Source organism: Phalangium opilio, unplaced genomic scaffold, assembly GCF_054372755.1.
Source record: "Phalangium opilio isolate 3A_F unplaced genomic scaffold, DU_Popi_V2 ptg000217l_1, whole genome shotgun sequence".
In the NCBI taxonomy this organism is placed as follows: Eukaryota; Metazoa; Arthropoda; class Arachnida; order Opiliones; family Phalangiidae; genus Phalangium; species Phalangium opilio.
Window position 1 is genome coordinate 14096926 of NW_028324218.1, and position 142137 is coordinate 14239062.

The 142137-nt window shown below is 35.8% G+C and overlaps 3 protein-coding genes, 2 long non-coding RNA genes, 44 other non-coding genes and 1 pseudogene across 61 annotated transcripts; 45 read left to right on the top strand and 5 right to left on the bottom strand.

Moving 5' to 3' along the window:
- Positions 1–3616: 3616 nt before the first annotated feature.
- LOC149616735 (uncharacterized) lies at positions 3617–5000 on the top strand. The gene is made up of 2 exons (XM_089856200.1): positions 3617–4442; positions 4515–5000. The coding sequence occupies exons 1-2, from the start codon at positions 3617–3619 to the stop codon at positions 4892–4894; spliced, it is 1206 nt and encodes a 401-aa protein (XP_089712326.1). The 3' UTR covers positions 4895–5000.
- Positions 5001–47360: 42360 nt separating this feature from the next.
- Positions 47361–48303, bottom strand: LOC149616736 (uncharacterized). Its single transcript, XR_016375817.1, has 3 exons — positions 48053–48303; positions 47866–47994; positions 47361–47702 (listed from the first exon to the last, which is right to left on the bottom strand). It is a non-coding gene; the product is annotated as an uncharacterized LOC149616736 (long non-coding RNA).
- Positions 48304–59249: 10946 nt separating this feature from the next.
- On the top strand, positions 59250–59322 carry TRNAT-UGU (transfer RNA threonine (anticodon UGU)). The gene has a single exon. It is a non-coding gene; the product is annotated as a tRNA-Thr (tRNA).
- Positions 59323–60345: 1023 nt separating this feature from the next.
- On the top strand, positions 60346–60418 carry TRNAT-UGU (transfer RNA threonine (anticodon UGU)). Its single transcript has one exon. It is a non-coding gene; the product is annotated as a tRNA-Thr (tRNA).
- Positions 60419–61027: 609 nt separating this feature from the next.
- On the top strand, positions 61028–61100 carry TRNAT-AGU (transfer RNA threonine (anticodon AGU)). The gene has a single exon. It is a non-coding gene; the product is annotated as a tRNA-Thr (tRNA).
- A 578-nt stretch (positions 61101–61678) lies between these two features.
- Positions 61679–61751, top strand: TRNAT-AGU (transfer RNA threonine (anticodon AGU)). The gene has a single exon. It is a non-coding gene; the product is annotated as a tRNA-Thr (tRNA).
- Positions 61752–62329: 578 nt separating this feature from the next.
- On the top strand, positions 62330–62402 carry TRNAT-AGU (transfer RNA threonine (anticodon AGU)). Its single transcript has one exon. It is a non-coding gene; the product is annotated as a tRNA-Thr (tRNA).
- A 132-nt stretch (positions 62403–62534) lies between these two features.
- Positions 62535–62607, top strand: TRNAT-AGU (transfer RNA threonine (anticodon AGU)). The gene has a single exon. It is a non-coding gene; the product is annotated as a tRNA-Thr (tRNA).
- Positions 62608–63802: 1195 nt separating this feature from the next.
- Positions 63803–63875, top strand: TRNAT-AGU (transfer RNA threonine (anticodon AGU)). The gene has a single exon. It is a non-coding gene; the product is annotated as a tRNA-Thr (tRNA).
- Positions 63876–64211: 336 nt separating this feature from the next.
- TRNAT-AGU (transfer RNA threonine (anticodon AGU)) lies at positions 64212–64284 on the top strand. The gene has a single exon. It is a non-coding gene; the product is annotated as a tRNA-Thr (tRNA).
- A 545-nt stretch (positions 64285–64829) lies between these two features.
- On the top strand, positions 64830–64902 carry TRNAT-UGU (transfer RNA threonine (anticodon UGU)). The gene has a single exon. It is a non-coding gene; the product is annotated as a tRNA-Thr (tRNA).
- Positions 64903–65068: 166 nt separating this feature from the next.
- On the top strand, positions 65069–65141 carry TRNAT-AGU (transfer RNA threonine (anticodon AGU)). The gene has a single exon. It is a non-coding gene; the product is annotated as a tRNA-Thr (tRNA).
- Positions 65142–65718: 577 nt separating this feature from the next.
- On the top strand, positions 65719–65791 carry TRNAT-AGU (transfer RNA threonine (anticodon AGU)). Its single transcript has one exon. It is a non-coding gene; the product is annotated as a tRNA-Thr (tRNA).
- Positions 65792–65924: 133 nt separating this feature from the next.
- TRNAT-UGU (transfer RNA threonine (anticodon UGU)) lies at positions 65925–65997 on the top strand. Its single transcript has one exon. It is a non-coding gene; the product is annotated as a tRNA-Thr (tRNA).
- Positions 65998–66163: 166 nt separating this feature from the next.
- On the top strand, positions 66164–66236 carry TRNAT-UGU (transfer RNA threonine (anticodon UGU)). Its single transcript has one exon. It is a non-coding gene; the product is annotated as a tRNA-Thr (tRNA).
- A 131-nt stretch (positions 66237–66367) lies between these two features.
- TRNAT-AGU (transfer RNA threonine (anticodon AGU)) lies at positions 66368–66440 on the top strand. The gene has a single exon. It is a non-coding gene; the product is annotated as a tRNA-Thr (tRNA).
- Positions 66441–66573: 133 nt separating this feature from the next.
- On the top strand, positions 66574–66646 carry TRNAT-AGU (transfer RNA threonine (anticodon AGU)). The gene has a single exon. It is a non-coding gene; the product is annotated as a tRNA-Thr (tRNA).
- A 340-nt stretch (positions 66647–66986) lies between these two features.
- On the top strand, positions 66987–67059 carry TRNAT-UGU (transfer RNA threonine (anticodon UGU)). Its single transcript has one exon. It is a non-coding gene; the product is annotated as a tRNA-Thr (tRNA).
- Positions 67060–67225: 166 nt separating this feature from the next.
- Positions 67226–67298, top strand: TRNAT-UGU (transfer RNA threonine (anticodon UGU)). The gene has a single exon. It is a non-coding gene; the product is annotated as a tRNA-Thr (tRNA).
- Positions 67299–67463: 165 nt separating this feature from the next.
- Positions 67464–67536, top strand: TRNAT-UGU (transfer RNA threonine (anticodon UGU)). Its single transcript has one exon. It is a non-coding gene; the product is annotated as a tRNA-Thr (tRNA).
- A 338-nt stretch (positions 67537–67874) lies between these two features.
- Positions 67875–67947, top strand: TRNAT-UGU (transfer RNA threonine (anticodon UGU)). The gene has a single exon. It is a non-coding gene; the product is annotated as a tRNA-Thr (tRNA).
- Positions 67948–68080: 133 nt separating this feature from the next.
- Positions 68081–68153, top strand: TRNAT-UGU (transfer RNA threonine (anticodon UGU)). The gene has a single exon. It is a non-coding gene; the product is annotated as a tRNA-Thr (tRNA).
- A 132-nt stretch (positions 68154–68285) lies between these two features.
- Positions 68286–68358, top strand: TRNAT-AGU (transfer RNA threonine (anticodon AGU)). The gene has a single exon. It is a non-coding gene; the product is annotated as a tRNA-Thr (tRNA).
- Positions 68359–68902: 544 nt separating this feature from the next.
- TRNAT-AGU (transfer RNA threonine (anticodon AGU)) lies at positions 68903–68975 on the top strand. Its single transcript has one exon. It is a non-coding gene; the product is annotated as a tRNA-Thr (tRNA).
- Positions 68976–69108: 133 nt separating this feature from the next.
- Positions 69109–69181, top strand: TRNAT-UGU (transfer RNA threonine (anticodon UGU)). The gene has a single exon. It is a non-coding gene; the product is annotated as a tRNA-Thr (tRNA).
- A 339-nt stretch (positions 69182–69520) lies between these two features.
- TRNAT-AGU (transfer RNA threonine (anticodon AGU)) lies at positions 69521–69593 on the top strand. Its single transcript has one exon. It is a non-coding gene; the product is annotated as a tRNA-Thr (tRNA).
- Positions 69594–69726: 133 nt separating this feature from the next.
- On the top strand, positions 69727–69812 carry TRNAT-AGU (transfer RNA threonine (anticodon AGU)). Its single transcript is given in 2 exon segments — positions 69727–69763; positions 69777–69812. It is a non-coding gene; the product is annotated as a tRNA-Thr (tRNA).
- Positions 69813–69945: 133 nt separating this feature from the next.
- Positions 69946–70018, top strand: TRNAT-UGU (transfer RNA threonine (anticodon UGU)). The gene has a single exon. It is a non-coding gene; the product is annotated as a tRNA-Thr (tRNA).
- Positions 70019–70358: 340 nt separating this feature from the next.
- On the top strand, positions 70359–70431 carry TRNAT-UGU (transfer RNA threonine (anticodon UGU)). The gene has a single exon. It is a non-coding gene; the product is annotated as a tRNA-Thr (tRNA).
- A 132-nt stretch (positions 70432–70563) lies between these two features.
- On the top strand, positions 70564–70636 carry TRNAT-AGU (transfer RNA threonine (anticodon AGU)). Its single transcript has one exon. It is a non-coding gene; the product is annotated as a tRNA-Thr (tRNA).
- Positions 70637–71180: 544 nt separating this feature from the next.
- On the top strand, positions 71181–71253 carry TRNAT-AGU (transfer RNA threonine (anticodon AGU)). Its single transcript has one exon. It is a non-coding gene; the product is annotated as a tRNA-Thr (tRNA).
- Positions 71254–71592: 339 nt separating this feature from the next.
- On the top strand, positions 71593–71678 carry TRNAT-AGU (transfer RNA threonine (anticodon AGU)). Its single transcript is given in 2 exon segments — positions 71593–71629; positions 71643–71678. It is a non-coding gene; the product is annotated as a tRNA-Thr (tRNA).
- Positions 71679–71811: 133 nt separating this feature from the next.
- TRNAT-UGU (transfer RNA threonine (anticodon UGU)) lies at positions 71812–71884 on the top strand. The gene has a single exon. It is a non-coding gene; the product is annotated as a tRNA-Thr (tRNA).
- Positions 71885–72224: 340 nt separating this feature from the next.
- TRNAT-UGU (transfer RNA threonine (anticodon UGU)) lies at positions 72225–72297 on the top strand. Its single transcript has one exon. It is a non-coding gene; the product is annotated as a tRNA-Thr (tRNA).
- A 132-nt stretch (positions 72298–72429) lies between these two features.
- On the top strand, positions 72430–72502 carry TRNAT-AGU (transfer RNA threonine (anticodon AGU)). The gene has a single exon. It is a non-coding gene; the product is annotated as a tRNA-Thr (tRNA).
- Positions 72503–73046: 544 nt separating this feature from the next.
- TRNAT-AGU (transfer RNA threonine (anticodon AGU)) lies at positions 73047–73119 on the top strand. The gene has a single exon. It is a non-coding gene; the product is annotated as a tRNA-Thr (tRNA).
- A 133-nt stretch (positions 73120–73252) lies between these two features.
- TRNAT-UGU (transfer RNA threonine (anticodon UGU)) lies at positions 73253–73325 on the top strand. Its single transcript has one exon. It is a non-coding gene; the product is annotated as a tRNA-Thr (tRNA).
- A 339-nt stretch (positions 73326–73664) lies between these two features.
- TRNAT-AGU (transfer RNA threonine (anticodon AGU)) lies at positions 73665–73737 on the top strand. Its single transcript has one exon. It is a non-coding gene; the product is annotated as a tRNA-Thr (tRNA).
- Positions 73738–73870: 133 nt separating this feature from the next.
- TRNAT-AGU (transfer RNA threonine (anticodon AGU)) lies at positions 73871–73943 on the top strand. Its single transcript has one exon. It is a non-coding gene; the product is annotated as a tRNA-Thr (tRNA).
- A 133-nt stretch (positions 73944–74076) lies between these two features.
- TRNAT-UGU (transfer RNA threonine (anticodon UGU)) lies at positions 74077–74149 on the top strand. The gene has a single exon. It is a non-coding gene; the product is annotated as a tRNA-Thr (tRNA).
- A 132-nt stretch (positions 74150–74281) lies between these two features.
- TRNAT-AGU (transfer RNA threonine (anticodon AGU)) lies at positions 74282–74354 on the top strand. Its single transcript has one exon. It is a non-coding gene; the product is annotated as a tRNA-Thr (tRNA).
- A 544-nt stretch (positions 74355–74898) lies between these two features.
- Positions 74899–74971, top strand: TRNAT-AGU (transfer RNA threonine (anticodon AGU)). The gene has a single exon. It is a non-coding gene; the product is annotated as a tRNA-Thr (tRNA).
- Positions 74972–75962: 991 nt separating this feature from the next.
- TRNAT-UGU (transfer RNA threonine (anticodon UGU)) lies at positions 75963–76035 on the top strand. The gene has a single exon. It is a non-coding gene; the product is annotated as a tRNA-Thr (tRNA).
- A 166-nt stretch (positions 76036–76201) lies between these two features.
- Positions 76202–76274, top strand: TRNAT-UGU (transfer RNA threonine (anticodon UGU)). The gene has a single exon. It is a non-coding gene; the product is annotated as a tRNA-Thr (tRNA).
- Positions 76275–76613: 339 nt separating this feature from the next.
- On the top strand, positions 76614–76686 carry TRNAT-AGU (transfer RNA threonine (anticodon AGU)). The gene has a single exon. It is a non-coding gene; the product is annotated as a tRNA-Thr (tRNA).
- Positions 76687–89795: 13109 nt separating this feature from the next.
- LOC149616780 (uncharacterized) lies at positions 89796–92773 on the bottom strand. Of its 2 annotated transcripts, XR_016375883.1 has the most exons (3): positions 92676–92773; positions 92384–92633; positions 89796–92290 (listed from the first exon to the last, which is right to left on the bottom strand). It is a non-coding gene; the product is annotated as an uncharacterized LOC149616780 (long non-coding RNA). The 2 variants fall into 2 exon arrangements; XR_016375882.1 differs by having other exon boundaries at positions 89796–92633.
- A 2269-nt stretch (positions 92774–95042) lies between these two features.
- Positions 95043–99595, bottom strand: LOC149616781 (uncharacterized). Of its 12 annotated transcripts, XM_089856613.1 has the most exons (11): positions 98516–99595; positions 98381–98422; positions 98114–98287; positions 97886–98028; positions 97734–97807; positions 97622–97671; positions 97417–97549; positions 97120–97294; positions 96945–97025; positions 96695–96881; positions 95043–95370 (listed from the first exon to the last, which is right to left on the bottom strand). In XM_089856613.1, the coding sequence occupies exon 1, from the start codon at positions 99593–99595 to the stop codon at positions 99263–99265; it is 333 nt and encodes a 110-aa protein (XP_089712739.1). In that variant the 3' UTR covers positions 95043–95370; positions 96695–96881; positions 96945–97025; positions 97120–97294; positions 97417–97549; positions 97622–97671; positions 97734–97807; positions 97886–98028; positions 98114–98287; positions 98381–98422; positions 98516–99262. The 12 variants fall into 12 exon arrangements, with proteins under 12 accessions (XP_089712739.1, XP_089712741.1, XP_089712743.1 ...); XM_089856615.1 differs by having other exon boundaries at positions 97120–97549; positions 98381–98478; positions 98961–99595; XM_089856617.1 differs by having other exon boundaries at positions 97120–97549; positions 98114–98303; positions 98381–98478; positions 98961–99595.
- Positions 99596–100353: 758 nt separating this feature from the next.
- Positions 100354–105741, bottom strand: LOC149616782 (uncharacterized). Its single transcript, XM_089856607.1, has 3 exons — positions 105691–105741; positions 105547–105623; positions 100354–101704 (listed from the first exon to the last, which is right to left on the bottom strand). Exon 3 carries the CDS (start codon positions 101181–101183, stop codon positions 100449–100451), a length of 735 nt encoding a protein of 244 aa, XP_089712733.1. The 5' UTR covers positions 101184–101704; positions 105547–105623; positions 105691–105741; the 3' UTR covers positions 100354–100448.
- A 17963-nt stretch (positions 105742–123704) lies between these two features.
- On the top strand, positions 123705–124879 carry LOC149616783 (uncharacterized; annotated as a pseudogene).
- A 7157-nt stretch (positions 124880–132036) lies between these two features.
- TRNAD-GUC (transfer RNA aspartic acid (anticodon GUC)) lies at positions 132037–132108 on the bottom strand. Its single transcript has one exon. It is a non-coding gene; the product is annotated as a tRNA-Asp (tRNA).
- Positions 132109–142137: the final 10029 nt, after the last annotated feature.

Consider the following 142137-nt stretch of genomic DNA (forward strand, 5'->3'; position numbering starts at 1 on the left):
TTATTTAAAATATTTCCATTTAATATTCTCAAAACGGAAATGTTATCGTTTTGTAAGAGATCTTATCATCCTACTCGCTTTATATTAACTTTGATATGCGTGTAGTGTTTCGATTCAGATGCAATCTTCATTACTCGTTCTATATTAACTCTCACTTGTGTCAGTACATAGAAATAAGTTTATCTTAAATAATTAATTAAATATAAATGATATTAATTATTTTAATCGCCAGTAAATAATTTTAAAAATAGTTAAATCGTTTAAAATAAAGTTGTTCCTATTTTCTTTCGAAACTTTGCTAATATTGACGTGAAAGTGAAGGGTACCCCTTGTAGAAACTCTTTTTTCTTGAAAATAGTTTCTGTAAAAATAAGAACTTGTTTTTGTTGAAATTCTCCGGGTTTTGAACGCACCTGAGCAAATAGTCATCTCGAACAAATGATTTTTGCACAGCGGACCTCGGGTGGGAAACCCCTTCTATTGAGAAAACATCGTGGTCGAAAATATCTACTCTCTTTTTTTTGGTATTCACTGTCTTTTTGGCTCTCGGGCGAGCACTACCGTTTTACATAGCTCTCGGGCGAGCAATTCTTTTTCTCAAGCGCGAGAAACTTTATTCGGTCCACGTTGCGGAAAATTTCAATTCAGTCTAATATGTGTAACTTTACTATTTTTGCTCATTAAATGTTTTTAGTTTAAGAGTCGAGTATTTAGTCATTCTAATAAAACCAGCGACACTATCCCAAAGAAAAATCCCCACACCCCTCTTGTCCGCTTTCTTCAAATTTTGGGGTATATATACGATTCGTTTCCATTATAATAATAGATAAAAACGCAATCGCTGGAACCGATGGTGGAAGCCCTGCCATTGGGAGGCAAGACGTTTCTCGTAACCCTAGCCGCTCGCCGCGTACATCTTAAGCCCAACGACGATGATGGAGTAGAAGCCAATGTTACAGATTGGTGTCTATGTGGTATAGACGAAAGACCAGAAGATGGTGGTGTTTGAAGCCAATGTTGCAGATTGGTGTCTATGTGGTATAGACGAAAATCCAGTAGATGGTGGTGTTAGAAGCCAATGTTGCAGATTGGTGTCTATTTGGTAAAGACGAAGAACAGAAGATGGTGGTGCTTGGAAGCCAGCAAGTACAAACTAGTATCCATGTGGAGTGGACGAAAACCAAAACTGGTGGTGTGGGAACTCAAGTAGAATAGCCAGCGGAGACAATGACAATTTTCCAAATTTCCGTGAACTGTCAATGCAGTCCGGAAATTGGGAACACGTTTGCTCCGATACGCAAACTGCGAACGCGGTCACGTGGAGTGTGACAGACAGACACACCCACACGTCCAGTGTAATACCTCTCCGTGACGTCATCGTCACTCGGAGAGGTAATGAGCAACTTGACACATTTTATACAACATTATAAAATCACTTGACAAATTTAGTAATACATTATAACATATTTAGTGAAACATTATAGTGAAAATGAAAAAACCAAAAAAAAAAAAACTTAATATGATTTGGTACAACATTATAAAACCACTTTTTTTTTTTAAATGTGCAAATTGGCTCATTTAGTACAACAATAAAAAATCACTTATTTCTTTGTAAATATGCAACTTGGCACATTTAGTATTAAGAAATTATATAAAAGCACTTGGTTAAGATTAGCAATACAATTTAAAAATTATTTTCATCATCTTTAAACAGTTAAAGGAAGGCACAAAGCGTTTCAATGTGAACTTTGACTTTGGATGTATTTTATCATGGCCCTGTAAGCATAGATTGTTCCATGGCGTGCCAAATCAGTAGGCAAGATCAATTTAGTAGCTGTTTCAATTTCTCTCTCTGATATGGTACTTTTAGAGGCTTTAACAGCCAGTTTACGAGCTTCATCAGCGATTTTTTCAAACAGATCTTGAATAAAATTGTTCAATACATCCATAGCTTTACGGGAAATGCTCATATTAGGGTAAATTGTTTTGGAAAACTTGTAAATGTATCTTGAAAATGATGTACTCTTGAAACGAGACCATCGTCTTTGTGACTTTTTCACAGATATCTTGCCATTGTCACGTTTCATCTTGTGTTTAGGAACCATTCTGACATTAGCGCGTGTCTGGTTTTCCTTTGCTTGTTTATTTCCATTGAAGAATTTTCAATTTCAACTGGACTTAATTCTTCACAAACATTTGCATTATCGTTTAAGATGATTAATTCCTTAGTATCATTGATATTTTCCATGTTTTAGGAAGGTTTTAGCGACCCGCGTTCTAGTTACACTTTAGGAGTTAACAAAGCGTTATAATTTTATGTGTAGCAGACGATAATCTACCAGATTGGTCGGCTCGGTTTAGAATAGGGCCGTGTAGAGTGTTCGTTACTATTTGGTCAAAATTTTAGTTTATTATTTGCACCTCCGCACCGACGAATCGAAAAATTCAAAATTCTAGAATACCAAATAATTAGTTTTGAAAAACCGACTATTCTATAGCGGATGAAGCAATTAGAAAGTGAATGTTTTTATCAGTCTATTGACAAAATTATTTGGTTTTCGCAAGAAGTTTTTGACCTTTTCTGTTTATTTTGTAAACTCGAAGGCGCTGTGATAGCGCCCGCTTGGCCATGGCCTCCTAAATATTACTTACGTTCACCGAGTCGCGTGATCTAGGAGGCTGTAGTTGGAATCAGCAAAAAAGAAGTTCATAGACAAGGATCATCCATTATAGGTTTTAAAGGGGTAAAGCGTATTGTCAACTTGTCGCTGCGAAGCTATCTATAGTGAACTTTCTTATAACATGTCACCTATCAAAAGTATGGCATCGTCATGGAAGAGCTCATACACTGCAAAACGAGTAGGGATATATTGACACTGACCTAATTTTGATTAAAATAAAGCATTAATTGGTTCGAAAATAAGTACCTTTCTGTGTCCTATCATTTATAAATTTGAAATTTGGTAGAATACTTTTATAGAAATTGAGATTTGGTCAATTTTTTAAACTATACACTATTTGGTCATTTTACTATTCCGAGTCGAGATATGGCTCCCAAAAACACTGCTATTTGGTATTCGACGAATACCTTTAAAAGTACTATTCGCACAGCCCTAGTTTAGGATCGTTGCATCGCCGTAATGTTGGCGAAAAACATGTACAACATATTTCAGACCTATTGTAATAATAGATTAAAACAAATCTATTGCACAATTAAAATCTTTAAAGGTTTCTTTGTATAATCATGCGAAGAATTTCTTAATAGTTTTTCTTTGCTATAATTGGAAAGCGTGCAGTTAGGGATATTATATCTATTATGTCAAACCAAAAGTAGATAGATCCATAAAAACAAAAAGTTTATATCGGCAATGCTAGCTAGCCTTTGGCTGTACAATCCCTGTAATATCAGATGTGATAGATCCTCCTCTCACCCCCCTACACGTACTAACCAATAAGCATTGAGCTTTCTCACGTCATAGGTTTATCGATTTCTTCTAAAGTAGTACATGTCGCTGGTGGCGATCCAAACGGCAGTCCTTAGCACTATCAATTTTATCGTCTGCGCGTCTTTCAAAAAACACGTGGGTATTTGTTTACGCCTAGGCTTAGTGTCAAAATGGAACCAAACGTTGATGTAGATTTAATTTTAAAAGATTTTCAATCTAACGAATTTTTTCAAACTGACGAGTCTGGAAAAAGGTTAAAACAAATTGAACTTATGAGGGATTCGGGCAGTTTAAAAGAAGTTATTGAGGGCATGCTAACCCAATACGAGTTTTTGTACTCGAAACATGATAAATCAAGAGGAGGATATTCTTCCTTTTTATATGCATGGTGCAATTGGGTGAACCAACTAGTATTTTCAAAAGATGGAGTGGATCCTATTATAAAATATAATACGGAATACGAATGTGAACTAATGAATGTTATTCAGTGGATTGGTTGGCGCGTTATTGAACTTCAAGGTAGAAATAAACGGATCGATGATTTAGAAAATCATGTTTCAAACAAAGTTGATGCACTCTTTTCACAAAAGAGGCCTTACGAAGAAGAGATTAGCGTCAATCAGGCTAAAAAAAGTAAATTGCGACACCTAAAAACAGATAGACTATACAGTATGAACAGGCTTGTAGGCGGGGTTATGGGTGAAATTTGGAAAGTAAATAAAGAAGGCATGCAAGTACTTAAAAAAATTAAAAAGGGCAAGAAACCACTTAGTCAAAAACAAAGAGACAATGCGCATCTGCTATATAAAATTGCATTATCAATTAGAAATTCAGAACAATCTGTTGGTGATATTCCTGATGTCATAAAAATGATAAACAAAGGTGGTTTGTTTATTGCGAACCTCACATTAATACCATTTGTTTCACGACTCATTAAAAATGTTGTTGACCAATACAGGTATTGGACAAGTAGTCCTTACCCTGGTAAAGTAATTAGTAAGTAGAACTAAATGTACACGTTGTTACGTAAATAATTAGCCCATAACCAAATGATTATGTTATTTTTAGAGGAAACCACAAAAGCTGTCAAAGAGGATAATACGCTAAAGACCGAGTTTCACGCCATTGTGTCAAAAATTCCAGAAGTTGTAGAGAACAAATTTACAGAAAGCCAGTTAGAAACATTTAGAGTAGTATTTCAGAGGAAATTGACACACGCAAAAATAGCAGATTTAATAAGAGGGGATATACGCCGCAGAAATGAGAAGAAAGGAATGAGAGGGGTTGGGGGCCAAAATTTGCGTTGTATGTTATACGGTATGAAAAAACAATCTGCTAAAAAGACAGTCACTGTGACAAAGAAAGCACCAATAATCAAAACAAGCAAAGGGCAGAAAAAGAAAGGAAAGGGCAAAAATGCAACTACAAATGACCCCAATAAAATGTAACATATTTGTGATAATAACATCAAACAATCATTTAATACTCTAGAAAGCAATTACAAACGGTAAATGCTAGGCCTAATTTAAACCGCATAATTTGATATTTTTGATATTTTTTATTAGTTTTAGTGCTAATTGTACCTCTCTTATATCCTACGAGGATAAGGTTACGTGTGACTGGCCTGCCGTTGTCACAAATAGCGTAAAAATATGTTTTTTCCTTATTTTTCACATATGTCTAATCCAACTTTGCGGTAAGACGCCTCTGCATTTTGTGAAGTTTTTGTGCATCCCTTAATCAATAAGGCCCTTCGTGCGCTGCTATAGTTTATACTCGTTAGTTTCCCAGCTGTCACATACTTCATTTGGCTGAAAAGAGTTTCCACTGCCGAACCGTTAATCCGTACAGGATAAATATATTTAGAAGGATGCCGAGCTGTGAAATCTTTTATATAGTCAATGAACCCATAAATTGATATTCTCAATAGCTCAAACGTTTGCCACGCGAGAAACTTGGAATTTTTGGTCATCTTTTCATTATCTCCCATCCTTTCACTAGCCCATTCTTCGAAATATTTTAGTCCCTTTAGCATGGACTGTATAGGAGGTGAGTCTACATTAGAAACAGGCTGCTTAGAGAGCAAACCTTCTTCGAATATTTCATTACACTCCTTCAAATATGCGTAACAAGCCATTACATTTGACTTGTCAACTGGAACGTCTTCAAACATTGGGTTTGCATAATTGTACAATTCCCCCAAAACTTCCATTTGCTGCATGATCCTTGCGGGAGTTACATTTAGCTTCGTCCAGGAATCTCGTTCTATGTGGGATTGCTGAAGCCTCTTAACTTGCACCAATTCGTTACTGTCCCTTCTGTCATCTTCTCTTTTTTTCATTTGGTTGATTTGCTCCCAACCAAATCTAACACCATTTTTGGTAAAATCTCTAGTTCCTTCAGACTGGGAATGATGCAGGGCGTTAACCATATTCTTGAGTTGGTGGCTCGGACATACCATCCAATAAATCCACCTGTCCTTGGTACACCAATTTCGTACCTTTGTGCTAAACTGAAAGTCGTACGATCCATCGTCATTTACAGAAGGTTCAAGCGCCTTAGTGAACCCTAAGCTTTGCCTTAACGAAGCCATATTGCTGCTTCCTCCATCGCAAACTAATAGCCCTATTGCCAAACCCACAGAATGGAATGCAAAAATTGTCTTCAGAAGTGTGCTTGTAATGGCTGCGTGGGTTACTGGCTTAGAAAACATGAAATATGGGCCTATGATGTCGTATGATGTAGTGGTGCATCGCCACAGGTACTGTAAAGCGTATTGTGCTTCCAAAACCTCAGAAACCTTGTTGACTTTATACAAATCTTCCAAAGATGTATATTCACTTCACACACCAATCTCGCGTATATTTTTAATTAGGGTGTTACATTGTGTTTGCTGGTTTTTAAAATTTGAATTACTTTTCTTTCGGGGCATTTTAATCCTTTTATCAAGTGGTAAACACGACTAATAACTAACAAGAAATCGTCGTTAGCAACCTAGCTGGCTCCGAGCTCTGGCAAGCGGCAACCCGATACAACACGAGTCGCGTAATGTTACCAAGAAGTTCGTCTTTTCGAACTATATTTTAAGCCGATTTACGCATGTTCCCTTGTGTAAGTCCGCGAAACCAGCTCTATCTATAGGGGGGGGGTTGAAACGGTTCTGAGTTAAAAGGGGGTTCTACAAAATACATGTCAGAGTCAAAGGTTGCCGATATAAACTTTTTGTTTTTATGGATCTATCTACTTTTGGTCAAAGCATGGCTAACTTGGATTACCTTCTATTTTTGATTGGTTGTAACTTTTTTCACTGTTTTGAAAAAATTCCACAGAACTACAATTACGGGCCCTTAATGTGTGTTTAAAATTTCAAAGAAAGCCATCTAATAGTTTATTTTATAAAACATAAACTTGCTAAGGGAGGTTTTCATTTCCATAAAATTAATCACAGATTTTGGCGAAAAACTATAAAATGTCCATAGAAATAACATGGCAAATTTTCCAAACTTGCCCACTTTGTAACTACCCATTTAAAATTAACAATGCGTTTGTTAGATTTGAAAACGGTCTTAAATGAAAGCCCCAAACTTATAATTGGCGCCTATATTTTTGCATTAAGAAAAATTAAGCTTAAGTATTGTTTTTCATAGTTTTAATTACATGCTCTAATATACGTGGTTCACCTTTAAACTGTGTAACTATAGCCCACTCGATCCGCGCTCACGGACGCAAGCTATAGCGCGAGCAGCTTGCGTCGTTTCAGCATGGGTTATTAACTTGGTTAAGTAATATAGTGTAGAAAGCCACTCTAGCACTTTCGTCGTTTTACCCTGGATATAATGACTTAAGCTAAAGAAATTGGTAGGGCAATTAGCTTGCTTAAACGTCATTTTAACTTTTTAACATTCAACTAATTTAGTTACGAAGTACATATTAAAGCTAATTAAACTTTATTACCAATTAAAGACAATTAAACTACATTACCTTTTAAAGATAATTAAACTAGATTATAAATTAAAGAAAATTTAATTAGATTACCAATTAAAGATAAATAAACTAGATTTAGTGCTTGGCATTTTCTATCCATTATCCATAAATTGGAATCTTAGATTTGACAGCCCCACCAATCTTGGACTTCACTCTCCTCGAAAACCGAACTTCCAATAAGATTCAGTGGTTGCTAAATTCCAGTTAAAAACAAGACGGCCCAAGGGCTCGTAATAGTAGCCATATCGTACGAGTGAATAGCCCCTCAATACCCTACCCTAATGAGTGGATAACCCCTCTATACCTTACCCTAATGAGTGAATAGCGCAATCTTTTTCTATGCTTAATTGATTTACCGTGCATAAAATCAGAGTTAATTACTCTAAACAGTGATTAAATCATAACCGTATAAATTTACTTATGATGTAATTCTAATATTCCGGCGAATCGAAGAACAGAGAGTTTTTAGTGATAATCCCTCGATGAGTTTACAACATAGACTTATGCCGATAAACACTTATCGCATATTATAGATTTCTAACAAGGACTTATGCCCAGAAACTTTTGAAAGAGAAAGTTTAGTTATAGTGATTACGCATTTTAGTGATTATCCCCTCGAATTACCTTTAGCAATGCTAAAATGATCAAACGCATAACGCTCATTTAACACTATGTTAGCTCTATCTAAACCCACATTTTAATTAACAGCCAAAACGTTCCAGTCAAACATAACATAGTTGACGATAGCTACCGAACGAGAACGAAACACATGAGGAGCGCGGTAGGAAACGGGGAAAATCGTTATCTATTTAATTAGCACATACATAAAAAGAAAATAAATATAAAAACCCCAAACATACAAATTCATAAGTATCCGACCCCACAGATAAAAATTCAAAAGTTTCCGACCCCACAGATTAAGAGGTACCCCACCCCACATCAACCCGACATTTTAGAGATATGAATAAATAATAAAAAACATGAGGTATCTATCAACTCTCTATGGTTCAGTTGGTAGAATGTCTGCCCATTTCGCCAGCGACCCGGGTTCGATTCCCGGGTCTGAACTGAAAAAGTTTTAATTATAATTAAATCTCTAACCGAGCCCAGTAACCCCTATGGGTGGGTTGTGGTAATGTAAAGTTCCTTTTAAGCTAAAATCTGACGATAACGAAGCGACAACCCCGGCCACTACTACTACTACTACTACGACGGCTCGGGTCAAACTAAGAGCCTATCGTATACTACGATATGGCTAAAAAACTCGCAGTTTCTATCAAGTCTCTATGGTTTAGTGGTAGAATGTTTGTCTACTACGCCAGCGACCCGGGTTCGATTCCCGGGTCTGACCTGAAAAAATTTTAATTAAAATTAAACCTCTAACCGAGCCCAGTAACCCCTATGGGTGGTTTGTGGTAATATAAAGTTCCTTTTAAGCTAAAATCTGACGATAACGAAGCGACAACCCCGGCCACTACTACTACGGACGGCTCGGGTCAAACTAAGAGCCTATCGTATACTACGATATGGCTAAAAACCATGCAGTTTTTTTTCTAAGATAAAAATATTGTTTAACAAGTTGGGAAAACCAAAATATTACCTCTCCGAGGAGGACTACTTACAAACTTACTTACCCAGATATGGAAATGTTTATTTTTTTAAGAACAAATACTGAAGTTAAAATTTATGAAATATTAAAGCAGTATACAAAGCATAGCAAATATACTGTAAATCAGACGACATTTTACATCCAATAAGGATATACTTGTACACATTAAAATCATCCGATGGGGGGAAAAACGGGAAATGAAGAGCTAAAACTTTGGAGGGATATTACCTTTACGTTTTTGTAAAGGCCCAATTTTCTACTCCTCAACTGTATATCCTCTACCTCTATGTTCAAAGCCATATTCACAACAGGGTTGCCATGTAAACACTATCCTCTCGTTTCACCTCAACGATTTTCTTAGTTTGTCAACATGACTGTTAACGTTACATAACATCAAAGCTTATTTGTGACTACACACACTGAAAGTAAATGCGCACCATAAAAAGCATGAAAACACGAAGCTATAATCCGATTACGATCAGACCTTTCACTGGTCTGGGCTGCGTCCAGCAGAGCTCCCCAAAATGACAGCGGATTTTGGAAAACGTTTACCGGTGAGATCTGTCGTCATAGCGTTTCTCCGGTCATCGGTGTTTTAAAAATGACGCTAGCGCAATAAAGCGTGCAAGATACCAAGGCTTAACAAAAATTGTATGATAACATATTTAAAAAGATAGATAACAACAACTTTTATAATTAAAATTAGAAAGTAACATGTCTCTTAAAATTCTCGCGTGATCAACTGGTTTCATGCCAATTAAATAGCTATAATCCGATAAGAATCAGGAAGAGCTATTTGTATTAATTCCTCCACGTTCTTTCGTCAAGCTGAGAACTACGCGTTTTACGTCACGTTTTCCAAAAACCCGACGATTTTCTTTGAAGACCGCGCTGGCTCAGCGCTAAGCACCGTCCGTGACGTCAAATTCACAAACAAAATCCCGTCCTGTAGGACACTGCTAACAGCGCTGAGCTCTGCTGAACGCGGCCCAGATTTCCACCATGATTATAAAATCTAAGCCTAATTATTTACCAGTGTATTAACTTTCGGCTCACTCTGAACCGTTAATGTCTCTGCATTACAGAAACGAAAACCAAACCCAAGCGTTTACTTTTTGGTTCACTAAGCCTATTGACAAATAAAAGTTTAATAGACCTTTATCGTTGCGTTCTTCTTGAAATTACTATAGAAAGGATTATGCTATACAGATGTAGTATAGCTTAAGTAATATATAAACATCCATTTCAAATAACAATATTAAAAATCACCCTTGGAATATCAAAATGAAACAGAGCTTTAAAGCTACAAAAGTACTAAATGTATCGTAATTACGAAAAAGATTTCCACATATTCACTTTATATTATGGAAACAGTGAATATTAAGGTTATGTAGGATTTCTTAACACATCAAAACAAAGCGAACTGCTAACTCGGCGCACTAGTGTGACAACGGACAGACACACACAGACAAAAAAATAGACTGCTTTTTAACTCTTTCCGTTTTAATTTTGAGTTGAGAAACAAGATTATCTTAAATATTAAAATAAATATAACTAATATTAAATATTTTCTTCGTTAGTTGTTCGCCTTATTGAGCGTTATATCGTCTTGATAAAGAACAATTAAACATTCTTGAGAGACTTGACTAATATTGGCGTTTACAATGAAGCATACGCCGATTGCCTCACCATACTCAAATAGGTAGTATATAAGGGTGTCGAACTACAGCTAAAAGCATGAACAACCGCAATTGCGAATTAGGGAGGCTAGACGTTTCTCGTAACCCTAGCTGATCGCCGCGAATGTCTTAAACCCAACGATTACGATGGAGTAGAAGCCAGGTGTGCAGACTGGTGTCCATGTGGGATGGACAAAAACAAAGACCAGAAGATGGTGGTATAGAAGCCAGGTGTACAGACTGGTGTCCATGTGGGATGGCCAAAAACAAAGACCAGAAGATGGTGGTATAGAAGCCAGGTGTACAGACTGGTGTCCATGTGGGATGGACAAAAACAAAGACCAGAAGATGGTGATGTGGAAGCCAGGTGTACAGACTGGTGTCCATGTGGGATGGACAAAAAACAAAGACCAGAAGATGGTGGTGTAGAAGCCAGGTGTACAGACTGGTGTCCATGTGGGATGGACAAAAACAAAGTCCAGAAGATGGTGGTGTAGAAGCCAGGTGTACAGACTGGTGTCCATGTGGGATGGACAAAAGCAAAGACCAGAAGATGGTGGTGTTAGAAGCCAATGTATACAGATTGGTGTTCATGTGGAATGGATAATTGACTAGTCAGATGAAGTAATAGTGGCCAGGCGAATTGTGGATAGCCTCAAGTTTTGAATTTTCCGGGAACTGTGAATGCGGTCCGGAAATGGCGAACACATTTGCTTCGATTCGGAAACTGCGAACGCGGTCCCCTGGGGTGAAAGTGCCTGACACACACACACACGCACACCGACAGACACACCCATACATGTCCTACATTGCTTATGAGGACCGAGTTTAAAAAGTCACTTACGGGGACATTTAGAAAACGCAATATCTCCTCCGCTTTTATCGTAAAATCGAAAATATATTTCACTTTTATGACTTGTTTCAAATTGCATCTTAAAATGAATTCCAAATATTTTTAAAGGAAACTTTTACATAATTTTCTTTACATTCTTTATGGGGACCAAAATCTATGACGTATTTCCGGTTAACTTTGTCCCCGTAAGAATAGCAATGCACTTATATTCTCTAAGCTTGAGTTATGGGTAACAAAATGTCTCAATTCAAAAGGAAACGGAATTTAATACGTTAATACGATAAGAATAAGCCGTAATCAAGCAGCTGATATTGTCAAGATTCATTTTGAAAACTTAAAAATAATACTTGTATAAATTTAGAAAAATCATAAATAGTAATACAAAACCTCAAGAAACAAACTATTAAAAACTTAAAACTTGGAACAATGATCCACCTACCAAATGTCAAACAAAATTCAATTAAAATGGTATATATCAAAATTTTCATCAAGAACAAAAATCATTAAAGAACGTTGGAACAATGGCCTCATAGAGAGTGGTAAAATTCAATTTTAGAAACAATTAAAAAATATATAGGCCCTATTAAAAATAAAAATTATTTTTAGTGCTTTGTACGATATCTTACGAACTTTACTAATTCAAATTTACTAATCCAAAATTAGACGCAAATTGGGTAAATTATAAATTTGAAGTAAAAGATTTTTTTGAATAATACTATACACGACAACCTTCGAAGTTAACTTTTATTCATCCATATGAAAGATAATAAAAAAATGTTGGGAATGGGGTCCCCATAGCGGATGTATTATTTCAAACTTAAACACAAAATGTGATTTACTACAGATTTCAATTTAACAGAAGGAAATCAAAAACACGAAGATATTTCTACTTCGTTCTACGATATCTAGATAAATCGCATTATTTTCACTAGAAGCAAAAAACATGAAAAACCGTTGGCTCAAAGGTCCCCGTAAAGGGTTTAAAAATCCAAAATTAGACACAAAATGGTGTAAATTTTAAATTTCAAGTAAAAGTTTTTTTTGAATAATACTAAACACGACAACCTTCGAAGTTAACTTTTGTTCATCCATATGAAAGATTATAAAATAATGTTGGGAATGAGGTCCCCATAGCGGATGTATTAATTCAAACTTAAACACAAAATGTGATTTACTACAAATTTCAATTTAACAGAAGGAAATCAAAAACACGAAGATATTTCTACTTCGTTCTACGATATCTAGATAAATCGCATTATTTTCACTAGAAGCAAAAAACATGAAAAACCGTTGGCTCAAAGGTCCCCGTAAAGGGTTTAAAAATCCAAAATTAGACACAAAATGGTGTAAATGTTAAATTTCAAGTAAAGGATTTTTTTGAATAATACTAAACACGACAACCTTCGAAGTTAACTTTTATTCATCCATATGAAAGATAATAAAAAAATGTTGGCAATGGGGTTCCCATAGCGGATGTAGTAATTCAAATTTAAACACAAAATGTGATTTACTACAGATTTCAATTTAACAGAAGGAAATCAAAAACACGAAGATATTTCTACTTCGTTCTACAATATCTAGATAAATCGCATTATTTTCACTAGAAGCAAAAAACATGAAAAACCGTTGGCTCAAAGGTCCCCGTAAAGGGTTTAAAAATCCAAAATTAGACACAAAATGGTGTAAATTTTAAATTTCAAGTAAAGGTTTTTTTGAATAATACTAATCACGACAACCTTCGAAGTTAACTTTTATTCATCCATATGAAAGATAATAAAAAAATGTTGGCAATGGGGGTCCCCATAGCGGATGTAGTAATTCAAACTTAAACACAAAATGTGACTTACTACTGATTTCAATTTAACCGAAGGAAATCAAAAACACGAAGATATTTCTACTTCGTTAGACGATATCTAGATAAATCGCATTATTTTCACTAGAAGCAAAAAACATGAAAAACCGTTGGCTCAAAGGTCCCCGTAAAGGGTTTAAAAATCCAAAATTAGACACAAAATGGTGTAAATTTTAAATTTCAAGTAAAAGGTTTTTTATGAATAATACTATACACGACAACCTTCGAAGTTAACTTTTATTCATCCATATGAAAGATAATAAAAAAATGTTGGGAATGGGGTCCCCATAGCGGATGTATTAATTCAAACTTAAACACAAAATGTGATTTACTACAAATTTCAATTTAACAGAAAGACATCAAAAACACGAAGATATTTCTACTTCGTTATACGATATTTAGATAAATCGCATTATTTTCAGTAGAAAGAAAAAACATGAAAAACCGTTGGCTCAAAGGTCCCCGTAAAGGGTTTAAAAATCCAAAATTAGACACAAAATGGTGTAAATGTTAAATTTCAAGTAAAAGGTTTTTTTTGAACACGACAACCTTCGAAGTTAACTTTTGTTCATCCATATGAAAGATTATAAAATAATGTTGGGAATGAGGTCCCCATAGCGGATGTATTAATTCAAACTTAAACACAAAATGTGATTTACTACAAATTTCAATTTAACAGAAGGAAATCAAAAACACGAAGATATTTCTACTTCGTTCTACGATATCTAGATAAATCGCATTATTTTCACTAGAAGCAAAAAACATGAAAAACCGTTGGCTCAAAGGTCCCCGTAAAGGGTTTAAAAATCCAAAATTAGACACAAAATGGTGTAAATGTTAAATTTCAAGTAAAGGATTTTTTTGAATAATACTAAACACGACAACCTTCGAAGTTAACTTTTATTCATCCATATGAAAGATAATAAAAAAATGTTGGCAATGGGGTTCCCATAGCGGATGTAGTAATTCAAATTTAAACACAAAATGTGATTTACTACAGATTTCAATTTAACAGAAGGAAATCAAAAACACGAAGATATTTCTACTTCGTTCTACAATATCTAGATAAATCGCATTATTTTCACTAGAAGCAAAAAACATGAAAAACCGTTGGCTCAAAGGTCCCCGTAAAGGGTTTAAAAATCCAAAATTAGACACAAAATGGTGTAAATTTTAAATTTCAAGTAAAGGTTTTTTTGAATAATACTAATCACGACAACCTTCGAAGTTAACTTTTATTCATCCATATGAAAGATAATAAAAAAATGTTGGCAATGGGGGTCCCCATAGCGGATGTAGTAATTCAAACTTAAACACAAAATGTGATTTTCTACATATTTCAATTTAACAGAAGGAAATCAAAAACACGAAGATATTTCTACTTCGTTCAACGATATCTAGATAAATCGCATTATTTTCACTAGAAGCAAAAAACATGAAAAACCGTTGGCTCAAAGGTCCCCGTAAAGGGTTTAAAAATCCTAAATTAGACACAAAATGGTGTAAATTTTAAATTTCAAGTAAAAGGTTTTTTATGAATAATACTAAACACGACAACCTTCGAAGTTAACTTTTATTCATCCATATGAAAGATAATAAAAAAATGTTGGGAATGGGGTCCCCATAGCGGATGTATTAATTCAAACTTAAACACAAAATGTGATTTACTACAAATTTCAATTTAACAGAAAGACATCAAAAACACGAAGATATTTCTACTTCGTTATACGATATGTAGATAAATCGCAATATTTTCAGTAGAAAGAAAAAACATGAAAAACCGTTGGCTCAAAGGTCCCCGTAAAGGGTTTAAAAATCCTAAATTAGACACAAAATGGTGTAAATTTTAAATTTCAAGTAAAAGGTTTTTTATGAATAATACTAAACACGACAACCTTCGAAGTTAACTTTTGTTCATCCATATGAAAGATTATAAAATAATGTTGGGAATGGGGTCCCCATAGCGGATGTATTAATTCAAACTTAAACACAAAATGTGATTTACTACAAATTTCAATTTAACAGAAGGAAATCAAAAACACGAAGATATTTCTACTTCGTTCTACGATATCTAGATAAATCGCATTATTTTCACTAGAAGCAAAAAACATGAAAAACCGTTGGCTCAAAGGTCCCCGTAAAGGGTTTAAAAATCCAAAATTAGACACAATATGGTGTAAATTTTAAATTTCAAGTAAAAGGTTTTTTTTGAACACGACAACCTTCGAAGTTAACTTTTATTCATCCATATGAAAGATAATAAAAAAAATGTTCGGAATGGGGTCCCCATAGCGGATGTATTAATTAAAACTTAAACACAAATTGTGATTTGCTACAAATTTCAATTTAACTGAAAGACATCAAAACACGAAGATATTTCTACTTCGTTATACGATATCTAGATAAATCGCATTATTTTCAGTAGAAAGAAAAAACATGAAAAACCGTTGGCTCAAAGGTCCCCGTAAAGGGTTTAAAAATCCAAAAGTAGACACAAAATGGTGTAAATTTTAAATTTCAAGTAAAGGTTTTTTTGAATAATACTAATCACGACAACCTTCGAAGTTAACTTTTATTCATCCATATGAAAGATAATAAAAGAATGTTGGCAATGGGGGTCCCCATAGCGGATGTAGTAATTCAAACTTAAACACAAAATGTGATTTACTACAAATTTCAATTTAACAGAAAGACATCAAAAACACGAAGATATTTCTACTTCGTTATACGATATTTAGATAAATCGCATTATTTTCAGTAGAAAGAAAAAACATGAAAAACCGTTGGCTCAAAGGTCCCCGTAAAGGGTTTAAAAATCCAAAATTAGACACAAAATGGTGTAAATGTTAAATTTCAAGTAAAGGATTTTTTTGAATAATACTAAACACGACAACCTTCGAAGTTAACTTTTGTTCATCCATATGAAAGATTATAAAATAATGTTGGGAATGGGGTCCCCATAGCGGATGTATTAATTCAAACTTAAACACAAAATGTGATTTACTACAAATTTCAATTTAACAGAAGGAAATCAAAAACACGAAGATATTTCTACTTCGTTCTACAATATCTAGATAAATCGCATTATTTTCACTAGAAGCAAAAAACATGAAAAACCGTTGGCTCAAAGGTCCCCGTAAAGGGTTTAAAAATCCAAAATTAGACACAAAATGGTGTAAATGTTAAATTTCAAGTAAAGGATTTTTTTGAATAATACTAAACACGACAACCTTCGAAGTTAAGTTTTGTTCATCCATATGAAAGATTATAAAATAATGTTGGGAATGGGGTCCCCATAGCGGATGTAGTAATTCAAACTTAAACACAAAATGTGATTTTCTACATATTTCAATTTAAAAGAAGGAAATCAAAAACACGAAGATATTTCTACTTCGTTCTACGATATCTAGATAAATCGCATTATTTTCACTAGAAGCAAAAAACATGAAAAACCGTTGGCTCAAAGGTCCCCGTAAAGGGTTTAAAAATCCTAAATTAGACACAAAATGGTGTAAATTTTAAATTTCAAGTAAAAGGTTTTTTATGAATAATACTAAACACGACAACCTTCGAAGTTAACTTTTATTCATCCATATGAAAGATAATAAAAAAATGTTGGGAATGGGGTCCCCATAGCGGATGTATTAATTCAAACTTAAACACAAAATGTGATTTACTACAAATTTCAATTTAACAGAAAGACATCAAAAACACGAAGATATTTCTACTTCGTTATACGATATTTAGATAAATCGCATTATTTTCAGTAGAAAGAAAAAACATGAAAAACCGTTGGCTCAAATGTCCCCGTAAAGGGTTTAAAAATCCAAAATTAGACACAAAATGGTGTAAATGTTAAATTTCAAGTAAAGGATTTTTTTGAATAATACTAAACACGACAACCTTCGAAGTTAACTTTTGTTCATCCATATGAAAGATTATAAAATAATGTTGGGAATGGGGTCCCCATAGCGGATGTATTAATTCAAACTTAAACACAAAATGTGATTTACTACAAATTTCAATTTAACAGAAGGAAATCAAAAACACGAAGATATTTCTACTTCGTTCTACAATATCTAGATAAATCGCATTATTTTCACTAGAAGCAAAAAACATGAAAAACCGTTGGCTCAAAGGTCCCCGTAAAGGGTTTAAAAATCCAAAATTAGACACAAAATGGTGTAAATGTTAAATTTCAAGTAAAGGATTTTTTTGAATAATACTAAACACGACAACCTTCGAAGTTAACTTTTGTTCATCCATATGAAAGATTATAAAATAATGTTGGGAATGGGGTCCCCATAGCGGATGTAGTAATTCAAACTTAAACACAAAATGTGATTTTCTACATATTTCAATTTAACAGAAGGAAATCAAAAACACGAAGATATTTCTACTTCGTTCTACGATATCTAGATAAATCGCATTATTTTCACTAGAAGCAAAAAACATGAAAAACCGTTGGCTCAAAGGTCCCCGTAAAGGGTTTAAAAATCCAAAATTAGACACAAAATGGTGTAAATTTTAAATTTCAAGTAAAAGGTTTTTTTTGAACACGACAACCTTCGAAGTTAACTTTTATTCATCCATATGAAAGATAATAAAAAAAATGTTCGGAATGGGGTCCCCATAGCGGATGTATTAATTAAAACTTAAACACAAATTGTGATTTGCTACAAATTTCAATTTAACTGAAAGACATCAAAACACGAAGATATTTCTACTTCGTTATACGATATCTAGATAAATCGCATTATTTTCAGTAGAAAGAAAAAACATGAAAAACCGTTGGCTCAAAGGTCCCCGTAAAGGGTTTAAAAATCCAAAATTAGACACAAAATGGTGTAAATGTTAAATTTCAAGTAAAGGATTTTTTTGAATAATACTAAACACGACAACCTTCGAAGTTAACTTTTGTTCATCCATATGAAAGATTATAAAATAATGTTGGGAATGGGGTCCCCATAGCGGATGTATTAATTCAAACTTAAACACAAAATGTGATTTACTACAAATTTCAATTTAACAGAAGGAAATCAAAAACACGAAGATATTTCTACTTCGTTCTACAATATCTAGATAAATCGCATTATTTTCACTAGAAGCAAAAAACATGAAAAACCGTTGGCTCAAAGGTCCCCGTAAAGGGTTTAAAAATCCAAAATTAGACACAAAATGGTGTAAATGTTAAATTTCAAGTAAAGGATTTTTTTGAATAATACTAAACACGACAACCTTCGAAGTTAACTTTTGTTCATCCATATGAAAGATTATAAAATAATGTTGGGAATGGGGTCCCCATAGCGGATGTAGTAATTCAAACTTAAACACAAAATGTGATTTTCTACATATTTCAATTTAACAGAAGGAAATCAAAAACACGAAGATATTTCTACTTCGTTCTACGATATCTAGATAAATCGCATTATTTTCACTAGAAGCAAAAAACATGAAAAACCGTTGGCTCAAAGGTCCCCGTAAAGGGTTTAAAAATCCTAAATTAGACACAAAATGGTGTAAATTTTAAATTTCAAGTAAAAGGTTTTTTATGAATAATACTAAACACGACAACCTTCGAAGTTAACTTTTATTCATCCATATGAAAGATAATAAAAAAATGTTGGGAATGGGGTCCCCATAGCGGATGTATTAATTCAAACTTAAACACAAAATGTGATTTACTACAAATTTCAATTTAACAGAAAGACATCAAAAACACGAAGATATTTCTACTTCGTTATACGATATTTAGATAAATCGCATTATTTTCAGTAGAAAGAAAAAACATGAAAAACCGTTGGCTCAAAGGTCCCCGTAAAGGGTTTAAAAATCCAAAATTAGACACAAAATGGTGTAAATGTTAAATTTCAAGTAAAGGATTTTTTTGAATAATACTAAACACGACAACCTTCGAAGTTAACTTTTGTTCATCCATATGAAAGATTATAAAATAATGTTGGGAATGGGGTCCCCATAGCGGATGTATTAATTCAAACTTAAACACAAAATGTGATTTACTACAAATTTCAATTTAACAGAAGGAAATCAAAAACACGAAGATATTTCTACTTCGTTCTACAATATCTAGATAAATCGCATTATTTTCACTAGAAGCAAAAAACATGAAAAACCGTTGGCTCAAAGGTCCCCGTAAAGGGTTTAAAAATCCTAAATTAGACACAAAATGGTGTAAATTTTAAATTTCAAGTAAAAGGTTTTTTATGAATAATACTAAACACGACAACCTTCGAAGTTAACTTTTATTCATCCATATGAAAGATAATAAAAAAATGTTGGGAATGGGGTCCCCATAGCGGATGTATTAATTCAAACTTAAACACAAAATGTGATTTACTACAAATTTCAATTTAACAGAAAGACATCAAAAACACGAAGATATTTCTACTTCATTATACGATATTTAGATAAAACGCATTATTTTCAGTAGAAAGAAAAAACATGAAAAACCGTTGGCTCAAAGGTCCCCGTAAAGGGTTTAAAAATCCTAAATTAGACACAAAATGGTGTAAATTTTAAATTTCAAGTAAAAGGTTTTTTATGAATAATACTAAACACGACAACCTTCGAAGTTAACTTTTGTTCATCCATATGAAAGATTATAAAATAATGCTGGGAATGGGGTCCCCATAGCGGATGTATTAATTCAAACTTAAACACAAAATGTGATTTTCTACAAATTTCAATTTAACAGAAAGACATCAAAAACACGAAGATATTTCTACTTCGTTAGACGATATCTAGATAAATCGCATTATTTTCACTAGAAGCAAAAAACATGAAAAACCGTTGGCTCAAAGGTCCCCGTAAAGGGTTTAAAAATCCAAAATTAGACACAAAATGGTGTAAATTTTAAATTTCAAGTAAAAGGTTTTTTTTGAACACGACAACCTTCGAAGTTAACTTTTATTCATCCATATGAAAGATAATAAAAAAAATGTTCGGAATGGGGTCCCCATAGCGGATGTATTAATTAAAACTTAAACACAAATTGTGATTTGCTACAAATTTCAATTTAACTGAAAGACATCAAAAACACGAAGATATTTCTACTTCGTTATACGATATCTAGATAAATCGCATTATTTTCAGTAGAAAGAAAAAACATAAAAAACCGTTGGCTCAAAGGTCCCCGTAAAGGGTTTAAAAATCCAAAAGTAGACACAAAATGGTGTAAATTTTAAATTTCAAGTAAAGGTTTTTTTGAATAATCCTAATCACGACAACCTTCGAAGTTAACTTTTATTCATCCATATGAAAGATAATAAAAAAATGTTGGCAATGGGGGTCCCCATAGCGGATGTAGTAATTCAAACTTAAACACAAAATAAGATTTTCTACATATTTCAATTTAACAGAAGGAAATCAAAAACACGAAGATATTTCTACTTCGTTCAACGATATCTAGATAAATCGCATTATTTTCACTAGAAGCAAAAAACATGAAAAACCGTTGGCTCAAAGGTCCCCGTAAAGGGTTTAAAAATCCTAAATTAGACACAAAATGGTGTAAATTTTAAATTTCAAGTAAAAGGTTTTTTATGAATAATACTAAACACGAAAACCTTCGAAGTTAACTTTTATTCATCCATATGAAAGATAATAAAAAAATGTTGGCAATGGGGGTCCCCATAGCGGATGTAGTAATTCAAACTTAAACACAAAATGTGATTTTCTACATATTTCAATTTAACAGAAGGAAATCAAAAACACGAAGATATTTCTACTTCGTTCTACGATATCTAGATAAATCGCATTATTTTCACTAGAAGCAAAAAACATGAAAAACCGTTGGCTCAAAGGTCCCCGTAAAGGGTTTAAAAATCCTAAATTAGACACAAAATGGTGTAAATTTTAAATTTCAAGTAAAAGGTTTTTTTTGAACACGACAACCTTCGAAGGTAACTTTTATTCATCCATATGAAAGATAATAAAAAAAATGTTGGCAATGGGGTCCCCATAGCGGATGTGTTATTTCAAACTTAAACACAAAATGTGATTTACTACAGATTTCAATTTAACAGAAGGAAATCAAAAACACGAAGATATTTCTACTTCGTTCTACAATATCTAGATAAATCGCATTATTTTCACTAGAAGCAAAAAACATGAAAAACCGTTGGCTCAAAGGTCCCCGTAAAGGGTTTAAAAATCCAAAATTAGACACAAAATGGTGTAAATGTTAAATTTCAAGTAAAGGATTTTTTTGAATAATACTAAACACGACAACCTTCGAAGTTAACTTTTGTTCATCCATATGAAAGATTATAAAATAATGTTGGGAATGGGGTCCCCATAGCGGATGTAGTAATTCAAACTTAAACACAAAATGTGATTTTCTACATATTTCAATTTAAAAGAAGGAAATCAAAAACACGAAGATATTTCTACTTCGTTCTACGATATCTAGATAAATCGCATTATTTTCACTAGAAGCAAAAAACATGAAAAACCGTTGGCTCAAAGGTCCCCGTAAAGGGTTTAAAAATCCTAAATTAGACACAAAATGGTGTAAATTTTAAATTTCAAGTAAAAGGTTTTTTATGAATAATACTAAACACGACAACCTTCGAAGTTAACTTTTATTCATCCATATGAAAGATAATAAAAAAATGTTGGGAATGGGGTCCCCATAGCGGATGTATTAATTCAAACTTAAACACAAAATGTGATTTACTACAAATTTCAATTTAACAGAAAGACATCAAAAACACGAAGATATTTCTACTTCGTTATACGATATTTAGATAAATCGCATTATTTTCAGTAGAAAGAAAAAACATGAAAAACCGTTGGCTCAAAGGTCCCCGTAAAGGGTTTAAAAATCCAAAATTAGACACAAAATGGTGTAAATGTTAAATTTCAAGTAAAGGATTTTTTTGAATAATACTAAACACGACAACCTTCGAAGTTAACTTTTGTTCATCCATATGAAAGATTATAAAATAATGTTGGGAATGGGGTCCCCATAGCGGATGTATTAATTCAAACTTAAACACAAAATGTGATTTACTACAAATTTCAATTTAACAGAAGGAAATCAAAAACACGAAGATATTTCTACTTCGTTCTACAATATCTAGATAAATCGCATTATTTTCACTAGAAGCAAAAAACATGAAAAACCGTTGGCTCAAAGGTCCCCGTAAAGGGTTTAAAAATCCAAAATTAGACACAAAATGGTGTAAATGTTAAATTTCAAGTAAAGGATTTTTTTGAATAATACTAAACACGACAACCTTCGAAGTTAACTTTTGTTCATCCATATGAAAGATTATAAAATAATGTTGGGAATGGGGTCCCCATAGCGGATGTAGTAATTCAAACTTAAACACAAAATGTGATTTTCTACATATTTCAATTTAACAGAAGGAAATCAAAAACACGAAGATATTTCTACTTCGTTCTACGATATCTAGATAAATCGCATTATTTTCACTAGAAGCAAAAAACATGAAAAACCGTTGGCTCAAAGGTCCCCGTAAAGGGTTTAAAAATCCAAAATTAGACACAAAATGGTGTAAATTTTAAATTTCAAGTAAAAGGTTTTTTTTGAACACGACAACCTTCGAAGTTAACTTTTATTCATCCATATGAAAGATAATAAAAAAAATGTTCGGAATGGGGTCCCCATAGCGGATGTATTAATTAAAACTTAAACACAAATTGTGATTTGCTACAAATTTCAATTTAACTGAAAGACATCAAAACACGAAGATATTTCTACTTCGTTATACGATATCTAGATAAATCGCATTATTTTCAGTAGAAAGAAAAAACATGAAAAACCGTTGGCTCAAAGGTCCCCGTAAAGGGTTTAAAAATCCAAAAGTAGACACAAAATGGTGTAAATTTTAAATTTCAAGTAAAGGTTTTTTTGAATAATACTAATCACGACAACCTTCGAAGTTAACTTTTATTCATCCATATGAAAGATAATAAAAAAATGTTGGCAATGGGGGTCCCCATAGCGGATGTAGTAATTCAAACTTAAACACAAAATGTGATTTACTACAAATTTCAATTTAACAGAAAGACATCAAAAACACGAAGATATTTCTACTTCGTTATACGATATTTAGATAAATCTCATTATTTTCAGTAGAAAGAAAAAACATGAAAAACCGTTGGCTCAAAGGTCCCCGTAAAGGGTTTAAAAATCCAAAATTAGACACAAAATGGTGTAAATGTTAAATTTCAAGTAAAGGATTTTTTTGAATAATACTAAACACGACAACCTTCGAAGTTAACTTTTGTTCATCCATATGAAAGATTATAAAATAATGTTGGGAATGGGGTCCCCATAGCGGATGTATTAATTCAAACTTAAACACAAAATGTGATTTACTACAAATTTCAATTTAACAGAAGGAAATCAAAAACACGAAGATATTTCTACTTCGTTCTACAATATCTAGATAAATCGCATTATTTTCACTAGAAGCAAAAAACATGAAAAACCGTTGGCTCAAAGGTCCCCGTAAAGGGTTTAAAAATCCAAAATTAGACACAAAATGGTGTAAATGTTAAATTTCAAGTAAAGGATTTTTTTGAATAATACTAAACACGACAACCTTCGAAGTTAACTTTTGTTCATCCATATGAAAGATTATAAAATAATGTTGGGAATGGGGTCCCCATAGCGGATGTAGTAATTCAAACTTAAACACAAAATGTGATTTTCTACATATTTCAATTTAACAGAAGGAAATCAAAAACACGAAGATATTTCTACTTCGTTCTACGATATCTAGATAAATCGCATTATTTTCACTAGAAGCAAAAAACATGAAAAACCGTTGGCTCAAAGGTCCCCGTAAAGGGTTTAAAAATCCTAAATTAGACACAAAATGGTGTAAATTTTAAATTTCAAGTAAAAGGTTTTTTATGAATAATACTAAACACGACAACCTTCGAAGTTAACTTTTATTCATCCATATGAAAGATAATAAAAAAATGTTGGGAATGGGGTCCCCATAGCGGATGTATTAATTCAAACTTAAACACAAAATGTGATTTACTACAAATTTCAATTTAACAGAAAGACATCAAAAACACGAAGATATTTCTACTTCGTTATACGATATTTAGATAAATCGCATTATTTTCAGTAGAAAGAAAAAACATGAAAAACCGTTGGCTCAAAGGTCCCCGTAAAGGGTTTAAAAATCCAAAATTAGACACAAAATGGTGTAAATGTTAAATTTCAAGTAAAGGATTTTTTTGAATAATACTAAACACGACAACCTTCGAAGTTAACTTTTGTTCATCCATATGAAAGATTATAAAATAATGTTGGGAATGGGGTCCCCATAGCGGATGTATTAATTCAAACTTAAACACAAAATGTGATTTACTACAAATTTCAATTTAACAGAAGGAAATCAAAAACACGAAGATATTTCTACTTCGTTCTACAATATCTAGATAAATCGCATTATTTTCACTAGAAGCAAAAAACATGAAAAACCGTTGGCTCAAAGGTCCCCGTAAAGGGTTTAAAAATCCTAAATTAGACACAAAATGGTGTAAATTTTAAATTTCAAGTAAAAGGTTTTTTATGAATAATACTAAACACGACAACCTTCGAAGTTAACTTTTATTCATCCATATGAAAGATAATAAAAAAATGTTGGGAATGGGGTCCCCATAGCGGATGTATTAATTCAAACTTAAACACAAAATGTGATTTACTACAAATTTCAATTTAACAGAAAGACATCAAAAACACGAAGATATTTCTACTTCATTATACGATATTTAGATAAAACGCATTATTTTCAGTAGAAAGAAAAAACATGAAAAACCGTTGGCTCAAAGGTCCCCGTAAAGGGTTTAAAAATCCTAAATTAGACACAAAATGGTGTAAATTTTAAATTTCAAGTAAAAGGTTTTTTATGAATAATACTAAACACGACAACCTTCGAAGTTAACTTTTGTTCATCCATATGAAAGATTATAAAATAATGCTGGGAATGGGGTCCCCATAGCGGATGTATTAATTCAAACTTAAACACAAAATGTGATTTTCTACAAATTTCAATTTAACAGAAAGACATCAAAAACACGAAGATATTTCTACTTCGTTAGACGATATCTAGATAAATCGCATTATTTTCACTAGAAGCAAAAAACATGAAAAACCGTTGGCTCAAAGGTCCCCGTAAAGGGTTTAAAAATCCAAAATTAGACACAAAATGGTGTAAATTTTAAATTTCAAGTAAAAGGTTTTTTTTGAACACGACAACCTTCGAAGTTAACTTTTATTCATCCATATGAAAGATAATAAAAAAAATGTTCGGAATGGGGTCCCCATAGCGGATGTATTAATTAAAACTTAAACACAAATTGTGATTTGCTACAAATTTCAATTTAACTGAAAGACATCAAAAACACGAAGATATTTCTACTTCGTTATACGATATCTAGATAAATCGCATTATTTTCAGTAGAAAGAAAAAACATAAAAAACCGTTGGCTCAAAGGTCCCCGTAAAGGGTTTAAAAATCCAAAAGTAGACACAAAATGGTGTAAATTTTAAATTTCAAGTAAAGGTTTTTTTGAATAATCCTAATCACGACAACCTTCGAAGTTAACTTTTATTCATCCATATGAAAGATAATAAAAAAATGTTGGCAATGGGGGTCCCCATAGCGGATGTAGTAATTCAAACTTAAACACAAAATAAGATTTTCTACATATTTCAATTTAACAGAAGGAAATCAAAAACACGAAGATATTTCTACTTCGTTCAACGATATCTAGATAAATCGCATTATTTTCACTAGAAGCAAAAAACATGAAAAACCGTTGGCTCAAAGGTCCCCGTAAAGGGTTTAAAAATCCTAAATTAGACACAAAATGGTGTAAATTTTAAATTTCAAGTAAAAGGTTTTTTATGAATAATACTAAACACGAAAACCTTCGAAGTTAACTTTTATTCATCCATATGAAAGATAATAAAAAAATGTTGGCAATGGGGGTCCCCATAGCGGATGTAGTAATTCAAACTTAAACACAAAATGTGATTTTCTACATATTTCAATTTAACAGAAGGAAATCAAAAACACGAAGATATTTCTACTTCGTTCTACGATATCTAGATAAATCGCATTATTTTCACTAGAAGCAAAAAACATGAAAAACCGTTGGCTCAAAGGTCCCCGTAAAGGGTTTAAAAATCCTAAATTAGACACAAAATGGTGTAAATTTTAAATTTCAAGTAAAAGGTTTTTTTTGAACACGACAACCTTCGAAGGTAACTTTTATTCATCCATATGAAAGATAATAAAAAAAATGTTGGCAATGGGGTCCCCATAGCGGATGTGTTATTTCAAACTTAAACACAAAATGTGATTTACTACAGATTTCAATTTAACAGAAGGAAATCAAAAACACGAAGATATTTCTACTTCGTTCTACAATATCTAGATAAATCGCATTATTTTCACTAGAAGCAAAAAACATGAAAAACCGTTGGCTCAAAGGTCCCCGTAAAGGGTTTAAAAATCCAAAATTAGACACAAAATGGTGTAAATGTTAAATTTCAAGTAAAGGATTTTTTTGAATAATACTAAACACGACAACCTTCGAAGTTAACTTTTGTTCATCCATATGAAAGATTATAAAATAATGTTGGGAATGGGGTCCCCATAGCGGATGTAGTAATTCAAACTTAAACACAAAATGTGATTTTCTACATATTTCAATTTAAAAGAAGGAAATCAAAAACACGAAGATATTTCTACTTCGTTCTACGATATCTAGATAAATCGCATTATTTTCACTAGAAGCAAAAAACATGAAAAACCGTTGGCTCAAAGGTCCCCGTAAAGGGTTTAAAAATCCTAAATTAGACACAAAATGGTGTAAATTTTAAATTTCAAGTAAAAGGTTTTTTATGAATAATACTAAACACGACAACCTTCGAAGTTAACTTTTATTCATCCATATGAAAGATAATAAAAAAATGTTGGGAATGGGGTCCCCATAGCGGATGTATTAATTCAAACTTAAACACAAAATGTGATTTACTACAAATTTCAATTTAACAGAAAGACATCAAAAACACGAAGATATTTCTACTTCGTTATACGATATTTAGATAAATCGCATTATTTTCAGTAGAAAGAAAAAACATGAAAAACCGTTGGCTCAAAGGTCCCCGTAAAGGGTTTAAAAATCCAAAATTAGACACAAAATGGTGTAAATGTTAAATTTCAAGTAAAGGATTTTTTTGAATAATACTAAACACGACAACCTTCGAAGTTAACTTTTGTTCATCCATATGAAAGATTATAAAATAATGTTGGGAATGGGGTCCCCATAGCGGATGTATTAATTCAAACTTAAACACAAAATGTGATTTACTACAAATTTCAATTTAACAGAAGGAAATCAAAAACACGAAGATATTTCTACTTCGTTCTACAATATCTAGATAAATCGCATTATTTTCACTAGAAGCAAAAAACATGAAAAACCGTTGGCTCAAAGGTCCCCGTAAAGGGTTTAAAAATCCAAAATTAGACACAAAATGGTGTAAATGTTAAATTTCAAGTAAAGGATTTTTTTGAATAATACTAAACACGACAACCTTCGAAGTTAACTTTTGTTCATCCATATGAAAGATTATAAAATAATGTTGGGAATGGGGTCCCCATAGCGGATGTAGTAATTCAAACTTAAACACAAAATGTGATTTTCTACATATTTCAATTTAACAGAAGGAAATCAAAAACACGAAGATATTTCTACTTCGTTCTACGATATCTAGATAAATCGCATTATTTTCACTAGAAGCAAAAAACATGAAAAACCGTTGGCTCAAAGGTCCCCGTAAAGGGTTTAAAAATCCAAAATTAGACACAAAATGGTGTAAATTTTAAATTTCAAGTAAAAGGTTTTTTTTGAACACGACAACCTTCGAAGTTAACTTTTATTCATCCATATGAAAGATAATAAAAAAAATGTTCGGAATGGGGTCCCCATAGCGGATGTATTAATTAAAACTTAAACACAAATTGTGATTTGCTACAAATTTCAATTTAACTGAAAGACATCAAAACACGAAGATATTTCTACTTCGTTATACGATATCTAGATAAATCGCATTATTTTCAGTAGAAAGAAAAAACATGAAAAACCGTTGGCTCAAAGGTCCCCGTAAAGGGTTTAAAAATCCAAAAGTAGACACAAAATGGTGTAAATTTTAAATTTCAAGTAAAGGTTTTTTTGAATAATACTAATCACGACAACCTTCGAAGTTAACTTTTATTCATCCATATGAAAGATAATAAAAAAATGTTGGCAATGGGGGTCCCCATAGCGGATGTAGTAATTCAAACTTAAACACAAAATGTGATTTACTACAAATTTCAATTTAACAGAAAGACATCAAAAACACGAAGATATTTCTACTTCGTTATACGATATTTAGATAAATCTCATTATTTTCAGTAGAAAGAAAAAACATGAAAAACCGTTGGCTCAAAGGTCCCCGTAAAGGGTTTAAAAATCCAAAATTAGACACAAAATGGTGTAAATGTTAAATTTCAAGTAAAGGATTTTTTTGAATAATACTAAACACGACAACCTTCGAAGTTAACTTTTGTTCATCCATATGAAAGATTATAAAATAATGTTGGGAATGGGGTCCCCATAGCGGATGTATTAATTCAAACTTAAACACAAAATGTGATTTACTACAAATTTCAATTTAACAGAAGGAAATCAAAAACACGAAGATATTTCTACTTCGTTCTACAATATCTAGATAAATCGCATTATTTTCACTAGAAGCAAAAAACATGAAAAACCGTTGGCTCAAAGGTCCCCGTAAAGGGTTTAAAAATCCAAAATTAGACACAAAATGGTGTAAATGTTAAATTTCAAGTAAAGGATTTTTTTGAATAATACTAAACACGACAACCTTCGAAGTTAACTTTTGTTCATCCATATGAAAGATTATAAAATAATGTTGGGAATGGGGTCCCCATAGCGGATGTAGTAATTCAAACTTAAACACAAAATGTGATTTTCTACATATTTCAATTTAACAGAAGGAAATCAAAAACACGAAGATATTTCTACTTCGTTCTACGATATCTAGATAAATCGCATTATTTTCACTAGAAGCAAAAAACATGAAAAACCGTTGGCTCAAAGGTCCCCGTAAAGGGTTTAAAAATCCTAAATTAGACACAAAATGGTGTAAATTTTAAATTTCAAGTAAAAGGTTTTTTATGAATAATACTAAACACGACAACCTTCGAAGTTAACTTTTATTCATCCATATGAAAGATAATAAAAAAATGTTGGGAATGGGGTCCCCATAGCGGATGTATTAATTCAAACTTAAACACAAAATGTGATTTACTACAAATTTCAATTTAACAGAAAGACATCAAAAACACGAAGATATTTCTACTTCGATATACGATATTTAGATAAATCGCATTATTTTCAGTAGAAAGAAAAAACATGAAAAACCGTTGGCTCAAAGGTCCCCGTAAAGGGTTTAAAAATCCAAAATTAGACACAAAATGGTGTAAATGTTAAATTTCAAGTAAAGGATTTTTTTGAATAATACTAAACACGACAACCTTCGAAGTTAACTTTTGTTCATCCATATGAAAGATTATAAAATAATGTTGGGAATGGGGTCCCCATAGCGGATGTATTAATTCAAACTTAAACACAAAATGTGATTTACTACAAATTTCAATTTAACAGAAGGAAATCAAAAACACGAAGATATTTCTACTTCGTTCTACAATATCTAGATAAATCGCATTATTTTCACTAGAAGCAAAAAACATGAAAAACCGTTGGCTCAAAGGTCCCCGTAAAGGGTTTAAAAATCCAAAATTAGACACAAAATGGTGTAAATGTTAAATTTCAAGTAAAGGATTTTTTTGAATAATACTAAACACGACAACCTTCGAAGTTAACTTTTGTTCATCCATATGAAAGATTATAAAATAATGTTGGGAATGGGGTCCCCATAGCGGATGTAGTAATTCAAACTTAAACACAAAATGTGATTTTCTACATATTTCAATTTAACAGAAGGAAATCAAAAACACGAAGATATTTCTACTTCGTTCTACGATATCTAGATAAATCGCATTATTTTCACTAGAAGCAAAAAACATGAAAAACCGTTGGCTCAAAGGTCCCCGTAAAGGGTTTAAAAATCCTAAATTAGACACAAAATGGTGTAAATTTTAAATTTCAAGTAAAAGGTTTTTTATGAATAATACTAAACACGACAACCTTCGAAGTTAACTTTTATTCATCCATATGAAAGATAATAAAAAAATGTTGGGAATGGGGTCCCCATAGCGGATGTATTAATTCAAACTTAAACACAAAATGTGATTTACTACAAATTTCAATTTAACAGAAAGACATCAAAAACACGAAGATATTTCTACTTCATTATACGATATTTAGATAAAACGCATTATTTTCAGTAGAAAGAAAAAACATGAAAAACCGTTGGCTCAAAGGTCCCCGTAAAGGGTTTAAAAATCCTAAATTAGACACAAAATGGTGTAAATTTTAAATTTCAAGTAAAAGGTTTTTTATGAATAATACTAAACACGACAACCTTCGAAGTTAACTTTTGTTCATCCATATGAAAGATTATAAAATAATGTTGGGAATGGGGTCCCCATAGCGGATGTATTAATTCAAACTTAAACACAAAATGTGATTTTCTACAAATTTCAATTTAACAGAAAGACATCAAAAACACGAAGATATTTCTACTTCGTTAGACGATATCTAGATAAATCGCATTATTTTCACTAGAAGCAAAAAACATGAAAAACCGTTGGCTCAAAGGTCCCCGTAAAGGGTTTAAAAATCCAAAATTAGACACAAAATGGTGTAAATTTTAAATTTCAAGTAAAAGGTTTTTTTTGAACACGACAACCTTCGAAGTTAACTTTTATTCATCCATATGAAAGATAATAAAAAAAATGTTCGGAATGGGGTCCCCATAGCGGATGTATTAATTAAAACTTAAACACAAATTGTGATTTGCTACAAATTTCAATTTAACTGAAAGACATCAAAAACACGAAGATATTTCTACTTCGTTATACGATATCTAGATAAATCGCATTATTTTCAGTAGAAAGAAAAAACATAAAAAACCGTTGGCTCAAAGGTCCCCGTAAAGGGTTTAAAAATCCAAAAGTAGACACAAAATGGTGTAAATTTTAAATTTCAAGTAAAGGTTTTTTTGAATAATCCTAATCACGACAACCTTCGAAGTTAACTTTTATTCATCCATATGAAAGATAATAAAAAAATGTTGGCAATGGGGGTCCCCATAGCGGATGTAGTAATTCAAACTTAAACACAAAATAAGATTTTCTACATATTTCAATTTAACAGAAGGAAATCAAAAACACGAAGATATTTCTACTTCGTTCAACGATATCTAGATAAATCGCATTATTTTCACTAGAAGCAAAAAACATGAAAAACCGTTGGCTCAAAGGTCCCCGTAAAGGGTTTAAAAATCCTAAATTAGACACAAAATGGTGTAAATTTTAAATTTCAAGTAAAAGGTTTTTTATGAATAATACTAAACACGAAAACCTTCGAAGTTAACTTTTATTCATCCATATGAAAGATAATAAAAAAATGTTGGCAATGGGGGTCCCCATAGCGGATGTAGTAATTCAAACTTAAACACAAAATGTGATTTTCTACATATTTCAATTTAACAGAAGGAAATCAAAAACACGAAGATATTTCTACTTCGTTCTACGATATCTAGATAAATCGCATTATTTTCACTAGAAGCAAAAAACATGAAAAACCGTTGGCTCAAAGGTCCCCGTAAAGGGTTTAAAAATCCTAAATTAGACACAAAATGGTGTAAATTTTAAATTTCAAGTAAAAGGTTTTTTTTGAACACGACAACCTTCGAAGGTAACTTTTATTCATCCATATGAAAGATAATAAAAAAAATGTTGGCAATGGGGTCCCCATAGCGGATGTGTTATTTCAAACTTAAACACAAAATGTGATTTACTACAGATTTCAATTTAACAGAAGGAAATCAAAAACACGAAGATATTTCTACTTTGATCTACGATATCTAGATAAATCGCATTATTTTCACTAGAAGCAAAAAACATGAAAAACCGTTCGCTCAAAGGTCCCGGTAAAGGGTTTAAAAATCCAAAATTAGACACAAAATGGTGTAAATTTTAAATTTCAAGTAAAAGTTTTTTTTGAATAATGCTATACACGACAACCTTCGAAGTTAACTTTTATTCATCCATATGAAAGATTATAAAATAATGTTGGGAATGAGGTCCCCATAGCGGATGTATTAATTCAAACTTAAACACAAAATGTGATTTACTACAAATTTCAATTTAACAGAAGGAAATCAAAAACACGAAGATATTTCTACTTCGTTCTACGATATCTAGATAAATCGCATTATTTTCACTAGAAGCAAAAAACATGAAAAACCGTTGGCTCAAAGGTCCCCGTAAAGGGTTTAAAAATCCAAAATTAGACACAAAATGGTGTAAATGTTAAATTTCAAGTAAAGGATTTTTTTGAATAATACTAAACACGACAACCTTCGAAGTTAACTTTTATTCATCCATATGAAAGATAATAAAAAAATGTTGGCAATGGGGTTCCCATAGCGGATGTAGTAATTCAAATTTAAACACAAAATGTGATTTACTACAGATTTCAATTTAACAGAAGGAAATCAAAAACACGAAGATATTTCTACTTCGTTCTACAATATCTAGATAAATCGCATTATTTTCACTAGAAGCAAAAAACATGAAAAACCGTTGGCTCAAAGGTCCCCGTAAAGGGTTTAAAAATCCAAAATTAGACACAAAATGGTGTAAATTTTAAATTTCAAGTAAAGGTTTTTTTGAATAATACTAATCACGACAACCTTCGAAGTTAACTTTTATTCATCCATATGAAAGATAATAAAAAAATGTTGGCAATGGGGGTCCCCATAGCGGATGTAGTAATTCAAACTTAAACACAAAATGTGATTTTCTACATATTTCAATTTAACAGAAGGAAATCAAAAACACGAAGATATTTCTACTTCGTTCAACGATATCTAGATAAATCGCATTATTTTCACTAGAAGCAAAAAACATGAAAAACTGTTGGCTCAAAGGTCCCCGTAAAGGGTTTAAAAATCCTAAATTAGACACAAAATGGTGTAAATTTTAAATTTCAAGTAAAAGGTTTTTATGAATAATACTAAACACGACAACCTTCGAAGTTAACTTTTATTCATCCATATGAAAGATAATAAAAAAATGTTGGGAATGGGGTCCCCATAGCGGATGTATTAATTCAAACTTAAACACAAAATGTGATTTACTACAAATTTCAATTTAACAGAAAGACATCAAAAACACGAAGATATTTCTACTTCGTTATACGATATGTAGATAAATCGCATTATTTTCAGTAGAAAGAAAAAACATGAAAAACCGTTGGCTCAAAGGTCCCCGTAAAGGGTTTAAAAATCCTAAATTAGACACAAAATGGTGTAAATTTTAAATTTCAAGTAAAAGGTTTTTTATGAATAATACTAAACACGACAACCTTCGAAGTTAACTTTTGTTCATCCATATGAAAGATTATAAAATAATGTTGGGAATGGGGTCCCCATAGCGGATGTATTAATTCAAACTTAAACACAAAATGTGATTTACTACAAATTTCAATTTAACAGAAGGAAATCAAAAACACGAAGATATTTCTACTTCGTTCTACGATATCTAGATAAATCGCATTATTTTCACTAGAAGCAAAAAACATGAAAAACCGTTGGCTCAAAGGTCCCCGTAAAGGGTTTAAAAATCCAAAATTAGACACAAAATGGTGTAAATTTTAAATTTCAAGTAAAAGGTTTTTTTTGAACACGACAACCTTCGAAGTTAACTTTTATTCATCCATATGAAAGATAATAAAAAAAATGTTCGGAATGGGGTCCCCATAGCGGATGTATTAATTAAAACTTAAACACAAATTGTGATTTGCTACAAATTTCAATTTAACTGAAAGACATCAAAACACGAAGATATTTCTACTTCGTTATACGATATCTAGATAAATCGCATTATTTTCAGTAGAAAGAAAAAACATGAAAAACCGTTGGCTCAAAGGTCCCCGTAAAGGGTTTAAAAATCCAAAAGTAGACACAAAATGGTGTAAATTTTAAATTTCAAGTAAAGGTTCTTTTGAATAATACTAATCACGACAACCTTCGAAGTTAACTTTTATTCATCCATATGAAAGATAATAAAAAAATGTTGGCAATGGGGGTCCCCATAGCGGATGTAGTAATTCAAACTTAAACACAAAATGTGATTTTCTACATATTTCAATTTAACAGAAGGAAATCAAAAACACGAAGATATTTCTACTTCGTTCTACGATATCTAGATAAATCGCATTATTTTCACTAGAAGCAAAAAACATGAAAAACCGTTGGCTCAAAGGTCCCCGTAAAGGGTTTAAAAATCCTAAATTAGACACAAAATGGTGTAAATTTTAAATTTCAAGTAAAAGGTTTTTTTTGAACACGACAACCTTCGAAGGTAACTTTTATTCATCCATATGAAAGATAATAAAAAAAATGTTGGCAATGGGGTCCCCATAGCGGATGTGTTATTTCAAACTTAAACACAAAATGTGATTTACTACAGATTTCAATTTAACAGAAGGAAATCAAAAACACGAAGATATTTCTACTTTGATCTACGATATCTAGATAAATCGCATTATTTTCACTAGAAGCAAAAAACATGAAAAACCTTTCGCTCAAAGGTCCCGGTAAAGGGTTTAAAAATCCAAAATTAGACACAAAATGGTGTAAATTTTAAATTTCAAGTAAAAGTTTTTTTTGAATAATGCTATACACGACAACCTTCGAAGTTAACTTTTATTCATCCATATGAAAGATTATAAAATAATGTTGGGAATGAGGTCCCCATAGCGGATGTATTAATTCAAACTTAAACACAAAATGTGATTTACTACAAATTTCAATTTAACAGAAGGAAATCAAAAACACGAAGATATTTCTACTTCGTTCTACGATATCTAGATAAATCGCATTATTTTCACTAGAAGCAAAAAACATGAAAAACCGTTGGCTCAAAGGTCCCCGTAAAGGGTTTAAAAATCCAAAATTAGACACAAAATGGTGTAAATGTTAAATTTCAAGTAAAGGATTTTTTTGAATAATACTAAACACGACAACCTTCGAAGTTAACTTTTATTCATCCATATGAAAGATAATAAAAAAATGTTGGCAATGGGGTTCCCATAGCGGATGTAGTAATTCAAATTTAAACACAAAATGTGATTTACTACAGATTTCAATTTAACAGAAGGAAATCAAAAACACGAAGATATTTCTACTTCGTTCTACAATATCTAGATAAATCGCATTATTTTCACTAGAAGCAAAAAACATGAAAAACCGTTGGCTCAAAGGTCCCCGTAAAGGGTTTAAAAATCCAAAATTAGACACAAAATGGTGTAAATTTTAAATTTCAAGTAAAGGTTTTTTTGAATAATACTAATCACGACAACCTTCGAAGTTAACTTTTATTCATCCATATGAAAGATAATAAAAAAATGTTGGCAATGGGGGTCCCCATAGCGGATGTAGTAATTCAAACTTAAACACAAAATGTGATTTTCTACATATTTCAATTTAACAGAAGGAAATCAAAAACACGAAGATATTTCTACTTCGTTCAACGATATCTAGATAAATCGCATTATTTTCACTAGAAGCAAAAAACATGAAAAACTGTTGGCTCAAAGGTCCCCGTAAAGGGTTTAAAAATCCAAAATTAGACACAAAATGGTGTAAATTTTAAATTTCAAGTAAAAGGTTTTTTTTGAACACGACAACCTTCGAAGTTAACTTTTATTCATCCATATGAAAGATAATAAAAAAAATGTTCGGAATGGGGTCCCCATAGCGGATGTATTAATTAAAACTTAAACACAAATTGTGATTTGCTACAAATTTCAATTTAACTGAAAGACATCAAAACACGAAGATATTTCTACTTCGTTATACGATATCTAGATAAATCGCATTATTTTCAGTAGAAAGAAAAAACATGAAAAACCGTTGGCTCAAAGGTCCCCGTAAAGGGTTTAAAAATCCAAAAGTAGACACAAAATGGTGTAAATTTTAAATTTCAAGTAAAGGTTCTTTTGAATAATACTAATCACGACAACCTTCGAAGTTAACTTTTATTCATCCATATGAAAGATAATAAAAAAATGTTGGCAATGGGGGTCCCCATAGCGGATGTAGTAATTCAAACTTAAACACAAAATGTGATTTACTACAAATTTCAATTTAACAGAAAGACATCAAAAACACGAAGATATTTCTACTTCGTTATACGATATTTAGATAAATCTCATTATTTTCAGTAGAAAGAAAAAACATGAAAAACCGTTGGCTCAAAGGTCCCCGTAAAGGGTTTAAAAATCCAAAATTAGACACAAAATGGTGTAAATGTTAAATTTCAAGTAAAGGATTTTTTTGAATAATACTAAACACGACAACCTTCGAAGTTAACTTTTGTTCATCCATATGAAAGATTATAAAATAATGTTGGGAATGGGGTCCCCATAGCGGATGTATTAATTCAAACTTAAACACAAAATGTGATTTACTACAAATTTCAATTTAACAGAAGGAAATCAAAAACACGAAGATATTTCTACTTCGTTCTACAATATCTAGATAAATCGCATTATTTTCACTAGAAGCAAAAAACATGAAAAACCGTTGGCTCAAAGGTCCCCGTAAAGGGTTTAAAAATCCAAAATTAGACACAAAATGGTGTAAATGTTAAATTTCAAGTAAAGGATTTTTTTGAATAATACTAAACACGACAACCTTCGAAGTTAACTTTTGTTCATCCATATGAAAGATTATAAAATAATGTTGGGAATGGGGTCCCCATAGCGGATGTAGTAATTCAAACTTAAACACAAAATGTGATTTTCTACATATTTCAATTTAACAGAAGGAAATCAAAAACACGAAGATATTTCTACTTCGTTCTACGATATCTAGATAAATCGCATTATTTTCACTAGAAGCAAAAAACATGAAAAACCGTTGGCTCAAAGGTCCCCGTAAAGGGTTTAAAAATCCTAAATTAGACACAAAATGGTGTAAATTTTAAATTTCAAGTAAAAGGTTTTTTATGAATAATACTAAACACGACAACCTTCGAAGTTAACTTTTATTCATCCATATGAAAGATAATAAAAAAATGTTGGGAATGGGGTCCCCATAGCGGATATATTAATTCAAACTTAAACACAAAATGTGATTTACTACAAATTTCAATTTAACAGAAAGACATCAAAAACACGAAGATATTTCTACTTCATTATACGATATTTAGATAAAACGCATTATTTTCAGTAGAAAGAAAAAACATGAAAAACCGTTGGCTCAAAGGTCCCCGTAAAGGGTTTAAAAATCCTAAATTAGACACAAAATGGTGTAAATTTTAAATTTCAAGTAAAAGGTTTTTTATGAATAATACTAAACACGACAACCTTCGAAGTTAACTTTTGTTCATCCATATGAAAGATTATAAAATAATGTTGGGAATGGGGTCCCCATAGCGGATGTATTAATTCAAACTTAAACACAAAATGTGATTTTCTACAAATTTCAATTTAACAGAAAGACATCAAAAACACGAAGATATTTCTACTTCGTTAGACGATATCTAGATAAATCGCATTATTTTCACTAGAAGCAAAAAACATGAAAAACCGTTGGCTCAAAGGTCCCCGTAAAGGGTTTAAAAATCCAAAATTAGACACAAAATGGTGTAAATTTTAAATTTCAAGTAAAAGGTTTTTTTTGAACACGACAACCTTCGAAGTTAACTTTTATTCATCCATATGAAAGATAATAAAAAAAATGTTCGGAATGGGGTCCCCATAGCGGATGTATTAATTAAAACTTAAACACAAATTGTGATTTGCTACAAATTTCAATTTAACTGAAAGACATCAAAAACACGAAGATATTTCTACTTCGTTATACGATATCTAGATAAATCGCATTATTTTCAGTAGAAAGAAAAAACATAAAAAACCGTTGGCTCAAAGGTCCCCGTAAAGGGTTTAAAAATCCAAAAGTAGACACAAAATGGTGTAAATTTTAAATTTCAAGTAAAGGTTTTTTTGAATAATCCTAATCACGACAACCTTCGAAGTTAACTTTTATTCATCCATATGAAAGATAATAAAAAAATGTTGGCAATGGGGGTCCCCATAGCGGATGTAGTAATTCAAACTTAAACACAAAATGTGATTTTCTACATATTTCAATTTAACAGAAGGAAATCAAAAACACGAAGATATTTCTACTTCGTTCAACGATATCTAGATAAATCGCATTATTTTCACTAGAAGCAAAAAACATGAAAAACCGTTGGCTCAAAGGTCCCCGTAAAGGGTTTAAAAATCCTAAATTAGACACAAAATGGTGTAAATTTTAAATTTCAAGTAAAAGGTTTTTTATGAATAATACTAAACACGAAAACCTTCGAAGTTAACTTTTATTCATCCATATGAAAGATAATAAAAAAATGTTGGCAATGGGGGTCCCCATAGCGGATGTAGTAATTCAAACTTAAACACAAAATGTGATTTTCTACATATTTCAATTTAACAGAAGGAAATCAAAAACACGAAGATATTTCTACTTCGTTCTACGATATCTAGATAAATCGCATTATTTTCACTAGAAGCAAAAAACATGAAAAACCGTTGGCTCAAAGGTCCCCGTAAAGGGTTTAAAAATCCTAAATTAGACACAAAATGGTGTAAATTTTAAATTTCAAGTAAAAGGTTTTTTTTGAACACGACAACCTTCGAAGGTAACTTTTATTCATCCATATGAAAGATAATAAAAAAAATGTTGGCAATGGGGTCCCCATAGCGGATGTGTTATTTCAAACTTAAACACAAAATGTGATTTACTACAGATTTCAATTTAACAGAAGGAAATCAAAAACACGAAGATATTTCTACTTCGTTATACGATATCTAGATAAATCGCATTATTTTCACTAGAAGCAAAAAACATGAAAAACCGTTGGCTCAAAGGTCCCCGTAAAGGGTTAAAAAATCCAAAATTAGACACAAAAAGGTGTAAATTTTAAATTTCAAGTAAAAGGTTTTTTTTTGAACACGACAACCTTCGAAGGTAACTTTTATTCATCCATATGAAAGATAATAAAAAAATGTTGGCAATAGGGTCCCCATAGCGGAAATAGTAATTCAAATTTAAACACAAAATGTGATTTACTACAGATTTCAATTTAACAGAAGGAAATCAAAAAGACGAAGATATTTCTACTTCGTTATACGATATCTAGATAAATCGCATTATTTTCACTAGAAGCAAAAAACATGAAAAACCGTTGGCTCAATGGTCCCCGTAAAGGGTTTAAAAATCCAAAATTAGACACAAAATGGTGTAAATTTAAAATTTCAAGTAAAGGTTTTTCTTTGAATAATACTAAACACGACAACCTTCGAAGTTAACTTTTATTCATCCATATGAAAGATAATAAAAAAATGTTGGCAATAGGGTCCCCATAGCGGAAATAGTAATTCAAATTTAAACAAAAAATGTGATTTACTACAAATTTCAATTTAACAGAAAGACATCAAAAAGACGAACATATTTCTACTTCGTTATACGATATCTTGAAAAATCGCATTATTTTCACCAAAAGCAAAAAACATGAAAAACCGTTGGCTCAAAGGTCCCCGTAAAGGGTTTAAAAATCCGAAATTAGACACAAAATGGTGTAAATTTTAAATTTCAAGTAAAAGGTTTTTTATGAATAATACTATACACGACAACCTTCGAAGTTAACTTTTATTCATCCATATGAAAGATAATAAAAAAATATTGGGAATGGGGTCCCCATAGTGGATGTATTATTTCAAACTTAAACACAAAATGTGATTTACTACAGATTTCAATTTAACAGAAGGAAATCAAAAACACGAAGATATTTCTACTTTGATCTACGATATCTAGATAAATCGCATTATTTTCACTAGAAGCAAAAAACATGAAAAACCGTTGTCTCAAAGGTCCCCTTAAAGGGTTAAAAAATCCAAAATTAGACACAAAATGGTGTAAATTTTAAATTTCAAGTAAAAGGTTTTTTTTTGAACACGACAACCTTCGAAGTTAACTTTTATTCATCCATATGAAAGATAATAAAAAAATGTTGGCAATGAGGTCCCCATAGCGGATGTATTATTTCAAACTTAAACACAAAATGTGATTTACTACAGATTTCAATTTAACAGAAGGAAATCAAAAAGACGAAGATATTTCTACTTCGTTCTACGATATCTAGATAAATCGCATTATTTTCACTAGAAGCAAAAAACATGAAAAACCGTTGGCTCAAAGGTCCCCGTAAAGGGTTAAAAAATCCAAAATTAGACACAAAAAGGTGTAAATTTTAAATTTCAAGTAAAAGGTTTTTTTTTGAACACGACAACCTTCGAAGGTAACTTTTATTCATCCATATGAAAGATAATAAAAAAATGTTGGCAATAGGGTCCCCATAGCGGAAATAGTAATTCAAATTTAAACACAAAATGTGATTTACTACAGATTTCAATTTAACAGAAGGAAATCAAAAAGACGAAGATATTTCTACTTCGTTATACGATATCTAGATAAATCGCATTATTTTCACTAAAAGCAAAAAACATGAAAAACCGTTGGCTCAAAGGTCTCCGTAAAGGGTTTAAAAATCCAAAATTAGACACAAAATGGTGTAAATTTTAAATTTCAAGTAAAGGTTTTTTTGAATAATACTATACACGACAATCTTTAACACGACAATCAAGTTAACTTTTATTCATCCATATGAATGCTTATGCTTAAGGTCCGTTGGAATAAATAATATAAAAGTAAGGAATGGAAACTTTTCCTGATCCCTGCCTTCCGCAGTTTAACAAAAACACCTGAAGACCCAAAAGGATTCAAGAATTAAGGATTTTTGGAAACTGCCTTCCAGTAAACTGTGGTTGCTACATTCCTACTGACTTGTTAGCGCCACGATTTCTTACTGGAAGTTGTTATCCAAACCAAACCCTGACCTACCGACTCCATTCCTTTCTTTTAACTCCATGGGTTGGAAACTACCTACTACACATCGTGGGAAATATTTCAGAGCACAGTTATGCCGTTTTCCATTATAGATATACTAAAAACATAAAGCTCCAGATTCACAGTGCTGGATTTTGCTTAACGAAAAAATGCGGGACAAATAGCAGACACCCACTATTTTATGGTGAAGATCAGTGTATATTATAATAAGTTTCAGGTAATTTAATGACAATCGAAAACTGCATAAAGCCAATGCTACGGTACTTAACGAATATAGACCGATATCAAAAGGGGCGTCAAAGGGGGCCGCAGTCCTCAGTAGAATGATAGAGAGATAGATCCGGTGAGAAAGGGGGTAATACGTCGGCGGAAAGGGGTACACTCTGTCTGCTTAAACCCCCTTTTTAAATCGGTCTGTGGAAGATAAGTTTAAAGCGTCGCGCTTGCGCAGAGAGAAACATAAACGAGCTTCAGTCTCAACTCAGAAGGTCGGGACGGGGGGGGCGAAAGGGCTATAAACTCGTCTCGTTTGCTCACCGTAACGCGCGCCAGAGAAAAAATGAATTGTGGAAGCTAAAAATTGGGAGTTTTCTCATGCAAAGAGAAATATCAATCCAGCTTGAATCCCTTTTCACTCCCGCATTAATATTTTGAATTTTTTTATAGCCAAAAATAGAATTTTGTGAATATTATATAATATAGCTTAATGGATTGAGAGGAAAAATTCGGTTCGATATTCGAATCAAGAATTAAATTTGTACAGAACTATTTTTTAAAAGAAAGGTTTTTTATGCATTTCCACAGTAAAATAGGTTAGAGCACAGGGATTTTCTATTTATGCTGAATCCGAAATCGTAATTTTAATCACTTTGAAGCTTAACATTACGAGGTGAATAGTTTTTTGCGAGTTAGACGTTTTTGTTGTAAAATTTCGAATCATAGTGAATGCTTGAACTACGCAATTAAAACCAAATTTCTCGTATTGATTAAACTTATATTCAAATTGTAATACAGTAATAATTTCTATATTCTGCGCCTTTGTGGGTTTGAAAAAGTGTCGCCAAGGATTTTCTATATGTACAGTTTTTTTAAGGACTACGAAAAAAAACTCGTTTTTTTATAATATATTTCAATATTTATAATCTAATACACTCTAAAGAATGACAAAGGCTAGAAGGATATATTTAATTAATCGTTAATTAAACTTAAAATAGGGTTTTTAACAACTTCCTCTTATATTAAATTATTCAAAGAGCCCATTTCAATGCTAATGTTTTACTTCCTTAAGAAAGTGCAAAGTGTTCCAATGGTTTGTTTTTCATATTTTTTTATTTAGGATGTAGCTAGATATTATATATTGCACTTAAAAAATCATAAATTTGATAAATACCTGTTTAATTGATATTTAGAGTAAATTCTATTTTGTGTTTCTTTGATTTATTTCATCTATAATATTTTAATTCTAACACTTTTTGCGTCTCCTTAAGTTATTAGAATTAAAAATAAGTCCAAATTTTCATACCCGAGATGGGCATTGTTCGTCTTTTTTCTTTTAATGAATGTTAAAAACCTTCCGCAACTAAACGCAAAAAAATTATTAGAATTTTTGATATAAACCTGTTTAATAAAATCCCATATTTTGTCCAATTGTGACTATTTACACCTTTTTTACAGACCCTTCTTCCAATAGATTTTTGTTTTGCTTTAGATAAAAATTGGATAATTTCCGAAGGTATCGTACAACAATTTAAAAGAGCCTCGGATATCAAAACTTGCTGAGGTTAACGGTAATAGTTAGTATAGGGCGCTGTAGGTTAGCTGTGGGAAAAGAGCTAGCCACCACTCCTCTATGCGTTGTAAAGGGACCCACCTGTAAATATGTCACAGGCTTAGTGTGGAAATCCCTTCGTAGACAAAGCTTAGATTACTACTATTATTATTACCTATCTCTTTTATTTCAGTTTTCAAACGGTTTTTCATTATTTTTCTTAATGATGAATATTAGTAGTCAGGGCCGGATTAAAGGGGGCAAGGGGGCACTGGCCCCCGGGTGCAAGGCTTGTTGGGGGCGCATTGAGTTTAACTATTCCCCCTTAGGGACATTTGCTGTTCCGTTTATACCGCGCAAACTATCTCGGCCCCGGGTGCAAAATTGCTTAATCCGGCCCTTTTAGTAGTCATTGTAAGTAAATAAAATCAATTTTCGATATATCCCTGTTGAATTGTAATTTTAATATCACCCATTTTACACTATTTTTCAGGTGAATAGTAAACTTCGTAAGGTGTCGTATCTAAAATTTTTAATATATACTATTTTAATTGAAAATTATAATTTACACCATTTTGTGTCTAATTTTGGATTTTAACATCCAACGGTTTTTCATGTTTTTTGCATTAGTTGGAAATAATACCATTCCTTAAGTTTTCGTATAACGCAGTAGCAATAGCTTTGTATTTTTGATGTCTACCTGTTTAATTGAAATTTGTGAAAAATAAAATTTGAGTTTAAATTTGACTTACTACATCCGCTGTGGGGACCCTTTTTCCAACGGTTCTTTATAATTTTCCTTATGGATGAATAATAGTAAACTTCGTAAGGTATGGTGTCTAAAAGATTTGATATATACCTTTTTAATTGAATATTATAATTTACACCATTTTGTGTCTAATTTTGGATTTTAAGCCCTTTACGGGGACCTTTGACCCAACGGTTTTTCATGTTTTTTGCTTTAGGTGAAAATAATGCGATTTTTCGAGATAACGTATAACGAAGTTGAAATAGCTTCGTATTTTTGGTATCTTCCCGTTTAATTGATATTTGTGATAATTAAAATTTTCTGTATAAATTTGACTTACTACATCCGCTTTGAGGACCTTTTTTTACGCTTTTTCATTATTTTTCTTTTGGTTAAACTTGGTTAGGTGTCGTAACTAAGATTTTTGATATATAATGCACTATATATATGGGCAGTGCGAGCCTTGATTTTTTGGTTTTCGAGCTACATGTTCAAAATATGGTTTCGGGCTTTTATCGCGCCTTAAATTTCTATGGCGAACGACTTTCAATTTTAGCTCTTAATTTTCAATGCTATCGTTTTATACATTCAATTACTCTCCTTAGGAAAGAACACTATTAAGTCGTAAATATAAAAGATAGACTTTTTAGACTATAAATACACTTGAATCCTTTTATCACTTATTAAAAGTACTTACGTGAACTGACAATCGCATTGATAATTCAATTCAATCGTATTTTTCTATACCCAAAACGGGCCAAAAGTAAAAGTAAAAATAAAACTCCAATTATTTTATATTTTTTTCTATGCACAAAAGTGGAAGTAATATTTACACCAGTCAAATGTGGGCTTGCAAAAAGGATACGGGCCTTACAAAAAAAACCAGAATAATTTTCTTCTTCGCTGCGCTTGGGCTATCAGGCAGTAATAGTGCAGCAATGAATCCAATATACAAAAAAACTGCAACTCGGTAACCAGCTGGCTAAAATATAGCAGAATCGGGGTCAGCGCTGCCTCTGCTAATTGAAGTACAGTTGAAGCCCTCTCACTGACTATTGCCCGTACGAAAATGTTCTATGAAATTTCCATAAAAATATATAAAATTCAATAGAGTGTAGTGGGTAAGGGGCTCTATTCCAATTTATTTATCTTTAGACTTATCTATAAACTTTCTATATCTTCATTTTATAGACTTTATATAAAACAGAAAATTCTGAAGGCGGGTCAAGGTTTTTTCTCGGTCCTATAGGAATAAACATACAGCGCGTGAGGTTGCCCCACCTTGCGTTTTTCTGTAAGTGTTATGTTTATATTCTATAAGCATATTTTATAGAAATTTTATAAATTATTTTAACTTATTTTCCACAACTTAATATACGATGTTTGCTAATTTTCTATTAATGTTTTCAGAAAATCTTGTAAAGGCGTTTGAATTGTGATTCTACTGTTTTCAACAATACCTTAATGGAAAGTCTATACAATGTATATATTGTACAATTTATACAGTTTCTTAACATAAATTTATAATATGATTTACTTTTCTACTTAACGATCGCTCCAGCCCACTTTCAGTTCGCTACTTACTGTAGAAACTAGAGGTTTAAAAATGGTCTCTTCATGGTTTAAACTAAAACATCATACCAGTTATAGTTTAAATTTAGGTGTATTATGGTTTGAAAATCGATTGAGTCAAAATTAACCATAAATGTTTTGTCCATAAAGCTAGATTAAACCAACAATGTTCTGGAATTAGACATGGAACCGTTATGTTCTACTATCAGACCCTTTAACAAATGTTCTGCTTTCAGAATATGATTCAGAAATGTACCGATTTTAAACTATATCTCGTTAATTTTCCGTCTTTAAACCATATTCTGTTAATGTTCTAATAATAGAGATAAAGTTTAAATGTTCTAGAATGAGAATGAAAAATTTACTATTCTGATATCAGAATTAAAGTTTAAACGTTCAAACAGCACCTATGATAGCTTTCTAATAAGGTGTAACACCCCGAAGCTCTTTCTACTGCCAGTTCACTTAAGGAGAATAATCCTTACTATAAACCCAGTGCCCGGTTAAGATGGGATGAATGAATGTAATGAAAACTTGCCAGTTCTGCAGGATTCTTAGGGCACTGCAGTATTCCATGTAACAATGAATTACATTAAGTAATACACGTTGGTACAAGTGCACTTAAACATGCAATAAACCAAAGCGGCTAAAGACCACTGACAGGTATCTCCACCCAAACTGCAGTCTACTTACAGCCCTTTTGCAACTCACTTGCAGCTAATCACTGAAGCCACATTGGAAGCACCGTTTTAGTTGTTCTATCCCTCTCAGGGCCCTCATGTAAACGAAAATACGCAAGATCACATAGAAGTGTGTTTATAGTGATAAGCTTTAATTAAAAAACTTTATGTAATTTAACCTATTTTGCCCCTATACCGATCATTTTAATTGGCTTGCAGATATTACGTGCAGAAATTTAGCACAGCTTCATAAAGTCTGTTTTTAAGATACAGCATCTTATTTTAAGGGCTGCTTACAGATGTATTTGATGTTATATTCCAGTCAATGAGATTTGCAAACTCCTTCCTACTAAGCTTGAGTGCATCTATATTAAGGCATATCGCATGGACTACCATTACAGTTTGATTTTAGTCATGTTGTAGTATCATCAATTTGACTTATTTGCAAAGCTTTTCCAACCATCTAACAGAGATAACTTGAAAATGGTCCAAAGAAACATTCAATTTACAGTATTTTAATACCTGCAGCTATATGGCTACTTAAAACTTTTGCAGATAGATTTAAGTCAGTTAAGCTGAACTAGCAGCTGTAGTGCAGCTCTTTATCAACTGCAGTCAAATGTAGTCTAGGTTCAGAGAAGGTTCAGCCAACTATTCTAAAAACAGCTATAGTTTACACCTTTTTAACAGCCCCAAATTTATGTTCGGGAACGGTTTTCAATAACCTTTGTTTTTGATTCAAATTAGTCATATTCCTAAGGTATCGCATAACGCACAAAATTAAACCTCATACTTTTGATATATACCTGGTTTTTCATGTTTTTTAGTTTCGATGAGTCTTGATAATTTCTTAACGTATTAAATAATTATAAACGTATTAAATAATTATAAATTATAATCGTAATCAGAGATTCATTTATTTGTAATAGAGAACATATCTCATTTTGTGTTTTATTGGAATTTTTACGTTTGATATGGGGACTTCACTTCCTTGAGCTTTTTGTGGTCTTTGCTTTAGATGAAAATTATACATAATAATACATATACATAAAAAATACGAATTTTTTTCGCATCTTCCTAATTAATTAGACTTAAAAATCAATCCAATATGTTTTTGGTGTGAGTTTTTAAATTCAATTTGGGACCCTTTTTCTTAATGACTTTGGAAGTTCTGTTGCGTTTGATGAAAATTCTTAAAATTCCATATGGAGATGTTGAGCTCTCTGATGAAATTACTCAACAAACATTACTTTCTGGAGTCAATGATCGAAATTATGCAAAATTGGGAAAGAAAAATTGACAATATTACTATTGATGAGGAACTTCATTGCTTATGTGGATTCCGAGGAACCGCTTCAAATTAAGAGTGTAGTCCCACCCGAAGATGTTAAGGGATACATTTCTATCGAAACTTACAAACGCACGTCAAACGAGCCATCAAAGGTATAGGCAATCTCAGAATTGGACAATATGCTGACACTATGGTGCCCATTATAAAAATGAGGGATGTTTTGAGGGTGACCAAGGACCAGGTTCAACTTAAACCTAAACAATAAGTTCTATTTAAAAGAATTATCTATAGACTCGAGTTTTTGATATATACCTTTATAATTGAAATGTATAATTCATCCCATATTGTATGTAATTTTCAATTTTTACATCCGCTATGTGGCCCCTCGTTCTAACGTTTTCCCATAATTTTTTTCGATTAAAATACGTGAGCTTCGTAAGGTTTAGGGTATCGCAAGTACGTTGAATTTTTGGTATCTACCTATTTAATTAAAATTTACAATACATACAATTTTTTGTTTCATTTTGACTTTCTTCATCCGGTATTAGGACCTCTTTTCTAACGGTTTTTCATTATATTTCTTATTAAGGTGTCGTACAACGCACTAAAATTTACCTATCATTTTTGATAGGTACAATTTTCTTTGAAATAAATAGAAAATTCAATTTTGGCTTTATAAATCCGCAGTGGCAACCCTAGTTCCAAAGTTTTTCATGTTTTTTAAGTTTCTATTAATCTAGATAATTTCTTAAGTTATCAAGTAATGCACTACGTAAGAATCGTAATCCAGATATACATCTGTTTTTCTAAATTGAGAATAAATCTTACTTTGTGTTTTATTTTAGTTTTTACATTTGATGTGGGGACCTTTTTTCCTACAGGTTTTCGTGGTCTTGCTTTAGATGAATATCACACTTAATCAAGCCAGGTATTTCTTCTATCTTTAAAATTCATTAGACTTAAAAATCAATCGAAAATGTTTTTGGTGTTGAGGTTTTACATTCAATTTTGGGACCTCTTTCTTCATGATTTTTATTTTTTTTTTGTTGAAAATTGAAAATTATTAAATCTCCTAAGGTACAACGCACTGAAAATAGCCTCGTATTTAATATATAAACATATTAAATTGAAATTTAAAATAATTCCATATGAAATCTATTTTAGAATTTGGATGAAAGTAGATAATTTCTTAAGATTCTGAATCATGCAGTAAATTAGAATCATAATTTAGATATAATGTTTAATTGAAATCTAGAATAAATCTGGATCTGTTTTTAACTTTGATTTTTACCTCCAGAATCAACGGTTTTTAGTGTTTTCATAATGCTATGCACAGAAATTTGAACTTTTGTTTCAAAGGTATAAAACATTTAATATAGCCTTGTATTTTCAATATCTTATTTACTTGAAATCCAGAAATGTCCCATCTCGTCTCTAACTGTTTATGTCCGTTATGCTGATCGTTGTTCCAAGGGTTTTCATATGATTTAGATAAACTAAATAGATGCCCAATGGTGTACTTAAAATAGGCTAAAATTTTTGATATATACCTATATTTTTCAAATTGAGAATTAATCCCTTTTTGTGTTTAATTTTGACTGTTTATACGCGTTATGAGGACCCTTGTTATAACGGTTATACATTTTTTCGTCGAAAATTTCACGAGCTATCTCCTATTACACGTAAAACCGCTCGCTTTTTTGAGGTATTCTAAAATTATTATTATTATTAATAAATCCTATTTTATGTTTAATTTGTCACTTTTACATCTAATATGGGAAAATTCATTAACAATTTTCATGTGGTTTTTTTCTCTGTTTATAGGGAATTACAAAAGTGATAAACGGATTCAAGTGTATTTATAGTGAAAAAAAGTACATCTGTTATATTTAAGACTTAATAGTGTTCTTTCCTATGAAAAGTAATTAAATGTATAAAACAGTAGCATTGAAAATTAAGAGCTAAAATTGAAAGTCGTTAAGGCTCGCCATAGAAATTTAAGGCGCGATAAAAGCCCGAAACCAGATTTTCAACATGCAGCTAAAGGCTCGATGCTGGATAAGAAACTCGAGACTCGGCTCGAAGCTCGAAAACCGAAAAAAGAGAAGCGGGAGGCTCGACTCGAAACCAAAAAATCAAGACTCGCACAGCCCTTATATATAGTACATTATATATCAAAAATCTTAGTTACGACACCTAACCAAGTTTACTATTATTCAACCAAAGAAAAATAATGAAAAAGCGTTAAAAAAGGTCCTAATAGCGGACGTAGTAAGTCAAATTTAAACAGAAAATTTTATTTATCACAAATATCAATTAAACGGGAAGATATAAAAAATACGAAGCTATTTCAACTTCGTTATACGATATCTCAAAAAATCCCATTACTTTCACCTAAAGCAAAAAACATGAAAAACCGTTGGGTCAAAGGTCCCAGTAAAGGGCTTAAAATTCAATATTAGACACAAAATGGTGTTAATTATAATATTCAATTAAAAAGGTATATATCAAAACTTTTAGACATCATACCTTACGAAGTTTACTATTATTCATCCACAAGGAAAATAACAAAGAACCGTTGGAAAAAGGGTCCCCACAGCGGATGTAGTAAGTCAATTTTAAATTCAAATTTTATTTATCACAAATTTAAATTAAACAGGTAGATATCAAAAATACAAAGCTCTTGCTACTGCGTTATATGTACGAAACCTTAAGGAATGGTATTATTTCCACCTAAAATAAAAAACATGAAAAACCGTTGGGTCAAGGGTCCCCACAAAGGGTGTGAAAATCCAAAATTAGACACAAAATGGTGTAAATTTTAAATTTCAATTAAAAAAGTATATATTAAAAAGTTTAGATACGACACCTTACGAAGTTTACTATTCACCTGAAAAATAGTGTAAAATGGGTGATATTAAAATTACAATTCAACAGGGATATATCGAAAATTGATTTTATTTACTTACAAAGACTACTAACTAGAAACATAATGAAATACCGCTTGAAAAAGGCTCCCCATAGAGGATATAAGAGTTCAAAATTGATCAAAAATGAGATGTATTATGCATTTCAATGAAACAGGACAGGTGGATATCAAATATTCGAGGCTCTTTTAATGTGTTATACGATACCTTCGGAAACTATCCAGTTTTTATCTAAAGCAAAAACATAAAAATCCATTGGAAGAAGGGTCCATATAACAGGTGTAAATAGTCAAAATTAGACACAATACTGGATTTTATTAACATTTTATTTAAACAGGTTTACATCAAAAATTGTAATCATTTTTCGTGCGTTTGGTTGAGGAAGTTTTTTAATATTCATTAAAAGAAAAAAGACGAAAAATCGCCATCTCGGGTATGAAAATTTCACAGTTAAACTCAAGATGAATCATAAATTCTTCAAATTATCCTTTAAAGCAAAGAAAGTGAAAAATTGTTGGTACAAAAGTATTATAGATGTAATAAGTCAAATGAAACACAAAATAGAATTTACTCTCAATATCAACTAAACAGGTTTTTATAAAATTAATGATTATTTTTAAGTGCAGAAATAAAAAAAATGAAAAACCATTGGAACACTTTGCAGTAAAAAATAAGCATTGAAAATATTTTGATAAAAGAGGAAGTTATTAAAAACCCTATTCTAAGTTTAGTTGACGATGCCATTCGTAAATATATCCTTCTAACCTTTGTCATTCTTTAGAGTGTATTAGACTAAAAAAAATTGAAATGGAGTATATTATACAAAAACGAGTTTTTCTTCGCAGTGCTTAAAAAACTTCACATATAGACAATCATAGGCCACAGTTTTTTAAACTCACAAAGGCCCAGAAAATGGAAACTATTGCATGTATTACAATTTGAATTTCAGTTTTATCAATGCGAGAAATTTGGTTTTAATTGGGGAGTTCAAACATTTGCTATGATTCGAAATTTTACAACAAAAACGTCTAACTCGCAAACTATTATGTAATGTTAAGCTCCATAGAGATTAACATAACGATTTCGAATTCAGTATAAATAGAAAATATTCAAATACTTTTACTACGTGCTAGAACCTATTTTATTGTGGATATGCATAAAAAACCTTTCTTTTAAAAAATTGTTCTGGAAAGATTTAATTCTTGATTAGAATATCGAACCGAATTTTTTCCTCTCAATCCATTAAGCTATATTATATAATATCCAGAAAAATGCTGTGAGTTGCCTAATTTGGACATTTTTAGCTGTAAAAAAATTCAAAATATTAATGTGGGAGTGAAAACAGATTCAGGCTGGAATGATATTTCTCTTTGGATGAGAAAAAATCCCAATTTTAACTTCCACAATTCATTTTTTCTCTGGCGCGCGTTACGGTGAGCAAACGAGACGAGTTTATAGCCCTTCCGCCCCCCCCGTCCCGACCTTCTGAGTTGAGGCTGTAGCTCGTTTATGTTTCTCTCGACCTTAGTGCGACGTTTTAAAAATATCTTCCGCAGACCGATTGCAAAGGGGGGGGGGGGGGTGAGCAGGCAGAGCGTACCCGTTTGCGCTGACGTAGTACACCCTTTCTCACCGGATCTATCTCTCAATCAGTCTACTGAGGACTGCGGCCCCTTTGACGCCCATTTTGATATCGGTCTATAATTGCTAAGTACCGTAGCATTGGCTTTATGCAGTTTTTGATTGTCATTAAATTATCTGAAACTTTTTTAAAATGCTTGGAGAGTGATACCTCTCTTACATAAGACTTCATACAGCCTTTAATGATTAATGAGGTGTTTTTTGATTGGTTTTAGCCTTTTTCGTATTATTTTTACTGTTTTTAAATAAATCTATAGAACAACAAACCGGACTCACAATATGTGGTTAAAATTTCGAAGAGATCCATCTAATAGTTTATTTTATAAAAAATCAATTTGCTAAGGGTGGTTTTCATTAACATAAAATTAATCAGCCTTTTTGGAAAAAAAACTCGAAACTTCCCATTGAAATATCATGGGATTTTTTATAAAAAAAAGCCAAATTCTGGAACGTATATTCCAAAAATTATAAATTCCTTAGGATTCAAAACGTTTTTAAATGAACATAAGATCTTTATTATAGGTCCTTTTCTACTTTTCGTTCAGAAACCTTTATGTTAAGTATATTTAGTTTTAATTTTTCAAAAATACCTCGATTTACGATTTTTTCAATGATGCCCTGTTTTATTAGAAATTGACAACACGTTCGAAACTCGCATTTTTTAGCATTTAGTGGTTGAAAACAATTGGAGTAATTCTATTTAAAGTTTTATGGATGAAATACTCTGTAGAAAGTTAAGTAAGCTTGAATCCAAGCGCTGTCTGTTCGCGAGTCGATAACCTCGGTTGAAATCTAATTTATTTTCTTTAAGAATACAGCTCTGCACAAGTCTATGGCATTAAAGTAACTTAACTAAGGAGTAGCATTGATTTCTTACTGTTTAAGACAAACAACGAAATTCTGATCATAGGAACACGAACTGTAACCTCAAAGCCACCACGCTATCGGCAAAGGTAAGACAACCTCTCAAGACACTGGGGAATTTCATACAAATGATAACATCCCCGATCAGAATTACCCTAAACTCAACAAGTCAACAAGTTTGATTGATCATATTTATGTAAATCACCCGGAACGAATCACAGAGGTCATAGTAAAGGCATGTGGAGCATCTGACCATGACCTAACATGGATCATAAGGAAGAAAATGAGTATAAAACTGCATAAGAAAATTACCTCGAAATTCGTTCAAGAACTCCATACAAAATTAAACAAGGCTAAGGAATCCATTGACAGCCCAGAAAGGGGCCTACAGATGTTACAAAATGAAATAATTGACCGCCTGGACAAGCATGCTCTGCTAAGAGAAAAATATGTATCTACTAAAAGCGCCCCGTGGCTAACCTCAAATATAAAACATCAAATTCACACGAGAGACAAATTCAAGACAAAGACAAGAAAAGTAAACCATGCTCATAAGGAAAAGTACCAAAATATGTACAGGAAACAGCTCAATTCAACTTGGTCAACGCTCTTATCCATAAAGAGAAGACAAGATACTTCAAAATTAATATTGGAATCGGCAGTAATGAAACGACCAATATTTGGAAAACCATTAAGCCATACCTCAAGCAAAAGCATGCCAAACCTATAATGGAGATGGAATACAAGGCCAATAAAAACAAAAATCCAGAAACTGTAGCAAACATGCTTAACGAATGCTTTGTGAACATAGCAGGGGAACTGCTAAACATGAAGAGTGTATCAAGATGATAGCTAAAGCGCAAAAATTTTACTCACTTACAGCTGCCAACGCTAAAGCTAATTTTACATCTCTGCAACATAAATACCACCTAGAAGTGCTGAAATTCATGTACAGAATAAAAATTAGTTATTACCCTGACTTTATTCAAGGATGGTTTCAAACAACAAATAATAACGTAAAAACTCGTGGCACAACAAATAACTTCTATACGGAAAACTTCTCCAGATATAGAATTAAAAGCTTGAAGCATAGGGGTATAGAGCTCGGGAATAGACTCCCAATGGACATCAAACAAAAACAATCTTATAAACTAGTTATAGATAAGATAAACAATTATTTGAACAATCTTACTAGTCTTGAGTAATAGCAGAAAAATTAGAGCTTTTCTCTTTTTAATTTTAAAATCTTAACTTAAAAGCAGGACACTTTTGTAAATAAGAAAATTATTAAAGGTAAATCCTAAATAAAAGCCTATTATTATTATTATTATTATTATTATTATTATTAAACTAGATTACCGATTAAAGGAAGTTAAGCTAGATTACCGATTAAAGGAAGTTAAGCTAGATTACCGATGGCGGGTAATTAAGCTAGATTACCGATGGCGGGTAATTAAGCTAGATTACCGATGGCGGGTAATTAAGCTAGATTACCGATGGCGGGTAATTAAGCTAGATTACCGATGGCGGGTAATTAAGCTAGATTACCGATGGCGGGTAATTAAGCTAGATTACCGATGGCGGGTAATTAAGCTAGATTACCGATGGCGGGTAATTAAGCTAGATTACCGATGGCGGGTAATTAAGCTAGATTACCGATGGCGGGTAATTAAGCTAGATTACCGATGGCGGGTAATTAAGCTAGATTACCGATTCGTAATAATTTCCAGTTAGTGTTTAAATTTCACTAACCACTTCTGCTATGAGGATCCTTTTACCGACGTTTTTTTTTATTATTTTTCATATGGATGAATAATAGTAAACTTCGAAGGTTGTCGTGTCTGAAATTATTTAAAAAACCTTTGTAACTGAAATTTATAATTCACACCATTTTCTGTCTAATTTTGTATTATTAAATCTTTAACGGGGACGTTTGATCCAACGGGTTTTCTTGTTTTTTACTTTAGGTGAAAATAATGCGAAGTTTCAAGATATCGCATAACGAAGTAGAAATATCTTCATGTTTTTGACGTCCTTCTGTTAAATTGAAATTTGTAATAAATAACATTTTGTGTTTAAATTTGAATTACTACATCCGCTTTGGGGACCCCATTCACAACAATTTTTTATTATCTTTCATATGTATGAATAAAATTTAACTTCGAAGTTGTCGTGTCCACAATTATTCAAAAAAAACCTTTTACTTGAAATTTAAAATTTACACCATTTTGTGTCTAATTTTGGATTTTTAAGTCTTTTACGGGGACCTTTGAGCCAACGGTTTTTCATGTTTTTTACTTTTGGTTAAAATAATGCGATTTTTCATGTTTTTTACTTTTGGTTAAAATAATGCGATTTAATTAGATATCGCATAACGAAGTAGAAATATCTTCGTGGTTCTGATATCTTTCTCTTAAATTGAAATTTGTAATAAATCACATATTGTGTTTAAATTTGAATTACTACATCCGCTTTGGGGACCCCATTCCCAACAATTTTTTATTATCCTTCACATGTATGAATAAAATTTAACTTCGAAGTTGTCGTGTCCAAAATTATTCAAAAAAAAACCTTTTACAACGTTTTTTTATTAACTAAACTTTTAAATATATTAAAAATAAGGCATTGTATAGTACACTTCAAGTTACCCATTAAGTATTCAGATATTATATATATATATATATATTACTTATTTCCATTACGTCGGAATATACCAAAACTGAGAGGTTCTTAAAGTCCATAGCGGAGCTAAGAAATCAATATCTGAATACTTAATGGGTAACTTGAAGTGTACTATACAATGCCTTATTTTTAATATATTTAAAAGTTTAGTTAATAAAAAAACGTTGGGAATAGGGTCCCCATAGCGAATGTAGTAATTCAAATTTAAACAAAAAAATTGAATAGGTATTTCGAATTTCAATTTAACAGAAAGACATAAAAAACTGAGATATTTCTACTTCGTTATGCGATATCTAATTAAATCGCATTATATTCATCAAAAGAAAAAAAACATGAAAAACCATTGGCTCAAAAGTCCCCGTAAAGGCTTTAAAAATCCAAAATTAGACACAAAATGGTGTAAATTATAAATTTCAAGTGAAAGGTTTTTTTTAAATAATTTTATACACGACAACTTACGAAGTTTACTATTATTCATTTATATGAAAAAAAAAAATACTTCAACGTTAAGAAAAGGGTCCCCATAGCGGATGTAGTAATTCAAATTAAAATACAAAATGTTATTTATTACAAATTTCAATTTAACAGAAAGACATCAAAAACACGAAGATATTTCTACTTCGATATACGATATCTGATTAAATCGTATTATTTTCACCAAAAGTAAAAAACATGAAAAACCGTTGGCTCAAAGGTAAAGGACTTAAAAATCCAAATAAGACACAAAATGGTGTAAATTATAAATTTCATTTATAAAGGTTTTTTTAAATAATTTTAGATACGACAACTTACGAAGTTTACTATTATTCATTTATATGAAAAATAATAATACAACGTTAAGAAAAGAGTCCCCATAGCGGATGTAGTAATTCAAATTTAAACACAAAATGTGATTTATTACAAATTTCAATTTAACAGAAGGACGTCAAAAACATGAAGATATTTCTACTTCGTTATGCGATATCTAATTAAATCGCATTACTTTCACCAAAAGCAAAAAACATGAAAAACCGTTGGCTCAAAGGTCCCCGTAAAGGATTTAAAAATCAAAAATTAGACACAAAATGGTTTAAATAATAATTTCATTTATAAAGGTTTTTTTTAAATAGTTTTAGACACGACAACCTTCTTTCTGTTAAATTGAAATTTGTAATAAATAACATTTTGTGTTTAAATTTGAATTACTACATCCGCTTTGGGGACCCCATTCCCAACAATTTTTTATTATCTTTCATATGTATGAATAAAATTTAACTTCGAAGTTGTCGTGTCCAAAATTATTCAAAAAAACCTTTTACTTGAAATTTAAAATTTACACCATTTTGTGTCTAATTTTGGATTTTTAAGTCTTTTACGGGGACCTTTGAGCCAACGGTTTTTCATGTTTTTTACTTTTGGTTAAAATAATGCGATTTAATTAGATATCGCAAAACGAAGTAGAAATATCTTCGTGGTTTTGATATCTTTCTGTTAAATTGAAATTTGTAATAAATCACATTTTGTGTTTAAATTTGAATTACTACATCCGCTATGGGGACCCTTTTCTTAACGTTGTATTATTATTTTTCATATAGATGAATAATAGTAAACTTCGTAAGTTGTCGTATCTAAAATTTTTTAAAAAACCTTTATAAATTAAATTTATAATTTACACCATTTTGTGTCTAATTTTGGATTTTTTAGTCCTTTACGGGGACTTTTGAGCCAATGGTTTTTCATGTTTTTTTCTTTTGGTGAATATAATGCGATTTAATTAGATATCGCATAACGAAGTAGAAATATCTCCGTTTTTTGATGTCTTTCTGTTAAATTGAAATTCGAAATATTCAAATTTTGTGTTTAAATTTGAATTACTACATTCGCTATGGGGACCCTATTCCCAACGTTTTCTTATTAACTAAACTTTTAAATATATTAAAAATAAGGCATTGTATAGTACACTTCAAGTTACCCATTAAGTATTCAGATATTGATTTCTTAGCTCCGCTATGGACTTTAAGAACCTCTCAGTTTTGGTATATTCCGACGTAATGGAAATTAGTAATATATATATATATATATATATATATATTGCTGTCTTATCTTAGAGGCCTACATAAAAATTGACTACACCTTATAATTTCATTCATACTATTAGCATCATTTGAAATTAAAAGTTCTTAAATTTTTATAAATACAGTAATACTGGCAACACAAGTGCCTTTCCATAGTCGTTTTATACAAGAGCTAGTTAAGATAGCAAGTAATCATGTGCTTATCTTCTCAAAATAAAGAAAACGGTGCGTTAGTGTTTAATTTTTATGATCATTGTTAAAATACCGCTTTTATGGGGCCTTCACTCATACCGGAAGTAGTAGTGTGTGCTTTCTAGTTCTTGCAAGGACCGATAAGGGGGCGCTATTATCAGTCCGTGTGTGACACAAAATCGGCAATGTGTAATTTACCGCCTTTGTGGGGACCACCTTAAAAACTAATTTTAAGCAATTAAAATCAAAAAATAATTAATTTGAGCATATGTTTTTTTTGGGTTTAATGGGGACCGGGGTGTGCGTCCCCATAAGTGACTATGGTCCCCACAGGATTGGTGTGTTTTCTCGTCGCGGTCCTCATAAGTATAGTAATGCAAACGCACACACACACAGACACACACGATCGTTACAGAACCTCTCCGTGACATACGTCACTCGGAGAGGTAAAAATAATAGGGCAAAAGTTTCGATGAGATAATTTAGTTAATTTACTGAAATATTCAGAATTCTTATCGCTTCAAAGCAAGGGCTCCTTGGCTTTGTGGTTAAAGCGCCTGTCTAGTAAATAGGAGATCATGAGTTCGATTCTCGTCGGAGCCTTGCTGTTATGTTACTATCATCTAGATTTCGTAGCTATTAAATATTGAAAAATTAAAACAATAGGGTAAAAATTCCGATGAGTTAATTTAGTTAAATTACTGGAATATTCAGCATTCATGTCGCTTCAAAGCAAGGGCTTCGTGGCTTAGTGGTTAAAGCACATGTCTAGTAAACAGGAGATCATGAGTTCGATTCTCGTCGGAGCCTCGCTGTTTTGTTACTTGAACTAGATTTCGTAGCTATATAATTTTGAAAAATTAAAATAATAGGGCAAAAGTTCCGATGAGATAATTTAGTTAATTTACTGAAATATTCTGCATTCATATCGCTTCAAAGCAAGGGGTCCGTGGCTTAGTGGTTAAAGCACATGTCTAGTAAACAGGAGATCGTGAGTTCGATTCTCGTCGGAGCCTCGCTGTTATGTTACTTGAACTAGATTTCGTAGCTATATAATTTTGAAAAATTAAAATAATAGGGCAAAAGTTCCGATGAGATAATTTAGTTAATTTACTGAAATATTCTGCATTCATATCGCTTCAAAGCCAGGGCTCCGTGGCTTAGTGGTTAAAGCGCCTGTCTTGTACACAGGAGATCATGAGTTCGATTCTCGTCGGAGCCTCGCTGTTATATTACTTGAACTAGAGTTCGTAGCTAATAAATTTTAAAAATTAAAAATAATAGTTGATTTGGATATGCATATATGCAAACAATAGTGTAAAAGTTCCGATGAGATAATTAAGTTAATTTACTGAAATATTCAGAATTCATATCGCTTCAAAGCAAGGGCTCCGTGGCTTAGTGGTTAAAGCGGCTGTCTAGTAAACTGGAGATCATGAGTTCGATTCTCGTCGGAGCCTCGCTGTTATATTACTTGAACTAGATTTCGTAGCTATTAAATTTTGAAAAATTAAAAATAATATTTGATTTAGATATGCATATATGCAAACAATAGTGTAAAAGTTCCGATGAGATAATTAAGTTAATTTACTGAAATATTCAGAATTCTTATCGCTTCAAAGCAAGGGCTCCTTGGCTTTGTGGTTAAAGCGCCTGTCTAGTAAATAGGAGATCATGAGTTCGATTCTCGTCGGAGCCTTGCTGTTATGTTACTATCATCTAGATTTCGTAGCTATTAAATATTGAAAAATTAAAACAATAGGGTAAAAATTCCGATGAGTTAATTTAGTTAAATTACTGGAATATTCAGCATTCATGTCGCTTCAAAGCAAGGGCTTCGTGGCTTAGTGGTTAAAGCACATGTCTAGTAAACAGGAGATCATGAGTTCGATTCTCGTCGGAGCCTCGCTGTTTTGTTACTTGAACTAGATTTCGTAGCTATATAATTTTGAAAAATTAAAATAATAGGGCAAAAGTTCCGATGAGATAATTTAGTTAATTTACTGAAATATTCTGCATTCATATCGCTTCAAAGCAAGGGGTCCGTGGCTTAGTGGTTAAAGCACATGTCTAGTAAACAGGAGATCGTGAGTTCGATTCTCGTCGGAGCCTCGCTGTTATGTTACTTGAACTAGATTTCGTAGCTATATAATTTTGAAAAATTAAAATAATAGGGCAAAAGTTCCGATGAGATAATTTAGTTAATTTACTGAAATATTCTGCATTCATATCGCTTCAAAGCCAGGGCTCCGTGGCTTAGTGGTTAAAGCGCCTGTCTTGTACACAGGAGATCATGAGTTCGATTCTCGTCGGAGCCTCGCTGTTATATTACTTGAACTAGAGTTCGTAGCTAATAAATTTTAAAAATTAAAAATAATAGTTGATTTGGATATGCATATATGCAAACAATAGTGTAAAAGTTCCGATGAGATAATTAAGTTAATTTACTGAAATATTCAGAATTCATATCGCTTCAAAGCAAGGGCTCCGTGGCTTAGTGGTTAAAGCGGCTGTCTAGTAAACTGGAGATCATGAGTTCGATTCTCGTCGGAGCCTCGCTGTTATATTACTTGAACTAGATTTCGTAGCTATTAAATTTTGAAAAATTAAAAATAATATTTGATTTAGATATGCATATATGCAAACAATAGTGTAAAAGGTACCATGAGATAATTTAGTTAATTTACTGAAATATTCAGCATTCATATCGCTTCAAAGCAAGGGCTCCGTGGCTTAGTGGTTAAAGCGCCTTTCTAGTAAACAGGAGATCATGAGTTCGATTCTCGTCGGAGCCTTGCTGTTATGTTACTTGATCTAGATTTCGTAGCTATTAAATTTTGAAAAATTGAAACAATAGGGTAAAATTTCGATGAGTTAATTTAGTTAAATTACTGGAATATTCAGCATTCATGTCGCTTCAAAGCAAGGGCTCCGTGGCTTAGTGGTTAAAGCGCCTGTCTAGTAAGCAGGAGATCATGAGTTCGATTCTCGTCGGAGCTTTGGTGTTATGTTACTTGATCTAGTTTTCGTAGCTATATAATTTTGAAAAATTAAAATAATAGGGCAAAAGTTCCGATGAGATAATTTAGTTAATTTAATGAAATATTCTGCATTCATATCGCTTCAATGCAAGGGCTCCGTGGCTTAGTGGTTAAAGCGCCTTTCTAGTAAACAGGAGATCATGAGTTCGATTCTCGTCGGAGCTTTGGTGTTATGTTACTTGATCTAGTTTTCGTAGCTATATAATTTTGAAAAATTAAAATAATAGGGCAAAAGTTCCGATGAGATAATTTAGTTAATTTACTGAAATATTCTGCATTCATATCGCTTCAAAGCAAGGGCTCCGTGGTTTAGTGGTTAAAGATCCTGTCTTGTAAACAGTAGATCATGTGTTCGATTCTCGTCGGAGCCTTGCTGTTATGTTACTTGAACTAGATTTCGAAGCTATTAAATTTTGAAAAATTAAAAATAATATTTGATTTAGATATGCATATATGCAAACAATAGTGTAAAAGTTACCATGAGATAATTTAGTTAATTTACTGAAATATTCAGCATTCATATCGCTTCAAGGCAAGGGCTCCGTGGCTTAGTGGTTAAAGCGCCTGTCTAGTAAACAGGAGATCATGAGTTCGATTCTCGTCGGAGCCTCGCTGTTAAGTTACTTGAACTAGATTTCGTAGCTATATAATTTTGATAAATTAAAATAATAGGGCAAAAGTTCCGATGAGATAATTTAGTTAATTTACTGAAATATTCTGCATTCATATCGCTTCAAAGCAAGGGCTCCGTGGTTTAGTGGTTAAAGCACATGTCTAGTAAACAGGAGATCATGAGTTCGATTCTCGTCGGAGCCTCGCTGTTATGTTACTTGAACTAGATTTCGTAGCTATATAATTTTGAAAAATTAAAATAATAGGGCAAAAGTTCCGATGAGATAATTTAGTTAATTTACTGAAATATTCTGCATTCATATCGCTTCAAAGCAAGGGCTCCGTGGTTTAGTGGTTAAAGATCCTGTCTTGTAAACAGTAGATCATGTGTTCGATTCTCGTCGGAGCCTTGCTGTTATGTTACTTGAACTAGATTTCGAAGCTATTAAATTTTGAAAAATTAAAAATAATATTTGATTTAGATATGCATATATGCAAACAATAGTGTAAAAGTTACCATGAGATAATTTAGTTAATTTACTGAAATATTCAGCATTCATATCGCTTCAAGGCAAGGGCTCCGTGGCTTAGTGGTTAAAGCGCCTGTCTAGTAAACAGGAGATCATGAGTTCGATTCTCGTCGGAGCCTTGCTGTTATGTTACTTGATCTAGATTTCGTAGCTATTAAATTTTAAAAATTAAAACAATAGGGTAAAAATTCCAATGAGTTAATTTAGTTAAATTACTGGAATATTCAGCATTCATGTCGCTTCAAAGCAAGGGCTCCGTGGCTTAGTGGTTAAAGCGCCTGTCTAGTAAACAGGAGATCATGAGTTCGATTCTCGTCGGAGCCTCGCTGTTAAGTTACTTGAACTAGATTTCGTAGCTATATAATTTTGATAAATTAAAATAATAGGGCAAAAGTTCCGATGAGATAATTTAGTTAATTTACTGAAATATTCTGCATTCATATCGCTTCAAAGCTAGGGCTCCGTGGTTTAGTGGTTAAAGATCCTGTCTAGTAAACAGGAGATCATGAGTTCGATTTTCGTCGGAGCCTCGCTGTTATGTTACTTGAACAAGATTTCGTAGCTATATAATTTTGAAAAATTAAAATAATAGAGCAAAAGTTCCGATGAGATAATTTAGTTAATTTACTGAAATATTCTGCATTCATATCGCTTCAAAGCAAGGGCTCATGGCTTTGTGGTTAAAGCACATGTCTAGTAAAAAGGAGATCATGAGTTCGATTTTCGTCGGAGCCTCGCTGTTATGTTACTTGAACTAGATTTCGTAGCTATATAATTTTGAAAAATTAAAATAATAGGGCAAAAGTTCCGTTGAGATAATTTAGTTAATTTACTGAAATATTCAGAATTCATATCGCTTCAAAGCAAGGGCTCCGTGGCTTAGTGGTTAAAGCGCTTGTCTAGTAAACAGGAGATCATGAGTTCGATTGTCGTCGGAGCCTTGCGGTTATGTTACTTGATCTAGATTTCGTAGCTATTAAATTTTGAAAAATTAAAACAATAGGGTAAAAATTCCGATGAGCTAATTTAGTTAAATTACTGGAATATTCAGCATTCATGTCGCTTCAAAGCAAGGGCTCCGTGGCTTAGTGGTTAAAGTACCTGTCTAGTAAACAGGAGATCATAAGTTCGATTCTCGTCGGAGCCTCGCTGTTATGTTACTTGAACTAGATTTCGTAGCTATATAATTTTGAAAAATTAAAATAATAGGGCAAAAGTTCCGATGAGATAATTTAGTTAATTTACTGAAATATTCTGCATTCATATCGCTACAAAGCAAGGGCTCCGTGGTTTAGTGGTTAAAGATCCTGTCTTGTAAACAGGAGGTCATGTGTTCGATTCTCGTCGGAGCCTTGCTGTTATGCTACTTGAACTAGATTTCGAAGCTATTAAATTTTGAAAAACTAAAAATAATATTTGATTTAGATATGCATATATGCAAACAATTGTGTAAAAGTTACCATGAGATAATTTAGTTAATTTACTGAAATATTCAGCATTCATATCGCTTCAAAGCAAGGGCTCCGTGGCTTAGTGGTTAAAGCGCCTGTCTAGTAAACAGGAGATCATGAGTTCGATTCTCGTCGGAGCCTTGCTGTTATGTTACTTGATCTAGATTTCGTAGCTGTTAAATTTTGAAAAATAAAACAATAGGGTAAAATTCTGATGAGTTAATTTAGTTAATTTACTGGAATATTCAGCATTCATGTCGCTTGAAAGCAAGGGCTCCGTGGATTAGTGGTTAAAGAGCTTGTCTAGTAAACAGGAGATCATGAGTTCGATTCTCGTCGGAGCCTTGCTGTTATGTTACTTGATCTAGATTTCGTAGCTATTAAATTTTAAAAATTAAAACAATAGGGTAAAAATTCCGATGAGTTAATTTAGTTAAATTACTGGAATATTCAGCATTCATGTCGCTTCAAAGCAAGGGCTCCGTGGCTTAGTGGTTAAAGCGCCTGTCTAGTAAACAGGAGATCATGAGTTCGATTCTCGTCAGAGCCTCGCTGTTAAGTTACTTGAACTAGATTTCGTAGCTATATAATTTTGATAAATTAAAATAATAGGGCAAAAGTTCCGATGAGATAATTTAGTTAATTTACTGAAATATTCTAGATTCATATCGCTTCAAAGCAAGGGCTCCGTGGTTTAGTGGTTAAAGCACATGTCTAGTAATCAGGAGATCATGAGTTCGATTCTCGTCGGAGCCTTGCTGTTATGTTACTTGAACTAGATTTCGTAGCTATATAATTTTGAAAAATTTAAATATTAGGGCAAAAGTTCCGTTGAGATAATTTACTTAATTTACTGAAATATTCAGAATTCATATCGCTTCAAAGCAAGGGCTCCGTGGCTTAGTGGTTAAAGCGCTTGTCTAGTAAACAGGAGATCATGAGTTCGATTGTCGTCGGAGCCTCGCTGTTATGTTACTTGATCTAGTTTTCGTAGCTATATAATTTTGAAAAATTAAAATAATAGGGCAAAAGTTCTGATGATATAATTTAGTTAATTTACTGAAATATTCTGCATTCATATCGCTTCAAAGCCAGGGCTCCGTGGCTTAGTGGTTAAAGCGCCTGTCTTGTAAACAGGAGATCATGAGTTCGATTCTCGTCGGAGCCTCGCTGTTATGTTACTTGAACTAGATTTCGGAGCTATTAAATTTTGAAAAATTAAAAATAATATTTGATTTAGACATGCATATATGCAAACAATAGTGTAACAGTTACCATGAGATAATTTAGTTAATTTACTGAAATATTCAGCATTCATATCGCTTCAAAGCAAGGGCTTCGTGGCTTAGTGGTTAAAGCGCCTGTCTAGTAAACAGGAGATCATGAGTTCGATTCTCGTCGGAGCCTTGCTGTTATGTTACTTGATCTAGATTTCGTAGCTATTAAATTTTAAAAATTAAAACAATAGGGTAAAAATTCCGATGAGTTAATTTAGTTAAATTACTGGAATATTCAGCATTCATGTCGCTTCAAAGCAAGGGCTCCGTGGCTTAGTGGTTAAAGCGCCTTTCTAGTAAACAGGAGATCATGAGTTCGATTCTCGTCGGAGCCTCGCTGTTAAGTTACTTGAACTAGATTTCGTAGCTATATAATTTTGAAAAATTAAAATAATAGGGCAAAAGTTCCGATGAGATAATTTAGTTAATTTACTGAAATATTCTGCATTCATATCGCTTCAAAGCAAGGGCTCCGTGGTTTAGTGGTTAAAGATCCTGTCTTTTAAACTGGAGATCTTGTGTTCGATTCTCGTCGGAGCCTTGCTGTTATATTACTTGAACTAGATTTCGAAGCTATTAAGTTTTGAAAAATTAAAAATAATATTTGATTTAGATATGCATATATGCAAACAATAGTGTAAAAGTTACCATGAGATAATTTAGTTAATTTACTGAAATATTCAGAATTCATATCGCTTCAAAGCAAGGGCTCCGTGGCTTAGTGGTTAAAGCGCCTGTCTAGTAAACAGGAGATCATGAGTTCGATTCTCGTCGGAGCCTCGCTGTTATGTTACTTGAACTAGATTTCGTAGCTAAATAATTTTGAAAAATTAAAACAATAGGGCAAAAGTTCCGATGAGATAATTTAGTTAATTTACTGAAATATTCAGAATTCATATCGCTTCAAAGCAAGGGCTCCGTGGCTTAGTGGTTAAAGCGCCTGTCTTGTAAACAGGAGAGCATGAGTTCGATTCTCGTCGGAGCCTCGCTATTATATTACTTGAACTAGATTTCGAAGCTATTTAATTTTGAAAAATTAAAAATAATAGTTGATTTAGATATGCATATATGCAAACAATAGTGTAAAAGTTCCGATGTGATAATTTAGTTAATTTACTGAAATATTCTGCATTCATATCGCTTCAAAGCCAGGGCTCCGTGGCTTAGTGGTTAAAGCGCCTGTCTTGTAAACAGGAGATCATGAGTTCGATTCTCGTCGGAGCCTTGCTGTTATGTTACTTGATCTAGATGTCGTAGCTAATAAATTTTAAAATTAAAAGAATAGGGTAAAAATTCCGATGAGTTAATTTAGTTAAATTACTGGAATATTCAGCATTCATGTCGCTTCAAAGCAAGGGCTCCGTGGCTTAGTGGTTAAAGCGCCTGTCTAGTAAACAGGAGATCATGAGTTCGATTCTCGTCGGAGCCTCGCTGTTAAGTTACTTGAACTAGATTTCGTAGCTATATAATTTTGATAAATGAAAATAATAGGGCAAAAGTTCCGATGAGATAATTTAGTTAATTTACTGAAATATTCTGCATTCATATCGCTTCAAAGCAAGGGCTCCGTGGCTTAGTGGTTAAAGCGCCTGTCTAGTAAACAGGAGATCATGAGTTCGATTCTCGTCGGAGCCTCGCTGTTATGTTACTTGAAGTAGATTTCGTAGCTATATAATTTTGATAAATTAAAATAATAGGGCAAAAGTTCCGATGAGATAATTTAGTTAATTTACTGAAATATTCAGAATTCATATCGCTTCAAAGCAAGGGCTCCGTGGCTTAGTGGTTAAAGCGCCTGTCTAGTAAAAACGGAGATCATGAGTTCGATTCTCGTCGTAGCCTCGCTGTTATGTTACTTGAACTAGATTTCGTAGCTATATAATTTTGAAAAATTAAAATAAGAGGGCAAAAGTTCCGATGAGATAATTTAGTTAATTTACTGGAATATTCAGCATTCATGTCGCTTCAAAGCAAGGGCTCCGTGGCTTAGTGGTTAAAGCGCCTGTCTTGTAAACAGGAGATCATGAGTTCGATTCTCGTCGGAGCCTCGCTGTTATATTACTTGAACTAGATTTCGAAGCTATTTAATTTTGAAAAATTAAAAATAATAGTTGATTTAGATATGCATATATGCAAACAATAGTGTAAAAGTTCCGATGTGATAATTTAGTTAATTTACTGAAATATTCTGCATTCATATCGCTTCAAAGCCAGGGCTCCGTGGCTTAGTGGTTAAAGCGCCTGTCTTGTAAACAGGAGATCATGAGTTCGATTCTCGTCGGAGCCTCGCTATTATATTACTTGAACTAGATTTCGTAGCTATTAAATTTTAAATATTAAAAATAATAGTTGATTTAGATATGCATATATGCAAACAATAGTGTAAAAGTTCCGATGAGATAATTTAGTTAATTTACTGAAATATTCAGAATTCATATCGCTTCAAAGCAAGGGCTCCGTGGCTTTGTGGTTAAAGCGCCTGTCTTGTAAACAGGAGATCATGAGTTCGATTCTCGTCGGAGCCTTGCTGTTATGTTACTTGATCTAGATTTCGTAGCTAATAAATTTTAAAAATAAAAACAATAGGGTAAAAATTCCGATGAGTGAATTTAGTTAAATTACTGGAATATTCAGCATTCATGTCGCTTCAAAGAGAGGGCTCCGTGGCTTAGTGGTTAAAGCACATGTCTAGTAAACAGGAGATCATGAGTTCGATTCTCGTCGGAGCCTCGCTGTTATGTTACTTGAACTAGATTTCGTAGCTATATAATTTTGAAAAATTAAAATAATAGGGCAAAAGTTCCGATGAGATAATTTAGTTAATTTACTGAAATATTCTGCATTCATTTCGCTTCAAAGCAAGGGCTCCGTGGCTTAGTGGTTAAAGCGCCTGTCTTGTAAACAGGAGATCATGAGTTCGATTCTCGTCGGAGCCTTGCTGTTATGTTACTTGAACTACATTTCGTAGCTATATAATTTTGATAAATTAAAATAATAGGGCAAAAGTTCCGATGAGATAATTTAGTTAATTTACTGAAATATTCTGCATTCATATCGCTTCAAAGCCAGGGCTTCGTGGCTTAATGGTTAAAGCGCCTGTCTTGTAAACAGGAGATCATGAGTTCGATTCTCGTCGGAGCCTTGCTGTTATGTTACTTGATCTAGATTTCGTAGCTAATAAATTTTAAAAATTAAAAGAATAGGGTAAAAATTCCGATGAGTTAATTTAGTTAAATTACTGTAATATTCAGCATTCATGTCGCTTCAAAGCAAGGGCTCCGTGGCTTAGTGGTTAAAGCGCCTGTCTAGTAAACAGGAGATCATGAGTTCGATTCTCGTCGGAGCCTCGCTGTTAAGTTACTTGAACTAGATTTCGTAGCTATATAATTTTGATAAATTAAAATAATATGGCAAAAGTTCCGATGAGATAATTTAGTTAATTTACTGAAATATTCAGAATTCATATCGCTTCAAAGCAAGGGCTCCGTGGTTTAGTGGTTAAAGATCCTGTCTTGTAAACTGGAGAGCTTGTGTTCGATTCTCGTCGGAGCCTTGCTGTTATATTACTTGAACTAGATTTCGAAGCTATTAAATTTTGAAAAAATAAAACAATAGGGTAAAAATTCCGATGAGTTTATTTAGTTAAATTACTGGAATATTCAGCATTCATGTCGCTTCAAAGAAAGGGCTCCGTGGCTTAGTGGTTAAAGCGCTTACTAGTAAACAGGAGATCATGAGTTCGATTCTCGTCGGAGCCTCGCTGTTAAGTTCCTTCAACTAGATTTCGTTGCTATATAATTTTGATAAATTAAAATAATAGGGCAAAAGTTCCGATGAGATAATTTAGTTAATTTACTGAAATATTCAGAATTCATATCGCTTCAAAGCAAGGGCTCCGTGGCTTAGTGGTTAAAGCGCCTGTCTAGTAAACAGGAGATCATGAGTTCGATTCTCGTCGGAGCCTCGCTGTTATGTTACTTGAAGTAGATTTCGTAGCTATATAATTTTGATAAATTAAAATAATAGGGCAAAAGTTCCGATGAGATAATTTAGTTAATTTACTGAAATATTCTGCATTCATATCGCTTCAATGCAGGGGCTCCCTGGCTTAGTGGTTAAAGCGCCTGTCTTGTAAACAGGAGATCATGAGTTCGATTCTCGTCGGAGCCTTGCTGTTATGTTACTTGATCTAGATTTCGTAGCTATTAAATTTTGAAAAATTAAAACAATAGGGTAAAAATTCCGATGAGTTAATTTAGTTAAATTACTGGAATATTCAGCATTCATGTCGCTTCAAAGCAAGGGCTCCGTGGCTTAGTGGTTAAAGCACATGACTAGTAAACTGGAGATCATGAGTTCGATTCTCGTCGGAGCCTTGCTGTTATGTTACTTGAACTAGATTTCGTAGCTATATAATTTTGAAAAATTAAAATAATAGGGCAAAAGTTCCGATGAGATAATTTAGTTAATTTACTGAAATATTCTGCATTCATATCGCTTCAAACCAAGGGCTCCGTGGCTTAGTGGTTAAAGCGCCTGTCTAGTAAACAGGAGATCATGAGTTCGATTCTCGTCGGAGCCTTGCTGTTATGTTACTCGATCTAGATTTCGTAGCTATTAAATTTTGAAAAATTAAAACAATAGGGTAAAAATTCCGATGAGTTAATTTAGTTAAATTACTGGAATATTCAGCATTCATGTCGCTTCAAAGAAAGGGCTCCGTGGCTTAGTGGTTAAAGCGCCTGTCTAGTGAACCTGTCTAGTAAACAGGAGATCATGAGTTCGATTCTCGTCGGAGCCTCGCTGTTAAGTTACTTGAACTAGATTTCGTTGCTATATAATTTTGATAAATTAAAATAATAGGGCAAAAGTTCCGATGAGATAATTTGGTTAATTTACTGAAATATTCAGAATTCATATCGCTTCAAAGCAAGGGCTCCGTGGCTTAGTGGTTAAAGCGCCTGTCTTGTAAACAGGAGATCATGAGTTCGATTCTCGTCGGAGCCTTGCTGTTATGTTACTATGATCTAGATTTCGTAGCTGTTAAATTTTGAAAAATTTAAACAATAGGCTAAAAATTCCGATGAGTTAATTTAGTTAAATTATTGGAATATTCAGCATCCATGTCGCTTCAAAGCAAGGGCTAAGTGGCTTAGTGGTTAAAGCGCCTGTCTAGTAAACAGGAGATCATGAGTTCGATTCTCGTCGGAGCCTCGCTGTTATGTTGCTTGAACTAGATTTCGTAGCTATATAATTTTGAAAAATTAAAATAATAGGGCAAAAGTTCCGATGAGATAATTTAGTTAATTTACTGAAATATTCTGCATTCATATCGCTTCAAAGCCAGGGCTTCGTGGCTTAATGGTTAAAGCGCCTGTCTTGTAAACAGGAGATCATGAGTTCGATTCTCGTCGGAGCCTTGCTGTTATGTTACTTGATCTAGATTTCGTAGCTAATAAATTTTAAAAATTAAAAGAATAGGGTAAAAATTCCGATGAGTTAATTTAGTTAAATTACTGTAATATTCAGCATTCATGTCGCTTCAAAGCAAGGGCTCCGTGGCTTAGTGGTTAAAGCGCCTGTCTAGTAAACAGGAGATCATGAGTTCGATTCTCGTCGGAGCCTCGCTGTTAAGTTACTTGAACTAGATTTCGTAGCTATATAATTTTGATAAATTAAAATAATATGGCAAAAGTTCCGATGAGATAATTTAGTTAATTTACTGAAATATTCAGAATTCATATCGCTTCAAAGCAAGGGCTCCGTGGTTTAGTGGTTAAAGATCCTGTCTTGTAAACTGGAGAGCTTGTGTTCGATTCTCGTCGGAGCCTTGCTGTTATATTACTTGAACTAGATTTCGAAGCTATTAAATTTTGAAAAAATAAAACAATAGGGTAAAAATTCCGATGAGTTTATTTAGTTAAATTACTGGAATATTCAGCATTCATGTCGCTTCAAAGAAAGGGCTCCGTGGCTTAGTGGTTAAAGCGCTTACTAGTAAACAGGAGATCATGAGTTCGATTCTCGTCGGAGCCTCGCTGTTAAGTTCCTTCAACTAGATTTCGTTGCTATATAATTTTGATAAATTAAAATAATAGGGCAAAAGTTCCGATGAGATAATTTAGTTAATTTACTGAAATATTCAGAATTCATATCGCTTCAAAGCAAGGGCTCCGTGGCTTAGTGGTTAAAGCGCCTGTCTAGTAAACAGGAGATCATGAGTTCGATTCTCGTCGGAGCCTCGCTGTTATGTTACTTGAAGTAGATTTCGTAGCTATATAATTTTGATAAATTAAAATAATAGGGCAAAAGTTCCGATGAGATAATTTAGTTAATTTACTGAAATATTCTGCATTCATATCGCTTCAATGCAGGGGCTCCCTGGCTTAGTGGTTAAAGCGCCTGTCTAGTAAACAGGAGATCATGAGTTCGATTCTCGTCGGAGCCTTGCTGTTATGTTACTCGATCTAGATTTCGTAGCTATTAAATTTTGAAAAATTAAAACAATAGGGTAAAAATTCCGATGAGTTAATTTAGTTAAATTACTGGAATATTCAGCATTCATGTCGCTTCAAAGAAAGGGCTCCGTGGCTTAGTGGTTAAAGCGCCTGTCTAGTGAACCTGTCTAGTAAACAGGAGATCATGAGTTCGATTCTCGTCGGAGCCTCGCTGTTAAGTTACTTGAACTAGATTTCGTTGCTATATAATTTTGATAAATTAAAATAATAGGGCAAAAGTTCCGATGAGATAATTTGGTTAATTTACTGAAATATTCAGAATTCATATCGCTTCAAAGCAAGGGCTCCGTGGCTTAGTGGTTAAAGCGCCTGTCTTGTAAACAGGAGATCATGAGTTCGATTCTCGTCGGAGCCTTGCTGTTATGTTACTATGATCTAGATTTCGTAGCTGTTAAATTTTGAAAAATTTAAACAATAGGCTAAAAATTCCGATGAGTTAATTTAGTTAAATTATTGGAATATTCAGCATCCATGTCGCTTCAAAGCAAGGGCTAAGTGGCTTAGTGGTTAAAGCGCCTGTCTAGTAAACAGGAGATCATGAGTTCGATTCTCGTCGGAGCCTCGCTGTTATGTTGCTTGAACTAGATTTCGTAGCTATATAATTTTGAAAAATTAAAATAATAGGGCAAAAGTTCCGATGAGATAATTTAGTTAATTTACTGAAATATTCTGCATTCATATCGCTTCAAAGCCAGGGCTTCGTGGCTTAATGGTTAAAGCGCCTGTCTTGTAAACAGGAGATCATGAGTTCGATTCTCGTCGGAGCCTTGCTGTTATGTTACTTGATCTAGATTTCGTAGCTAATAAATTTTAAAAATTAAAAGAATAGGGTAAAAATTCCGATGAGTTAATTTAGTTAAATTACTGTAATATTCAGCATTCATGTCGCTTCAAAGCAAGGGCTCCGTGGCTTAGTGGTTAAAGCGCCTGTCTAGTAAACAGGAGATCATGAGTTCGATTCTCGTCGGAGCCTCGCTGTTAAGTTACTTGAACTAGATTTCGTAGCTATATAATTTTGATAAATTAAAATAATATGGCAAAAGTTCCGATGAGATAATTTAGTTAATTTACTGAAATATTCAGAATTCATATCGCTTCAAAGCAAGGGCTCCGTGGTTTAGTGGTTAAAGATCCTGTCTTGTAAACTGGAGAGCTTGTGTTCGATTCTCGTCGGAGCCTTGCTGTTATATTACTTGAACTAGATTTCGAAGCTATTAAATTTTGAAAAAATAAAACAATAGGGTAAAAATTCCGATGAGTTTATTTAGTTAAATTACTGGAATATTCAGCATTCATGTCGCTTCAAAGAAAGGGCTCCGTGGCTTAGTGGTTAAAGCGCTTACTAGTAAACAGGAGATCATGAGTTCGATTCTCGTCGGAGCCTCGCTGTTAAGTTCCTTCAACTAGATTTCGTTGCTATATAATTTTGATAAATTAAAATAATAGGGCAAAAGTTCCGATGAGATAATTTAGTTAATTTACTGAAATATTCAGAATTCATATCGCTTCAAAGCAAGGGCTCCGTGGCTTAGTGGTTAAAGCGCCTGTCTAGTAAACAGGAGATCATGAGTTCGATTCTCGTCGGAGCCTCGCTGTTATGTTACTTGAAGTAGATTTCGTAGCTATATAATTTTGATAAATTAAAATAATAGGGCAAAAGTTCCGATGAGATAATTTAGTTAATTTACTGAAATATTCTGCATTCATATCGCTTCAATGCAGGGGCTCCCTGGCTTAGTGGTTAAAGCGCCTGTCTTGTAAACAGGAGATCATGAGTTCGATTCTCGTCGGAGCCTTGCTGTTATGTTACTTGATCTAGATTTCGTAGCTATTAAATTTTGAAAAATTAAAACAATAGGGTAAAAATTCCGATGAGTTAATTTAGTTAAATTACTGGAATATTCAGCATTCATGTCGCTTCAAAGCAAGGGCTCCGTGGCTTAGTGGTTAAAGCACATGACTAGTAAACTGGAGATCATGAGTTCGATTCTCGTCGGAGCCTTGCTGTTATGTTACTTGAACTAGATTTCGTAGCTATATAATTTTGAAAAATTAAAATAATAGGGCAAAAGTTCCGATGAGATAATTTAGTTAATTTACTGAAATATTCTGCATTCATATCGCTTCAAACCAAGGGCTCCGTGGCTTAGTGGTTAAAGCGCCTGTCTAGTAAACAGGAGATCATGAGTTCGATTCTCGTCGGAGCCTTGCTGTTGTGTTACTTGATCTAGATTTCGTAGCTATTAAATTTTGAAAAATTAAAACAATAAGGTAAAAATTCCGATGAGTTAATTTAGTTAAATTACTGGAATATTCAGCATTCATGTCGCTTCAAAGAAAGGGCTCCGTGGCTTAGTGGTTAAAGCGCCTGTCTAGTAAACAGGAGATCATGAGTTCGATTCTCGTCGGAGCCTCGCTGTTATGTTACTTGAACTAGATTTCGTAGCTATATAATTTTGAAAAATTAAAATAATAGGGCAAAAGTTCCGATGAGATAATTTAGTTAATTTACTGAAATATTCTGCATTCATATCGCTTCAAAGCCAGGGCTCCGTGGCTTAGTGGTTAAAGCGCCTGTCTTGTAAACAGGAGATCATGAGTTCGATTCTCGTCGGAGCCTTGCTGTTATGTTACTTGATCTAGATTTCGTAGCTAATAAATTTTAAAAATTAAAAGAATAGGGTAAAAATTCCGATGAGTTAATTTAGTTAAATTACTGGAATATTCAGCATTCATGTCGCTTCAAAGCAAGGGCTCCGTGGCTTAGTGGTTAAAGCGCCTGTCTAGTAAACAGGAGATCATGAGTTCGATTCTCGTCGGAGCCTCGCTGTTAAGTTACTTGAACTAGATTTCGTAGCTATATAATTTTGATAAATTAAAATAATAGGGCAAAAGTTCCGATGAGATAATTTAGTTAATTTACTGAAATATTCAGAATTCATAACGGTTCAAAGCAAGGGCTCCGTGGTTTAGTGGTTAAAGATCCTGTCTTGTAAACTGGAGAGCTTGTGTTCGATTCTCGTCGGAGCCTTGCTGTTATATTACTTGAACTAGATTTCGAAGCTATTAAATTTTGAAAAAATAAAACAATAGGGTAAAAATTCCGATGAGTTTATTTAGTTAAATTACTGGAATATTCAGCATTCATGTCGCTTCAAAGAAAGGGCTCCGTGGCTTAGTGGTTAAAGCGCTTTCTAGTAAACAGGAGATCATGAGTTCGATTCTCGTCGGAGCCTCGCTGTTAAGTTCCTTCAACTAGATTTCGTTGCTATATAATTTTGATAAATTAAAATAATAGGGCAAAAGTTCCGATGAGATAATTTAGTTAATTTACTGAAATATTCAGAATTCATATCGCTTCAAAGCAAGGGCTCCGTGGCTTAGTGGTTAAAGCGCCTGTCTAGTAAACAGGAGATCATGAGTTCGATTCTCGTCGGAGCCTCGCTGTTATGTTACTTGAACTAGATTTCGTAGCTATATAATTTTGAAAAATTAAAATAATAGGGCAAAAGTTCCGATGAGATAATTTAGTTAATTTACTGAAATATTCTGCATTCATATCGCTTCAAAGAAAGGGCTCCGTGGCTTAGTGGTTTAATCGCCAGTCTTGTAAACAGGAGATCATGAGTTCGATTCTCGTCGGAGCCTCGCTGTTATATTACTTGAACTAGATTTCGAAGCTATTAAATTTTGAAAAATTAAAAATAATAGTTGATATAGATATGCATATATGCAAACAATAGTGTAAAAGTTCCGATAAGATAATGTAGTTAATTTACTGAAATATTCAGAATTCATATCGCTTGAAAGCAAGGGCTCCGTGGCTTTGTGGTTAAAGCGCCTGTCTAGTAAATATGAGATCATGAGTTCGATTCCCGTCGGAGCCTTGCTGTTATGTTACTATGATCTAGATTTCGTAGCTATTAAGTTTTGAAAAATTAAAACAATAGGGTAAAAATTCCGATGAGTTAATTTAGTTAAATTACTGGAATATTCAGCATTCATGTCGCTTCAAAGCAAGGGCTCCGTGGCTTAGTGGTTAAAGCACATGTCTAGTAAACAGGAGATCATGAGTTCGATTCTCGTCGGAGCCTCGCTGTTATGTTACTTGAACTAGATTTCGTAGCTATATAATTTTGAAAAATTAAAATAATAGGGCAAAAGTTCCGATGAGATAATTTAGTTAATTTACTGAAATATTCTGCATTCATATCGCTTCAATGCAAGGGCTCCCTGGCTTAGTGGTTAAAGCGCCGGTCTTGTAAACAGGAGATCATGAGTTCGATTCTCGTCGGAGCCTTGCTGTTATGTTACTTGATCTAGATTTCGTAGCTATTAAATTTTGAAAAATTAAAACAATAGGGCAAAAGTTCCGATGAGATAATTTAGTTAATTTACTGAAATATTCTGCATTCATATCGCTTCAAAGAAAGGGCTCCGTGGCTTAGTGGTTAAATCGCCAGTCTTGTAAACAGGAGATCATGAGTTCGATTCTCGTCGGAGCCTCGCTGTTATATTACTTGAACTAGATTTCGAAGCTATTAAATTTTGAAAAATTAAAAATAATAGTTGATTTAGATATGCATATATGCAAACAATAGTGTAAAAGTTCCGATAAGATAATTTAGTTAATTTACTGAAATATTCTGCATTCATATCGCTTCAAAGCAAGGGCTCCGTGGCTTAGTGGTTAAAGCGCCTGTCTTGTAAACAGGAGATCATGAGTTCGATTCTCGTCGAAGCCTTGCTGTTATGTTACTTGATCTAGATTTCGTAGCTATTAAATTTTGAAAAATTAAAACAATAGGGTAAAAATTCCGATGAGTTAATTTAGTTAAATTACTGGAATATTCAGCATTCATGTCGCTTCAAAGCAACGGCTCCGTGGCTTAGTGGTTAAAGCACATGTCTAGTAAACAGGAGATCATGAGTTCGATTCTCGTCGGAGCCTCGCTGTTATGTTACTTGAACTAGATTTCGTAGCTATATAATTTTGAAAAATTAAAATAATAGGGCAAAAGTTCCGATGAGATAATTTAGTTAATTTACTGGAATATTCAGCATTCATGTCGCTTCAAAGAGAGGGCTCCGTGGCTTAGTGGTTAAAGCGCCTGTCTAGTAAACAGGAGATCATGAGTTCGATTCTCGTCGGAACCTCGCTGTTAAGTTACTTGAACTAGATTTCGTAGCTATATTAAGGGCCGTCCACACTGAGCTTCGCTTTACCACGCGCCACTTCGCGTTGCTTCCGACAAGCGCGCCGCGATGCAGTGCAACGCGAACAATTTGCTTCCCTGTTCCGACTGAATGCAACACAATACAAAGCGCGATTGTGACGTCATAGCAAACATGGCGGATGATAACGCGTGTAGGTTGGTAAAACTGGCTAGTGTAGCATTAATTTTAACTAGGAGACGACGTAGGAAACATAAACGAAATATTTGGGTTTGAGATGTTTTTAGGATAGATTTGTTGATGGAGATTTTCATAATTGGATCCCAAAAGTGCACTTGGCCTATATAATGAAACATGATACTCTATTCCTGAAATATTTGCGCCTGTATCCAATTCGAGTTTTTTAACGTTATTGCCATTGGTTACTCCTCTTCTTGAAAAGTGCACCTCAAATTTCAGAGAGCCTTGGATTGTCTCTTTTCCAGAGTAATTAAATATCCTTCAAAATCGGAAGTCTCAAGAGAGTTTAATATTTTAAATGCCTCAACAAGTCTACAGGTTGGCTTTCCCTTCTCGTTTAATATTCCTCTCCTCTGATTGGTTGTCACTTGGTGCTTGCTAACCGCGACGCGAAAGTTTTTCGCTACTAGTCTATTCCTTCGCGCCCTGTAGCGTTCGACGTGCAACGCGAAGAAAAATGTTTTTGCTGCCAATGTGGATAGCGTTACGAATGCAAAACCGAGCAAAGCAACGCAAAGCAACGCGAAACAGCTCAGTGTGGACGGCCCTTAATTTTGATAAATTAAAATAATAGGGCAAAAGTTCCGATGAGATAATTTAGTTAATTTACTGAAATATTCAGAATTCATATCGCTTCAAAGCAAGGGCGCCGTGGCTTAGTGGGTAAAGCGCTTGTCTAGTAAACAGGAGATCATGAGTTCGATTCTCGTCGAAGCCTTGCTGTTATGTTACTTGATCTAGATTTCGTAGCTATTAAATTTTGAAAAATTAAAACAATAGGGTAAAAATTCCGATGAGTTAATTTAGTTAAATTACTGATATATTCAGCATTCATGTCGCTTCAAAGCAAGGGCTCCGTGGCTTAGTGGTTAAAGCACATGTCTAGTAAACAGGAGAACATGAGTTCGATTCTCGTCGGAGCCTCGCTGTTATGTTACTTGAACTAGATTTCGTAGCTATATAATTTTGACAAGTTGGGAAAACCAAAATATTACCTCTCCGTGTCGAGAAGATTATATAAACAAAATTATCCAATGAAAACACTTTTGCCCTCATCCTTTATATATATAGGAGGCAATGAATGAAATATATCACAATTCATGGGCCTTGATAGATATAGGAGGCAATGAAGGAAATATATCGCATGCACGGGCCTTGGTAGATATAGGAGGCAATGAAGGAAATATATCGCATGCACGGGCCTTGGTTGATACAGGAGGCAGTGATAATCTCTCTTTGTACGAGAGGTTTATCTTTAATATTTAAATAAATATAATTATTTTTAATTATATTAATCTTTAATTATTAACATTAATAATAGTTAAATCGTTTAAAATAAAGTTATACCTATTATCATCTCAAACTTTGCTAATATTGACGTTTAAAGTGAAGGGTACCCCTCTTGCCCGCTTTCTTCAAATTTTGGGGTATATATACGATTCGATTCCATTATAATAGTAAGGAAAAAGCGCAATTGCGAAAACCTTTGGTGGCGATCCCACCTTAGGGAGGCTAGACGTTTCTCGTAACCCTAGCTGATCGCCGCGTATATCCTAAAACCAAACGATGATAATGGAGTAGAAGCCAATGATACAGATTGGTGTCTATGTGGAATAGACGGAAGACCAGTGGATGGTGGTGTTAGAAGCCAGTGTAAGTGCAGACTGGTGTCAATGTGGGATTGACAAAGAACAGAAAATGGTGGTGTGAGAACTCAAGTAGAGGAGCCATTTCCGTGACTGTGAAAGCAGTTCGGAGATGGCGAACACGTTTGCTCCGATACGCAAACTGCGAACGCGGTCACGTGGGTGTAACAACAGACAGACAGACACACAGACAGACACACAGACACACACACCCCCACACACATGCCTGTCGATTTTAGAACCTCTCCGTGACATACGTCACTCGGAGAGGTAAAAACCACACCAACATCATCTTCTTTATCTGCTCGTTACTAGTTGCAGACTCAAAGTCCGAGGGCGTGCTGAACTTCATTATCAACAAAAAGATAAAAACATATGTAGCGGTTTCTATTATACCATTGTTTTTGTTCGGTTAATTGTCTGAAAGTGAAACATGTACACGTTCCTCAACTTTGAAATGGAAGATTTTATGTTCAATCAAGCTACGGCCTACTTTGTGTTAATTCTTAGTCTACTCTTAATGTTTTATTGGTATGAATAATAGTTTTAATTATATTCTTATGCTTGGTGATTAAATTATGCTTTTCTCCTTGTATAGGTATTTAACTAGAAACTTCAATTTTTGGTCAGAGCGGAATATCCCTGGTGAAAAACCAGTACCAATATTTGGAACTTCATCTAAATCATGGAAAACCGTATGTAAAATTGTATTCATATGTAATTATGAAATCTTCGCTAGATGTCGGTATAGTTCTGAGGTTTGGTAAATTTAACAAAATACTATGTTTTTTGCTAATTCGTATTACGATGAGGCTATTAGATTCACTTGGCCTGTAGTAGGCGGGGGAGTAGTATTATAGTAGTCGTCTTTGTGTTTGAATTTTCGGGTTCGCTTATTATAAACATAAAAAGTGTTAATTACACATTGAAATGCATAGTTATAGGTTATTTAATAGAACCGAATCTTTGGCAAGCTATACGCCGATTCTTCCACCCATTATGTATCTTAAAAGCCAAGAATATCACCAACCTGTTTTAAATATTAAACTTATTTTTTGCCATGGTAAAAATATTATAATAAAGACTAATTTACGAAGAAATACTGATGGTAAACAATAAAACTTTATTAGATGTAATAGTTCTAATAAAGACGGTGAGCTTTCGACCCGAGGGTCTTCATCAGTCCAAGCCAACTGTTGGCTACTAAGCTATCACAGAATAAAAACCGTATGACATCGTCTCGTTTTTTTTTGTTAATCAGATTGCGCCCTCTTACGGCTAAGATGTTTATCATCGATCACACCCCATAGTGTTGATTCACTACAACCCTGATTTAAATTCAGTGTTCCAGATTTTTTAATAAATTTTCCTTTTCGCCAATGTTTTTCGTGATATAAAATCTTTGGTTCTTTAAAGTCTATTATGTGACCTTTCGACTCCCAGACGTGTGTAGCTAAGCCATTCTCCTTATTAAAATTTTTTATACATTGTTTATGTCCATTGAATCTATTTTTTAGGGTTTGTTGGGTTTCGCCAACATAAGTTTTACTACAAGTTTGGCAATTTACTTGGTAGACTACGCAACGGTTCTCTAATAAATTTATGTTTTGTTTTGGTCTATTTTTAACAAAGTGATCTCTGACCGTTGTTCCCCCCGCATGGATCAATTGAATACCAAATTTTCCCTTTAAAAGTCTACTTAATTTTTCGCTATTTCCTTTTATATACGGTAGTGCTAAACATGGCTGGGAGTCGTTTGGCTTACTAATATTATTTTTCTCAATCACATGGTTTTTAAAAATAGAAACAATTAGATGGTCTGGATAATTACTATAGATTAATTGCTTTTTAACTAAGGCTTTATCCATGTCTGGTTCGTCGGATATATTTTCAACACGATATTTTAGACTTTTTACTTTACCAATTTTTACATTATGGCTATGACATGAATTAAAATTTAAATATTTTTTTACAGTGTGTTGGTTTTTGATAGAGAGTGCATTTTAAGCACAAGTTACTTCCTGCTCTTTCAGTTAAAATGTCAAGAAATGGAAGAATTCCGTTGTTTTCAAGTTCTATTGTAAATTTAATTGAATTATCCAAACTGTTTACTAAGCCTAACAATAAATTTGTATTATCCCTAACGTTTTTAGCCATTTCGTAGTATACGATAGGCTCTTAGTTTGACCCGAGCCGTCGTAGTAGTAGTAGTAGTAGTGGCCGGGGTTGTCGCTTCGTTATTGTCAGATTTTAGCTTAAAAGGAACTTTATATTACCACAACCCACCCATAGGGGTTACTGGGCTCGGTTAGAGATTTAATTTTAATTAAAATTTTTTCAGGTCAGACCGGGAATCGAACCCGGGTCGCTGGCGCATTAGGCAGACGTTCTACCAATTGAACCATAGAGACTTGATAGAAACTACGAGTTTTTTATTATGTATTCTTATCTGTAAAATGTCGGGGTGATGTGGGGTGGGGTACCTCTTAAACTGTGGGGTCGGAAACTTTTGAATTTTTATCTGTGGGGTCGGATACTTATGAATTTGTATGTTTGGGGTTTTTATATTTATTTTCTTTTTATGTATGTGCTAATTAAATAGATAAGGATTTTCCCCGTTTCCTACCGCGCTCCTCATGTGTTTCGTTCTCGTTCGGTAGCTATCGTCAACTATGTTATGTTTGACTGGAACGTTTTGGCGGTTAATTCAAATGTGGGCTTAAATAGAGCTAACATAGTGTTAAAGGAGCGTTATGCGTTTGATCATTTTAGCATTGCTAAAGGTAATTCGAGGGGATAATCACTAAAATGCGTAATCACTATATCTAAACTTTCTCTTTCAAAAGTTTCTGGGCATAAGTCCTTGTTAGAAATTTATAAGATGCGATAAGTGTGCATCGGCATAAGTCTATGTTGTAAACTCATCGAGGGGATTGTCACTATAAACTATCTGTTCTTCGATTCGCCGGAATATTAGAATTACAGCATAAGCAAATTTATACGGTTTTAATTTAATCACTGTTTAGAGTAGGGAATCGAGGGGCTATTCACTCTGATTTAATGCACGGTAAATCATTTAAGCATTGAAAAAGATAGCGCTATTCACTCATTAGGGTAAGGTATAGAGGGGTTATCCACTCATTAGGGTAAGGTATAGAGGGGTTATCCACTCATTTGGGTAAGGTATAGAGGGGTTATCCACTCATTAGGGTAAGGTATAGAGGGGTTATCCACTCATTAGGGTAAGGTATAGAGGGGTTATCCACTCATTAGGGTAAGGTATAGAGGGGTTATCCACTCATTAGGGTAAGGTATAGAGGGGTTATCCACTCATTAGGGTAAGGTATAGAGGGGTTATCCACTCATTAGGGTAAGGTATAGAGGGGTTATCCACTCATTAGGGTAAGGTATAGAGGGGTTATCCACTCGTACGATATGGCTACTATTACGAGCCCTTGGGCCGTCTAGTTTAGAATAACAAAGATGTCATCGACGAACCTGACCCATAGTTTAATATTTCGTGCCATTCTTTTATGATTAAATAATTTTTCTTCTACAAATTCCATGTATAGATTTGCCAAAACGCTAGGTAATGGGTTGCCCATGGCTAAACCTTTAGTTTGAACGTATAATTTTTCCTCAAAACTAAAGTATGTGTTTTCGATGCATATTCGACTAAGTTCAACAATTGGATTCACGGATATGTCAGTTCTATTTTTTAATTTGGGGTCTAGTGCTAATTTAGATTTTAATACATCGAGAACACCTTCAATCGGTACTCGGGTGTATAAATTTATTACGTCTAAGCTAATGGTCTTAGGTCTAAGCTAAGAATCGAATCAGAATCAGAAACCTGTATATTTTTAACTTTTTCAACGAAATCATAAGAATTATTGAGGCTACGTTAAGTATTATTAATGAGGGGGGATATTAAAGGTACAAGATTTTTAGCAAGATAGTATGTAGGTCCATCAATGCTAGATACAATTAAACGGAGTTAGCAACCCATTTTATGGACCTTTGGCAAACCGTAAACATGTGGTGGTTTTAGATTACTTGAAATGAACCTAAAGTAGGTTCTCTTATCTAATTCCTTATTTTTGATGCACTCAGTGATTTTGGCCCGTACAAGTTTGTCAATTTTTAAAGAACAATCATTCTTAATCGCGGTGTTTTACTTGGCTTCTAACAGCAACACCACTATCTACTGGTCTTCCATTTCTCCACACAATCACCGATCGACAAAATTGGCTTCTACTCCATGATTACCGTTAGGGTTAAGGTTCATGCAATTGCGCTGTTCTTGGCCTCTTATGGGATTCGAAACCATTAGCAAAATAATATATAGCTATGGTAATACCGATTTGTGTAAGTCGAAACAAGAGCCGTACTCAGCATCGAATAAAAGTAAAGACAGGTTGGGGTGGCGTAGCGGTTAGCGCTTTCGCCTCGCAGCAAGAGGATCCCGGGTGCGTTCCCGGACTGTGGCACCGGGTGAAAACCTGGGAAAGAACCTTCCGCGTAGAGTTTGCAAGTACTCTCCCCGCTTGTTAAAGGGAGGGTGAAGTAGAAAATCAAGTGATTTTTTATCAATTGTTCTACTAATTACAAGACCAGTCCGCATAGTGAAACATTCAGGATATACTTCCGAATGATTTTAAAATTCAAATTAGGCTCAGATTTTAAGGATAATTTTAAAGAAGGACCTCCGACCAATCGCGTAATGCCCTGCCTTTTTATAAACAATTTTCTCCTGGCACGTTCTGTGTCGAATGAAATTTATCACGAGATTTGATAAAATTTGCTCGCGACGTGACAATCGTGGCGCAAGACACGGAGCGTGCCACGAGAATTTTGTTAACATAAAGGCAAGGTGTTACGCGATTGGTCGGAGGACCTTCTTTAAAATTATCCTTAAAATCTGAACCTAATTTGAATTATAAAATCATTCGGAAGTATTTCCTGAATGTTTCACTTCGCAGACTGGTCTTAAAATTGGTAGAAGAATCGATAAAATATCACTTGATTTTCCACTTCACCCTCCTTTAAAGGAGTTTTCCTCCGCGGTTTCTCTTTTCCATCAAAAACTTGCAGAGAATAACGGCATAAGTTAGTATAGGGCTTAGTAGGTTAGCTGTGGGGCTAGCTACCACCCCTCTATGCATTGTAAAGGGACCCAACTGTAAACAAACAAGCCACATGGTTAGTGTGGAAATTGGTGGAAACAAAAGCGCATAGATCAGAAAGTGAAGAACATAAAACCTTTCCAGCCTTTAGCAACGGTATTCGTGTAAAATGAGAAGCAAGGGGGGACACAAATGGGTGGTTGGTGAGCCTCGTTTTCAACTACCAATCGAATCAGAGATATATTAGGTCATCGTTAATGTCACGTGACAAGCGGAAAGTAGTTCGCGATGGTAGCGGCTCCTGGGGATAGTGGGGAATACTATTGAGAAATCGGCTGCTTAACTAGGCTTAACGGTTGTTCTTTAGCGCTCTTTCGGATCAATCGTCGTGGAATTTTCAAGTTTCGTTAAGTTGAATTTTGATATTGTTTTTCATGCATTCTATTGCACCTTTAAGTTTTCCGTCTTTATCAATCAGGAAAAAGTCATCCTTTTCGTAGCTTTCTAAAATGTTTGCTAAATTCAAATCTGACATTTTTACAAATGTGCCGATTCCCGACTACCTAAATGACTAGATTATATTAAGCCTTGGAATTAAACTATAGTAGGCGACATGAAAATAAGTGAACTATATTTTCGAGCCAACTTACGCATGTACCTTGTGTAAAACTACGCGAAAGTAACTCTCCGCCGCGGCATAAGACCAACTCTTCCCGTCGCTCTGTAAGGGGGACGGAAATCTTGAATCGACTATGGGGGAACTCATTTTTCACGTTGCGGTTTAGGCTTCTCGTTCTTCACTTTCTGGTTATCTATGCGCTTTTGGTGGAAATCCCTTCATACACAAAGTTTGAAAAAAACGAAGAGTAATAAAATCTTCTAGAGGTGCGTATGCGTGTGTAGGGTGCGGCGCTATGTTTTTAACCCTTTTTGTTGGGATTTTTGCCAAGGCATCAATCGATGGGGGTCCATATCCTTGGCTAGGGCTACCCTTCACAAACGCACAGCGGATCTCCATTTAGTAGAGTACTGCGGGCCACAATAATTCTGTTATAAAAATTATTGTCAAAGCAATTTTAATTTAATGTTCATATGCGAAGGAACAATTGAAAGCATATCGAAAAATTATTTATTTTGAAAGAGACTCCATATAGGCCTATATTAATATGGGTTAAAGGTTAGAGAAAAACTGGAACTGTCACTCAAATAATTTAAAATTGGGTTAGAAAAGTCAGGAATTTTTGAGAATTTTTTTAAAATATAAAATTAATAACCTAACAGATTTTTTTTTATTGTGTCTCATAGGCAACTCATGAAGCTCTACAAACTAATTACCGTAAGCACGGCAAAGTATACGGTGGGTACGAAGGCAGCACACCCGTTCTTTACACAGGCGATCCTGATATGATCAAAACAGTTTTCATCAAAGAGTTCAACAACTTCGCTGATCGAAGGGTACGTAAGATCATATAGAAACCGGAGCAGGACAATTTGGTCTCGCCGAATTGGTCTCGCCATTTTGGTCTCGCCGATTTGGTCTCGGTACTATTTGGTCTCGGGACTATTTGGTCTCGTGATTATTTAGTCTCGGGACTATTTGGTATCGTGATTATTTGGTCTCGGGACTATTTGGTATCGTGATTATTTGGTCTCGGGACTATTTGGTATCGTGATTATTTGGTCTCGGGAATATTTGGTATCGTGATTATTTGGTCTCGGGACTATTTGGTATCGTGATTATTTGGTCTCGGGACTATTTGGTATCGTGATTATTTGGCCTCGGGACGGTTTGGTCTCGTGATTATTTGGTTACCTAATTAGTTGCCTCCTTTTCCAAAGTAATGGTCCCAATAATTCGTCGCCACCTTTTCCAAAATATTCTGCTATTAACTAGCTGCCAACTTTTCCAAAATATTCTCCTATTAATTAGCTGCCACCTTTTCCAAAACATTCTCCTACTAATTAGCTACCACCTTTTCCAAAACATTCTCCTACTAATTAGCTACCACCTTTTCCAAAATATTTTTCTAATAGTTAGCTGCCACCTTTTCCAAAATATTCTCCAATTAATTAGCTGCCACCTTTTCCAAAATATTATGCTATTAATTAGCTGCCACCTTTTCCAAAACATTCTCCTACTAATTAGCTACCACCTTTTCCAAAACATTCTCCTACTAATTAGCTACCACCTTTTCCAAAACATTCTCCTGCTAATTAGCTGCCACCTTTTTCAAAATATTCTCCTAATAGTTAGCTGCCACCTTTTCCAAAATATTCTCCAATTAACTAGCTGCCACCTTTTCCTAAATATTCTCCTATTAATTAGCTGCCACCTTTTCCACAATATTCTGCTATTAACTAGCTGCCAACTTTTCCAAAATATTCTCCTATTAATTAGCTGCCACCTTTTCCAAAACATTCTCCTACTAATTAGCTACCACCTTTTCCAAAACATTCTCCTAATAATTAGCTCCCACCGTTTCCCAAATATTCTCCTAATAGTTAGCTGCCACCTTTTCCAAAATATTCTCCAATTAATTAGCTGCCACCTTTTCCTAAATATTCTCCAATTAATTAGCTTCCACCTTTTCCAAAATATCCTCCTATTAACTATCTGCCACCTTTTCCAAAACATTCTCCTACTAATTAGGTACCACCTTTTCCAAAACATTCTCCTACTAATTAGCTGCCACCTTTTCCAAAATATTCTCCTAATAGTAAGCTGCCACCTTTTCCAAAATATTCTCCTAATAGTTAGCTGCCACCTTTTCCAAAATATTCTCCAATTAATTAGCTTCCACCTTTTCCAAAATATTCTCCTATTAATTAGCTGCCACCTTTTCCAAAACATTCTCCTATTAATTAGCTGCCACCTTTTCCAAAACATTCTCCTATTAATTAGCTGCCACCTTTTCCAAAACATTCTCCTACTAATTAGCTCCCACCTTTTCCAAAACATTCTCCTATTAATTAGCTGCCACCTTTTCCAAAACATTCTCCTATTAATTAGCTGCCACCTTTTCCAAAACATTCTCCTACTAATTAGCTCCCACCTTTTCCTAAATATTCTTCTATAATAGTTGGCTGCCACCTTTTCCAAAATATTCTTCTAGTTAGCTGCCACCTTTTCCAAAATATTCTCCAATTAATTAGCTGCCACCTTTCCCAAAATATTCTCCTATTAATTATCTGACACCTTTTCCAAAATATTTCTATTTTTGCTAATAAACTGTTCGTGGTAAGAGGCGGGCTTTTAATACTCATATAAATAATCATCTTACCCCCAAACAATGTTACGTTGGGTTAGGTCCCGAGACCCATTTGTCCCGAGACCCAATTGTCCCGAGACCCAATTGTCCCGAGACCCATTTTTCCCGAGACCCAATTGTCCCGAGACCCATTTGTCCCGAGACCAAAACGGCGAGACCAAAACGGCGAGACCAAATCGGCGAGACCATAACGGCGAGACCAAATTGTCGCGTACCGTATAGAAACAGGTCCGTAGCTAGCTAAAAAAGTTCCCTTGTTGGGTATTCAGCTGAAACATTTTGGAAATGTTTTGAAATTGTTACATAAATTCATATACAGAACCACACACACGGGGCATGCCGGCCATAAGAGGTGAAAGAACAATGATTCGACGGCTAATCGGTAAATTGATAAGGTAATACACACTGTAAGAAATTACCGTAAAATTTACAGTCAAATTACCGGCAGCTTGCTGCCAGTAATTTGACAGTGAAAAATAATGTCAAATTTACATTGGAAAACAATTCAAAAGGATAACAAAAAACTCAACTGGTAGGAGTGTAAATTCACAGCTTTATCATACTTAAGTTTGCGATTAAATAAAATAAATTTTCAATGAATAATTTCCATTAAATTAACGGTATGTTGCATATAAAATTTACAGTTACATCTTTGCCAAATTGAACGGTTGCCATGCACTTGATTTTAAATTTTTTATATATTGAATTTAAGTGGGCCCAGTAAATATGAATGTACTGTACTCGAAACGTGAACTACGCATTTACGCAACATTTTGTTTTCCATTACACCGTAAATTAAAACCTTATTCTCCCGTAATATCCGGGTAATATTCACATTCGGGTAACATTTGCTTTTCGATGATCCTATAATATTATTAACCAGTAAAATTCGCTTGGTTTTCGATGACGCCGTAAACTAAATTGATGTTACACCAGTAAAATGCCTTTCATGAATCATTAGGTTTTGTCTTATTAGCCCAGAACTAGCTTCAAACAGAGAGAATATGCACAAGTGAATGGATGATAGAGCTTGATCGTACCTCAGCACTACGGCTATAAAGTAACGGTCATGACCCTTAATTCTATACAGTGAACTTATACGTTATTTAAACGTGTACCTAACTTTCGGCTCGTTCTGAACCGTTAGGGCTTTTCAGAGAGTTCTATATAGGACACGTAACAGCGTTAATTTTCACCGTATACCTCATAGCTCGAGCCTCGGGTTTCAAGGTGTGTCTTAACCTTTCGGTCCATTCCGAGCCAGTAGGACATTGAAGGAAATTATAACATCAAGAATTACTTTCCTTTGTATCTAGTATTGTAAAGATCTGCATTTAGATTATGTATAAATGTAGTAAAGCTAAATTTGATTGATAACACCCCATTTTAAATATTCATATTAAAAGATGTTCTTGGCATGCGTAAATGAAGCAGAGCTTTGTATCTACGCAACTACTAAAGGCAACGCTACGCCGAAAAATATTTCCTATATCTTCCTTTTATCGTGATAAAGACCATATTAATATCTATAAGGCTACGTAACATCTTAGCACAAAGAATAACAAGCTAGGAGTATGAACCAAGGAGTAGAAGCTGCAGTCTTATTATGAAATATGAAATGTTTATGCTAATTTCTTTCTAAACTCGTTAAATAAGATCTAGTTGTGTTCCACTATAGTCTTCAACTATTTGATTTTTTATGAGAAATCTGCTTTATTAACTAAAGATATCCTTACTAAAATTCTAACTTTGGACAAAGTTTCTATGATTTGTAATGCGTTTAAGCAACGTCTGTATTACTAAATACTAACTTTGAAATGAAATTAGTGTGTCGACTTCATAGAAAATCTTCATTACTCCTTCTATATAAACTTAAGGATTAACAGATTTTTTACATAAATAGTTTAAGATATCTAATTTATGTTAATTATTTTCTTCTTTAGTTACATATACTAATTGTGAATCAATTGCCTTATATACCCTAAATTTAAAAAAATTATGAAAAAGGTGTACGCTAGAAGTCAAACGCTAACAAAAACTATGTTTAAAATTATTTTAGGAATAACGTTTCTCAAAACGACTAAACTTCAATTATACGATCTATTAGGTTTAATGTTGTTTTACTGTAGAAAAAAGGATGGAGTATGGCATGTATTTCTATACATGAATTTTTTAATACTATATATTGGATTTTTCAAAGCTGAGTCATTGTCGAGAAAAAGTGATATTTGACGCCTGTTTTTACACTGAATACTTTTTTTCAACGGTTAGCCTTGGTTTTTTAGAGTTTGTAGCGTCTGATGAAAATAATGCGATTTAAAATTCATTTTAACAGTGATTATCTCTTTTCCACGTTGCACTGTTTTATGTAATGGTTTGTTACCGTCAACAAAAATAACTTCATTCTGACCGTTGTTTTAACAGTCAGGAATGGCTACTGTGATTTGGCCGTTAATTATAATGGCAAATAACACGAAAGAGGAAAAAACTAAATTGACTGTTATATTAGTAGTAGGGACTACCTAGATTCGCAGAGATCCAAGATGGCCGCCACCCCAAGATGGCTGCCCTCTCCCCATCCACCAAACTTCCACCCAAAGATTAAGCTAAACTCCTACCTGACCAGCCCTACCTTCCAGCATGCTATGACTCTTTAGAGGGGTTTTACCCATTTTTCCCCCAAAACAAGCTCGGCTTAACCCTCGGAGGCTGTAGTTCTTTAAATAAACCGGTCTAGTTATTTTGTAAGATTCTCGTTTGAATTTCGCGCCATAAACCTTTAAAGTATGTCTGAGAAACAAAGACAAATATATAAATAAAGATTTTTTAATAACAAATACCAAATAATATATACAATAAAATAGAGAATAACAAGAATATAAATAGAGAATAACAAGAATATAAATAGAGAATAACAAGAATATTAATATAAACAAAGATTAAATTAAAACCAGAAATATTTACCGCCACTTTTACCGCTAATAAAAACCACTCTTTAAATCGTAATTTTGAAGGTAGTTGTTTTTATCTCTGACGTAAAAAGCATCTTGTTCAAAGGGACATTTTGATTTTCAAAACTTAATATTTTGGTCGAAATCTTAACGGGTCGACCATCTTTGTAATCGCCACGGAGAAGACACAAAAAAAACACGAACTTCTTGCTGGATGTGTTACATACTGAATTCTAAATTAAAAAACAAAAATATTTACCGCCACTTTTACCGCTAATGAAAGCCACTCTTTAAATCGTAATTTTGAAGGTAATTGTTCTTGTCTCTAGCGTAATGTTGATTTTCAAAACTTGATATTTTAGTTGAAATCTTAATTAGCGCCGCGTTTTATTAACAATTTCGCGACATCAACGCGGCCTTCACTCCAGCGGGGCGTCGGCTATCAGCTTGATTTAGGAAGATCTTGGGCATTTCGGCTCCGAATCGTATCCACGTTGATCGAGCGAACAGCTGTTAAGTTTGAGAAGGACATCGAAGTCAAGGCCTCACTGAAAAGAACGTGCTCCAATTGGTGCAGGGTACGCAGAACCTTATGCGCTGGCAGGGCTTGTCGGGTTGTACGGGCCGATAAAATTCTTCGTTGACCCTTTACCTCCCGAAGGAAGTTACATCCGAGCCACTGCGAGGCCTGGTCTTCTTGTTCTGGTCTGGTTGTTTGGGCCAGAACTTCTCCTTCATTGCAGCGTCAGCCCGACATTGCGAATGAAATCGAACCACAACCAAAAGGCTTTGCTCGTGCATCCTGATGGCTGAGGCGACTTTACACAAATTTTACGCAACTTTCAAGAGACCAATGGAAAACACGTCAAATTAAGTCTTGCCGCGGAAGAAGTAGCAGGACTTAACTTAAATTAGATTTTCCTTCATTGCAATAGTCCGTTGTATGGACGCAAATGACGCTGCAATGAAGGTCGATTCATGAACTTCCTCAACATTATTCCACCTGGTTTCTTAGTCCGTGACCAAATTCTCTGGATTTTTGACATTAATCTCCTGCATTTGGTCACGAACTATGGTCGATGTTGAGTGGTGGGCCAAAAAAATGCGACTTTACACAAATTTACGCAGCTTTTCGGTGCGACCAAATGATTGTACTGAAAAGCTACGTAAATCTAGCCCATGAATCGAAATTGGTCCCTTTTCAGGCGATGCCCGAGAAGAGACAGCTAGAGAAATCGAAATTGGTCCCTTTTCCGTTGGAAAATTGAGTTTGGTCTTTACTCACCCAGCAAAACCGGCACGAGTTAAAGCAAGACATCGTTAGCTGGACTTTTAAGAGCATAGCTGAGCAACTGATAACTTTCTTTACGAAACACGGAGCTTATATCCGAAAATACGAAGGGCAAATTTAATATTAAAAGAGGTTTAGAGGCAATGCTTTCAAGAAATTTATTTTTTTATTGGCCACACCCTGAAACGTACTATTAAAGCCGCGTGTCTTATATAATAACCGCTTAAAAACAGGTTGAAACCGGCTCGAACTAGTCAGGGCGTTGTCTTTTTTATTGGAATCGGGTAAGGTCAATTACCTAACTACGTAGATATTTCAAGGGTAACGACTTTAAAAGTTTAAGAATTTTTAAAGTGTTTTTTGATGAAGATAAACGGCGTGTATTTTAAGATCGTCCATAGCTCAGTGGTTAAAGGCAGGGTCTACTAATGTAATACCCAAAAAGGTGGCGAGTTCAAATCCCGGCCAGTCTACCGAGCTATGGACGATCTTTTTTATGTATAAATAAGGTTTGTTTAAGAAGTTGGGGTTAGTTGATAAACAGGCGTTAGTCATGAATGACGACTTTTTTTTAACTTTAGCGTCTAATACGTGTCTAGATATATACCCAAACAATACCCAATCAAGTTTTAAAAATTATTTGCATCAACCTCTTAACTTGACTAGCGATTATGAAGTTGGGCTGGCAGAAATCATATTTCCAAATCATTGGGTGAATATAAGCGAAGAGTTTAACAAGTTTGAAATTCAGGTTGTAAGTGACCCAAACCATGGCAACTATGCAGCTGTTCGAGAGCCTGTTGAATATCAAAAAATAGAGATACCTGTCAATCGTTATACCAAGACCAAAGAGTACGAACTGCCCCAAAATTTTGTCGAGCTGTTAAATGATGATGTAAACAGTCATCCGTATTTAAAAGGCAAATTATCTTTTAAATTAGTGAATAAATATAAAGACGGGGCCCTGGGAAAACAGTTAGATACAAACTTTCCCGTTTACCTGCAAGTTTTAGGAGAGGAAAACATACGGTTCAAAATACCAGCTGATTCCCCCTTGACCACGCTATTTGAATTTAAAGAGAATAATTACGAAGATGTTCCTTATATATCCAAATATCCTGTATCAAAGCATGCTAAAAATATAAGTTTAAATTACACTAATAATTACGTGGAAATCGAAATTGATAATGTTGGAGATAGTTTTAAAAAAAAATTTGATTACAAGTACATTCCTAAGGCAGGCATTAAACGTAAAACAAGCCACGAAGTTCCGTCGATAAGAAAAAAACCTCAACCGGAATATAAGCCTGTAGCCCCATCTATACCTATTTTACCGCGAACTACTCCCTTTCTTCCAATTCCTATTACTGCAGCTAAGCCCGTAGTACTTGTACAACCACAGCCACCTAAAATAACCCCTCTTCCAAAACGAAAACCTTCACCACCACCCAAAATAACCCCTCCTCCACCACCCCCGAGACGCTCCTCTCCTCCACCACCCCCAAAACCTCCCTCTCCTCCACCGGCACCAGCACCACCAGCCCCGAAACAAACCCTACCACCGCCCCCGAAAACCTCTTCTCCGCCACCACCCCCAAAACCTCCCTCTCCTCCACCGGCACCAGCACCACCAGCCCCGAAACAAACCCTACCACCGCCCCCGAAAACCTCTTCTCCGCCACCACCCCCAAAACCTCCCTCTCCTCCACCGGCACCAGCACCACCAGCCCCGAAACAAACCCTACCACCGCCCCCGAAAACCTCTTCGCCGCCACCACCCCCAAAACCTCCCTCTCCTCCACCGGCACCAGCACCACCAGCCCCGAAACAAACCCTACCACCGCCCCCGAAAACCTCTTCTCCGCCACCACCCCCAAAACCTCCCTCTCCTCCACCGGCACCAGCACCACCAGCCCCGAAACAAACCCTACCACCGCCCCCGAAAACCTCTTCTCCGCCACCACCCCCAAAACCCTCCACTCCACCACCGCCCCCACGCTCAAGACCCCTCGCCCCCTTTGAACCATTAACACCCACACCTTCGCCCACACCCCCCTCATCTCCAGAGCTACCCGTATTACCGACTCCCTCCCCACCACCGGTTGATGAAAAACCCTTGTTTCCGCAGCCGGTTGATCCGCCGAAAAAAAAGCCTGAACCAATTATTCCCGAAGAGCCTAAGCCTATTAACCCTGAAGATTATGACAATTACACAGTATTGTTCTTACCTCAAACTTTTAAAGTCAGTAAAACGCCCGAGAAAAACGCCGAAGGGCTTTATCGAGCCGTAGCCAACACTTTAGAAAAATTAGTATTTAAAAAAATTCAAGTAACATACCACACAGTAGATAATTGGGGGTATGCTATCGTGTATAATTTCAAAACACCAGAATGGGTGGAAATTAAATTTTCTCCCCAAGTAGCTAAATTGCTTGGCGCTGACCCCGATAGATATTACTCCGGAAAACACCAACTAGGACCCTTGAGCATGACGTTAGAAGAATATACTATAGACAAAGACAATGCATACATAGAATATCGAGTCAATAGAACCATAAAGCGCTATACCCCCTGGGAAGAACCCTGGCTTTATTTCTTTTTTAAAGTGTCAGGCGAGTTTAGATCGACAGATGATTATAAGATTTATGAAGAAATTGCCGAAAACCTCCAAATAACTGCGCGCAATTTTGACCCTTTAAGATTACATCAGGCCGAATTTAGCGTTATTAAGCAAGGAGCGGAGCATTATTTTAGAATCCATTGTCCGGCAAAAATTGAAATGCTCTTCCCAAAGGAATTGCGTGATATATTAAATTTAGAAGCTGAATACGTTGGTGGGACGTTTCTATCCACTAAACCTTTAGAGCGTAATTTTACGCATTTCAAAACAACTAATGACACATTTGTAAATTATCGCGTTCATGACTCACTAATGCATCTATTTACTAAGACTAGTGTCGCAAAAATCAAAATACCCGCGGGCGATTATATTTGCGATTTTACGGCAAGCGGGGCCGTAATTCCCTTCTCTTTACATTTAAAAATCATAAACCAGTTATTGGGGGTTCAAGAATATATGCCTCGCCAGTATTTTAAAATGTACATTCTCAAAAATGCTCTGGAAGATAGATTTTATGTTCGTATCGAAATAGAGCCAGGTGTTCGCGTCTCGGTAGCTGGACCAATGGCCAAGTTATTTAACATTCCCGAAGAGGGAGAATTTTTTCAACACAGTCATTCGGGAGTGGCTCTGGTAAATCCTCGATTAAGAATAATGACCCTGACAGCGGATAATAATTTTTGGACTAGCGAATACGATGTGGATAGATTTCCAGAAGACCCAAATATGGCTGACCAGCCGTCCCTACCCGGATATCAACAGGATAACCCTCAAGGCAAACGAGTTGACAATTTTGCATGTGAAATTCCTCCCGGGGTTTATTATCATATTAGCGATGTTTTAAGTGCCATGGGCGAAGCCATGTCCCCGGCGCATAGGAAAAGTCTAAAATTTACGCAGAATGTAGACGGAACCGTGACGGTTTCAAAACTGAACGATACGGTTTCCATTTTGTTTCCCAAAACAACACCCGGGAGGGGACTGGGACGATTGCTAGGTTTTAGTAGTAATCAGTTGGATCGGTATCTCAATAACGAGACTTCGGAGTATCCCGCGGATATCATGAGAGGCGTCGATGCCATGTTTGTCTATACCAATATTATTCGGCAACAGGTAGTAGGTGGTGGTCAAGCTCCTCTGCTACGTTTCATAAAAATGCCGGCTTTTTCGCTGCTAGACGAGGAGAACCAGGAAATATTTAATAATATCGACTTTTATCCAATTTCAACTAGCGATATACAGGAAATTGAAATTGAATTGAAATCCGATTACGGGGAAAATATTCCGTTTAATTTGGGCAAAGTATATATTAAACTGTTTTTTAGGCGTCGACGTCAATAGCCCAGAAGCAATGGTACCTAATAGATACACTCTGTATTTCCAAAGAGGATCCTCCCTTCCGGCTTTACACGCAAACGTTTTCCAATCCGGAGGTCGTTTTAGTGTTGGCGGTATCTTTAATTCTTTATTGCGCAAAATTACACCCTTTATTAGGCCGGCCATTAGTACTTTAGCGTCCGAAGCTGTTGGGTTAACGAGTAGAGTAATTAGCGATGCCCAAAACCCCGGAATATCACCTCGAGAATCGATTAAAAGAAATGTCAAACAATCTATAAATTCCCTACTACATAAAGGCGTGGACCGGTTCGTCAACACTCAAAGCGGGACGGGCCGAAAACGAAAGAGGACTGCTAAAACAAGCCGGAGCAAACGTGTTAAGCAACGCACTAAACGCGATTTTCTAGACTAATCATGTCGACTTACGAAAGTGTTCTTTCCGACTTTGAAGTATTTGAAAAGCCAGTGGTGAATAATAATATTGTGGGGACTAAAACGACTGCTCATTATCCCATTGCCCCACTAACTAATGCTAAATATGTAGAATTTATCATTCCTCCCTCTAACAATTATCATGATTTGACTAAAACTCTTTTGAGAGTAAAATTTCGCGTTTTGCACGAGGACGGCACGGTCGTTCCAGATGCGGAAAAGAAAGTCTCGGTGACAAATTTAATAATTGCCTCGCTATTTTGTCAAGTAGAATTATTTCTTAATGGCGTCGCTGTCCAGCAACCTAATAATATGTACCCATATATGGCCTATTTTAAAATACTTTTAAATTATGGACAAACGGCGGCCAATTCCTGGTTAACTTCTATGTTATATTATTTGGATACCATTATCGAACCGGCGACGGCTTTAGATAACGCCAATATTAACAAAGAAGATAATGGTATTGGTCGTCGCGCTAAACGCGTGGCCCAATCAAAGACGTGCGATGTAATTGGCGAATTATTTTTGGATATGTTCAAAACGCCCAAATTCTTACTAGATAATATCGAGGTACGAATTAGACTTCATCGAAGCTCCACGGATTTCGCTATTATTCACAATGAGCAGGGCAAAAAGTATAAGATTGATTTAACGGAATGCACCTTGTTTACGCGCGAAATTGAGGTTAATCCCGAACTGCAACTAGCGCACGCCCAGATGTTAAACTCGGGAATAAACGCTCGCTACGAAGTAAACTCTATTGTTATGAAAAATTTCTTAATAACCACCGGAACGCAAGATTTTATTAGGGACAGCTTGTTTACGGGGCAATTACCCTCGCGAACTGTCGTGGCTTTCGTTACTAATAAAAAATTTGTAGGGGAAGCAACTTCCAACCCCCTGGATCTCCAACACTTCAAACTCGATTTCATGCAATTCTCTTTAAATTCGCAAAATTATCCCGATATCCCCTTTACGCCCAATTTTGACGACGACCAGTACGTTAGATGTTACAATTCTTTATTCGAGGGTCTCGAGATATTAGGTCTTGACCGAGGAAATATAATTTCTTACGATTTATATAAGAAGGGCTTTTTTGTCGTTGTTTTTGATTTGAGTAGAGAGCATCTCGCTTCGTTAGGTCTAAATTCCATGCCCCAGACTGGTAACTTGCGATTATCGTTAAGATTTAGCTCTCCGCTAACCGAAAACGTCACGTGCATTGTCATGGCCGAATTTCCAAACAACCAATTAATAATATCTAAAAACAGAGAAATTATTTATAATCACCCCAACGTATAAAAGACTAAAACTTTATAAATACAATATCAGTCGCGAGCCAAGATGCACCAAGTACACACCGTCACGCCAAAGCTCGATATTTGCGTCATTGAATCTATTGAACCTAAAATATTAATTCAAAGATCGGATACGCGTACAAAAACTATATTAAAACCTAACGCCTGGTACGCTTTGTTTCGGTTTCAAAATGAACTCACGTCCTTTTTTGACGGAAAAATACCTCGCTATCATATTTGGTTGCCCGTCAAAGAGCGCATCAAGCTGGAATGCTTCGTCAACTCGAAAGATGAACGTCTAATCGATCTTCGATACTATGAACGAGGCAGCGGCAGTCGTTATTTCCTCAACTTTAGCACCAGCGAAGGATTTAGCCTGAACAAAACAGGATGGCAGACGTTGATCGACTTAAAGCCGTTGATTGACGAGGATCTCAAGGCTAAAGGGATAGCTGTCTGTCGCATGCGCGAATTAATTTTAAACGAGCTCACTACCACCTTGTTTGACGTCACTTCCACTTGCGCCAACGTCGAGTGCCGAAAACAAATATGCCACTCTCAAAGCTGCTCGGAATTTGACACAAATTTCAGCGATCGAGTCGAGCGTAATTTGCACGAAGCGCTGCCTCAACTGGATCGTGAGAAAATTTTGCATCAATTTGAGACCGAACACGGATGGATCGAGGACCAAGAGGATATTTACGCTTATTTTGTCAACAGTTTTGCCGATTTAAAGAATGCCTTGATTTATGGCTATTAAGATAAATGTATTGATATATCGTATTTGTTTAACTGATATTGTTTTTATAAAATACCTTTGCGTGTATTAAATAAAGTTGTTTATTGGGAAACCATTTAGTCGTTATTTATACTTGTCAAGACATGGATGCTAAAATTAGAAAAATTTATTACGACGTGGCAAATCCGGCCGCTTATGGGTCGCTAGCCAGATTACAAAAGGCCTTACCGGACGTGTCAAAAGCAAAATTAATCGCCTTTCTCGAGAAACAGCCCGCCTACACGAAACATCGATTTCGACGTTTCCGATTCAAAACTAACCAAGTGTACGCCTCAACTATCGATGACGTTTTTCAAGCTGATTTGTTGGATCTACCGAAATTAAAACGTTTTAATAAAAATGTTCGCTATGTTTTGTGCGTCATTGACGTCTTAAGCCGCTACGGATGGACAATACCTCTTAGAAACAAAACATCTGGCGAGGTTATCGAAGCTTTTAAAAAAATATTTCGAGAGAGGATCCCTTTAAAAATATACACTGACTTTGGTGGGGAATTTAGTTCGCGCAACTTTGCCTCCTTCTTGAAACAAAACAATGTGCAAATACATTTTGCCAGGAGTCAGCATAAGGCTAGTTTAGCGGAACGCTTTATTAGAACAATTAAGGAACAAATTGCCCGGGTTATTACAGCCACGGGGAATAAAAATTACGTTAAATATTTACCTTTAATTACTAAAGCTTATAATGAACGGGTTCATTCAACTACTGGAATTGCACCGGTTCATGTTAATATAGATAACGAATCAATCATTTGGAATAAACTGTACGGGAAATCAAACGGCATTAATCGATACGCACCGAGGCTTAAAGTTGGCGACTACGTGCGTCTTTCTATAGCTAGTAGAGTATTTAGAAAAACCAGCTCGGGAGGCACCTTTACTGACGAAATATTTCGAGTTGTTGACGTCATACCCAGGTCACCGCCCGTCTATCGCGTAGCAGATTTAAAGGGGGAGCAAATTCTGGGTGTTTTCTACAGCGCCGAATTACAAAAAGTCTCGTTACCCGAGACGGGCCTTGTCAAGAATAAATTATGAACACTTCGCAAATAAACGCTCTTTTAACTTGCGACAAAAGAACGCGACCCTACTATTTAGGATGCTTCCCAGTAAACAGACTCCCAGAACGGCCAAAAAGGTCCAAATTTTGCTTTATATTCAATAATGAAGCAGCTGGAGAGGCTGGAGAACATTGGATAGCGTGCTTTTCTAACAATGACACGGTGGAAATGTTTTGCACTTACGGAAATTCGCCGCGATACTATAAAGTTAATTTAAAACGATACGGGAAACGAGTTGTTTACAATAAACAACAAATTCAACATCCATTCTTTCAACTGTGTGGCGTCCATTGTTGTCTGTACCTATCACTCCGCTGTAAGGGCGTAGCTAGAAAGACGATATTAGACGCCATCTATGACCAGAATCTTAAACTTAACGACTATGTCGCTTTATTATATTTATCTTTACATTTAAAAAAACATGTACACAGATATTGTTCGCAATAAAACAATTTTTTATTTGTCTAAATATTACATTTTTTTTATTAATCAATATCGCGCCATTTATTATGCCTCTTTCTCCTCTCGTTAGATGGAACCAGCGGTCCTAAGTTTTGAAGCTCGTCTTTCTTTTTCCGAGGTTTTTTCTTTTTTTTCTTGTTTTTCTGTTTAGCGGAGGCCGTCTCAAACAAGTTTTCCAAGTCCGTTAAATTGTCCCCGTTTTCCTCCGCTAAATTCTCTTGTTCATCGACAATTTCCTCTTGTAAATCGTCGTCACGATTTGCATAACCGACAGCTCCTTCTTCTAGCTCTCTTTTTGGCGTGAAAAATTTGTTTTGCAAATGATTTGCAAGAACTTCGGCTTGCCGTTTCACCATATCTCCAACATAAGTCGGCCCAAATTGTTGGTAAAAATCTTCGGGCGTTGGTGTCCCCGCAGTCGTTTCGCTTTTTAAAACCTTTTGCCGAGGCTCGGCTCGTTTAGGCGTAGTAAAAGAACTGCCCGAAGCGCTTGTTGTCGGTGATGACGTGGCATAGCTCGGCCATGACAATTGTTTTTTTCGCGGGGGCATTTTAGGGGTGACCGGTAATGGCGGCGTGGGGACATTAGACATTGCCTGTGTTACGACCTCAAATTTAGGTAAAGGAATTTGTTTCTCAATACTTAAATATTTCTTAAAAGCGTCTAAATATTTATATAATTTATCGTAGGCATTCAATGGCGATTTTAAAATATCCTCAATCTCTCGGTCCAAAGCAGAGTGCTCTTGGGCAGCTGTTGAAGTTACTGCGCTAGCGGGCACAAGAACCATTTGTTTCATAGTTTAGCAGCTATGGCTTGGACAATCGAAGGCAAGATTGCGGCAAGCAACGTCGTAAGAAAACCACCTGATTGCTGCAACAACAGCTTTTTTTTGCTTTTCTGCGACAAGGTACTTGATCCGAGTTGTCTAATAATTTTCTTGTACTTTGCTAGCTTTTTCTTACGGTCTTTACTCAAATAAATACCTCCGCCCTTTAAATTCTTACAAATTGTCTGAATGCTCTTTAATTGAGGCGCGCTACTATTGTTTAAGAGGGTTCGCCGTTGTTTACAGCTAGTTTGACGCAAACTCTGTAAATAAGGAACAAATTTGGCAAACTTGGTCGAGGGACGCGCTACGACGAGCCGGGAGCGTTTTGCTGATCGACGTTTAACGCGTGGGGCCATTATTCAAATGACAATTAAATTTAATCGACATAGACATACATAGGTGATTCGTGAGGTAGAACTCGCGACCTTAATCGTAAATTTTCCGGAGTTTCTTGTTTTAAATCAATTAACAAATAGCTATAGGGTTCTCTAGTGGCTAGTCTGTACGCCTCCGTAATACGCTTCGGGTTATCTGGACTTATTTGTTGCGCCAAATATCTAATAGAGGCGACATCTCGAGGATTTTTCATTATTATAAAATAGGAAGAGTTTTGAGAAATTATCCGCGATTGGCTACCCTTGGGAAACAGTTGTTGAGTAATAATAATAACCGTATACCCTAAATGATGCGACGTCACGCACACTAAATCGGCAATATGAGCTTGTTTAAATAATTGGCTAGCTAAGTCGTCTAGTATCAAGTAGGAGTCGCGATGAGTCTCCCAAAAATCCGGATCCGCCGTTGGCAAGCCTTGAATAAATTGAATTCCCGGAATCAATTGTTTCAATTTTTCATAGTTTGGCTGCCAGGCGGCGTAGCAATAAATAACCTTTTTATGCGGCGGGTCAAACATAAGCTGATGATTTTGCAATAAGTTACTTAAAAGAAAACTCTTCCCCGCTTGCGTTGGCCCCACGATTAGAAACTGAGCGGGTGTTTGGAACTTTAAAGAATGCGAGACTGACTCGGTCGAATTCATTTTAAATAATAAGCATTTTATTATTGTTGACAGGTTATTTATATTAAAAAAACATAGATATTTAAAAAACATTAATAATCAAAAAAATTAATACACTATAAACCCAAAAACCCCAAAAACCCCTTACATATTTTTTTTTAAAAAAAAAACAATATACACAAAACCCTTTTACCCAAAAAAATCCCTATTAATTAATTGTTTTTAAAAATTGTTTTTCAAAGTTCGTTATCCTTTGGCGAAAGCGTTGGTCGTTGATCAGGTCAAAGTTCACGCGAGACTCGGAGGGTAGTTGGTACACACGCACTACAGAAGAAAACACGACGGATTTATGCGCACGCGCACTTTTTCGTTTCCCGACCGCTCTTTGTTGATGGCTGGGCATGTTTGGATTAGAGGCTCGCAAACATCCTCGCCCTCGCTGGTCGGGAATTCGGGAAACCCCTGACGCAGTGGTTTGTTGTTGCACGGTTTTTTGGAAACCATCGGACACGATGGGCTGTGTTTCCGATGTTCCCTCGATGGATGGTCCGTGCAACGCCACTGGTACAAGGCGATGCCGCAAAAGGCGCAGCGCGTCGTCTGTGTTTCTACATCTGCAAGATAGAAACCGTCTTTGGCCAGGGCTTCGATAGGAACGCAAGATTCCCACAAGCCCTCAAAAGTATGTCTTCGCCTAGCCTCGTAATTCATGCGAGAGAGATGTTGAAGCGGGTGTTGCCTCTTTGAAACCGTAGGGTCGACTGGTTGTCAAATCGGCGTTCAACAATCTCTTATTCGAGGTTTGGCGAAATCTTTTGGTAATTTTAACGGCCTCTAGCTGCAGCTTGTATTTATCCCGTTTAAAATTAAAAGGGACATTGACTGTAACTTCCTTTTCCGGATTCATCGCTACACTTTCAAAGGTTTCAAAGTCAAGTTTTTCAAGATTTTCTCGATTTAACGTCAACCCTTTAATTTTCTTGACTTCTTTTCCTTTGCTAGTGCGAAACGAGTAACTTTTGGCACCGGTACTACAAAAGGAAGTTATATAATCACCGCCGAGTTCATCCGCCCAGCAACCAATATGATTGCCAGTTGGAATGTCAAACTTTCCCGGTAGATGGCGGTAGATTATCGAGTCGGTGTCACAATACAAGGCTGCGCGGTCTAATTGAAGCAGCATCTTGTTCAATTCGAGTCGCCCGTAGCAAGAAACAAAGCTCCCCACAATGGCCGACCCCAGTTTGTAGTCCGAAACGTAATCGCTTTTGGCTTTGTACGATAAAAGAGCGATCGACTCCGTAACTGGCCGTAAGTCGACTAATTCCAGAGTGTAATCGCTCGCGTATCGTATCAATTCGTAATAATTGTTGATAAAGATGCTGCGAATCTTTCCCGTATTCAGAGCCATGCGACCCCAAAGAGAATTTAAATTAATTTTAGCGATATTACGCAGTGAAGGATTTGATTGAATATCCGCCACGGTCAGAGAAAGCTTTTCATTCTTGTTTATATCAGCGATATACGCCTCTTTTTGCAGAGGCGTTTGAGCGTGAGCGGGAAATCCGGAATTCTTCACTTTTAGGGCGATAAAATCAGTCATGTACTGGGCAAAGAAATATTCCGTTTTTGGATAATGGTACACCTCGAATATATCGAGGAGTTTATATCCATGCTCCATAGCGGCATAGACTTCAACCGTTGGCCAGACTGATTCGAAAGCCCTTTCGTTGACAGTGTGATCGCAGATTTCCGCTCGCAATTCTAGACACGTGCGACAGAGGGCGTAGGCTAATTTACCACCGCTGCGGAAGGGAATTAAGGGGATGTGGAGATCTTGAGGGGGAAGCAGACGACAACTCATAACGCCAAAATACCACCCTGGCGATTTGTCAAAATCTCTGCTATAGATTATGGGGTGGCCGCTAGGGTACGGACAATCGCGACAAACTTTCGGGTACAAAGAAATAATATCCTTGTAGAAAATTTTCTCCTCACCTTGCACGTGGCAGTTAAGAACAAAATTTTCCGTCCGTCCCCCATAGAGAGCGCTACGGGCTGATATTTGAGGTCGAAAAGTTAAACTTTTGCAGAAAGCCTTTGCTTCGGCGTTTTCTTTTAAAAGCTTAGCAAATTGACACTCAAAGATCGAGGTATATTCATACCCGACCATCTTCTCTTTAATAAACAGCTCTCTATCTAAAGTTCGCTCGTACAGAAATCTGTTGCTGGCTTTGAGTTGGGTATTGTAGGCATTAAGTTTTTGGCATGGACAACCGTGAAAGTAGCAACCGTGGAAATCGTAGATTTTGGGAGGAGTTTCGCTATAGCCGTCGACTAAATAGCGACCCACGCGGTACTCGCCCCCGTAGCTTAAAGCAGTGCGCAATTTTATATTTTCAGTTTTCTCCACCCAAGCGAGATATTTTAAGCTAATTTGACTGTGATTAAATTTTGCGTTATAGCCGTTAGAAGGAACAATACCCATGCTGTAAGGTTTATAGTAATTGTTAAGATAAATAGTGGTTAGAGCACCCGCCAAAGTAATATTTTTTAAGCAGAAAGGGTCTAATTTAGTTAGATCTACGTAAATTTTTCTAAAAGCTTCGACGCCTTGTCTTAGGACTTTGACGTCTTGAATGCAATATTTAATAAGCTCCTCTTTGATGTTGTAAATAGATCCTTCCATTGACGCGTACCAAGTTTGAAAATCTCGATAATCATTGGCTTTCATTTGAGCTACGTTAAAGTACGAAGCTTCAGGGATGACGCCAATGTAATTAAGATTTTCTTCGGTATGAAAATCAAATGGAAAGAATCCTTTCGCCACATCGCCGAGGCTAAACATGCTGGTGAAATTACGCAGAGGTTGACTAATGTAATTAAAGCTATCGAGGAATCTAATTTGCGGTCCCTCGAGATGAATCATGAGAATTTTACTGCCGTCAAAAATAACGGCAGGGGTGACGTGTCTATAAACTAAAGCGTTAAGAATTAAGAAGTTATCAAAAGCTTTCGCGTAATGAGCTACGACTTGAGTGTTAGTAAAGCGCGGTTGGTACGTTTTACGTTTCTGTCCAGTCAAAACTACCTGCTCGACGCTAAATAAATAATTTAAAAATTGCTCGACGCAATTGGCGCCGTAAAAAATTTTGGTTTCAAAGCCAGCTTCAGTCTCTACGTCGCAAACTAGTAAAATGGGGACGTGGATATTATTTCTAAGAATAGTCTCAATGTCGTAATAAATAAACCGCGAGGCTTTCATTTTGGTTTCCAAAGGCATAACAAAATGTTCACCTGGCGGATGAACTATTTTACACTGAGAGCATTCGGGATTGCAGTCGTGGTCGTCAGCCATAAGTCGCCCACATTCTAAACATCGTTTTTGGCTCGCACAGGTGCCATTAAGTAAATGAGTTTCGTAGCAGGGGCCCGGGAAAAAGTAGCGGTGGCATTCGTCGCAACGTTTTAAAACGTCCTCGTTGGTTAAATGAAAAGCTTCTCCTTGGCACCGAAAACATATATAAGCTTTTGTATCCTCGGGGCATTTATGCTCTTTTAACAATTCACGTTTGTAAAATGATTTCAAGCATAAATTGCAAGAGGTAACACCGCCCATCATGCCGTGCCAAGTTTTCGCGGGGTGGATATGGTCGCCAATTTTTAATAAATAGATAAATTTAGGAGCTTGGGGGCCTTTGAAAAATATGGTAAAATTATTCGCAGCATCAACGATTACGATTCGATAATGGGGAACTAAATAATTTTGAAATTTTTGAATATCTTCTAGAGTAACGAAACCTTCGGGGACTCCGGCTTTTCGGTGCAAGATTTTCGCAATATTGCCCACGAGGGTGCTATTGCGTTTCAGTTTGTCAAAATTGTTCTGGTTAAAGGGAGGACCTTGCTTATTTTGTTGATAAAAATTGCGATCGGCCATCTCTTTACCCAGAACTAAACTCCGAGCAAAACAGAGATTATCATTATTCTCCATAAAAATAAATTGGTTATTTTGTTTAACGAAATAATCCAAATTAACCAAAGTTCTATTTTTTATGGATTTATAATAAGTCCCTATATTTGCATCGAGGTTTAGAAAAATTATATCAAACTGAAAATCTTCGCCATTAAAGACAAAGTCCCGACTAGATTGCGTTACTCTATAGATGGTGCGCATAATTCGCTTACTGGTGAATTTATCAATTTTTATAAATTTAATATTAACAGGGGTCGTCAACCCGGGGGAGCTTAAAACAAATCGAACCCGATTATACCCGGGATTCTCGGTTACTAATTTGCATATAACTTCGTCGAGAATTTTTCGAAAAATTCGAAAAAAATCTCGCGTTGGAATGTCTTCCAGATTTTTGAAAGCTATACGCAAATCGATTTGTTTACAATGCCACTTGCGACTCGTTTTGTCAATCTGCCGCTCAATTGTGTAGTACCGGTTTACCTGTGCGTGTTCCTCTCCTCCACTACCCTCCGAGTCACTCCCGCTGCTGCCGCTGCTCGAACTCATTTTTTGAATCTCTATCAGAAATAAAAAAAATTGGAACAAAATTTTTGTTTGTAAATTTATTATTAATAAGATACTTACTTTGCTTGGCGGCTGCTGCGTGGCCTGCGCGTCACCCTTTATGTCTTCCACCAACCGGTGGAAGGCGTTGAGGAGTTTGACCGCCTCTTTATCTTTCCCGTCAACGACTCGCTTCAGCCGCTTGTGGCTGCACTCCCAAAGCTTGTCGGCTTGGGAGTCCTTTATATCTTTAAATTTGTAGACACTTATGTCTACAAAATAGTCCCCTTTTCGCGGGGGGACTCGCGTCTCGAAGTATTGACCGTCGCTCCTCAGACGGTAAGACCCTTCAATGCCGTGAATGCCCACGACGTGTTTTTGTAGTACGTCTTGGACGAACGTCTCGTCGTCCGAGTCGATTAACACCTCGACAGGGTCGGGCTTCAAAAATTGATTTATGGTCCGCTTACCGCTGCTGGTTCCGGCTCGATCCCCAGGAGAAGACGGTGGAGAGTCAAACATAGACTGTGATTCTTGAGGATATTTGCTACTCATGGCTGGATTGATTGTGAAAATCCAATGCCCATGCTCGAGCTTTTATACCCAAAATCTCAGGGGCATTTTTTTTTTTAAATACAGGCCCAGACATGGTTTTTTATAACACAACCTTATTCGATTCATATTAAGAGTTTCAAAAAATATAATTATGTTTGATACGCTATTTTTTAATTTAACCTAAAATACATTTTTTTATTGCGAAGTTGATACTAAAGATTAAAGAGGACCTTAATATATCTATCTATATAAAAAATAACCTCTCTAGTTTAATATTAATATACATTTATTTAGATTTAAATCATGTTAAAAAACAATTTCCGTCCCTCCCAAAGTAATTAGTTTTAACCTTCACTAATAAATTGTTTTTCTTATATAAAGCGATCTCGTGAGAATTATTCAAATTATTCGAAACACGCCTAAACAAGCTTTTGCATACGAATAACATTTGTCCCCTTAGGCATTTATCAAAGTAACTTCTTTTTAACCTTCGCTAAAGGGTTTTTTATATAACACGATCTCGTTTGAATTATTTAAAACACACCTAGACAACTTTTTTTTTTTTTTGCATACGAAAAAAAATTAGACCTCGAAGATATTTTGTAATTTTATGCCTATATATCTAATTAACTTTTTGCTATTTATTGAATTTTAAGAATCTTGAAAGTATTGCCTAGACACTATTAGATTTGACCTCGCTAATTTTGTATATAAGCCCCAAGTTTCAAAATGAAAGTTATCAGTTGTTTAAATTCTGTTTCTGAAACACTATCCCAAAAAACTTTAAGATGTCTTTTTCGACCGCTCCTCGTTTGCCCTGCCTGCCCGTGATCAAAATCCATCCGGCAGCGCTTACTCCCCGTCGTGCCACCCCCCAGTCGGCCGGACTGGACTTATTTTGTCCAGTGGATACCGTAATCGACCCTCACGGTATCAAAATCGTGTCGACTGGGTTAGGTGTGATGCTGCCCGAGAACAGCTACGGCCGCCTTGTTGGTCGTAGTAGCTTAACGGCCCAAGGGCTGTTTGTCGCCGAGGGGACGATAGGTATGTTTATTAGTTATTTTATAGTGCGTAAAAGTATAATAATTCTTAACAATAATAGACGCCGACTATCGGGGACCCATAAAAGTCGTCGTCGCAAATGTCGGGGAAACCCCCTACGTTGTCAAACGGGGTGATCGTTTCGCCCAATTGATCGTGACGCCGGTTATATTGCTAAGACCGGTGGAAACGGCTGTAAATATTTTCATTTTTTTTAATTTAGGTTTTAACATGTGACACATTTTTATGTTGTTTCTAGACTTTGGCCCCTACGTCACGCGGCAGTGGGGGGTTTGGGTCGACTGGTGTTTAATCTTTTTAAATGGTGGTGGGTTTTTCATATAAATATTTGTTATTGTATATATTATATTGTTTGTTATTAAAAAATCTTTATTTCTATATTTGTTATTCTTGTCAGACTTATAATTATAGGCTTATTTTCTAACTCCACCTTAATTAACCTATCCAATGATATTATCTCTTTACTTACGCTCCGCCTAATGTGACAAATAGGATCCAATTAAAACTGCCTCTTACCTCTCTAGTTTGTTACATATAGCACGTACTAGCAATTTAAATATCATTTGCTATCATAGCCCTCGCAATATGTTGTGCCTCATTTTCTTTTTTGTTTACGGGTTAATAGTCAACGTTTTGTTAACTCTTTACGAAATTGAACGGCGAAGCAGAAAACAATTAGAAAATAAACCCAAACGTCCCTCCGCCGATTGCACTTCCGAGTCAAATAACGATACAGGGTCAACGTGAAAAATGAACTCGTTAAAACATGTTTGTTTATCCTTGTTGGTTGTTGATTATTTTGTAATATATATTCTGTATTTATTTATTACGCATATCTGTACATCTTATAAAAAGTAAATATTTGATGTCTTAAAATCTGTGTTTTTATTAACTTTAGGCTTACAGAGAAAAAAGGGTAACACCCAATGTTAGCAAGCCAGGGATGACGTCAAGGTTGACTATAGTTTTAGTTTTAGTTTAAGTTAAGAAGATGATGTCATGGGAGGGATGAAACTAACAGCTCGGGCTAGTCTAGACTTGTCTGAAAAGTTTGGTTTGAGTTTGGTGGATGGGGAGAGGGCGGCCATCTTGGGGTGGCGGCCATCTTGGATCTCTGCGAATCTAGGTAGTCCCTACTACTTATATTTACGGCGAAACTTGTGACAATCGTATGACTGTACATTTTATTGTGTTATAACGGTTTGGTTACGGTAATTTCTTAGAGTGCACATGTTCTAAGACCATTGAACACATGGCGTCGCCTGTCGTCGCCTCTAGCTTGAGAATCCCGAAACTTTTCGACTCATAGATCATGTTATGGCGATGGTTTGAGTCGAAAAAGTTTCAATATTGATTGCGGCAGGACGCTAGAATGGTGCTACCCTAAAAGAACCATGCACGCGCCGTATCTCCATTCCAGTCCATCTGTGTATAACGTCTTGGATTGTACTTGGGTGACGCCTGCATATCTATCTATAAATGTCAACAATCAACTATAGATGGAGCCTCAATGTTGAATGTAATAGTCTCTCTGCATTTGCGAACTCAGATTGCATATAAAAGTGCCTCTAGAAATTTTCCAATATCACCACTAATGACCGGTGTGCCAATATGCTTATGTTTCTTTGTTTGTAATATATGAATTTGTACTAATACAAAGTCTTTTAAGTTTAACATATTTTTTCAGATTTTCCCTAAAACGGGCGATGCTATTTTCGACAATCTTCTTATATTCATGAGAGGAGACGAATCAAAAGGGGTTCGAAATGTTATGACACCTACTTTTAGTTCCAAGAAGCTACGTCAGGTAACATTTTTATTAAATTTTCTACAAGCCCATTTCACCACAGAATTGCAAACTGAAGGGAATGGAAATTTAGGGTTCCATCAAAGGTATACAGATATAAAAACAAAAAGTACACTTCGTTGAAACTTGTTCCCACCGTGTAGTATGAGAAGCCTCCTTTATCCCAGAATAGTGTCGACCCCCTCTGCGTATGATTACCTTCCCAACCGTAGCACAGGGTACAAGCCGTGAAAAGACTCATAAAGTAGCGGATGCTAGCTCTAGTATCAAAAATTAACGTTCGGACTTTGGATCACCAGCATCATGTACTTCTTTCTATAAACCTATGACGCCAAGAAGCTCTTCCCTGATTGGTTAGTTCCTGTAGGCGGTTGAGAGGGGAGTAGTTTGCTTCTTCAGTTTATATGTCGTCTACAGCCAATTAACATGGAATTGTTAATGAAGTGTACTTTCTGTTTTTATTCTATACACTTTTGGTTCAATTTAAGGCTAAAAATTCACACACATAAGCCTACAATACTCTACATAACTGTGGGTCGAAAAATATTATGCTATGAGCACACATCCTTTATAAGGGTAGAGGGCCTGTGGCAGTTCTAACATAAATAGAAGCCATATCATATCTCTAACCGTAACCGAACTTGACGACGGAAATCGCAGTAGCCTATGGCTCTATTCTATTGGGGGAAAAACCTTTCAAGAAAGATGGTGGGTGCTTCAATATCTTTAGTTTTATCTTGCATTGATAATGATAATATTATAAGCTTATACGGAAGTCCCGTAATTACGCATTATATAGCGTAATGTATCTTCTATTTGAAAAACCAAGCAACTCTAACATATTAAAGCTGGGGAAACATCTTAATTACTATAAATAATTAATCAAAAATGTCTTGATTAGAATCAAGACCTAAAAAGTATCGATAAGACTGAGGTTATTACTTGTCTGAAGGATCAGATATTAATTTTTCTTTTTTACCTCTCCGAGTGACGTATGTCACGGAGAGGTTCTGTAACGATCGTGTGTGTCTGTGTGTCTGTCTGTGTGTGTGTCTGTGTGTGTGTCTGTTGTTACACCCACGTGACCGTTCGCAGTTTCCAAATCGGAGCAAACGTGTTCGCCTTTTCCGAACTGCTTACACAGTCACGGAAATGGCTACTCTACTTGAGTTCTCACACCACCATCTTCTGGTCTTTGTCCATCCCACACGGACACCAGTCTGTACTTACTGGCTTCTAATCACCACCAACTTATGGCCTTCGTCCATCCCACATGGACACCAGTTTGTACATACTGGCTTCTAACCACCACCATCTTCTGGTCATTGTCCATCCCACATGGACACCAGTCTGTACTTACTGGCTTCTAACACCACCATCTTCTGGTCATTGTCCATCCCACATGGACACCAGTCTGTACACACTGGCTTCTAACACCACCATCTTCTGGTCTTTGTTTTTGTCCATCCCACATGGACACCAGTCTGTACACCTGGCTTCTACACCACCATCTTCTGGTCTATGTTTTTGTCCATCCCACATGGACACCAGTTTGCACACCTGGCTTCTATTCCATCGTCATCATTGGGTTTAAGACATTCGCGGCGATCAGCTAGGGTTACGAGAAACGTCTAGCCTCCCTAGGGTGGGTTGTCCACGATAGGTTTTCGCAATTGCGGTTGTTCTTGCTTTTAGCTGTAGTTCGACACCCTTATATACTACCTATTTGAGTAAGGCGAAGCAACCGGCGTATGCTTCATTTCAAACGCCAATATTAGTCAAGTCTCTCAAGAATGTTTAATTGTTCTTTTTTAAAACGATGTAACGTTCAATAAGGCGAATAACTAACGAAGAAAATATTAAATATTAATTATACTTATCTTTAAGATAATCATGTTTCTCAATTCAAAATTAATACGGAAAAAGTTAAAAAGCAGTCTATGTTTTTGTCTGTGTGTGTCCGTCCGTTGTTACAGTAGTGCGCTGCGTTAGAAGTTCGTTTTGTTTTGATGTGTAAAGGAATCCTACAGAACCATAATATTCCCTTTATCCTTAATATAAAGTGAATATGTGGAAATATTTTTCGTAATTATGATGCATTTAGTACTTTTGTAGCTTTAAAGCTCTATTTCATTTTGATATTCCAAAGAATTTTTTTAATATTATTATTTAAAATGGATGTTTATATGTTACTTAAGCTATACTACATCTGTTTATAGCATAATCCTTTCTAAAGTGAATACAAGCTCAACGTTACTATGTTGGTCAAATGAACTTTTATTTGTCAATAGGCCTAGTGAACCGAAAACTAAAAGCTTGGGTTTGGTTTTCGTTTCTGTTATGCAGAGACATTAACGGTTCAGAGTGAGCCGAAAGTTAAATACACTTTTAAATAAATAGGCTTAAATTTTAAAATCTATGGTGGAAATCTGGGCCGCGTTCAGCGGAGCCCAGTGCTGTTAGCAGTGTTCTGCATAACAGGATTCTGTTTTTGAATTTTGACGTCACGGTGCTTAGCGCTGAGCTAGCGCGGTCTTCAAAGAAAATAGTCGGCTCTTTGGATAACGTGACGTAAAACGCGTAGTTCTCAGCTTGGCGAAAAAACCATGGAGGAATGACTACAAATAGCTATATGGGACTATAGCTATTTAATTGGCGTGAAACCAGTTGATCACGCGAGAATTTTAAGAGATATGTTAGTTTCTAATTTATTGCGCTAGCGTCATTTATAAAACGCCGATGACCGGAGAAAAGCTATGACGACAGAGCTCACCGGTAAACATTTCCAAAATCCGCTGTCTTTTTTGGTGAGCTCTGCTGAACGCAGCCCAGACCAGTGAAAGGTCTGATCGTAATCGGATAATAACTTCGTGTTTTCATGCTCTTTATGGTACGCATTTACTTTCAGTGTGTGTAGCCACAAATAAGCTTTGGTGTTATGTAACGTTAACAGTCATGTTGACAAACTAAGAAAATCGTTGAGGTGAAACGAGAGGATAGTGTTTATATGGCAACCCTGTTGTGAATATGGTTTTGAACATAGAGGGCATACAGTTGAGGAGTAGAAAATTGGGCCTTTACAAACACGTAAAGGTATATTCCTCCAAAGTTTTATCTCTTCATTTCCCGTTTTTCCCCCATCGGATGATTTTAATGTGTACAAGTATATCATTATTGGATGCAAAATGTCGTCTGATTTACAGTATATTTGCTATGCTCTGTATACTGCTTTAATATTTCATAAATTTTAACTTAAGAAACATTTCCATATCTGGGTAAATAAGTTTGTAAGTGGTCGTTTTGAGTCGGGGAGGTAATATTTTGGTTTTCCCAACTTGTAATTGAAACTTAAATGCATGCTTAAGAAAAAACAACGTTCCATTACCGTTTTCCGTTGAAATAAATTATTTTACTGGTAATCAATTTCAAAAATTTACCTATCTCGGCTTTTCGACCACAATTCCATTCCCCGAAAACGTTTTATCATTACATTAATTACTTTTGGGAGAGTACGTGTATGGTTTTGCGTTTTAAAAGGTTCCTAAAGACGTTAAATCCCCATTCGTGACCGGCACTCTTCGCAGTGGAACATTTTAATTATTCTAAAACCAATGGCGCCAAATTCAATAGGGACAGTAACATTTTTAGTCGCGGTTTTGCAAAATGATGTAATATCGGGTGTACTTTAGTGAACCGTCGTATTGTTCTTTCTCATAGTTCAGGGCATGATCAGTGTTACTGCCCAATTTCTCTCTCTAGTTTCTAACAATGGTTAGAGAGTATTTGATATGGCACGGCACAACGTTATATACATTTGTAAATTCTAAGTAGCACAAAAGGAAAAATAATCCATTTTTTATATTTTGGTTTGAAATAAATAAACTCATCATAGTAGTTATAACGAACAGAAAGTCAAGAGAATGGCACCGGTAATGAGCAGCAAAAAGAGAGGAAAGTTTGCTTCAAGGTAGCAGAGGGATATGGTAGTGAAAAAAGTAATCTAGAATTTTGTTCGTTCAAACCTTAATATATCATGAAAAATTCAAGTGAGGAGGCGGCACTACCTAGAAAGATCTATTTTGGCAGATAACAGCGAAAAAATTATGTTCTACACACACTGGGACTATGGGAGAGTTTCTGGGCCGCAGGTCGCACATGATGAAATTTCAACTCCAGTTTACAAAAATTCTCCCTGGTCGTACTAGTAGCAGGTTAAGCTATAGTTTTCTCAGGTCCTGTTAGTCTCGAAAGGGTTATATAGTCCTTGTAACTTTTAAAAGGTTGTTGTCATGGCTAAACAGACCGCTATTACAGCTTTTTATTGTTTTATAGGTTTTTTTGACACGTTATCTCCCAAAAGTAATTAATGTAATGATAAAATGTTTTCGGGGAATGGAATTGTGGTCGAAAAGCCGAGATAAGTAAATTTTTGAAATTGATTACCAGTAAAATGATTTATTTCAACGGAAAACGGTAGTGGAACGTTGTTTTTTCTTAAACATGCATTTAAGTTTCAATTAAAAAGATAAATTAATATCTGATCCTTCAGACAAGTGATACCCTCAGTCTTATCGATACTTTTTAGGTCTTGATTCTAATCAAGACATTTTTGATTAATATCTGCTCCTTCAGTCTTCATTTTAATTAAGAATGCAAAGAAACTGTTTTACATTTTCAAAATCTGCACTAAGCAGAAACATATATAAAGGGGACCATAACTTTAGCTCAATCAGACATTTATTTATAATGATACTTCAAAAAAAAAACGTAAATCAATAAAAGTTTGTATTCTTATTGTAATTAACATAATACAATTTTTACCAATCATTTATTGAAACGCGAGGCGCCCCCCTAAAAATTCCAGAAATAGGACCAAATTGACAATTTTACAAAATTTTTAAAAATGCTGATTTATGTCCGTTTAACATTTAGCTCAAAATGGTCATAAGCCCAATATGAAATTCGGATATCCTTAAAACTTCATAAAGACGAACCGAGATTGTCAATTTCAAACTTTTTTGCAGCATACACTAACGTCTGTTTAATATTAAGCTTAAAACCTTAAACAAAATATAGTCAGGGCTACCCTAAAAGTTCACAGAGATGATCCAAGATTGTTAATACGCCTAAAAAGTTCCATCTTCAAAATATGTAGCCGGGGAAAAGAGAGCGTGATCGAGTGGGCTATGCTAGTGGTTGGAAGTCGCGGGGGTTGGGACAGGGATAAAGGAGTTGAGATGCATTGGAAATGATGATGGGCGACCTCGCGCACGCCCCTACCCTTCAGTAGGTGATTGCTAAGTGCTGCCACGGAGCGCCATTTTATTTGTATGAGAACTAGCTTCTATTTTGAAGATAGAGGGAGCGCCCTTTACAATTTCGTCCAGTACGACCTTACCTAACCGCTGAGAGCGCTGAGAGCGCTGAGAGGACTGTGTTGCCGTAGGTGGGGGTACACAGGCAACGCTATAGGTATGGGGGTTTCTACTCAATTCCTCTCTCCTTCAAGGTTGGGACTCCAGGCATAGCCAACTCCATGGCCTGTTTAAAAATTGCCTGGTCCAGTTCAAAAATTAAATCGGAGGGGGGGGGTCAGTGGTCCACGAGACTACTAAGTAAGTTCAAGGGTAATCAGACTCCACACATTATAATTCTAATATTTTATTTATCCATTTCTTTAGTTTAGCAGACGACGTGCTCTGGTCAATGGTCACGGACCAGTTATTTATTCCAAGTCAGGAAAGTCGCTGGCCTAATGTCCAGTTTAAAAAATGCTAATTTGGTCACGGACCAGAAAACTCACGTAAACGGGACGCGAATGACGAAAACTACGTATTTTCCGACTGAGGAGAGGCGAAATAGCCCGGCCTCCTTTTACGCCCCCTTGCATTTTGAAAGTGGGACTGGGACTTTGGCGCACGAATACTTAGGCATCTTATACCTTCTCCCTAGTAAACTAGATATCGCTTCTTTTATAAAACTTTATATAACTAAAACCATGAGTTTATAACATATGTTCCATAACAAGCTACATAAAACTTTTGCAAAACTAATTTCCCTGAAATTTCCAAGCTTTTCCCCATATACTTCCCTGAGTTTTCCAGGTTTTTCCCGTATATGGAGTATCCTATGGAGCAAATGTTAACGAAAAAGGGAATTGACAAATAGGACTATTACATATTCAAAGGATATCCCCGTATCTCTAATATAACCAGAGTTACGAGCTTCCAAAATTTACTGTAATGTTAATCCTATGGAGGAGGCAAAGTACCTACAAGCAGGCGTGGCAAGTACCTAAAAGCACCCGGGGCAGGTACCTGCAAGCACCCGGGGTAAGCACCCAGGAGCACCCGGGACAAGTACCTGCAAGCACCTACAAGCACCCACAAGTACCTACAAGCACCCACAAGTACCTACAAGTACCCACAAGTACCAACAAGTACCAACAAGTACCCACAAGCACCCACAAGTACATACAAGTATCCACAAGCACCTACAAGCACCCCCACAAGTACCTACAAGTATCCACAAGTATCCACAAGTACCTACAAGTACCCACAAGTACCCACAAGTACCTACAAGTACCCACAAGTACCCACAAGTACCTACAAGTACCCACAAGTACCCACAAGTACCTACAAGTACCCACAAGTACCCACAAGTACCTACAAGCACCCACAAGTACCCACAAGTACCCACAAGCACCTATAAGTACCCACAAGCACCCATAAATACCCACAAGCACCTACAAGTACCCACAAGCACCTACAAGCACCCACAAGCACCTACAAACACCCACAAGCACCTACAAGTACCCACAAGCACCTACAAGTACCCACAAGTACCTACAAGTACCCACAAGTACCTACAAGTACCCACAAGTACCTAAAAGTACCCACAAGTACCCACAAGTACCTACAAGTACCCACAAGTACCTAAAAGTACCCACAAGTACCTAAAAGTACCCACAAGTACCTAAAAGTACCCACAAGTACCTAAAAGTACCCACAAGTACCTAAAAGTACCCACAAGTACCTAAAAGTACCCACAAGTACCTACAAGTACCCACAAGTACCTACAAGTACCTACAAGTACCCACAAGTACCTACAAGTACCCACAAGTACCTACAAGTACCCACAAGTACCTGCAAGTACCCATAAGTACCTACAAGCACCCACAAGTACCCACAAGTACCTACAAGCACACACAAGCACTTACAAGTATCCACAAACACCTACAAGCACCCACAAGTACCTACAAGCACCCACAAGTACCCACAAGAACACACAAGTACCTACAAGCACCCACAAGAACCCACAAGTACCCACAAGAACCTACAAGCACCCTCAAGAACCCACAAGAACCCACAAGTACCTACAAGTACCCACAAGTACCCACATGAACCCACATGTACCCACAAGAACCCACAAGTGCCTACAAGCACCCACAAGTACCTAAAAGTACCCACAAGTACCCACAAGAACCCACAAGTACCCACAAGAACCAGGGCAAAGCACCTACAAGAGCTCAAACGCCATGTTTTTCTTGCTTAATATCCCTCTAACGGCGCGAATCACAACAAAAACGCCGTAAGTCCAACATAAAAAATTAGGGCTAAAATGCGTGTCTCTAACAGTGGTAAAACGCCGTAATTCCAATACCCAAAACAACGTGTCAATAATGATAAAAATCAATACTTAACTTAATTGATCTTAATGAAACTAAGAAAAGGCACATCTATGGACTGTTATCTTTCATTTAAGATGGTTCCCAAACGTAACGAATGGATAGTTTTCTTTATACACGATCGCAATTAAGGTCATTTTTCAAAAAAATCCCATGTTATCTCTATGGAACAGTATAGTATCTTTCACCAAATGTCTTAATAATTTTATGGATTCTAAAACCACCCTTAACAACTTTTTTCATTATAGAATTAACTATTAGTTGGATCTCTTTGAAATTTTAACCACAAAAGTAGGGCCCAAATTTTAGTTCACTGGCAAAATATCAAAGCGGCAAACACAATACGAAAAAAGTTACAGCCAATCAAAGAACCCTCCTTTAGCATTAGAGGGAGTATCAAGTCTTATCTAAGAGAGCGACCGCTCTCCTATAGTCTGTCAAACGAAAGAAGAGCCCTGAGAAATTTGTCCAAATTGGTGTCGCCACCATCGACCCCATAGTAATTTATCAACTTGTTTTGTTTTGTCAATAGTCGTCTGTAATATAGTCTGCTATAAACAGATAGGCTTAATCACAATAGAACCAATACATTTTGCAATATATATTTAATATGTTTATGTTTCATGGTTTTTTACGATCATTGAGTATTAAAGAATGAAAAACAAAATTAACGACAAGACACCAGTTTTATCTTTATTGAACTAGCATTGCAATATATTTTAATGACATTAGTTAAAGTACTTGTCCATAAGTCTAAGTAGTTCAGCATCAAAGCGTCTTCAGTCCACGTCTTCATCAGAGTCTTCGCTGTCTTCTTGCATATTAATTATAAGAGGTTCAATTGTGGTTTCGATGATGGGATCTTTTTCCCAATACTCATGCATTATATTCTCGACGTGCACTATTGCCTTACGCCAATTCTCTGGTGTCACACGTTCAATGGCCCTCGATGTTGCATCTTTGACCGTCGAGAGTTTGAAACCAGAATTCTGCTTCGCAACGTCGTTCTTCACTTGTGCCCATATTAGTTCAATCGGGTTAAACTGGCAATGGTACGGTGGAATCCTCACTACCGTGTGACCTCTACTTTTAGCAATCTCGTCAATTTCGTACTTCAGGGTTCTGGACTTGTGACGCTTTATTATTTCATAAAGTTCCGCTTTGAGTAAGGTTTTATCATAGGGAATATCGTGGTCATCCAGCCATTTCTGCATGTCGCCTTTACGGCAGAGAATTGGCGTAAGGCAATAGAGAACGTCGTGAATATAATGCATGAGTATTGGGAAAAAGATCTCATCATCGAAACCACAATTGAACCTCTTATAATTAATATCCAAGAAGACAGCGAAGACTCTGATGAAGACGTGGACTGAAGACGCTTTGATGCTGAACTACTTAGAATTGTGGACAAGTACTTTAACTTATGTCATTAAAATATATTGCAATGCTAGTTCAATATAGATAAAACTGGTGCCTTGTCGTTAATTTTGTTTTTTAGCCATATCGTAGTATACGATAGGCTCTTAGTTTGACCCGAGCCGTCGTAGTAGTAGTGGCCGGGGTTGTCGCTTCGTTATCGTCAGATTTTAGCTTAAAAGGAACTTTATATTACCACAACCCACCCATAGGGGTTACTGGGCTCGGTTAGAGATTTAATTATAATTAAAAGTTTTTCAGGTCAGACCCGGGAATCGAACCCGGGTCGTTGGCGTAGAAGACAAACGTTCTAACCACTAAACCATAGAGACTTGATAGAAACTCCGAGTTTTTTATTATTTATTTTTATCTCTAAAATGTCGGGGTGATATGGGGTGGGGTACCTCTTAATCTGTGGGGTCGGAAACTTTTGAATTTTTATCTGTGGGGTCGGATACTTATGAATTTGTATGTTTGGGGTTTTTATATTTATTTTCTTTTTATGTATGTGCTAATTAAATAGATAACGATTTTCTACCGCGCTCCTCATGTGTTTCGTTCTCGTTCGGTAGCTATCGTCATCTCTGTTATATTTGACTGGAACGTTTTGGCGGTTAATTCAAATGTGGGTTTAGATAGAGCTAACATAGTGTTAAATGAGCGTTATGCGTTTGATCATTTTAGCATTGCTAAAGGTAATTCGAGGGGATAATCACTAAAATGCGTAATCACTATAACTAAACTTTCTCTTTCAAAAGTTTCTGGGCATAAGTCCTTGTTAGAAATTTATAAGATGCGATAAGTGTGCATCGGCATAAGTCTATGTTGAAAACTCATCGAGGGGATTATCACTAAAAACTATCTGTTCTTCGATTCGCCGGAATATTAGAATTACAGCATAAGTAAATTTATACGGTTATAATTTAATCACTGTTTAGAGTGGGGAATCGAGGGGCTATTCACTCTGATTTTATGCACGGTAAATCATTTAAGCATTGTAAAAGATAGCGCTATTCACTCATTAGGGTAAGTTATAGAGGGGTTATCCACTCATTAGGGTAGGGTATAGAGGGGCTATTCACTCGTACGATATGGCTACTATTACGAGCCCTTGGGCCGTCTTGTTTATTCTTTAATACTCAATGATCGCAAAAAACCATGAAACATAAACATATTAAATATATAATGCAAAATGTATTGGTTCTATTGTGATTAAGCCTATCTGTTTATAGCAGACTATATTACAGACGACTATTGACAAAACAAAACAAGTTGATAAATTACTATGGGGTCGATGGTGGCGACACCAATTTGGACAAATTTCTCAGGGCTCTTCTTTCGTGTGACAGACTATAGAATATTTTCACTTCGTCTTTCACCACAGTTTAGCGAACTATGTTGCCGGTTTCGTCATGAGTACGCGCAAAATACTAGAAATCTCAGTTACAGTAAATAGGTCTAGGCGTAGCAAGATCTTGTGATTCTATTAAGGCCCCCCCCCAACTCGAAGTAGGATGGCTTAAAAGAGGGCATAGAAAATTGGGGACCTGGGTATGAACTGGCATCCATTCACCAACTTGATAAAGACTTTTTGTTTTAGCAAGAAGTGATATGGGAGAAGGTGTAAATTCGCCTTATTTCTAGCTTTATCTCCAGTACAAACGTAGGTCCGGATCGAGTTAATCCCCGCCTCTAAATTACAACCAGCATCTCATTGGTTCTTGAAAACTCACGTCAGCGCGACGCGAATGACGAAAATTACATATTTTCCGTCTGAAAGACTTTTCCCCTCATCCACTTTTGGTTTTAGTTCAAATACAGTATTGCTATTAGTGACATCAACATTAAAGGAATGTTACAGGCATAATGATTTTGAAAGACATGGAAAAATTAATATTTCCAATTGAAATTATGGAAAGATATACAGTTTGAAAAAAGGCATGAGGAAGTCTTTGCTTTATAGGCATCTCAGTGAAGCAAATAACGTCGGGTGGGGGGGGGGGCGGCAAGGGTTTCTTGGACAGACCCCGCTGGTCATTTTTTTCGCCGAGAGGCCGCATGCGCATCAAAAAATAACACAGTGCAAATATCATGAGCTCATAAAAACATTCTGACTTCTGAAGTCTTAATTTTTAAATTTTTCCTACTATTTACAGATGTATCCACTGATTGAAGAGTGTTCTGAGAAACTAGTAAAGAATATGAACGACATTGTTGAAACAGACAATGGAGCTGTTGATGCCAAAAAGTAAAGGCCTAATTATTTTGTGGATAATTTAAATTAAAATATAGGCTTAAAACGTTCGAGATTAACCCGGAGACCTTTCATAGAAACATCACTAAAACGGTCATAAACCGAACTTGTAAGCATTTAACTTTAGAGATAGTGGCTCTTTTGAATAATTGAAACAGTCACCCTTTCAGTGACAGTGCTCGGTACCGAGTACTTTCTCGGTCCTATACTTAACACTACACTACAAAACATCGAGGAAGTTATTTATAGCATATACAAAAGCAGACGACGGTAACCGCGAATTAACACAAGACCTACTTCTAGCAGGGATAAGGGAGGTGAGATGGATTGGAAATGTTGAGGGGCGACGCGGCACCGTGCGTGCGTTCAGTAACGCTAAACGGAGACCAAACGCGTTGAGCTCCGTTGATCAACAAGACGTCATGTGACGTATTAGGCTACTTAACGGTTTTTACAAACTTTGCGTCGTATCTTCTGCTTACTTTTCATGGAAATGGATATGCGAGGGCCTGCTATCCGAAATAAGAGAAAACTCTGACCAGTAACTTAGCAAAGGGTTAAGCTTTAAAACCCAATAACTTTTTAAGCTTCATAGATATAATCGAAAAAATTTCATAAAATAATTGCCAGACATTATTCATTCGCTGCTACACCGATTTTATAAATAGTTTCGAAATTATCCGACAAATTAACATTAACTCCTCGAAATTCTTCAGGGACATAAGTTTCCGCCATTGCTGATACGTCACAAATTGCGTCGCTCATCGAAGTCATCGGCTCTTATAGCCCATGACTTCGATGCCACTTCGCTTACAATCGTGACGTCAAACCGGAAGTGTCGAAAATCGTTCAATCGGAGCCTCCGTAAAGCGTTACTGAACAAATCCCTTATCTCTCCCAGTAAACCTCGCGGCTCGCGCAAGCCCTAGGCCCCCTACCCTTTGGTAGGCGATTGCCAAGTGCTGCCGCGTAGCGCCATTTTATTTGTATGAGAACTAGATTCTATTTTTAAGATAGAGGGAGCGTCCTTTACAATTTCGTCCGGTACGGCCCTACCTAACCGCTGAGGATGCTGGGAGGACTACGGTGCCGTAGGTGGGGGTACAGAGGCAAAACTATGGGTATGGGGGTTTTCACTCGATTCCTCTCTCCTTCAAGCTTTTAGGTAGTGAATAACCTTATATATCTACGCCGATTCAACGGACAACTACTACGCGACTTTTGGCCATTTTCATACTTTCCCTCATCCAATTTTGTTGATATGAATTATATCAGAAGTCCATTAAATTAGGGTAATTTAATGGACTTCTGGTGACACTCTTAAAAGCGTTATGCGACACTCTTACAGTGGCGTCGCTAGGCCTTTTATGGGGCTATAGCGCCGCCAAATTTCAAAGTTAGCCCCTCAAAATAATCCGTAAACTCTACCAACTCACTTCTGATCTTTGAAGAGATGAATTTCAATATCAAACAGTAGTGGGGACTAAATGCAAACAAAAACTAAACTTATAAAAGACGAGTGAAATTCTTTCATCCACAATTGTCTCATAGTCAATAACTCGGTTTGGTACTCTTTATCAATAAAAGTTTGTATATCTTTAATATACGAATAATAAGATTAAGCCCCCCAAGTTTCAAACCCTAGCGACGCTACTGCACTCTTGAAAGTGTTATGCGATACTCTTAAAAGTATTGTGTGACACTAAACAAACGAGACTAGGTTAGGTAATGGCTTCACAGTAGGGCGACTATAGACGCCAACTTGAGAGGTCAACATTTGGGCACATGCTTTTGTGACATGTCTTATCTTTATTTTGAGTAAAATTAGAGTAGAAAATGGATTTTTTTTTAAATATTGTAGAGTAGAATGGGTCAAACGCGTTTCTGGTGCTCGAAAAACTCTTAGTAAAAAGAGATTTTTAAATTCAACGAGTACGTATATATCTACAGCTTGGATATTATGGCCTCCAAAACCAATTTAATACCCGATGCATTAATACTAATTTAAAACTTTCTGCCTTTTTCAGAAGTTATTAAATCGGTAAAAATGACCAACTTTTCATTCAGTTACACGCTGGATTTAAAGTCGATGAAGTGACCAACTTTTTATGCAGTTTCACATTGCATGCGAGAACTACTAGGGATGTCAAAACCCGCCCGGTTTAACCGAAAACCGGTTTTTTTTTCAATTCCGGAGCACCTGTTTTTTAATTCTTCGGTTGTAATCTGTTTTTTAAAATGAAAACTGGAACGGTTTTTTTAAATTCACACAATTCAAAGTTTTCCATTTTCGTCACTTAATGTTACCATGAGTGACGGAGCTAACATATTATTAACTCGTGATGTTACTTAGCTTCGGTTGGCTGCTAACGATCTACCACCATAGAGCAATATCAAAGGAGACAGAGATGCGTATAATGCAATTTTAATGGAACTTTCATTCTCACTCCAAGAAATTTACTCCATCTATCGATTAATTTTTCATTGGCCTATTCTAGAATGCCAATGGAAAACGGCATTACTTAACATCTATTGGTAGTTTGGTACTAACTACTCGGTACTAATTTTTGGTATTTGAGTTTACGCTGGAGCTTGGTTGGAGTATTCCTTTTTTAAAGAATTATCATAAACGACCGGATGAAAACCGGTTTTTTGTGCAGTTTTTTGAATCGGTTAAACCGGCCATTTAAATTAATTGGTTAACCGAAAACCGGTTTTTTTCCGGGAAGTTGACATCCCTAAGAATTACCCTTGCTTAAAGTGGTATAGTTCTGCATGTTAGAACTTTCCTCTTAAGTTCTCTCAAGCTGGAACCTTGCTATGAATATAGCACTAATTGTTAATAAATTACCCACTCTTAAAGGTGTTATGTGACACTCTGAAAGGTGCTATGCTGCACCCTTTAAGGAATTTCACAACACTCATATGACTATGAGAGTAAAAATTAAATTTTATTTCGATATAAGAGTTAAAAGGTGTTAAACTGCACCTAGGTGCACCATTTCATTCTTATCTTTGACACTGTTACGTCACGCCGCTCTTTCGCCAACTAGCAAAAAACCTTACGACGACGTTTTTTTTTAACCAACAAGAATTCACCATATAAATAGCGAAGCAGTTTCAATAATCGTCACTTCTCATTTGAATGTTTAATTGCCTAGTCTTACAAATAGTCAAACCCTGTAACCGCGTTGTATAAATTGCGTAATCTTTTATGAACATAATAAAGTGTTAAGTTTTACCTGCGCCTTTTTCACTGCCGCTTCACGATACGACAACTGGCGACGGAGGCGAGATCCAGTCAAGATACAATGACAGACTCACGCAACCTACTCCCCACCACAAGCACCTCGGGCACGCCTACAGGCTACTTCGAACCTTTCGACCACACCACCGAACAGTGGAGTCTCTACGCGGAGCTCATCGACCTATACCTTCTGGCCAACGGAGTTACAGACAACACTAAGAAAACTGCCGTGTTCCTTACCATACTCGGCGCTAAAACCTACGCTCTGCTCAGGAGTCTAGCGAGTCCTTCAAAACCTACAGACAAATCATACGAAGATTTAGTTAAATTGCTTACGGACCATTTCGAACCTCCACCATCTGAAGTTGCCGAACGTATACGCTTTTCAAGGAGAGACAGAGCTCCCGGAGAGTCCACTTCTGTGTACATTGCACAGCTCCGCAAGCTAGCGGAACATTGCAATTTTGGATCGAATCTGGACATGATGCTGAAGGACGCCTAGTCGCTGGCATACAGAACCAAGCTATTCAAGCTAGATACATCACCGAAATACCTAAGGATCTCACCCTACAAAGAGCTCTAGATATAGCACTTACAATGGAGCCAGCGGCTAAGCACTTACAAGACATCAATCACAGCAACGGCAACAACACCAAGGAAGTTACGGAAGAGCTGCATCACGTGTCTGCAAATTCAAGGAGTCCAAGAAATCATTCTCAAGTTTACAAAAGGTACCATCATCCTAATCTTTCAACTACTGAATGCAACAGATTCGGCAGCCTGGATCACAAGGCCAACAAGTGCAGACTTACGAACGCTGTTTGCAATTATTGCCAAAAAACCGGACATCTGGAGAAAGCGTGCATGACAGCGAAGCGAGATCGGCAAGTCGGCGAATACGGCCGACCCTACAGGCGCAACACCAATATAGTACACTCCCTGCAAGAGAAGTTCCATGAAGCGGGTACAGATCTCGACCTACAAGCCACCAACTACAAGACTACAGAATACGACATTATTCAAATCTCCACTTCGAATCTAGGAGGTACATTGAGACCGGCATCTCAGCCCTACATGTACAAGTTCCTTATTAACGGCGAAACCATTTCGATGGAGCACGACTAAGGGGCATCATACACAGTCATTTCCGCAACCACGTACGAACTACTGAAGAAACGTACCAAGATACAGGACCTATCACCAACCCCGATTTCGCTAAAAACCTACAACGGCACGCCCGTAGCAACGGAAGGCTTCACAGTGGTCCAGGTTTCATTTCAAGGCACGGTCTTGAGTCTACCTTTGGTCGTAGTTTCGCAGTCATTACCCAGTCTTTGCGGCCGAAATTGGATTGACGCTTTCAATCTGACACCACCCGGCACCCGACATTCCATCAACGCCAAAATTTCCAACATTTCTGCTGATTCCAAGATCAACGAAATACTCTCAAGATATACGTCCTTGTTCGCGCCTGGTCTAGGATGTCTGAAGGGAACTCAGGTACACCTACAACGTAGACCGGATTATGAGCCTAGAGTTTTCAAACCTCGACCAGTTCCGTTCGCTATCCGGGATTTGGTTCACGAAGAACTAGAGAGACTTCTGAAAGCGGATATCATAGAACCAGTCAAAACAGCAAATTCCGCGGCGCCTGTAGTTCCCGTACTCAAGGCTAACAAGAAGATACGTATTTGCGGGGATTTCAAGTTGACGGCCAACAAAGCCACCCTTACGGAGCAATACCCTCTACCCAAAATAAACGAGCTATTCGCCACCCTTAACGGCGGGAAGAAATTCTCCGAATTAGACCTTCGAGACGCATACAACCAACTTGAACTGGATGAAGAGTAGCGAAATCTGGTCGTCATCACCACTCAAAGGGGCCTGTTCCGTTACAAAAGACTACCCTTCCGAGTATCGTCGGCGCCCGCGGTTTTCCAACGGGAAATGGAACAATTGCTCACCAACATTCCGCATGTGGCGATCTTCCAAGACGATCTGCTGATAACAGGTCGTGACGACCAGGAATATCACAAGAACTTGGAAGCCGTCCTCAACCGCCTGGAACAAGCGGAACTCAAACTTCGCAAGGAGAAATGCGTATTCATGGCAAACTCCGCAGAATATTTAGGGCATAAGCTTGACGCCAGAGGTCTTTCGCCTATGGAAAAAAACTTAGTCCGATATTAGAAGCACCGGCCCCCACAAACGTCACAGAAGTTAAATCCTTCTTAGGTTTGGTAACCTACTAATCGAAATTCGTACCCAACATGTCCGATCTGCTAAATCCGCTTTACAAGCTAACCCGCAAGGACGAGCCCTGGGCGTGGGACGAGAAGGCAAACGCATCATTCACAAAGGCCAAGGAAATACTAGCATCCCCCTGTGTGCTGGTAAACTACGATCCAGTCAAGCCCATCTACTTAGCGTGCGACGCCTCGCCGGTGGGAGTCGGAGCGGTTCTGTCGCACTTGGACACTGACGGGTCCGAAAGGCCTGTAATGTTTGCCCCCAGAACCCTATCTTCGGCAGAAAGGAATTACAGTCAAATAGAGAAGGAAGCACTTTCCCTGATCTTTGGAGTCACTCGGTTCCGAGAGTACATTCTAGGAAGGAAGTTTACTCTAATTACAGACCACAGTCCTCTAGCCGTACTTTTGGCAAATACCAAGCAAGTTCCGACGACCACGGTGGCCAGGATCCAACGATGGGCCATAACTTTGGCCGCCTACGACTATACCATCAAATACAGACCAGGAAAGCTAAATGGGAACGCGGATGCCATGAGTCGATTACCTTTGCCACACTCCACCGACACTACCCCTCAACCGACAGAGTACGTGATGCTGCTGGATGAAATAAACACGGGTCCGGTGACCGCGAAAGACATCAGGAAGTCTCTGGAAGAAAATCTCACGACGTTTCAACTGATGCGTTTCGTTCAAAGCGGATGGCCAAAGGACGTACCGGTAGCGCTGAAACCCTTCTTCTCCAGACGCCACGAGCTTTCCATCAGCTCAGGCCTACTATTATGGAGCAGCCGGGTGTACATTCCAGAGCAGCACCGCCAGTCAGTACTCGAAGAACTTCACGCAGGTCATTTGGGCTTTACCAAAACCAAACGTCTTGCCAGAAGAATAGTTTGGTGGCCTAACATCGACAAAGACATAGAGAAACTGGTTTCCTCCTGCTACTATTGCCAACAAGAAGCTTCGTTGCCAGCAAAAGCCTATTCAAACTGGCCCAAGACATCGAGTCCAATGGAACGAGTTCACATTGACTACCTTGGACCGCTCGACTAGAAAATGATCCTCGTATTAGTCGATACTTACTCAAACTGGATCGAAGCCGTTCCCACCGAGTCTTCCACGTCATTCGCTACGATAGAAATACTGAGAGATATATTTGCACGTTTCGGACTACCCCAATGCTTGGTATCCGACAACGGGACCTGCTTTACAAGCGACGGATTTCGCGAGTTTACCTAAGAAAACGGCATCAAACACTTGACGACAGCCCCTTATCACCCTTCGTCTAACGGCCACGCTGAGAAAGCAGTGTCAACAATCAAACACGGTCTAGCAAAGCTACGAGACGGTACAATGAAGGCGAGACTGGCCAAAATCCTCTTGTCACATCGCCGTTCACCCAACGAGGAAGGACAGACTCCCTCATTCCTCTTTCTACAGCGAGAGTTACGCAGCCGATTAGACAGCTTAAGACCTTTGGACAAAACGGTCAACGAGCACACTCAAGACACTTCCAGCGGAGTAAACCAGAAGTTTAGCCAAGGTGCTCCGGTTTGGGTAAAGAATTACGGACGAGGACCAAAGTGGCAAGAGGGCAAGGTCGCGGCCTTTTTGGGAAACACCATGACGTCGGTGGCTACTCCGTTTGGTACAATGCGTCGGCACCTTAACCAAACCAGACCAAGGGTAGAAAACCCCTTCCCGAGAACGACAACAACGGAACACGCAGCTGCAATTCCAAGGGTAGAAATCCCCTTCCCGAGAACGACAACCACAGAGCACGCAGTCGCAAGTCAACGAACGTTCAACGCCTCAGCAACTTCATAAATCGCAGAGTTTGCCAGATCCGACCAAGAATCGACCAATGTCGCAGTATCAAACAACGGAGCCCTAACGGATCGAGAAATGCTTAACACGCCGGACGTTTCAACCATCAACACAGATCCTGCAGAACAAGAAACCTTTATGGCAGGCGGACCTCCGGATAAAACCCAAACATCAAGGCGATCAGCAAGAATCCGCAAGGAACCTACACGCCTCACGTACTATCAGAAGCCATGAAATTTCGCTTTCAAGGGAGGAAAAGTGTTACGCCACGCTGCTTTTTCGCCAACTAGCAAAAAACCTTACGACGACGTTGTTTTTTTAACCAACAAGAATACACCATATAAATAGCGAAGCAGTTTTAATAATCGTCACTTCTCACTTGAATGTTTAATTGCCTAGTCTTACAAATAGTCAAACCCTGTAACCGCGTTGTATAAATTGCGTAATCTTTTATGAACATAATAAAGTGTTAAGTTTTACCTGCGGCTTTTTCACTGCCGCTTCACGATACGACAGACACCAATTGCTCAAATAAGTGTTATTAAACCCTTTCAAGGGTGTTAATGAACACCTGTAATGCTGTCAAATTTGGACCATATAAACTACTTTTAAAGGTGTTAAAGCACACCCCGTTTTCTTAGAATGTAGGGCTTATGGATTATTTTGAGGGGGTAAGTTTGAAATTTTGGGGGAATTACCCACCCGCGCCCCCCAAAAAAGTCCTAGCGACACCTCTGATTCATTGAATTGCATTAATACTTTCTTGGGCGACAAAGAAAAACCATGGACATGAAGCGCGTGAGGAAATAGGTTTTCACGCTATAGCATAAGCAACTTCCTATCACCGACGGCACCTAATTCGATATATACTCTGTTCCAGCTTCGGTTGTCAGCTCGCACAAAGCTACGTTACATAGACATCTGGCTTAGAGTGTGCTGAGAACCAAGAACAAGAAAACAAATGATCGCGTTCGCTGTTCCTAAATTTTGAACGCGTTCATTGTGAAAGTGTCAAGATTTAGTGTTCAACCGTTACAATTTTTCCAGATAGAAACAAAAATTAGACGTTGAACACCAAAATTTAGCAAAGTGTTCAATAAGTTACAATTTTTCCTCACTTAAACATATCAAGAAACCAAAATTTGAATTTTGAACACTGAAACGTGTTCAAATCTTTAACACGTTTTTTCTGTATATTATTCAACACGAACTGCTATAGTTATAAATGCAGTAGGATTAATATCCATAACTGTATTAATTCGTAATTTGTATGCTCATTTGTGATTTTAGATTGTTTTCGGCATTTACAACAGACGTTATCGCTCGTTGCGCATTCGGAACGGAAATCGACTCTTACCGGGACCCAACTAACCCATTTGTTGTTAATTCCAAGAAAATCTTTGGAGGCAACGTGGGAATCGCTATTGTGTTATCATGTAAGGCTTGGAATTGCTTCGACCGCCTCAATGTCAAGGTCACTGCTTCTTAATGGCGATCGTTTTTAACATAAACGGGGCTGTATAGGACAACAAAAATAGGTTGAGGTGTTAAGTTGATTTAGATTCCTCTAAAAGGGAGGTTCAATTTCGACAAAAATTTTAAATATGTTGTGTTGATCTAGTTTTATTCAAAATTATCTTAAAAGCAGTGTTCTACATATAAAATTAACCAAAGGTAAATCGACAGATCTCTGCATCAAAAATCAGACCAGTACAATGCTCACAACCAATCACAAGAGAAATTAATCGGATGTAAGAAACCGCTTTACAACCACGAAATAATTTCTCTTTGACGCGTTTTACACCACCACTGACGTCAATGATTAGGCGGGGGGGGGGGGCTCGTCGAGTGAACTTTTTTCAAATCAACCTTTTCACCATCCATTTAAAGGGGCTGTAAAGTTGTCAGCGGAGCGGTGAATTATTTTTTGAAAAAAGGCACCACTCCTCCCAATCATTGACGTCAGCAGCTGATGTGAATAACGTCAAAGAGGAAAATGTTGTTGTTATAAAGCAGTTCCTGGGGATTCAGACGTCATTAACAGCTTTATCAAAAAACAATTCAACGGTCGGCCGGCTTTTTTACATACCCTTTAAAAATTTGACCGTAGAAAGGCATAATATTCGTACGACCATTATCTTGCAATTTAAAAGCGTATTCTCCCCGGCGGGGAATCGAACCCCGGTCGCCCGCGTGACAGGCGGGAATACTCACCGAGGACTGATAAATTTTGGAAAAATGCCAAAATTAACAGTTTTAAACCGTCGCCCTTATCATTTATCGCTGCTGTTAAAATTTACAGTTTAATCTATTTTAAACTAGCTAAGCTACCTGTTGTTGCCCTTGAGTTTTAAAGGGTTGATTACCAAGAAGATGTTCCTGTCTTTGTTGGCACTAAACAATAAATATTCTAGGGGGAAGAAAATTCACGAAAAAGACTTATTTCACTAGTTATTTCAGGAGCTGTTTCACTGAACAGCCTTTGATGGGTACTTAGTGCTCAAGACGCCTTATGATGTTTTCATTTAGCTTAGTGTCACCCCCCTGACCTAGCGAGTACACTGTACAGAGCTGCATCTTACAAAAGTGAAATCAGAGGGAAGAATACACGCCGATGGTACACGTTAAAACCCTGCTTTAGCAGACCACAGTGATGACTTTAAGCAGATATAGATACCTTCTTACAATCTTCTCTTCCACTCCTTTGCGAAAAATGCACTTTGTTTTAACTATAACATAATGATAAACTGTTTTATCACCCTGCAGTGTTTGCTCCTTGGCTGCTATCACTACTTAGACTGGATGTTCTTCCTCGAGATTCAATGGATTTTTTCAAAGCAATCATTGAAGGGCTGATAATTGAAAGGAAGAATAAAAGGCAGATGGAACAAAATATAGTAAATATCCATGTAATTTTAGAAGCAGGAATAGAGAACGGCTAGTCTTTACTTCAGTCCGACTCATAGCCCATAGAGCCCCTCCCTTCAACACGAAACGAAAATTTTGAATTTTCTTATTGGCTCACTTAAACTACGTTTTGATGACGTTGCTGACGGTGACGGCAAGAAATACGTAGTTCATTTTTAGCTATGTCGCTTTGATCGCCTTTTCTTTCATACCCCCGTCCCAGGGAAGGGGGTCGTGGACTTTGACGCGCGCCCAATATATCATATGTTCTCTATTCCTGCTTCTCAAATTAGATGAATCCCTGATATAGTTTAATGGCAACTTAACTAATATGCCTGGATATTATAAATAGTTTTCAGACTAGGAGGACTGATACCATTTACACCAGGAGGCCAGGCTTGGTACGCTAATTAGCCTGATATCCTTCTGTAAATCGTATCAGTTCTCCTTGTCTGAAAACTAAGTGAGTTTGAGCGACGACCCTTTAAAGGGAGGGGTTTAAAATTTAAATTGACTCTTAAAACCACGAATAGAAAGAATATAGAGTAATTTATTTCCCAAATACGGCAACGTCATAACCCTCTATCTCTTACCTTAGTGATATCCCCCCTCCCCTTCCCTTCCGGGGGCAAATAGTATTCTCTAGTACAAAGTTGCCCCTAACGTAGGGATACACAGTTCACTCCCCCTCTCAACCGAAATTACTCTATATCAGAATTTCAAATTTCATTGCTGGATATAAATTGAACATGGTATCGGTATAAACAAAAGTCCATTAAATTAGCCTAGGAAGTAAACAATTTCAATAGCTGGTATAGCGTACGTATCTGATGGGTAAGAACTGCTTTTAACTCTATGGATGGGGGTTAATTTTTTTCCCTTTCCTAAACCTATTAGAAATCTCGAGCTTCTTGGAAATCTTTCTTCATTTAAGCGGGGCGTGGCTTCTTCCGCCCATGAACGCTGCATCTCTAAAGGGACCAGAAAACGGGTAGATTCCTCTCTATAGCACGTTTGCTTTATAAAAAAAAAGTAGAATCACAATAGACCGAATGGCTTTGACTGTTCCCACATTCACAGCCCCATCCCTTCCCCCGATGCTATGCTAGATAGAACTTGGTTTGTTCTGTGGGAGGCGGGCGTTTTCCGTTCCCTTTAGAGATTCAGAGTTCATGTTCTCCCGATAGGGCAAATTTTGGCGTACGAGTCGCGCCTAAACCCGAGGCCTGAGAAAAGTTATCACAAGGTGGCAAATATGTCGCCCTTCAGTATTGCCACACAAAAAAGGGGAGTCCCAAACACTTCTTTTGGTACTTCCTAGGCTAATATAATGCACTTCTGGTATAAACCATTCACAATCATTAGGAACGAAACATTTCGAAGAATTTCGAAATTTAATTTAAAAATATTATCCTCCCCGGCGGGGAATCGAACCCCGGTCGCCCGCGTGACAGGCGGGAATACTCACCACTATACTACCGAGGACTGAGAAATTCTTGCAAGAAACTTGTACAGAAAACACAGTATCGTATCGGAAACTAAGCATCTGGAATAGAGCCAAGTTAAAGAGTTGGCAAACGTCGCTCTAATCATATATCGCTGTTATCTTTTGAAAGTATACACTCTCTAATCTGTAAAGGTCGATGCATTGTAAAATATATATTTTTTTTGTAATGCCATTAATTATTCCTTAATATTTTTACCATGATTCCTTTACCTACAAGGAGGATGAGTGAACTACTTGTATAATTATAGTATTCTTACTGTTACATGTGGTTACACTGCATTCCGCAAAACTAAAATATATTTATTACTGAATTTGACGACGACTATAATTTATTAAGTCGTCGACCCACTTAGGAAATGCAACAGAAAATATATGGAACTGTATCAAAGATTCATACAAAATGGCCAGTGAACTACATACCCCACAAAGAATGACAAAGGGGCGATCCACAGCACCTTGGTTAACACAGAAAAACCGAAAGACAATTGACCGTATAACCCGTCAAAGGAGGCACGCAAAAGTCATCGACACGATGGACGCATGGCAATCTTTCCGAAGAAACCGTAACACCATAAAAAAAACACTACGGCTTGATTATAAGAACTACATGGCCTCAGCAGTAAGGAATAGCAACGACGGGAAAAAATCCTTCTTCCGAGCAATTAATGCACGACGCCAAGAAAATACTAGCATACCAACAATGAGGTCAGCATGCAATCAAACTTTTTCACTCCCTCATGAAAAAGCTGAAATACTAGCCTTAACGTTCGAGAAGTCTTTTACACCGAAAACATGTGACTTAGTCCCACTACTACCGAGACGTGGGCCACCCTTACCTAAAATTGAAGTCACAAAACTTGGAGTCTACACGGCGCTACACAAAATAAACAAAAACAAATCTGCGGGTCCAGATGGGTTGCACCCTTTTCTCCTAGCAGAATGTGCCACTGAATTAACCGACCCAATATACCTGCTACTTAAAAAATGCTATGAAACTGGATACGTCCCGCAAGACTGGAAAAAAGCCCTGGTAACACCAATCTTCAAGTCTGGATCTCGGTCAGATCCAGAAAAATATCGACCTATCTCTATCACATCTATTTTGTCGAAAGCAACTGGAGAACACATATTTGCCTCTCACTTAATGGCGCACGTTGAAAAACATGGTCTTCTATCACCGGAGCAGCATGGTTTCCGTAAAAATCACTCAACTGAAACGCAGCTAATCCTATGTGTGAACCAATGGACTAAAGCACTCGACAATGGGCACGAAATACATGTAATATTCCTCGACTTCAGACGCGCTTTTGACAGCGTAGATCACGAACTCCTTAAAGCTAAACTCCGGTCCTTTGGCGTCACCGGCACAAACCTTCTATGGATATCAAACTTCCTTGAGGGTAGGACTTACAAAGTCGTCGTATCTGGTCACGAGTCATCTACAACAAAGGTCTCATCGGGAGTCCCCCAAGGATCAGTCCTGGGCCCGCTACTTTTCCTTCTATACCTCAATGACTTACCAGAAGTAACCAGTGAATGTACCAAGATGCCGCTATTTGCAGACGACTACTCCACATACAGGGTCATCAAAACGGACAACGATTCAGCACAGTTACAATCCGACCTCGACAAAGTATTTACCTGGTCTAAGAAATGGAACTTACCGATTAACATTCCTAAATGTGCCTGCTTGCGCATCTCGCACCGTAACTCTCAACGACCGTTAACATATACGCTTAACAATACACAAATTCCCGAAGTAGAACAATTCGACTGTTTGGGAATAAAGGTTAGTAGGCGATTATCCTGGGAACCACAAATAACAGCAACAGCTGCTAAAGGAGCTAGCGTACTAGGATTCCTCCGAAGAAACTTAGGAATCTGCAATGAAACAACAAAAAACTGCCTGCCAAACACTCTTGCGCCCATTGCTCGAATACGGCTCTGCCATATGGGACCCACACCAGGCGTACTTGATCCATAGACTAGAAGTAGTCCAGAATAACGCAGCACGATTCGTAAAAAACAAGAAGCACGACCGTGGAGTATCCAGCATAACAGAAACCATATCCAGTCTAAAATGGCCGAAATTATCTATTCGACGTAAAACTCGACGATTAATTATTTTTAATAAAATTTACCATGGAGCTACACCGCTCCACCCGCTACTGAAAGACATAAAACACAACCCGTCAAAAAGTAGACACGGCCACCCAAAACGTGTTCTAACTGAAATCCCTCGAACAAACTTAAGGAAGTTCTCTTTCCAGCTTAGCACTGCACGTGATTGGAACGTACTACCGGACGCCGTTATTTCGGCAGAAACCCACGCTGACTTTATAAACGCGATAACGAAGCTGAATTACAGCTGAAAAACTCTTTCTTAAAACGTTTTTAGCATATCTTTTAAACCATCACTGTTACTTATAGTTAACAAACATCTTAAGACACTGTCACCGCGATGTATCGGGCCCGTGGCTCCCTTTTGCGAGTATATTAAAGCAGAAGAAAATAGGGGAAGTGGGTAGCCGTAGCCTTGAGCCATACAAGTCGTCCAGTGATTCTCACTTACAATGGTCGATTCCCCTACCACCCTTAAAATTTGAATCTGGCCAATCGGCGCGAAGCATAAAATAGTACCAGATTTCATTGCGAACGCCACCATGTAGCGAACTGTGGAACTAACTTGTGTAGTCTGCTTATATTTCTGCTGTGCTTCAGTTTGAGTTAGGGTTACGTCAGGCAACGTTTTAATGCGGATATTGGTTTAATTAAGGACGAAAATTCGGTTATTTAATTTAATATTTTCCCTGGAACTTAGAAATACCATTGTATTTAAAAATAAAGACATATTTTAAAATAAGTTATGAATTTAGTACTTACCACTCGATTCCAGCCTCTGCCATTCTGCCTGAGTGTCTCACTGCCTCTAGCAGACGCCTCTAGTCAGTTGGAAGGCGTAGGACCGTACTGTCCACAGAATCACGTCACTCGTGTGTTAATGCGCGTAAAAATCCTATCTCTCTTCACTCCCACGGGGAGGGAAATGGCGCGAAAAATCCGTAAACGGGACGCCTCGCGAAGTTGCCCAAGCTACCCACTTCCCCTATTTTCTTCTGATTAAAGTAAAGTAAAGTAAAGTAAAGAGATGTGAAATTACCGTAAGTTTTAAAAATGGTAATTGACCGGATAAATTACCGATTAAAATTTTGAAATAACAAAAATTACCGTAATTTGTGGTATTTTATATTTTCACAGACTTATTACCACGGTAATATACGTAATGTACCGGCAAATTACCATTTTAAAATTACGATCAGATATAAATAGGTAATTTATGCTGTATTTCGTAAATTACCGACTCACATCTTAACTTAAAGAATAAAAAGTAATTCTTGTTTGCAATTCTATTTCGTCATTTTCATTTGTGAAGTCACGCCCAATAAATATCACATTTTTTACCGAAATTTCATTAAAAGGAGGGTGAAAGTAAATTAAAGTAATTTTTTATTGATTCTTCTTCTAATTAGAAGACCGGTCTGCACAGTGAAACATTCTGGAAATACCTCCGAATGATTTTAAAATTTAAATTAGGTTCAGAATTTAAGGATAGTTTGAAATAAGGCCCTCCGACCAGTCGCGTAACGCCCCGCTTTTATGTTAACAAAATTATCGTTGCACGAGGACCATGTCTCGCGTCACGATTGTCACATCGCAAATTTTATTAAATCTCAAGATTAATTTCATTCGACACGGAGCGTGAAACTAGAATTTTATTATTAGTAAAAGCATGGCGTTACGCGATTGGTCGGAGGTACTTATTTAAAATTATCCATGATATTAAATCTAACTGCAATTTTAGAATCATTCGGTGCTATTTCTTTGATGTAGAAAGCATCGATAAAAAGCACTTTATTTCCCACTTCACCCTCCCTTTAACAAAATATTAAGGAACCCAGATTTGGGTATGAGTAATGGCAGTACTACGTATGCAAACGTCACACCCTTCTATTTCTTAGCTGAGTGTCATCCCCCTACTGGTCGCGTACAGTGGTCCCCCTTACAAGAGCGCAACCAGAGGGAGGGTTACACAGTCTACACCCCCTCTCTACCGCCACTAGTCTATATAATTCCGACACCGAGGTTATGTCGATTGAAAAACTCAGAAGGGGAGGAGTTTAGTTCAGGGAGTATAGGCCATATAGGTGTGAAGTTACCGTAGTTTTTATACGATAAATTACCAAATTAAATTTACCGGTCTATCAGTAATTTATAGTAATTTAATTTGAGGGAAATCTGGACAATTATGTCCGAATAGTCTCTGTATAGGTATTTTTTACGATAAATTACCAAATTAAATTTACCGGTCTATCAGTAATTTATAGTAATTTAATTTGAGGGAAATCTGGACAATTATGTCCGAATAGTCTCTGTATAGGTATTTTTTACGATAAATTACCAAATTAAATTTACCGGTCTATCAGTAATTTATAGTAATTTAATTTGAGGGAAATCTGGACAATTATGTCCGAATAGTCTCTGTAAAGGTATTTTTTACGATAAATTACCAAATTAAATTTACCGGTCTATCAGTAATTTATAGTAATTTAATTTGAGGGAAATCTGGACAATTATGTCCGAATAGTCTCTGTATAGGGATTCAGGAACAGTTTTGTTCTCAATAACAGTGCATATTACTAAAATTAAAGGTACATTTAGATGGTAAAACTTGCCGCTATCTGCAATAATAGCTATACTTTGCGCGATATCTCCGTAAATAGTTATGAAGCATAAAGATTACTGCTATATTAAAATTGTAATTAAAGTAGATTTTGTTACTACACAGAAAAGATGTGACTTCTTACAACTTATTCTTGAGACCGAAGAATCTGATGAACTAACTGGAATTACGGAATCAAACAAAAAAGGTAATGTTACTGGTATATTGGAGTAACATTGTTGAATGACCGTTGTAAAATCGCGAAAGCCGAGAAGTATTAATGCAATACCTTAATCTTAATAAGAATGTTCCAAAAACCAATTCGTCGAAATTAGTTCATTCCCCAGCTTCCACGTTGTTGGGGCTGGTTTTGAACTTTAATAGTGTGGTTTAAATTTCCAAAACTATAGCCTGGCTTCTGTAGACTTCTAGTCTCTTATAATATGGGGTTTTTTTAGCATAGAGATCGATATGATAAGAGGCAAGAGAAACCATCGAGTTTAAGCAAATGTTGAAAGAAACGAATCACACTTGTGGTAGATATTAAATTTTGGAACCATGATGTTTAAATTATAAAATTTAGTTTATTTAAATAAGGATCTGATATTTCATGGAATTTATTAAAATTTTAAGTTAATTTAGAAACTGAAATTATATTAGGAGCTTTCGACCGCTATACTCAGATGAGAACTTTAAATAAAAAGGACCGTGGTCCGAAAGCTTCCAATATAATTTTAGTTTGTAAATAAACTTATAAATTTAGTAAAGTCAATGAATTATCAGTTATTTATTTAAATAAACCAAACGTTAGAATTACACCTGTGCCATTTTAATATACCTTTTAAAGTGTTGAACAGTTCCTAGATTTAAAAGTTAAGAAAGATGTTCCATTAAACTGGTGTGGAATTAGCCCGAGGCTTTAATTTTGAGTGTAATATCACTTGGGTTCTGATTATACAATGTGGAACAGATCAGTAAAACTCTTATATTGAATACTCGTGCATTCACATCTGTCATTCTTATTTCTAGCTTCAAACACAGTTCACCCTCGTTGTCAAAGATAAGATATTTATCTTATCGATCATTTTCTTTCGGCAATACAGCCACGTTGTTCGCAGATCAGTGTCCAGATTATGCAATTTTGCACCCAGGGCAAGATAATTTGCAGCCGGAGGCCAAGATAATCTGCATCCCCTTAAGTCGAAAAGGAGCAGAATATGTTGCTATAGGACAAAGGTTTAGCTCAATGCGCCCCCATGAAGCCAGTGCCCCCTCCCCCCCCCCTATTTAATCCAGCCCTGACTGGGAGAGGCTTCTGAACTTTTGTGTTCGTTATAACCTTCTGATGGTACCAGAAGCTAAAGCCATGCTCCGACGTTCTTTATACGTTAATCTGTTGTTGGGCGTACTAAAACTACTCGTCGCAAACCTTTTTTGCTCTGTAAAGGCAGGAAATAATTAGTCAATGAAATTTATTTCGCAGAACTCTCAACCGATATGATTTTATCCCAATGTGTCTTATTCTTTTTGGCCGGCTTCGAAACGACAGCCTCCGCCCTTGCGTACGCATCATACTTACTAGCCTTAAACCCAGAAAGTCAAGACAAACTAATTAGAGAACTTGACAATGCGTTCTTACAAAATAAGGTATTTTCCATGATTTTTTAAAGGTATGTAGGACATCACGTGAGAGTAACACATTATTAAAACATTAAAGGGTGTTCTGACATCAGAAGTAGTTGCATCTTTACCGTATTTGGAAGGAGTCGTAAACGAAACGTTGAGACTATACCCGCCTTTTTCTTAGTAAGTATGCCGAATATAAGCATTTAAAAATGTTCCGCAAAAGGTGATTTGGTTCAATAGCTGAATATTTTATGGAGGATGCTATCACTTATCACAACTATTTTATTCGTAACATATTCCAATATTGATATAAGAGTGAGTATTGTAGCAGGGATAGATAGACTTTTTTAAGACGGAATGGGTAACAGGGTTATTCGGGTGCGCGTCCTAGTCCACGGCCCCCTTACCCGTGACGTAGGGGTATGAAAGAAGAGGCGGGTCTTATTTTTGTTATGGCGTTGTATGTATATCCGGGTCAAATAAACGTCGTCTGCCCCTTCGTCTGCCAAGTTGGAATGGGCTCGGATTGTAATTTTTGAAATAACATTGTTTAAAAATGGAAGTTACACAAGACATAGGGCTTGCAACTGAAAAAAAAAAAACGGGGAAGACCCAAGAAAATTAAAAGTGAGTTAGAATTGAGTAAAAGTCTTCATAGATGTTACAGCACGAACAGGTTTTAACCAAACACTAAGCTCACAAAACTCCTGACCATTCACTAAGCCTTTGTTAACTTCATCAAATTCGTTTACAAAATCATGAGGATAGTAGAAATGATTGGCTTAAGAAAGAATTAGCGAACACTTTTCACCTTTACAGATGTACTCCAAATCCAAAATACCGGCACCAAATTCACTAACTACCTACTTAATTGCTATTAAAAACAATTCCCGAATAATTACCGGACCCTCGCATTTAGACGGCTCCATTTTGAACCCCTGTGAAGACGCTTATCTGTACAACCATAGCCCACTCGATCTGCGCTCTATAGCTATAGCGCGAGCAGCTTGCGTAGTGACGCGCGTGATCGAGTGGGCTATGGTACAACGCAAGAGGGGTCGTAGTCATGGCGACAGAGGTAAACAGGAATTACGTATTTTTGGCCCTCCCCGTCAGCAACGTCACCAATACGTAGTTTTTGTGAGCCAGTGAGATAATTTAATTTTTTGGTTACGTGTTGAAGGAAAGGACTATATACTCGTCTATGAGTCGGACTGAAGTAAAGGCCAAACATTGTTTATTCCGTCTCAAAAAAGTCTATCTATCCGTGATTATTGTAATAGATTCCTTGGTGAAATGTGCACGACAAAAATTATTTTACCACCCAAAACTATTACTTCTTAAATATCTTTTGGAGGGACTTGTCATGAGAGCAGAAATTCATACAGGTAGTAGAAATCATTTTGTAGCCATTCATAGGCGGATTTTGCGGTTAGAGCTGAACAAACTTTACCTCGCGAATAATTTATCTCGCTGCACGTTGCATCTAGCGCGCACGCCTGACCTAGTGTTGAACCAACCAATGAAATTACTGTTGGAGAAACGTCAGACTTATGAGGCGTGACGGATAGTACTCAAATACGGCCAAAAAACTACATAGAAATTGGCGTGGGATGTATAGGAGCACAATTATTCCCAGTAGCTGTTTTATTCCTGATGAGAGCCATATTGTAGCACTGATGTAACACATTTAACTACTTTAAATGAAGCAAGCAGTTTTGTAATGGAAGCAGCAGAATTATTGGCGTTAAATGTGCAGATTTTCTGTCTTGAAATATTTAGTAGCTTAGTCATAATAAAGTAAGCATTCCCTGAGAGAAAGTAACGATGTTCAACTTAAACCCTGTGGAATATTTCACTTTCCCTATTGATCGCTAAAAACGCGAGCATTATAAAATGTTTTGTCTGCTTTCTCCTCATAATCTTGGTGGCACGTAGACTGACACTTATAGTTTTTAATAATTTGTACATAAAGAGTATGCCAATTTATTTATGAAATATATATTGGTTAATGAAACTGGTAAACCTTTTAGCCTACTTCGCACTTGTTCGGGATATTGCGATGTAGCTGGAATTCCATTCTATCCAGGAATGATGGTTAACATACCAATTTATGCCATTCACCGAGATGCGGACTACTTTCCTGATCCAGAAACATTTATGCCAGAAAGGTAGATATTTTAGTGCTTGTTTAGTTATTTATTCGAACAGAGGGATTGGGTCGCTAAGCCAATTTGGCTTATGTGCAACTAGGGTTCGAAAATTACCGTAATTTTGGAAAATGGTAAATTACGCCGTAATTTACCGCGTAAATTACCGTTCATGGTAATTTACGAAAATTAAAAAATTAAATTATATTGATCGTTTTTAAGCTAAATAATGAAAATATCACTTGAACACAGCTATTCTTTTTATAGCATAGTGTTTTACAATATTTAAACACCGAGTTTTGATGTTTGCAGCTCAAAATACTTTTGAACAGCAACATCCACTTTCTTCTTCTTACCAATTTTGCGAATTTTTGCTATTTCACGTTTATAAAACAAAATTCTAGAGAAGGGCCGATAACAGTTTAGTCAAATTTCGGTGCCGATATTGGTATCGGTATGGGCCCATCTCTAGAAAATTCTAACAACTACAGCTTTCCAGCTAAAGCAAACGAACTCGACAACAAGAATAGACGAGAAAATCAAATTTCATTTCCTTAATCAAATTTTTCCCACGCTTGCCGTTCAACCTTTTATGACTTACTCATATATCATGGGAAGAAATAAGTGTGCATGCACGGGTAGAGCAAAATATGGAGCTTTAGGACCATTTTCCAAGTGTTAGAAATGAAAATTCGGTGGTAAATTACCATCGTGGTAATTTACCAGCGTAAATTACCACCGTAATTACCAGGGTAATTACCGTTTTCGTAATTTACCCGAGAAAATCGTAAATTACAGTTACCCTGGTAAATTACCGTGTAAATTACCATGGTAATTTACCGATTTAGAACCCTATGTGCAACCCCCCTAAATCAATAAGGTACATCAAATAAAACAAACAAAAAAAATAGCATAAAATTCTGGATCTTTTTGGAACCCATGCAATCCGTTATACTTCGACAGAAATGGATGCCTTTTAAGCTTGTCTTTCTGAGTCCGTCTTAGACTTGTAAAGCTGTTAAATGGAAAGTGTAAGGAAATCAATTGATTTTTTTATCTATTACGTCTTTACGCGAATTATAAAACAAATCTGCATAATGAAACACCAGGGAATACTTTCGAATGATTCATAGTTTAAGATTTCATAGATAATTTGAAATTAGCACCTCCAACCAATCGTGTAACGCCCTGCCTTCTTTCTAACAAAATTTCCGTGGCGCGTTCCATGTCGAATGAAATTCAGCCTCAGATAGAGTCAGATTTGATAAAAATTGCTCGCGATGTGACAATCATAACGCGAGATATAGAGCCTTCTGGCGCACTTTGGATAATTGTGATTCATGCACAAAATCTCGGCTTTACCAAGACAGGAAATTATAAAGATAACTTAAAATGATACGCAGTGCTATTTCATATCTGCTAAAAGACGAACTGAAAAATGTAGTCTACGATCTTTTGAAAGTCTTTAGTTCAACTGAAAATCCGGTTGGGCCCGCGTGGCACTATAGGTT

Bases quoted from the DNA above. Each gene is read 5' to 3' on its own strand.
- LOC149616735 (XM_089856200.1), top strand. From the start codon at position 3,617: ATGGAACCAAACGTTGATGTAGATTTAATTTTAAAAGATTTTCAATCT. The intron at 4,443-4,514 runs GTAAGTAGAACT...TGTTATTTTTAG, and splicing joins TTACCCTGGTAAAGTAATTA to AGGAAACCACAAAAGCTGTC.
- LOC149616781 (XM_089856619.1), bottom strand. From the start codon at position 99,595: ATGGTGAAACGGCAAGCCGAAGTTCTTGCAAATCATTTGCAAAACAAA.
- LOC149616782 (XM_089856607.1), bottom strand. From the start codon at position 101,183: ATGTTTTTTAAATATCTATGTTTTTTTAATATAAATAACCTGTCAACA.